General features: G+C 44.2%; 5 protein-coding genes across 5 annotated transcripts in view; 2 read left to right on the top strand and 3 right to left on the bottom strand.

The window, feature by feature from the left end:
- Nucleotides 1–7942: 7942 nt before the first annotated feature.
- Nucleotides 7943–30855, top strand: SIAH2 (siah E3 ubiquitin protein ligase 2). Its single transcript, XM_033150440.1, is given in 3 exon segments — nucleotides 7943–8684; nucleotides 30273–30306; nucleotides 30309–30855. Coding segments are annotated over 3 exon segments (990 nt in total). The 5' UTR covers nucleotides 7943–8249; the 3' UTR covers nucleotides 30830–30855.
- A 12963-nt stretch (nucleotides 30856–43818) lies between these two features.
- On the top strand, nucleotides 43819–71220 carry ERICH6 (glutamate rich 6). The gene is made up of 16 exons (XM_033150439.1): nucleotides 43819–43903; nucleotides 45793–45847; nucleotides 46980–47101; nucleotides 48692–48761; nucleotides 49452–49558; nucleotides 50289–50321; nucleotides 52976–53034; nucleotides 53243–53379; nucleotides 59875–59953; nucleotides 60041–60198; nucleotides 61426–61523; nucleotides 63239–63402; nucleotides 64152–64237; nucleotides 66923–67078; nucleotides 68842–69073; nucleotides 70953–71220. Exons 1-16 carry the CDS (start codon nucleotides 43861–43863, stop codon nucleotides 71211–71213), a joined length of 1860 nt encoding a protein of 619 aa, XP_033006330.1. The 5' UTR covers nucleotides 43819–43860; the 3' UTR covers nucleotides 71214–71220.
- A 1466-nt stretch (nucleotides 71221–72686) lies between these two features.
- On the bottom strand, nucleotides 72687–74288 carry LOC117047373 (glucose-dependent insulinotropic receptor-like). The gene has a single exon (XM_033150437.1). The coding sequence runs from the start codon at nucleotides 73879–73881 to the stop codon at nucleotides 72835–72837; it is 1047 nt and encodes a 348-aa protein (XP_033006328.1). The 5' UTR covers nucleotides 73882–74288; the 3' UTR covers nucleotides 72687–72834.
- Nucleotides 74289–81143: 6855 nt separating this feature from the next.
- SELENOT (selenoprotein T) lies at nucleotides 81144–91624 on the bottom strand. Its single transcript, XM_033150438.1, has 6 exons — nucleotides 91452–91624; nucleotides 85940–86050; nucleotides 84897–85023; nucleotides 83389–83476; nucleotides 82662–82814; nucleotides 81144–82055 (listed from the first exon to the last, which is right to left on the bottom strand). Exons 1-5 carry the CDS (start codon nucleotides 91586–91588, stop codon nucleotides 82690–82692), a joined length of 588 nt encoding a protein of 195 aa, XP_033006329.1. The 5' UTR covers nucleotides 91589–91624; the 3' UTR covers nucleotides 81144–82055; nucleotides 82662–82689.
- Nucleotides 91625–98864: 7240 nt separating this feature from the next.
- Nucleotides 98865–111166, bottom strand: part of EIF2A (eukaryotic translation initiation factor 2A) — a 19817-nt gene continuing 7515 nt past the window's right edge. Inside the window, exons 7-14 of the mRNA XM_033150435.1 lie at nucleotides 109649–109722; nucleotides 109364–109508; nucleotides 108059–108175; nucleotides 106249–106817; nucleotides 101902–102012; nucleotides 101575–101691; nucleotides 100440–100505; nucleotides 98865–99247 (exon numbers count right to left, since the gene is read on the bottom strand). Coding sequence (XP_033006326.1) covers nucleotides 99182–99247; nucleotides 100440–100505; nucleotides 101575–101691; nucleotides 101902–102012; nucleotides 106249–106817; nucleotides 108059–108175; nucleotides 109364–109508; nucleotides 109649–109722 — 1265 coding nt within the window. The 3' untranslated portion in view covers nucleotides 98865–99181. The remainder of the gene's footprint in view (nucleotides 99248–100439; nucleotides 100506–101574; nucleotides 101692–101901; nucleotides 102013–106248; nucleotides 106818–108058; nucleotides 108176–109363; nucleotides 109509–109648; nucleotides 109723–111166) is intronic.

Genomic DNA, 111166 nt, shown 5'->3' with positions numbered 1-111166 from the left:
CATTCCATAGGCCAATTTTGACAGGTGAGGAGGACCACTCACCTGTCTATCACTTGATGGCATTATGATGTCAGATGATAAACAGGTGAGTGGTCCCACCCACCTGTCCAATGAAGCCTGCAGGGGTGGGGTGATAGTGACCAAGCAGGAATAAACTCCCTGAGCATAGGCTGATACACAGGAGTTGAATCCTGCTTTCTGCGGGGTTCAGGTGTGCTAGCAAGTCTCCCATGAGGAACCAGCTCGTGAATCCAGTCCAAGTAGTTGTCAAGCAGGGAACGCACTCAGGCACCTGAACGAAGCCAGAGTGAACTCCCCACCCACTGACATCTGGGAAGCTCAATCCTGCTTTCCAGTCCAATAATTCAGCTGTGTCTCTACTTCTTAATCTCATGATAGTGGGTTCACTCCCCACACTGGGCAAAGGATCCCTGCATTGCAGGGGGCTGGACTAGATGATCCTCGTGGTCCCTTTCCAACTCTACAATTCTACAGGGTGAGTCCTTTAAAAGAGGCCCTGTGGATACAGAGTACACATGTTCCACGGGGCCTCTTTTAAAAGACTCACCCTGTACAGTATGTTGCTATGATATCGTTTTGTGGAGAGGGCTTCACAGGACAAATGCAGAGGCCTGATTTGGCCCACAAACTGCAGGTTTCCCACCCTGGTTATATAGAATCCATTTTCTTTTCTGTTTGTTACGCAAATGCTCTATGAGAATTACAGGCCATTGTAATCGCCATGAGACTTCTGTGCTCCTGACAGATCACCTTCACTGTGCAACTTGTCACCTCTGTTCAGAATGTACAATTCTTCAATAATCTTTTTTTGGGGGGGGCATTCCTCCCCTCACTCTGAGCTTCCAAAATTCTCCTATCTGCAGAGGGATCAGGTGATGATATCAACACATTCCTAAATCCTGCCACTTATGACATCATCTATACTTACATTGGCACAAAGGGGCAGGAGAAGCTGCAGAAGAAAATGAGTTAGCATCACACTAGACCCTCCAGCTGAGAGGAGGACAGCATCATGTTCTGGGGAGAGAGAGAGCAGGGATTTAGTGCAGTAATAGGCAGTAAATCCCTGCTTTCTCTCTAAAGCCTCTTCTACATACTTCTATACACTACAAAACTATGAATAAATATATGCAATATTAATAGTTTCACTATGTGCCAAGGTAGCCGATACATACCAAATGTACACATTAGGTTAATTTAAATCTGCATGATGTACTTGCATGGACAAAGGGCTGTCTGCGCAACCGGATGGCACAGCTTTGCTAGTAAGTATAATGAATGCTAAAGTTCTGAAAGCGTTCCTATTACGTAACCACACAAGGCTGCAATCCTATATCAGGCCTGCCTTATTGATTTCATTGCAGTACAATGTTTCACAGATTATCTGGTCAGATGACGGCTGCTTTGGACATTTCTGAAGCTAATAAAAAGGCAGCCTTTTCTCATGATCCTGCTATATTCAGAGGCTACTGAATTTACTCACAAACTCTAGCACACATATAAATGGCAAAACTTTTTAAGAGATGGGTCCCCAAATGCATGCCTGGGCTAAAAGTGGGTCTCTGGGTCTGAAAAGGTGAAGACTGCTGCTTTAGATTGGGGGTGGGCACACCTATGCTTTGAATGCCAGAGCCACATGCAAAAATCCTGTGGTTTGGGCACAGAATTAAGGAAAAACTTATTTTCAGCACCAGAACTGAGCTCACAGTCCTTCCACACACAAAAACTACTCATGGTTTCACTCTCCAGCCTTCTTCAGCTGAGCAACCTCTCTTCCATGAATCTGTCCACATTGCTTTTAAAGCCATCCAAGTTGGCATTGAATTCTGCCCTTTATATTCTGTGTGAAAAAGTACTTTATTTTACCTGCCCTCAGTTATTTTTAATGCTGTGTAGTGTTTATGAATAGCTGCCTTGCATATCACATATGGAAATAATTTTTTTAAAAAAAACAAACAGTTTTTTTTAAAAAAAAATAAACAAGTTTTTTTACATCGTTTTTTTTACTGACTAGAAGGCGCCTTGGGCACAACATGTCAGAGACAGCAGCATGAAACCTTTTAAGTAAAGAGGGGGAAAATAATGCTTTTGAATGTAACATGATATTCTAGAGAACCTTCCTCAAAGAGAATCTTTCTGGTTCCAGACTAAGAATCTGCCACAAGGGAGTAGGCTAAAAAATGCCTTTTCCTTTCTATATGTCCCAAGGGACTATGGTAGAGCTCAAGGGAAGGAACAGCCCATTTGTTCCTATGTATGTGCTGCACAACGTAAAATGGCAAAACAATGGGGTGGTGCTCTAGGAAATGCCCCGCGTAGCCCTTGGCAGCTGCACATGAAGGGATGCTTCTTTCGCAAGTGCAATGCTGTAGCCATAAAGGAAGATGCCATAAAATCCGCTTTCATGTCAGAAACAATTATGCTGCTGCCTCCCTCCCCCCCCCCACTTTCTAAACCACACTGGCACTGATTTCCTGGCCCCCGTTACATCCGCAGTGTGGATTATATCTAATTTAAGATGCAAACACCATCTCTAAATTGCTCTTCTTTAATGAGGGTCCCCGGGGAATTGCACACCGATAAATGTAAGCCGACTTTTAAAACTATTGACTCTTAACACCATTTCCTTCTCAAGCCGCTCTCGGTTTTGCAGTGTGCAGATCCTGTCTAATGACGGATACATTAGCCCATTAATCTTTATCAATTAGAAACAGCACACCTGAGCAACAAAACCTATTAAAACACCTTCTGATTTAACGCCTGGGCATGACTGAAAGCTGACATGCTAACTACACAAGCCGCCCTGTGTTTTACGGAATGGTTCCTATTCTCAGCCGGTCTGTTGAGCCGTTAAGGTGCTAAGGCTCCCCTCTACACTCCTGTTTTCAGCTAGAGACCTATGTTCGCTCATCGGAGGAAATTCAAATGCAGGAGCTGACTCCATACTTAAGCCTCGGACTTCATTTTCACAGCACCGGAGCTTATTTCCTATGCATGGCAACTTTCCTTTAGCAGCTCAGATTGAAGGCACATTGCCTGGGTGCAGAAGGAAAGGCAGCATGAGTGACAGGCAGTGCAATTCTAGACACAACTGCTGCCGCTCAGTTCACTGGGGTTTGTTACTTTTACTCCTAGGGTTAGCAGGTATATGGGCTGCAAGCCAGACTGCCTAAGCTCTGGAAGTGTTACATTTGAAAAGGAGGCATGCAAAAACCCTGAATATGATAAGAACTTGAACATCCTCCCCTTATTTTTCTAATATTGAATCGGTTACCAACCCCCAAGATATGCAAGGCAGGCATTGTCAGAGACTGGGTTGAGGAGGAGTGGTGAGGACTGCGCCCCCTGCACCTTCCCAAGAAGAGGAGGACAGTATAGATTTACAACAGTGGTTTGCAGAAGGTCGTAGTTCAGAGGCTGCAGAGGGCAGAAGCTGGAAAATATGGGGAGAGGAGCAGGAGGAAGAAGCAGCACTAGGAGAGAGACAACTGACAGACTCAGTGTCCTTGGAAAGCATTCCTGACCGCCGCCCCCTCTCCCAGGACCAGGCGTGCATTGAGAATAGGAGAACAGAAAGCTCAGAGGCAGAAAGCACAGATCAGCCGAAGCAGGGATGACGTATAATAGGAGAAACGGAAGAGGTGGGACTTTACTCAGAACATGCCATTATCTAAGAGAGACAGCATTTCTACGTCTCTCTCTGTGAATATTGAATAAAAGACTTGGTAAGAACTCTTGTTGGCTATCTACTTCTTGGCTGCCACCGTGGGCAGGAGCAGATTCCCTGAAGCCTGACAGGCATACTTTCCCATATCTTTCCTCCAGATCACATGGAAGCTGCAGGCCCTCAAAGTGCCCCTGTTTTCCAGGGACAGTCCTGGATTTAGAGGAGCCATCTCAGTTGACGGTGCGTTGCCCCAGGCCCCCTCAATCGCAAGGGAAGGCTTAGAAAGTTGTGAACTGCCCTGAGATCAATGGACGCATGGCAGTATACAAATTTAATAAACAAACAAACAAACAATAAAGTTGAGGTCATTTAAATCTGTTTCAGTTTTTTTTAACTTTCATGTGAAGGGCTGTTATATATATATATATATATATATATATATATATATATATATATATATATATATATATTTTACTACTGCCTGTTTGTTTTTACAGTCAAGTTATGTATGAATTTTATGGCATAAAATAATAAATAAATAAATCAGTCCTTATGGGACCCAAGTGAACAAACTAGCTTGACCCCTTAACTTAGGCTACCATGTTTGCATAATTCAACCCTCAGATCCGTATCGTGTCAGGTTGTTCTTGCATGGAAGAGCCGATCCGCTCACTTACCTTACTGCAGCTTTTGCCAACCTGGTGCCCTCCAGATGTTTCCAACTGGCCAGTGCTGAAGGGAGTTGTAGCCCAAAACATCTGGATGGCAACAGGCAGGCAAAGGCTGGCTTATTTGTAATCAGTGCTGAATTTCCAGGTTGAGCAAGGTCATGAGTGTTCTCACCTAAGAGCGCTCCCAGCAAATTCCATGCAGGGGGTGCAAAACACAATCAAATACCTGCTAAATAATAATATTAAAAACTGGCTCTTGGACAGAATCACAGGTGAGTCATACAGTCACATGTGACAAGGAAGCATTGCTAAATTGGCCAGTGTGCTGCAGGTGGAGTAGCAGTACCTGAAGAAGGGTGAAGCAGGTTTCTTGCTATAGCTTCATTTATTTTGACATACATAAATTTAATGACTATCTCTTTTCAATTTACTCCCCCTGGCTGGATGATGAGCTGAGTACAGTTTCCCTGTCTCTAAAACCAATTAATTGTGATGACCTTGGAAGGCAGTTTCTGGTTATAGTACTTCTTGATGAGTAACTGGCATTTCTGCTGTTATGCTGATTGTAGTGATTTCGACATCAGTCAGAGGAAATAGTTCAGTGTTTCCAGCCTCTGAAATTTAATATTGAAATATTAGATTTGCACAAGACAAGGCATTAGTCATCACTGAATGACAACACACTTTCCTCCAAATGTGTGCATGTCTGCTCAGAAATAAGTCCTATTCAGTTCAATGGGACTTACTCCCAGGCAATCCTTACCTGTGCTTTTGCTACATGGTGATTCATGTAGGATAAGGCTTCTTCGGCTCCATTACTTGCATTTGTTGTTGTTGTTGTTTAGTCGTCGTGTCCGACTCTTCATGACCCCATGGACCAGAGCACGCCAGGCGCTCCTGTCTTCCACTGCCTCCAGCAGTTTGGTCAAACTCATGTTGGTAGCTTTGAGAACACTGTCCAACCATCTTGTCCTCTGTCGCCCCCTTCTCCTTGTGCCCTCCATCTTTCCCAACATCAGGGTCTTTTCCAGGGAGTCTTCTCTTCTCATAAGGTGGCCAAAGTACTGGAGCCTCAGCTTCAGGGTCTGTCCTTCCAGTGAGCACTCAGGGCTGATTTCCTTAAGAATGGATAGGTTTGATCTCCTTGCAGTCCATGGGACTCTTTCAGGAGTCTCCTCCAGCACCATAATTCAAAAGCATCAATTCTTCGGCGATTAGCCTTCTTTACTTGCATACTCACAATGTAAGTAAGATATCTTAATTTCATCTTGCCAAAATTGCTTTGCAGCACCTCTTCCTCCCTTTTGCTGAGACACAGGAGTACTGCATAGATTTCTCGACTAAATTTGGCAATAAAAGTTTTGAATGTCTTAATGGAAGCACTGCAGGTCTGAGCTCCTGTAATAACCATGTTAAAACTGCCGAGTGTCCTTTGATCAAGATGTTTTTCTAAGCGTTTCTTATCAGTTTCATATCAGTTAAAAACGCCCAGCTTTAACAGCTGCTCTTTCCGCTCCTGTCCTCCAATTAAAATATATGGTTTTTAAGCCCACATAGAAGTAAAACAAACAAAACAGATATGCTCCTTGCCTGTATGGAGCAATTAATGTTAATTGCTTAGCCAACTGCCTTTGCAATTTAAAAACTATTCAAGTTGTTTTTTTTTAAATGAAAACTAGAACAGACCACGGAGCTCAAGGACAAGAAGGCATACTTCTCGCCATCGTCACCCGGAAGTCCAATGCAAACCCCTTACGACCTGCTGCTAAAACAAAGGCTTTCCCCTCCATTTTAGCTGGGGGCTGATTGTAAACTGAATCCCGCCCCACTGAGCTGCTTTAAAACCTGCCGCCTTGGCTGTGTTCACCAGTTCTGCCAATGCAGAGCTGATTCCTTCCTCTTGCTCCAAACTGGGACACAGGAGTGTTTGTGTGTGATATCCTGTACCCTGCATAGGAAAATCTGGTATATATTTATTAGTTAACATGCATGTTTCATTGGCACAACACTGTGCCAGCAAGAGTGAATCTGGCCCACTGACAGGACCTAGGATTCTGTCTCTGCCAACGACATAGCTGCTTATAGATTTGTTGGACTTCATTCTTGACACATTAGAAGGGCTTAAAAAAACCTCCCCTTTCCCCCCTCCCCACCAATGGAAATTCAGCACAAGATGAAGTGTGGGGGGGGGAGTGTTTGCATTTCCCCCAGGACTGGAAATTCTTATATCTTAAAACAGCTTGAACAGGTAGATTAAAACGTCCCGAATGAACTGGACATTCCGATTTGTGCTTCAGTATTTATGGGTGGTGGTTCCCTGTTTGTGGAATAGTATCTTTAATTAAGCTGTTGGCTAATTAAACAATATATGGTCTTTTAAATGTGCTTGTAGGGTGGGTTATTGGGGTTTGTTTATGTATTTTCTGTTCCCATTTTGCATTTTTATGCCGTAAACCACCCTTTGATTTTCAGATGAAGGGTGGAATATAAATTTTATAAATAAATAGGTAAATATTTACTTTATAGGTAAAGGTAAAGGGACCCCTGACCATTAGGTCCAGTCATGTCCGACTCTGGGGTTGCGGCACTCATCTCACTTTACCGGTCAGCATACAGCTCATGTGGCCAGCATGACTAAGCCGCTTCTGGTGAACCAGAGCAGCGCACGGAAACGCTGTTTACCTTCCCGCTGGAGTGGTACCTATTTATCTACTTGCACTTTGACGTGCTTCCGAACTGCTAGGTGGGCAGAGGAACGGGACAGAGGAACGGGAGCTCACCCCATCGCGGGATTTACTTTATAGACTGGTACTAATGTCTGTGCTGTGGAAGAGACAAGCGAGTCACCAACCGCTAACCGCTTGGTAAGATAAATAAAAATAACAGGTCCAAAAGCCTCCTTCAGAACACAAAAATAACTGCCCTGCAGCCCACCTAATCCAGCATCCTGAGGTCCCCCAGCAACTGGTATTCAGAAGCATTGCTTCCTCCAGCTTCTTGGAGGTACAACACAGCGATGGGTTCTCTCCAAAGAGAAGCAGCGCGGTCTGTTGTGGACCTATTATTGGCTCGGGCGAAGCAGTGAGTTCCATGCCCAGCAGATGGCGGGCCGGAGCGCCTAATCTGGCTCTGGTACGCCATTGAACAATAAGAGTGAAGAAGCTTCCATGTGCGCGCGTGCCCATCTCCACAACCCCCTTTTTTTCTCGCCTTCAGCGGCCGCTGTTTTTTTTTTTTTTGGTGTGTGTGTGTTTTGTTTTTTTTAGAGGGGGGGTTGTCTCCGCGACAATCGCCAGGAGCAGATTGTTGTGAGGCCGGCGGGGGGAAAGCAAAGAGAGGGCACCGATTTTTTTCCTTTCTTCCTCGCTCCCGCCCATTCTCTCTCTTTCTTTCTCCCCCCGCCCTGCCCCCGAAGTCTCCGCCTCGCCATCAGGCAAAGACCAAGGGCATGCTCAGTAGGAGGCCAGCATCGGCTTCGGGAGCAGGCTGAGACTCTATACCACCCCCTGCCTCTCTTTCTTGCGTCAGATTAATGTTCCGGGCGGGGAGGGACGGCGCGCGTGGGGTGGGGTGGGGGTTGAGAAGGAACCACGCGCGCTCTGCCCGGGGGAGGAGCGGAAGGGCCCGCTGGGGGCGGAGGAGCGGCTTAGAACGCTGAGCTGGCCCGGTGGAACGTTGGGGCTTCTCTTTTGGAACGCTCGCACACACTTTGGAACGCTCGCGCTCTCCTGCGGCGCGGAGGCGAGGCCCGGCCGGGCTCTCCGAGGAGAAGAAGCAGCGGCTCCAGGGAAACGGGCGCTGTTGTTTTGAGTCTCGCTGGCGGGGGCCTGCGGGGTTTCGGTGAGCGAATCAGCTCGGTGCCCGCCGTTCGATGGTTTGTCCCGACCGAGATGAGCCGCCCGTCCTCCGCCGGACCCAGCGCTAGCAAACCCTGCGGCAAGCAGCAGCAGCAGCAGCAGCACACACCGTCGCCGGCTGCTGCCCCTGCCGCTGCCGCCAACGCCGCCGTCGCCACCATCTCTGCCGCCGGGGCCGGTTCCTCCGCGGTCACCGCCGCGGCCGCTGTGATCTCGAGCCCTGGAGGAGGCGAAGGCAGCGGCGGGCCGGTCTCGCCTCAGCACCACGAGCTGACCTCGCTTTTCGAGTGCCCGGTTTGCTTCGACTATGTGCTGCCCCCGATCCTGCAGTGCCAGGCCGGGCACCTGGTGTGCAACCAATGCCGGCAGAAGCTGAGCTGCTGCCCCACGTGCCGGGGATCCTTGACCCCCAGCATCAGGAACCTGGCCATGGAAAAAGTGGCCTCGGCCGTCCTCTTCCCTTGCAAGGTAAGGAAGGGCAGGTAGGGGGAACCCCGCAGGTGGCAACCTGCACAGCCGCCGGAAAGGTGGGCGGGGAGAGGGGGCTGGGTCGAGGGAAGCAGCGAGGCTCAGCGCCTGCCCTTGAGGTTGTGGTGATCCAGGTGTTATTTTAAAACCTACCATCTCTCAGATTCTCCATACCCTACTTTGAAGTATTGGGGCGAACCCCGTGAGCACACCCCCGCCCCCCACTAACTCCTCATTGGAAACAAATACAAAGTGCCCTTTTTTCTGGGGAGCTGTTTCTCAGAGACTGTTTTCATTTTAATGTAAGATGCACCTGCGTCTGTACAATAATTCTGCCTCTGCCACCTTTAAGTCCAAACCACTATTCCAGGCAGCCTTTAGACATAACCCCATTACTCTTCAAGCTAAAGGATCTTGCCCACATCCACAACAGTAAACAGTGTCCATGGTCATCTCAAGAATGCAGATCTTTGCTCTGTTGTTCTTGTGCATTGTTGTCAAGAGCCTGGGCTAGAGAGCTACCGCCTTTTACACCTGACCTGTGCCAGGGCTGTACCCAAGCCAGTATTTCTCAGTTTTGCTCCCTAATATCTTGCAATATGGAGTATTATCCTACTTTAGTTGTAAGGATCCCTGGTATAAATGTATGTGAATAACTTGGAGCACTTGAAAGAACACACAGACTTAAAAAAATCTCTCATTATTATTATTATTATTATTATTGGCTCATGTCATGGTTATACCTCATCCCTGCTTACATTTGACAACGTATGCTATGTTACACCAGAGAGTTAATGTATAATTCAAAAATAGTGGCCAATGAGGAGTGGAGATCTAAGGGAGCATAAAAGTTTGGAAATGATTTGGAAACTCTTTAGCAATAGCTGGATTAGTAAAACAGGAGGGGTTTTTTGTTTTTTTTTAACAGGGAGGCCAGAGATGGATAGCTCAGTCAGTCAATACTGTGTAGGGAGCCTTGCCAAGTGTCTCGGTTAATTGAAACACATTGGTGCTAATGCACTCCCTGTTAGTCTGCGCTGTGCGCTAAGGGAATTGGGGCATTGGTCTGAGCATGGCAGAGATGTGTGCAAAGGCCCATGAAATGTGGTACCTTTCCCTCCTCCTCCTTTCGCACTTCTGACTCAACCTTTAAGGCAGAACTTGACAGAGTGAGAGACAAGTGGGGTCCTGGTGTGTTAGTTGGCAGGGATATGTGCAGGGGAGAAGGGGCAGGCCAGGGGGATGTGATTTGGAGGGGTGATTCCCCCCTATCAACAAGTTTTCCATCTGTTTTTTTTTTATCCTGCATGATTCGGTTGCAGGCAGCTGGGGAATGGAAGTGTGTGCAAAGGAGAATTGGTGGGTGCAGAAAGGTGTACACACCTGATTCTCCTTTACAATCGAACTTCACATGTTACCTCTGCAGAGACATTCCCCCCCCCCATGACATACTTTTGCTGATGAAACGTGTTTGCATCCCCTAATATATTGAGCCGGGAGCTCAGGAACTTCCTATATTGGTATGTCCGAAGCTACAGAGCTCCTCTGCATTCAGTCAGAGAGTGAGAGTTCTGCTGATGACGTCTTTTGCTGTTGTGGAAGGGGGCAGGATTGGAGCTTAAGGGCACCTGCAACCTACACTGGGACGGTGCTGATCCTTGTGCTTTGTGATTATTATTAGTAAAAATGGTTGCAGCATATCCCTACCCTCCAAGAGGAATGCTCCTGTTCTGGGCTTATCGTGGGGTGACCCCGTTTCACTCCTAAACCATTGGCCCTTGACCACCCAAGTTCACAGTTGGAATGAGTATAGCTAATTGCTAGTCCATATGGACTAAGAAAAATGAGTGTGGGTTGCACAAAGAAGCAACAGCATCAACATCCCCTCTCTGGTGGTGGTGCCATTTACGACCTTTTTCTTTTAAATGCTGCTACCTCTTTTTCTCAATCAATGCAATGTTTGGGGGGGGCAGGGGAAGAGGTTATTTGGAAGCACCCTAAATTAAGATAAAAACCGAGGTGGCAGCTGGCAGAGAGAAGAGCTGTTTCCACCCAAGCTTTCTATCAGTGCCAATCTTTAGACCCTCGTCTCTCTTAAACTGGATATACCGGTGTCGGTTTCGCTCCCAAGGCGCAGGTTTAGGCTGATCAATATGCACTCTAAACCATTCTAAAATGACATTGACACAGATCTTAAGGTCGTGTTGATGAAAAGCAAGGCTGGAAGCAACCATGTTGCCCGCGTTAACAGTCTCAATCGGAAGGGCTCCAGGGACAAAAGCAAAATTTAAACTTGCGGAAATAGAGATTTGCTGCACTGAACCACTGATACTATCATAGAGAGTTGGAAGGGTCATCCATTCCAACCTCTGCTTAAAAGCCTGTGAGGAAGGAGAGTCCACCACCTCCTGGGGGAGTCAATTCCACTATAATTCAACCAGCGTTTTTTTGAGGGGAAGGGGGCGTTTAGGGAAGACAGCTCCTTTTTTACACCGTTTTGGGAATGGTACTGCAAAAGAGCACCTAGTTCTTAGATTTAAGGGACGCCATCATAGAGGGTGCTTACAGAAGGCAACAGGTCCAGTCCTGGGATTTCAGGTAACAGCAGGGCTGGGATAAAACCCACCCTGGAGACTTGCCGCCAGTCAAGAGAAGTCCGTCCTGGACAAAGAGGGGCCAAATGGTCTGACTTAGTCTTCATTCCAGGCCTGAACATCGCAGGATGCCAACTTGATACCAAGTCAGACCGTTGGTTCATCGGCCTTCCTCAGCCTGGTGTGTTCCAGGTGTTGTACTACGGCTTTCATCGTCCCTGAATGTTTGTCATCCTGACTGGGGCTGATGGGAGTTGTAATCTGAATCATTGTGGGGAGGGGGTGCAGCTTGTGGGAAGCTGGTGACAGTATTGAGCTAGCTGGAACAAGGATGGGAGTTGGGGTAAAGCAATGCGGAGGTTGGAACATATAAAGTTGTGTCCTGTTGAATCAGGCTGGTCTGCACTGGGTGGCTGTAGCATTCCAGTTTCCGAAATGGCAGGGATCTTGAACCTCAGACTTTTCCCACATTAAGCATGTCCTCTGCCACTGAATTTGGGGGCTTCCTCATTAGCGTGTAACCTGCCAAGCCAAACATATCCCATCGGGCATCTGGTGTGACCTGCCAAGTGTCCCGACAACTCTGCTGCTTTGCAATAACAGGCCAATGGGAAAATCCGGAGGCTTATTGCGTTCCTGTCGGACCACTGTTCATGTCTTGTAGGCTACGTTTGGTTTGGTGGGTCACAAGTTGCTCACAGTTCAGAGTTTTGAATTTAGATTCTACACAGAGAAACGAATGGTAATCACGAAACTGTAGTTGAAGACCAGTATTAGATTGAAACATGGTAGGCTTCCCTGTGGAAGTCACTAAAACCTGCATGTTTGAAATGTGCTTTCTTCAGAATCAACATACAGTCATACCTCATGTTGTGAACACTGCGGGTTACGCGTTTTCGGGTTGCGCTCTGCGCCAAACCCGGAAGTACCGGAATGGGTTACTTCCGGGTTTCGGCGCTCGCACATGCGTCGAAGCACTAAATTGCGCATGCGCCAAAGCACATGCGCAAATGCAACACTGCAGGTTGCGGACGCGCCTCCCGCATGGATTGCGTTCGCAACCCGAGCGTCCACTGTATTGCATGGAGAATCTCCACATCATAAGCCACCTATGCTATGTGTCTGCCATGAAGCCATGCTGTATACATAATGATTCCCAAATATTACATAGATAGGATGTAAAATTCCCAGAAAGTTTGAAAGGGGAAAACTTCTTTTTCTGCAGGCAGGGGAATGGAAATGAAAACCTATACAGTATTTATTTTATTTTCTAACCCAAACCTTTTACAGCTTTGGCAGCATTAAATGCGTAGTTTATAATATAGTTAGCATGTAAAATTGGTGTGTTCTTGAAATTTGCAGAGCAATCCTATATGTTTACACAGAAGTGAGACCTGCTCTATTTAGAGAAGTTTACTGCCTGGTAAACACACATATAATTGCTGCCTCAAAACTAGAATTGCCTTAGTTTGGGTAGGAGAGTGTCTGTGTCACAGCTGTTTCAAGGGGCAAGCGGAAAGGTTGACCACAAAAGTGGGGTCAGCTCGTAAGGGCAGCAGGTGTATGAATCCGTTTGTTTTTTTCTTTATTTATTTCCAAAACTTAGATCAAAGGTCACCAGAACAGGATCCGTTGTAGCAGTTGAAATGTATGCAGTACATAGTGGAACCTGCTAGACAGTTGGACATCTGGGAGTTAAGAGACTGGGGCTGTAGTCCTATGCCCACTTGCCTGGGAGTAAACCCCACAGGACACAACAGGACTTACTTCTGAGTCAAAATGTATAGGGCTGCGCTGAAAGTTAGGTGTCATACAGGGTCGATTGGCATAACCTGGGGACACTTCATTCATTGTATAGCTGGTTTGCGTGCCCTACAAATGCAGGATTGTGAGACATCCTAGAGTAGATATTTTGTTTTATCTATATTTTGTTGAAGGGAGCAGTCCAAGCCCAAGGTCCACCAGGGATGAGGAGAGTTGGGAATAGGCAGGTCTCAGGCTGAGCTTGGGCTCAGTTGGAACTGAGTCTTGCATCCTGGCTCGGCTGAAGATATGCCATCAAAAAGAGGGGGAAATAGAATAAAAATCAAAGCACGGTGGTCCTCCATCTTACCTTAACTTGGGGATCAGTCATAGCCACCTGAGCTGAGGCTGGGTTAAGTCCTGAAAAGGGGGCATTCTGGAGGTTTTTTTGGGGGGTGGGCATGACGGGGCAGGGGAGACTTACTCCTGTTCCAAACATGACCTAGCAACCCATCAGAAGTTAACACTGGCCAAAAGGGTGGCGCAAGTCCTAAACTGTTTTGAAGGCTTGTTTTCCCTCTGCCAGGATCTGGCCAGCTCAACTAGCAGCAGAGGCAGCTTTAGGGTAGCATGACCAGTGCCACACTGCAGGAAGCACCACAACAATTGTGCAGAACGGAGCACGAGAGGCTGGCTGGGTGTTTGTGTCAAAATTTAGCATCGCACAGGGTGCTGCTGAAAATTTGGAGCCCAAAGTCTGCCGCTACTGGTGATCAAAGATTGGAATAGGGGCAGGTTCCACCAGCATAATTTACCCTAGCATCAATTATTCCGGCTTCCTTTACTTCAGATTACTCTGCCCTTCCATCAGTGTCTTAGAATAGAATCATAGAATCATAGAGTTGGAAGAGACCACAAGGGCCATCCAGTCCAACCCCCTGCCAAGCAGGAAACACCATCAAAGCATTCCTGACATATGGCTGTCAAGCCTCTGCTTAAAGACCTCCAAAGAAGGAGACTCCACCACACTCCTTGGCAGCAAATTCCACTGTCGAACAGTTCTTACTGTCAGGAAGTTCTTCCTAATGTTTAGGTGGAATCTTCTTTCTTGTAGTTTGAATCCATTGCCCCATGTCCACTTCTCTGGAGCAGCAGAAAACAACCTTTCTCCCTCCTCTATATGACATCCTTTTATATATTTGAACATGGCTATCATATCACCCCTCAACCTTCTCTTCTCCAGGCTAAACATACCCAGCTCCCTAAGCCGTTCCTCATAAGGCATTGTTTCCAGGCCTTTGACCATTTTGGTTGCTCTCCTCTGGACACGTTCCAGCTTGTCAGTATCCTTCTTGAACTGTGGTGCCCAGAACTTCAGGGTGTTTTTTAAACACCAAATAAGTAAAACAGTGGCACATGCATACAAAGCAACCAGCGGACAAGAGCGCGCTTGAAGTCAGAGAGTAAGACAGTAAAAATGTTCTAAAATGCCTGACTTAATGAAGAAGTGTTTGTGTGGTGCCTTTAGCGACAGTGAAGCTGGCAAGGTATTTCATAGGTGCCAAGAAAAGTTTGTCCTTCGCTTCGCAGCAGAACAGCCTTGGTTGCCCCGAGTGATGACCTCTATCCGAGAAGAGATGGGGGAAGTACAACCTTGTTGGTTTTGCTTTCAGTGGCTTTTGAGAACATTGACCATGGTGTTCTTCTGCAGCGACCCAGGGAGGTGGTAGTTGAAGGTATTGTGTTTCAGTGGTTGCACTGCTATCTGCAAGGTTGCTTCCAGAAAGCAGCACTAGGAGATTGTTGCTCAGCAACGTGGGGCTGTGGGGGTCCCAGAAGAGGTCTGTTCTGTCTCCTGTGCTGTTCGGCATCTATCTGAAATTCATGGGAGCTGTCGTCTTGGGATTTGGAGCATGGTGCCATCTGAGTCAGGAGAAACTCGGGAGGTGTTAGACCGGTGTCTGGAGGCAGTGAAGGGCTGGGTGGGAGCTAATAAACTGAGGATGAATTCTGATAAGATGTAAGTACTGTGGGTGGGTGGGTGGGGGGAAGGTGGTTCCCATGTCTGGGAATTATGTGTAGAACCTGTTCTGGGAGGGGTTCCACTCCCTCTGAAGGAACAAGTTCATAGTCTGGGTATACTCCTGGATTCCAGCCTCAAATGGCTTCTGTGGCTGGAAGTGCTTATGTGCAACTTCAACTAATTCACTAGCTATGGCCATTCCTAGATTGAGATAGCCTGGTCTCAGTTGTCCATGCCCTGATTACCTTCTGCCTAGATTACTGTCATGCGCTGTATGTGGGGGCTGTGTGGAAATTGTCAGACTATACAGCAGGTTAAGTGAAAGTGATTTGCCCAAGGCCACCCAGTGGACATCATGGCACCAAAAAGAAAGAAAGAAAATAGAATAAAAATCAAGGCACTAAGGTCATGTCAGCATCATCCAGGCCTAGCAAGTCAACAACCTTCAAACAGAAAAAGAGTATCTTAGCACATGACTAGTCAGTGGCCTGACCTTTCTAGCCGGTTGCTGTTAAAGGTCAACAGAAGTATATTTAATGCAGGCTTTTCCTGTTCTAGGAGAATTACCATGGAAACGATAGGTGCCCAGGAAGTATTGTAATGTGGGTTGCTTTCTCTAGTCTGGAGATGGGCAGTTTCAGGACTTTGGGCAAATGCAGCCCTCTAGGCCTTTCTGGGTTCTCTATCTGGCCCTTGGGCCCCCTCCCGAACCGCACCAGGCCTGCTCTGAATCCTTTGCCTGCCTGGAATGTGCTCTTGAACTCTGAGAATGCCTTTTGCCTGAATGGAGGACTGAGATGTTTGGTATTCCCATGAGGGCAAAGGCACAGCTCTTTGCAAGACCCAGTGGCCTGTGGGCTAGATTCCCCATGACTGGTCTACACTGCAGGATTTTAGACACAGGGCATTCCCAATGCTACATAGAGATGCTGGGGATTGAGCTGTCTGGAAAGGACACGTTCTCTCACTGAGCTGTGCTCCATATGCACCAGAAACATTAGGAAATGGAGCATCTAGCTATACAGTTTCAGATCCATAAAGGGTAAAGGGACCCCTGACTATTAGGTCCAGTCGTGTTCACCTCTGGGGTTGCGGCGTTCATCTCGCGTTACTGGCCGAGGGAGCCGGTGTCCAGCTTCCGGGTCATGTGGCCAGCATGACTAAGCCGCTTCTGGCGAACCAGACCAGCGCACAGAAACCTTCCCGCCAGAGCGGTACCTATTTATCTACTTGCACTTAGACGTGCTTTCAAACTGCTAGGTGAGCAGGAGCTGGGACTGAGCAATGGGAGCTCACCCCGTCGCAGGGATTTGAACCGCCGACTTTCTGATCAGCAAGCCCTAGGCTCAGTGGTTTAACCCACAGCGCCACCCGCGTCCCATAGGAACGCTGCTTATCCCAGGTCTGGCTGTTTGTCCTTGTGGGCTGGCTGGCATTGTCTACTCCTGACTGGCAGTAGCTGTCCAAGGTAGCGGTTGGGGATCCTTCTTGATCCTTTTAACCGACAGTGATAGATACTGAACCTGAGACAGTTATCATGTATAGCATGTGCAATGTCACTCAGCTGTGGTTCCTGCCCACTTTTTCAGAGAGTCAAAGCTGGCATGGGATAGAAGCATCATTCCTTGCATCTTCCACTCTTACCGAGATCACTGCCACCTGCTGGAAGGTTTGCAAAATAAATAAATAAACAAATGTTTTGGTTTTTTTTGCATCTTTTGCAAAACCTGTTTGGCCAGAGATGGCAGTGGGAGAAAACAAACAAGAACATTCATAGTGGTGTCTTCATTGTTGCCACCTCCAGCTGTCTGAGTGTATTGTCTGCCTTTCTGAGCACAAGGACAGGGTATGGGCCCATCTCTGTTTAGCAAAGTAATCAGGATTTAGCATGGGTAACCTGCTTATGGGAGGCACCCATGTTCAAAATAAGCATCCTCTCTTACCCCATCTCCTGCCTGGGCTAGCTCTATAGAAGTGCCGTCCCAAGAATAGACAGCACCACAAAGGGTGCCGGAAGAAACAATTAAAGATACCAATCAATTGATTTTCAGGATGCAACCTTAATTGTGTTTGAGCTCTACTGTAAGGGTTTCCTTTGCAATTTAATTGTCATTGCTCGTGTGATAGGGGAATATTATCATCTGCAATTATGGGAAGGCTTTGCTAATCTAAAACAAGCAACCGCAGGTTTGTTTGGCAGCTGGAAGGGGAAATTGCTTAATGGATTTCTCTTTCCCCCCACCCCTCCTACATGTAAACAAATGGGCACAGTCCATTTCCCACTGAAATCGATGGCAAAGCTGCTATTGATTTTAATGGGCTGTACAGTAGTGTCTTGTTTTTGTTCCAAGAATGGGCGGCTGGGGTGAGAGGGAGGAATAGAGGGCATGAAAAAGAAAAGTTTTCCACTAACAGTTCAATTGTTACTCAGAAGTAAGCCCTGGTGACTTCAGTGGGGCTTACTCCCAGGTAGAAGGGGTTAGGGTGGCAGCCTAAGTAACTTTGTGGAAGTGCAAAACTAACCTGCTTTTGACTAACCCTCTTTTTCACACAAACAGTGCCTCTGCTGGATTTTATTTTATTTTTAATTTTTTTTGGCAGTGTCTAAGGTTTCTGCAGAGTTGCTTGCACAGTGCTGAGAAGAGGGCAGTTCTTAGATTATTCATTCATCGGAGATCTGGGTTAGCGACTGGAGTGGCCAGAATTGTTACCCACCCTGTTCATCTGACCTAGAGGAATGTGCAGAATTGGCATATAGCCAGTGTTATTTGGCTTCTGGCTAAGTTAGGGACGGAACCGGCCACTTGGCTTTCTCTCCCATGCTTTTCCATTTGTCCCACTCCGGACCTTTTCCGCTCCTGCTATTTGGGCAAAAGTGGGCTCCTTTCTCCCTTCCTAGAGTGGCAGCTTTCATGTTGACAGAGAGTATGGAACAGAAGGCTTTGATTATCCTCTCTGCAGTGCCTTCATATTGTGGCAGACCACTGACGCCTGATACTTAGTGGTACCGTCGTCTGTAAAATGGGTATATTATTGTTCCCCATGAGTGTGATGGTGTCTCATACTAAACTTCCTGACAGTTAGTTGGTCATTATTAACATTGCTCTGTAATCTCCAAATTCTGCCTTTGGAGAATAGGAAGGGAAGGGGAAAGATGTTAACTTGTCCTAAGAACTGGTTCAAAGGTGTGCCTGGGGACAACTACTCAATGTATTAGGCAGTTTTAGATATTTAGGGAAGACACTTGCATGGTTTGTGGCAAGTAGGCATACTGATGGTGGCCAATTCTTTAAATAGCAGAAATGCACATGCTGTGTGTGCTTTTAAGCCCAGTCACTTGGAGCCTCTGTTGTCTTTGTCCATGGAGTTTTCTTGGCAGGGATACTGGAGTGGCTTGCCAGTTCCTTCTCCAGGTGGATCACGGTCCTGATCCTGAAGTTGAGGCTCCAGTACTTTGGCCACCTCATGAGAAGAGAAGACTCCCTAGAAAAGACCCTGATGTTGGGAAAGATGGAGGGCACAAGGAGAAGGGGACGACAGAGGATGAGATGGTTGGACAGTGTTCTCAAAGCTACTAACATGAGTTTGGCCAAACTGCGAGAGGCAGTGAAGGATAGGCGTGCCTGGCGTGCTCTGGTCCAGTGTTTTTCAACCACTGTTCCGCGGCACACTAGTGTGCCGCGAGATGTTGCCTGGTGTGCTGTGGGAAAAATTGTGTTTATTTGATTACTATTCAAGAGAATTACTTTATATATAGTCAATATAGGCACAGAGTTAAATTTTTTAACATTTTCTAATGGTGGTGTGCCTCGTGATTTTTTTCATAAAACAAGTGTGCCCTTGCCCAAAAAAGGTTGAAAAACACTGCTCTGGTCCATGGGGTCACGAACAGTCGGACATGACTGAACAACAACAACTAGTAGCCTCGCTTCATTAATTTTCCCCCTTTCATTTCTCCGAGCGTACTATTTTACTTTGTTGGTCTCAGTGATGCAAAGCTAGTTCACCTTTTGTTCCTCTCAAAATAATAACAAAATGAATCAAGAGCTGGCTACTTTCCTGCCTCTGACTAGCCATTGTCTGACTGCATTAATAGATGCTTTCTCCTGCTTTATAGTGATCAAATAATACTTAAAAGGTATGATAAGAGGCAGGATCAAGGTTTGTTTTCTAGAAACGCTGATGACAAATATGATGGGGAGGGACGGGAACCAGTTCTATTCTTAGTTCTTTGATTGATTTTAATGAATGAGTTGGGAACAAGCCTGGGGCTGTTAATTACAAGGCTGGGGTTTGGGTTCTTTAGAATGGAGTTTGCTAGGTAGGATTTGGAGCGAGGCCCCGGATTGCAATGAGGAATTGCACTGCTTTTGCATGAATCAGGTGATTCAGGTGATTAAGAGCAGCAGAGAATACAAATGAAATAGTACTCTGCACTGATTGTCCCACCTAGAGCTGGGCGATACCAGCTTTTCAACATCGCGGTTTGGCGATATACCACGGCGACGTTGAAAAAACAAGCTGCATTGGCCTCTGCCCGCGAAGCACCTGGTGAAACTTCCATAGCTCTCACCTCAGGAACTGAGGCCGTTTCACCCAGGCGCTCGTGGGCTGGGACAACGCAGCTTGTTTGCACTCACCCACGGGCGAGCAGGCAGAGCATCCGGGCTCCTTTAACTGCTCGCTGTGGGAGCACCAACCACGCTCCCCTCAGCTGAGCAGTTTCACGGAGCCGCCACCCCGCTGCCGGCTTGCAGGGGCCAGTGCCGGGCTGGGGGCTCCTTTAACTGCTCAGCTAAGGTAAGGGCAGCTGCACACTCCTCAGTCGAGCAGTTTAAAGATGCAGAAGGAGGAACAAGCTGCATTGGCACCCAGGTTGTTTCTCCCTCTGCATCGTATGAGAAGAAGAGGAGTTTGGATTTGATATCCCGCTTTATCACTACCCGAAGGAGTCTCAAAGCGGCTAACATTCTCCTTTCCCTTCCTCTACCACAACAAACACTCTGTGAGGTGAGTGAAGCTGAGAGACTTCAGAGAAGTGTGACTAGCCCAAGGTCACCCAGCAGCTGCTTGTGGAGGAGCGGAGACACGAACCCGGTTCACCAGATTACGAGTCTGCCGCTCTTAACCACTACACCACACTGGCTGTAAGTGTGATGAGGGCAGAGTGCGATGGCGGTTTCACTCAGGGATATGTCGCTGGTGAGACTGCCACCACTCCCGAGTCCCTCTGCTAGCAGCGCCACTGGAGGAAGGAACTCTAGCGGTCTCTGCTAGCAGAGGGACCCAGGAGAAGAAGGAAAAGAAGAGTTTGGATTTGATATCCATATCACTACCCGAAGGAGTCTCAAAGCGGCTAACATTCTCCTTTCCCTTCCTCAACCACAACAAACACTCTGTGAGGTGAATGAAGCTGAGAGACTTCAGAGAAGTGTGACTAGCCCAAGGTCACCCAGCAGCTGCATGTGGAGGAGCGGAGACGCGAACCCGGTTCCCCAGATTACGAGTCTACCGCTCTTAACCACTACACCACACTGGCCAGCGATATACCGCTGAGTGAAGCTGACACCGCGGTCTGATCCTCATACCAGTCCTGCGCGATATATTGATACAGTGGTACCTCGAGTTACAACCGCCTCAGGTTACAAACGCTTCAGGTTACAAACTCTGCTAACCTGGAAGAGTTACCTCGAGTTGAGAACTTTGCCCCAGGATGAGAACGGAAATGGTGTGCCGGCGGCGCAGCAGCAGCAAGAGACCCCATTAGCGAAAGCACGCCTCTAGTTAAGAACAGTTTCATGTTAAGAATGGACCTCCGGAACGAATAAAGTTGTAACTAGAGGTACCACTGTATATCGCCCAGGCCTAGTCCCAGCATGTGCTGACTGCAACGGCTCTTGGAAAGCCAAAATGACTCATTCTTCATCTTCATTTGGGGTTGGGGGGGGGCTTTGATGTTAATCCTTTTGTGTACTTGGCTTGGAGGGGGGATACCGCCACCTCTCAGTGTCTGGCGTCAGGCTAGGACTGAGAAGACCTGGGTCCAGATCCCACAAAGCCCACTGCATGACCTTGAGTCAGTCACCATATCTCTGCCTAATCTACCTTACAGGGAGAGTTGTTGTGACGACAAAATGTGGGAGAATTTATGCTAGCAAAAAACACCTTGGAGGAAAGATGGGATTGCAATCACACCAACTTTTTCCTTTGTTTCCACAATCCATATAATTTATGTTTGCCTATATATCTAGACTTGCGCTTTAGTTCAGATTTGCTCCCCTGATCTTGGGTGATGATCATCATAATTCAGTGGACAGAGTCTTTATAAAGCTACAGTTGTAGTTGTTGTTGTTGAAATTTGCATACCACCCTATACCCATAGATCTCAGGGCGGTTTACTACATAAAATCACAGTATAAAAAACAGAAAATACATAATAAAAACAACCGAATAATCCCCTTTCACAAAACATTTTTAAAAGGCATTGATGTCAATCAGCCAAAGGCCTGGTTAAAGAGGTATTTTTTATTTACAGTTCTACACTAATAAATATTATTTATTAGTATTTACAGTTGTGTCCCTGCACAACTCTGAAGCACGCTGGCTCTTTTATCTGCCACACAATGTGGGTGCCTCTTAGGAACAAGACTGGAATACAGTGGAATGGAAATACCTGAATTTCCACTGTTGAAGCAAACACAGCTGTCGTTTATCTACACCTGGCCTTTGTGCGAGAGAATTGCATGGAGCACCCATGTCATAGATGACGTTATCTGTATGGTGGAGGGAGGGGCGGAGAGTGCTCTGCAAGACCCAAGACTCTTGTTGATGGTAAATGAGTGTTCAAATTGGACTACAGACACTCCCATTGTCCAGGTGTAACCTGAATACTTACCGGTACTCCCCTTATACATATGGAGGCTTCTGTTAGGTATGGAGGCACCAGCTCATGTCATTTTTACGTGTTCTTTTGGTTTCCATATTAATGGTCATATTTCTTTTTTAAAAAAAAAAAAATCTTGGAAAAAAGTACTTAGGAGGTGGTTTGGGGGCTGCCTATTAATATATACTGTATTTTTCCGTGTATAAGACTAGTTTGTTTGTTTTTTTACCCAAAAATTAGGTTTAAATTTTGGACTTGTCTTATACAAGGGTAGTGCTGAAGGGTGTTTTCTTCATTTGGAGTGCCCAAAAATAGGAGACATCTTATATATGGGGGCATCTTATAGACAGTGTTTTTATATTGTTCTACAGGTAATAACCACTGCAAACAGCTGGAAAGTTTGCTGCTGGCATTCAGAATGAGGCTAGATAAGACTGGGAATATTGGGATGGGATGAAACAACGTTCCTCCTAGGAATATTGTATATAGGAAAACAAGATTGCCGACACCCCACCCCACCCCACATAGCATCCTCACAGGGATATTGTGAACGATGTGTTGCAACCACCTTTTTCTGTATAGTCTTCATGGCACATTTCTGGCCCTGTTTTGAATATGCATAGCACCCACTGCAGCAGCAGGCCAGGCTTTTTAGCCACTTGAAAAAGATACTGACTTAAAAAAAAAAAAAAAAACCAGATAAAAATGTATCAAAATGCAACCCTCAGCCTACTTCACCGTATTTGTTCAGGCGCAAATACCGAAAGATGTTTGAGCTCCAATCAACACATTAGGTGTTGGAGGTGTGGACCGAAGGGGTTTCGTTTTTGGAATTAATTCCCAACAAATTCTCTAAACCCTTCCTAGGTCCAATACCCTCTTTGCCTAGATGACAAAAAAAATATGTCCTAGCCTTCCTGTGCCTATGCTATTCCATTTCGGCATTGGCTGCCCTTGATTTTGGTCCTCTTCTTTATTGTTGGCCTTTGATGTGACATTTGCCCATCTACTTCTTATCACTTCCTCTGAGGCGGGAGTTTAGCATGTGGCTTGAATACTGTATCTAAGGGTAGCCAGTTTAGTGCTCTCCCATAATTCCTGGCCATTGGCCAAGCTGGGTAAGGCTGATGGGAGTTGAGAGTCCAAGAATATATTGTTGTAAGAATTTAAGGTCTTTTATTTATATATATAATATATATTATTAATTCACCAAGCAAACACAGGAAGAACAGGCCTCACACCCATTTTTCACTCCCAAACTGACAAACTGTTTATCTGCAAGGAGGAAGGTGGTGAGCAGCCCTCTGCCTGAGTGATAATCTCTGGCATTCTGATGGGCCATTTCCCATGGATTTGGCCCGGGCTAGAACAAAGGACGGGCATTAGCCCTGCATTAGCCCTGCCTGCCCAGGACAGGACACCATGAACACTTTTGTTTTGCTGAAGTGTGTGTCTGGGAGGGGTTCAAGGAGGGATGGCACAGGTGTGAGAATTCTCAGGTTACCTCCTATGACCATCCCAATTTGTAATGTAATTCTGATGTATGTTTGATGTATGGAGGGGTGGTCTTGAGCTGGAGGGGGGCAATTTCAAAAGTCTATATAGGAGCTTGCACTCCATTGTTCTAGGTCTTTTGCTTGCAAAACACCCTGCTGCAACAGTTTCTAATAAACAAGGCCTTGCTTTGGGAGACTCGGTATTTGTCTTTGTCTTTGTGCTGCGTTGTTGGGAAGGGGCTCTTAAATTATAGCGCTCTTCCCGGGGTTACGGACTCCCTTCTTGAGATGGACCCAGTTACAGAATTTTTTATAACAATGTGGAGGGTACCCATTGCACTTGCGGACCCAGTCTATGACTCCTCCATTGGATCTTTGCTTAGATTATTAATGGTTGTGCAGGACCTTCTCCTTAGTTCTGATTCTGAACATGCCAGTGACTCTTGAGTCCTGATGCTCGTCCCCCTCCTCTTCGAACTTTTCTGTTCTTCATCCACTCGGTCTATGAGCAGCGGCTTGTCCAGATCTGCTGATTATCAGTATTGTTCGCCAGGTGCAGATTGTTCCAATCTGTTGTTAGCTTTAACTGAAAAGTCTCTTCCGTGAGAGGGGGAACTAACTAGAAGATTATGAATGGCTGGTCCTTGTTTCTTTGGTGTGTTTTTTTTTCCTTTCCTTTTTTTAAAGAACTTATTTTTAAACTGCAGTGCAAAATACAAAACCACAGCATTGTAACACAGTGCAAGGTGGCAAAAGCAGAAACTTAGAAAAGCCCAGCAGCAGTCATGCTTAATTTCCCACCAACCAAAATGAAGCATCTTAAAATTTAAAATCAAATTGCATTGCTCAGAGGAACCCTTTTAATAATTTAAAACTAAACATTTATGTGATGTTAGTTGTATCTGCTCCGAAAATAATGTTTCTTTCCCTTTTTAAGGAAACGGTGCCTTGCCTTGATTTGCAAATTCTAATCCTACAAACACAATTTGGAGGATCAGGCATATACTGGGAGCTTAACACACTTCCCCATTCTTTCTCACAAATGCAGATTCCCTCATCTATTTCCGGACGTGTTCTCAGTCAGTTTTCCTGAACCTGCTTCATTCCAGATGTTTTGGACTGCAGCTCTTTTCAGCCCCACCAAAGACAACCCTGTGAAGGGCACCAGGTTGGGGAAGGCTGTTCTAAACATACTTTGCCTTGAGTTCCAAATTCATGCAAACTTTGGATGGTGCTGACCAGGAATTGACTACAAACTATAGTTTGCAGACCCTCTTCAAAGCACCTCCCTGTTAACCTTACTAGACTTTGCCTGATTTGCTCAAAAAGTGTATATACATGTGCTCACTTTGCACAGTTCTGCTTCCAGCAGTTCAGTTTTCCTCTGGCTTCTGATATTTCACCAGCTACCGTATTTTCCCTTCTATAAGATGCCCCCATGTATAAGATGCCTCTTATTTTTGAGGACTCGGGTTTAAGAAAATGGAGGAAGATACATCCATGGATAAGACTCCCCCTAATTTTTGACATTATTCTTTGGGGGGGGGACCTAGTCTTATACACGGAAAAATACGGTAAGCGTCTGGGCCCTTTGTAGCTGTGATGAGAACCTGGAAATTCTCTTGTCGAAATGCTCACAGTAACCAGATTCTGCAACCAAATGGAAAATCTTTGCTTGCAGGGTGCAGTCCTGCCGTGTGCTCAGACCTAAGTGAGTTAACTGCAGAAGACAACTTCTGCATTTTTGAACCGATAGCGAAACTGTAGTGTAAGGGAACAGTATTTCACAAATGCAAAACTAATAATATAAGCAAGCAATTAGCTATGAGCCCAGCTCAGCATGTACTGACCTATACAGCTGCTGAGGCTGCAGTTAACGGTGATTGCCGGGGATGGCGCGGCGCATCTCGGAGGGAAACTTGGAATAATTGAAAAGAGCCAAGTCGGTGAAATAGACCATAGATGTTAACAGGATCTAAAGCTTTCCACCTACAGCTTTGTGGGGCTTCAGAGCTAGCTTATGTAACAAGGTTTTTGTATCTAGCTGCCAGCAGGCCAGGAGTTCATGTGACATGCAGGGTCCTGTCTTGTACTTATTACCCCCCTTGGCATTTTCCAGTGAGATCTGGGCTAGGTCAAGCCATTTGCCCACCTCCAAGCGATTTTACCTTGCAATCGTGAGAGCTGCACCGGCCCAGAATAGTTGGCGGTATCTGGGGGTGGGGTGTGTTCATGCCCCAGCGTCCTCAGTGACACTGACGGTGATTAAGGGGCCTCATTGATGCCCCCAAAACACTGCAACTCTAAATGTGGGCTCCTGCATTGCTTGTGGAAATAGGCCAGCTATGGGTGATATAATCATAGCTGTCAAGTTTTGGATTTGCAAATAAGGGATCAGCAGCCTCACCTATCCCGGGGACAGTCACATGGCAGTGGTGGGCGGAGCCAGAAGCAAAAGTGGGCGGCACTGGTGTGAACGCACGCAGTAGGCTTACTGTATTTTGGAAACGCTGCCCATGGGCTACGACGCCTATAAGTACGGGAAATGGCTCCCGCTTGCTTTGAGGCTGCAAGGAGGCGAGGTCTTCCCAGTCCCTGGCCAGCAGGGGAAGGGAGAGGAGCTGCTTCCTTTGAAAAAACGGGAAATTAAAGGGATATAAAAAATAAGGGATAGCAGCGGGAAACTGCTTGAAATAAGGGAGATTCCCGGGGAAAATGGGATACTTGACAGCACTGGATATAATCACGATCTTCCCACTCTTTTCTCTTCCGCGCCCAGAAAAAAACACTGGTAATGTTTACATGTTCTGTTATAAGGTATCTCAGAGGTGTGTTGTGGACGTACGTGTTCACCCAAAAGGAAATGAGAGACTTCCGCAATAAAACATTGGCTGTTATGCATATTTTAGAGGTAGCCAGGCGTAAATGGGGCAAGTATGAACATGCTCCCTGGGTACCGTAGAACTAATGTGCTGGGTTCTCGGTTTCTGCTGCTTGAGTGCTTCCCACCTCTGTGTAAGAGGCTTGGCACCATTTCAAATGCTGCTTGCTTTGCTATCTGGCTGTGGCAAGAATGCACAGAAATTTTGCCCGCCCCCAGAAATGTAAATGTGCCCTTAGAGGCAGCTCTCGTCTATGTCCCAGAGCATTCAAGCACATGGACCTGTGCTTTCCTGCTTCATATTCTCCTTCCCCAAGTTATACGGAGATGCTCCGATTCTCTCATCATCCGGATGCCAGTGTCTCCCAATAAAACCTCAGCCCACAAACTCTTAATGGGGCCCTTGGTTTGTTTGGTCTCTAACCTCAAAGGTCTTTTCTCCTGGGCTGAGCTGTCTAGACATCTTTATCTAGATCAAGCCTTCTATGCAGATGAGTCATGGTCACAATCACTACCACAATTGCCCGCTGCAATAATGAATTGATAAAGGGCATGACATCAAAGCAGGTCGGTTCAGTTGTGTATTATAGCAATGGTACATTGCTGCAATACAGAAGGTTCCTGTCTGTGATACCATCTGGCTGCTGCAGTTTGCTGTGCTTTCGTTTTTTGCACATATATTGTATGTGATATCCTCCAGGTTCTCTGCAGCATGTGCCTCAATCTCTCTCTCTCTCTCTCTCCTCTCTCTCTCTCTCTCCTCTCTCTCTCTCTCTCTCTCCAGGCTGTTGGGGGGGACTTTACAGTTTGTGCTATAAAGCCAATGCTCACTGACCAGGCTGTAAAAGAATCTCTTAAAACTGTTGATAAGTGGGGTAGGATAAGATTTGTAATCTAGGCTGTGTGTGTGTGTGTGTGTGTGTGTGTCTTGGGCTAAAAGAATTTTATTCCACGGAAATTGAAACGTTATGTCCACAATACACTATTCACAAGTGGATATTCTTAAAACACTTAATTTGCATAGTTTGGATTTTCCCCCTGTCGCTTTACCATTAGAAATAATGAAACAAGAGGGCGGAGGGGAAATCTATAAAAGAGCTGGGTCAGGGAGAGAATGGGTTGAAAGCGTCTAGAGGTGGGAAGCCTGTTTCTCATCTGTCATCTAAATGCTAAATAATTTTTTCCATTCAACCACAAGGTCTAGAAACTTGAAAAGTTGGCAATAATAATTTGGCCTCATAGGAGTTCCCCCGAAAGATTCCCCCAAGTCTCATGGTTCACACAAGTCTTCTGTTTCCGTGCTTTTAACCTTTGTACCTTGTGTAATAGGGGACGCGGGTGGCGCTGTGGGTTAAACCACAGAGCCTAGGGCTTGCCAATCCGAAGGTTGGCGGTTCAAATCCCCGCGATGGGGTGAGCTCCCATTGCTCGGTCCCAGCTCCTGCCAACCTAGCAGTTCGAAAGCACGTCAAAGTGCAAGTAGATAAATAAGTACCCCTCCGGCGGAAAGGTAAACGTTATTTCCGTGCACTGCTCTGGTTCACCAGAAGCGGCTTTGTCATGCTGGCCACATGACCCAGAAGCTGTACGCCAGCTCCCTCGGCCAGTAAAGTGAGATGAGCGCTGCACCCCAGAGTCGTCCGCGACTGGACCTAATGGTCAGGGGTTCCTTTACTTTACCTTGTGTAATATTTTTATACATTAACAAGCTCGCCACAACTTCTTATGGGTCTGTGTGTGCCTTTGAAGCTGTTGAGTTTGGGGGATTTTCTGTGCAGCGAGCAAACACTACACAAGAGCTGAGGGACATGTTCTCACCTACTGGCGCGGTCCTTCCGTGCTTTGCCAAGGAGTTTGCAGAATCAAAAAATCCCATTGCTCACCTTGTTCCAAACTGAGATATAGCATGTTGTGCACGCAGGAGTGGACATCTCAGAAAATTGTCACGAAGCAAATAATAATAATGCCTCTCACCTTTTTGTTGACGTAGGTGTAGGTTTTAGTGTTGAGCTTTGTAATATTATTCCTTAGCAGCATCAGCAAAACTAATGTGATTTTCATATATGGCACAATTACTAATGCTGCTTAGCTGACAAAGCTCAGTGGGAAATGCTGGGTTGCAATTACGGTACATCTGAACGTGAGATGGAATGAGAACTACTAGGTTAGAAAGAACTGGACGTAACATAACATGGTATAAGAATGATAACAACACAATATGAGTTTATCTCAGGTGCTCCACCCACTGCACACAAACACACCAAGAGTCATCTTTACAACAACCCTGTAAGATAGGTCAGCAGCATTATATATCCCATATTGCAGGTGGGTGCCTAGGTAGAAACTGACTTCCTTCAAATTCAGAATTTAAAAACAGTTAACACAGATTACAGTCACAAGAATAGGCTGGGCCCTGAAAACACACATCTCAAGTGTCAGAGACCAGAGTATACCTGTAGAAGTGCATCTTCAGCGCTTACCAAAAGCCAAGCTTACACCTGAGGAGGAGGAATTTGGGGCTACCACAAAGAATGCCCTCCTCTGGGCCACCCTCTGCTGATCTCAACACTCAGGGTGATCTGCACGGAAGGATGCAGTCTTCCACATATTTGTTCAGGATTTTAAACGCTAGCATGAGCAGCTTAAATTGGGCTGGAAGCAGGTTGGTGGCCAATCCTGGGAACTGTAGTTTGTTAAGGGTGCGGAGACTTGTTAGGAGGCCTCTATTCCCTCACAGAGCTACAATTCCCAGAGTTTTATGAGAAGAGGGATTGATTGTTAAACCACTCTCATTATAGCTCTGGGAAGGGAATGGGGGTCTCCTAACAACTCTCAGACCAGCAAGTTCAGTAACGGACACCATCACCGACCTCTTTGCCCCCTCTCCCTCCCACTGTTCCTCTGGTAAGCAGCTTCTGGGAGGTTGGGTGAGTGCTGCTGCCCCAACATGTCCTTCCACTGCTAGTCATCTCACATGTGCGTGCGGTTTTCAGTGTGGCTATTTAAACTTGTACAGCTGCTTAGCGTTTAGAATAAAACACGTGCAAGCGATTACAGTGCTTTCCTTAATATATCTATTATCTGAGAGTGATTGATGTATCATGCCATTCAGTGAGTGAGGCTTTTAAATCTGAATTTAGGCCAAATGTGGTTTTTATTTTTGAAAAGTTGACTATTGGGTGCTGTGCGCTGGACCTTGTGAAACATTTCAGTAGTTGTTAAAAATTAATTACCTCTGCGGCGCTTGTGTGAAATTGATGGCTGCGACGGGAGTCGCTGAGGAGCTAAATTTTTGGCAGTTGCTTTCGCCCGAGAAATCGGTCGAGTCTGTTGCTCTGTTAAACGTTTGCCATAAAAACAAATGGAGTCTTTAAACTGCCACTTACTTTGAATTAAAAACGATTGTAATTTCATGTAATCGCACACCCACCGATATTGCAACCTTAGTTAGCAAGCGGTCTCCGCTCATGAATTAAAATCCTAAGTCGTTCATGGCACGAGGCTCCTGCCCCAAACCGGCAAGCCTTGTGTGCGTTCCCCTCCTCTGTTGCGCTTTTAGACTCGTGGAGGGTGCCACAGATTGAGGTCAGAGCGCATGCATTGGAGACAGAAGAACCTCTGGCACGCCCAGTGAAAAAGGATCAGAGGGCAGGGAGTGGGGAAACTCAAAAAAGGTCAGAGGAAAGCAATGTGGTTGAAATAATAATTCACAACCTCACCTTTGTTACAAGTCTTCAACATGGCATCCAGAAACTTGGCATTTGGTGGACGATAGCCATGGTTTAGACCAGCCATTATATTCAAATAATGTAGATGTTTGGTTTGTGCATTATAATGCAAGCTCTAGTTTCAGGGTATTTCAGTCCATTTGATTTCATCCCCGAAAACCTAAATCAAGCAGCAAGCCGCAATTCTTCTTTAGCTGCTTCCCACCCTTGATTTTATTTTATTTTTTTGTCTCCTTCCAGTACGCCACGACAGGCTGCTCCCTGACACTCCACCATACGAAAAGCCGGAGCATGAAGACATTTGCGAATACCGCCCTTACTCCTGCCCGTGCCCCGGCGCCTCGTGCAAGTGGCAGGGCTCGCTGGAAGCCGTCATGTCGCACCTCATGCACGCCCACAAGAGCATCACCACCCTACAGGGGGAGGACATCGTCTTCCTCGCCACGGACATTAACTTGCCGGGGGCCGTGGACTGGGTGATGATGCAGTCCTGCTTTGGCCACCACTTCATGCTGGTTCTGGAGAAGCAGGAGAAGTACGAGGGCCACCAGCAGTTCTTCGCCATCGTCCTGCTCATCGGCACCCGCAAACAGGCGGAGAACTTTGCGTACAGACTCGAACTGAACGGCAACCGGCGGAGGCTGACGTGGGAGGCGACCCCGCGGTCCATCCACGACGGGGTGGCGGCGGCCATTATGAACTGCGACTGCCTTGTTTTCGACACTGCCATAGCACACCTTTTTGCAGACAATGGGAACCTCGGGATCAATGTGACTATTTCTACGTGTTGTCCGTGATATTTCTATGTAATTATTGAGACCATGTTGTTGTCTTTCGTTTCACTGACTGTTTTTTATTTTATTTTTTTATGGTGTTCCACTGTAGCCCTCTTCAGGTGTTCCCTCGCAACCTATTAACAATCGCATGAGGGGAGAACAGGGCCCCAGCCCCCTGGCACACACGTACCCCGGCCATCGCGGCACCACCATCCACATGTTACGGAGAAGGACGTTCATGCCAGGGAGGCAGCTCCACATGTGTAGGCTCCCTGATGATGTGGGACCTGTGTAATTGTTAAACGTGTGAGCGGGGATGCCCGAAGGGGACTTTAGGGTTCTTTCTTAACCGGCCGTTTTTCCCCCTCATTCTCCTTCACTGCCACCGCCGCTGCCTGCCTGTACCACAGAGTTTTTAAAGCACAGTTAACAGGACAGTTCAGATGATTTTATCCTGTTGATCTGAAAGGAAGGGAGGAGATTTGTTTTTTTAAAAAATAGCATTATTTAAGGTTTTAAAAAGTGAAGGCGATTCCCTTTTCTTGACAAGCAAAACCCTTTTTAAACGTAATGGAATCAGAAGAGAAGCAGCGAAATGGACATAAAGAGGCATTTTGCACATGCAGAATGGCTGGACTCCTTAGGTGTTCGAGTGCATTGTGCTCCTTCAGACGGCACTTAAAAAAACACACACAACAACAACCCTTATTCTAGCACACTAGCTCCCTGTTGTAGTAGTGTTCTCATTTGCCAGGACTTTTTAATGTCTGAGTGTGGGACCTTTTAGAAACGTGGTTTATCACCTGCAACCTAAAATGTTACCCGCTTGTTCTGCTGCATTTGTGTGTGTAGCCACACGAATCTGCTTCTCTTGATGATCTTAGTGATTGGCCTTGTAACAGAACAAAAGAGAGAGAAATTGGAGTACTGTAGTATCGCTTCTTAGCGATGCAGGAAGGTGCTGAAGCCTTAGTGGTTACACAACATGTCTCAGGCGTGCTCTTTTGCACACAGCAGTTTCACACACTTAACAGGCAGTACCACTGTCATCTGGTTGGTCTTGCTGTTGCTGTTTTGTCCTTTTTCTTCCCAACAGAGTTTGTTCCACCCGCCCTCCAAAAAAGAAAAAGAATAAAAAGTTTCCATACACCTGCAAAATGTTTGACCCTCTTCATCCATCCATTTCAGCAAGAGCTGAAGAGGCTCAACATTTTGTGGAAGCTGCTAACTTAACGTGGTGGCAAAAAAAACAAGATGTGTTTTGAGCAGTTTTAAAAATAGGTCCCACCTATAAATATACCCAGGATGTTTGGCGTACTTGACATTAACATTGTAAAAGCTATTTTCAAATAACACAAGGAAAAGCGATGTGCCGATTCGTCTTGTTTATGTTCTTTGCTATCTAAGTTTCCTGTTGTTGCCATATTTACTCTAGTTTTTTAAATAAATATTTTGCAAAAATAATGTCCATGGGCTGTCTGGAAAAGCATTTGTGCATCCGTCATATCTTCTTCTTCTTTGGCGATCCTTCGTAGCCAAGTAAGATTGTCTTCCATAAACACGGTTTTAACAGTGAGTGCATAAGTGACTGTGGAGGCCGATTCTGGATCCACACATCCTTCCACAGTGGGGACATAGGTTTCCGGGCGGGAGTTGATCACAGTGAAGGTTTGCCAAGCGTGCCTTCCTCTTAGCACATTTCTCCTTTTCGTCCTGAGTTTGAGCGTCTTCAAAGCCCATTACACCTTTGGTAAAGGCTGTTCACCAATTAGAACGCTCGCAGGCCATTGTTTCCCAGTTGTCGGTGTTTATACTACATTTTTTTGGATTTGCCTTGAGAGAATCTTTAAACCTCTTTTGTTGACCACTAGCATTATGCTTTCCATTTTTAAGTTTGGAATAGAGTGGTTGCTTTGGTAGACGATAATCAGGCATGCGCACAACATGACCAGTCCAACAAAGTTGATGTTGAAGAATCATTGCTTCAACACTGGTGATCTTTGCTTCTTCCAGTACACTGGCGTTAGTTCGCCTGTCTTCCCAAGTGATTTGAAAAACTTTCCGGAAACAGAGAACACACTGCACATTCATATGAGCCTGGTTTCATCCCTGGTATCTCCAGTTTTCAAAGACGTTTGAGTAGCAGAGTTGGGGGAAATCCTCCTTTTGGCCTTGGAGAGCTGCTATCCGAAAGTACACAATACTGATTTAAATTAGCCACTATTCTGGCTCTAAGGCAGCACTGTATTTTCAGTATGTTTCTGACCTTTCATACTACAGGGAATGCATATTAACTAACTTGCACTAGACCCAGTACTGAACTTGTGCCTCTGTTGTACACTTAAGAGATGAATGGCTGCTCAGAACAGCACATAGGTGTTGGGCAGCGCACTGTTCCACCTCCCATGGGTGCCTGCAAGTTTTTATCCCCTCCCCCAACACTAATTGAGTTTCCTCTAATAACCTAGAATAGGGCCCTGTACAGGTACCTTTTCTGCTTTCCACAATAACTTTGTTGTCACTAGATGCACTGAGTGCAGTAGTATCTGCAAGTGTTTGTAAGCACTGCTTGCTCAGAGATGCAGGTTGACAAGCACAGGAAGCAAGGAATTTCAGGTGTTTTGGCCTGAGCCTCAAGCTCAGCAGTTGCTTGAGATTTCCAGCTTTATAGGAACAAATTCTGTTCTGACTTTCCTTGATGGGCAAGGTGTGGATAACAATTCCTCTGTAGCCCAGATCATCAATGTGTGTCTACTGAAAATACGGTGCTGCCTTAGAATCAGAATACTGGCTAATTTAAATCAGTATCGTGTACTTTTCCGGATAGCAGCTCTCCAAGGACGAATGGAGGATTTCCCCCAACTCTGCTCCTCCCAACTTTGAATACAGTACTGGCAATACCAGGGATGAACCCAGGCTCATATGAATGTGGAGTGTGTGCTCTGCCCCTGAGCTACAGTGTCTCTGAAAAATGTTTCAAATCACTAGTATGCAACCATTTTTGTACATCATTGGTGGAGCAGAAAGCTTTGGGAGAAGGTACTCTGTTATGAAAAGGGCTTTAAGGACATGGTGTAACAATGTTTTTCCTCTGCTTCTTGGGATCTACACGTTTGTCCATCTCTCCTCTGACCATCAGCCTCAATGCAATTTCTAAACCTGTCCTCATCGCATTAGCATTCACCAACCAAGTTCAGACCGTGACTTGAGACTATTGGCTCCATCAACCAAAGCCTAATTTTGCACTAAAATGTAAGTCTGGGTCGTCTGCAGAGCATTTGGTAAGTGGCCATATTGAGCATCTGCTCTGCTGGGCGGTGGAATGTCTATACTTAACAAACGTAGAGAGGTGGTTCGCACTTGTGAACTGTTCAGAATGTTCACGCCATTCAAAGAGCCAAGATTAAATGGCAGCGTTGATGCCCATGCTGGGTGTGAGGGGAGGGAGAGACCTTTTAGAGCCCGCATTTTAATATACCACTCTCTGTGCTGGAGGGGAAGAGATTTCCCAAGAGGAGAGTTACTGGATCGCTGGCATTGCAAGACCTTGATTCCTAGAACTCTGTTGGCACGGGGACCTTTTAAATTATGACACAAGTGTCCCTAGAATAGCTGCTGTACATTCCGAAAGTGATCTCACCAGGATATTGAAAGCAGACTCTTGCTAGCACATGGTTCCAGCTGTCACTTCCTAGGATGGTGTTTTTGTATTTCTCTCTGCTCAGGGGTCCAGAGGGATGAACATGGAGGTGTCTGTGGATTACCGGTATATCGCCTTCTGGACATACCCATGTAGAGTTCCTCACTTGCATATCTGAGCACATCCTACTGTTAGGATTCATTCCCTGTGTTTTCTGTGATTGGTGTACCAAAATATCCCACCTATGGAATGAGAAAAGGAACGCCGATAACTTCCCAGGCAGCGTCCACAGACCAGGACAGTCTGAGCAAGTAGGGAATTTGGCAGATCCTACTGAGAGCAGGAAATGGTATTAAAAACAAAGATGGCTGGCTGACTGAGGAAGGGGGTTGCCCCATCATTAACAAACATATTGCCAAAAAAAAAAAAAATTAACGTACAAACTGAATTTGAACATATGTTATTGCTGACTTCTTAACGCTGGATTCTGGAAATGACTAATGCTGTATCAGGCTAAAGATTTGCATGCAATATCTCAATCCTAGCAACAAAGAAAGAATCGTGTTAAGTGAATGTATTGATGTGATTACATAAATATTGAGAGTGCAGAATATTTCTTTTAAAAGGCAGGAAAAGCTCTCTTCCTTGAGAATCACTATATAAAATATATTTTTTAAGAAGTGTATAAATGCAATTGCAAAAAGTCCCCCAACTTAGCCCCCCTACGCCAGGCAGTCTATTAAGTTTTGCCAACTTTGTGGATATAAGTATTCATATTGATAATTTTTATGCTGACACATAATAAAATTTTGGGAGAGATGTTGCAGCAAATTGTTGGCCAAATGAAGGCTGGGGCTACAGATGATGTTGGACTCCAACTCCCATCAGCCCCAGCCAAAATGGCCAAGTCAGGAGGAACAAGAAGTTCCAGCCCCCCTTACCCCCAAAAAATGATAGGCATTCATTGCGATTCAAATAGTGTGCATGCACTGTGTCTTGTGATCAATTATGTGGTAAATATTTTAAAGTAAATATTTTATTCAAGTTGGTATCACTGTTCTGTTCATGGTCAGCATTTCCTAGGAGAATATAAAAACCTTTGGAATAGGCCTCTCGTTTTCTAGGTCACGCTAGCCTTTTCCACATCATCTCAAAAGAAACTCGAGCATGTGCATCTTAGCCATTCAACCAAACCGCCTCAATGGAAGTTGCTAACCTGAATTTATTTATTATTTTTAATTGCAACCAGTGGCACTGAAGGGAAAAAAATTATTCCGTTGTGTCTCCTCGGTGTGTGCTGAATGCAGTGGTTCTTTGGACGTAGGAGAAGTAGATAGACACCATTCATTTTGTAATAACAATAATAATAACAATAATAATAATAATAATATAATAATATATGATGATGATGATGATGATGATGTTTGGCCTTGAATCACCCTACCTTTATTCACATGCTTAATCTTGTTACTACGAGTACACTCTCTTCTTTGTATAGCAAAAACAAAAAAACTTTGCAGCTTAGTAAAGAATGGCTTGGAAACTTTAGAAATGTTTCCAAGTCGAACAGCCTCTAATTAGCAGGGAAATGTCGGCCCACTGAATAGAACAGAACTGATTTTTTCCATTCAGATGGTGAAGTTTCTGCAGCTTTGGTAGCTAACATGTATGCACATTTTGAAAACAGCTTGTTATAGTGTCTGGCAGGATCTGAAACATGGTCTCCCCCCCTCCTCCCCTGCTTTGATAAATTATATAGTTGTGGCTTTATCTGGGAGTTGGACAGGGACAGTGTGCCCCTGTTGGTTCTGCAGGACCTCTCAGTGGCTCAACACAATGAACCGTGGTATCCTTCTGAATCACCTTGCTGGGATGGGACTTGGAGGTCCTGTTTTACAGTGGCGCTGTTCCTTCCTGGAGGGGGGCAATGACTTGGCCGTTGGCCTGCGGGGACTCAAGTTCGTTCTGTCCCCCAAGGCCCATGCTATTTAACATTCACATGAAACAGGTGGGAGTGGTTGTTGAGAGTTTTTGGGTGTGCCAGTGTCATGCAGATGACACCCAGCTCTATTTCTCCTTTCCACACAAATCCAAGGAAAATGACTCGGTTCTAAACCGGTGTTTGTCATCAGTAATGGACTGGACAAGGGTGAACAAACTGAAGCTTAAATCAGGACAACAAAGTATTTTTTCCCTAAAATTGTGCCAGTTGAGGGAGGGGGGTTTCAAAAGCCTGGGCTTGTGAGGGGGTGATTTCCCTATGTCACTGTATTTGACAATGATGCTGGCAGTGGCACTGAAGGGAAATAAAGGTTTTTAAGAAACGAGTGATGGGCATGCTTTGATTTGCAGAACAAAACGTTAAGTAATCTATTGAGAGCTCCAGCTATTTTCAAGTACTCTGTGGGGAAAGAAAAGTTTGAGAACTAACTGCTAAAGATAGATCCTTCGCAGAATTCTTTCTGCTCTAACTTGGTGTGTGGGAAGAGACAAGGAAAAAATGGAGATATAATGTCCTTGCATGATCCCCTGAGGCTGCGTGGTGCAATGAAAGATGTAGTCTACTGGCAGTGATTACTCTATCCTTATGTTAAAAAAAAAAAGAGGAGCCAACAGAATTGAAGTGGATGGGAAAACACCCACTACCATTCCATGATGTGTCTACCACAATCATCTTCTTCTTCTCTCTTCTTTGGCAATCACCGTAGCCGAGTAAGATTGCCTTCCATAAACAGGGTTTTAACAATGAGTCCGTAAGTGACTGTGGAGGCCAATTCTGGATCTGCACGTCCTTCCACAGTGGGGACATTGGTTTCCGGGCAGGAGTTGATCACAATACAGTGGTACCTCGGGTCGGGTTACAGACTCTTCAGGTTACAGACTCCGCTAACCCAGAAATAGTACATGGGGTTAAGAACTTTGCTTCAGGATGAGAACAGAAATTGCGTGGCGGCCGCAACGGGAGGCCCCATTAGCTAAAGTGGTACCTCAGGTTAAGAACAGTTTCGGGTTAAGAATGGACCTCCAGAACGAATTAAGTTCTTAACCCAAGTACCACTGTACTATGACCCCTGCCCTCAGTGTATGTGGGGAGGTGGGGGGCTGGGGTGTTGTCCTAGGAGTTGGAATACCTGAGTTCAGATCCTCACTCTGCCTGGAAGTTCACAGGGTGACCTTGTCTAATCTAGGTAAGGTAAAGGACCCTTGGACAGTTAAGTCCAATCAAAGGCGACTCTGGGGTTGCGGCGCTCATCTTGCTTTCAGGCCAAGGGAGCCAGTGTTTGCCCACCGACAGTTTTCCGGGTCATGTGGCCAGCATGACTAAACCGCTACTGACGCATGGAGGACCGTGACGAGTGCCAGAGCGCATGGAAACGCCATTTACCTTCCCGCTGCAGCGGTACCTATTTATCTACTTGCACTGGCGTGCTTTTGAACTGCTAGGTTGGCAGGAGTTTGGACAGAGCAACGGGAGCTCACTCCCTTGCGCAGATTTGAACCGCCGACTTTCTGATCAGCAAGCCCAAGAGGCTCAGTGGTTTAGTCTAATCTACCTCTTAGGGTTGTTGTGATGATCAAATGGGGAAGGGGAGAACCATGAGTGCTCCTTGGAGGAAAGTGATATGCAAATAATAATAATAATAAATATAATAATAATAATAATAATAATATAATAATAATAATGCCAAATAGTGGCTTTTTTGTATCTTGTGACTTGGAAATGAAATAGATGGGGGTGTGGAGAACGGCGAACTAAACACAAACACAACTTGAATGAGGCTGCAAAGGGAGGGGGAATATTCTGCACAGACGTGAGAATGAGCCGCTGATCCCGCCCCTTTGATGTCCCGCCGGAGTCTCCCTGGCAACTGGAACGCAAAACAATGCGCGTCATAGAGGGCGAAGAACGCCGCTTCTCCCTGGAGCCTTAAAGGGGCCGCGGCCCCGCGCTGCTGCGGTTGCAAAGGAAGCGATTGGGTTGCACTTTGCATGATGGACGGGGCTTCTGGGAAGTCGGAGAAGGACGGCGAGGAAGCCCGAGAAGATCCAGGTGCTTGCTCGAGAGAGGCAGTGCTCTGGAGCGTAGATCACCGCGGAGGGGGCAAAAAAAAAAAAGATGGGGCAGGGGAGGGGGTGGATGATGAAAGACCGATGCTCCCACACCCCGCAGAGGCTTGTGCTAAAGGGAAGGGTGTGCGGGAGCCGAATGCCGTGTGAGCAGAGGAGACGTCCGTGGAGTCCGAGGTGCAGTAGCAGCAAACGGACCTCTTTTCAAAAGATGCAAATTTGGGCACCCTCTCTTTGGCTGATAGGCAGCGGTACTACTTGCCACTAGTTCTGCCACGTTTTAAAGCGACGATTGTGTCTCCCAGCAAGGCAGCGCCCCAACGTCAGGCTGCCTTCTTGTGCCTCGTCCTAACAGGTGGGAAAGGTTGGCACACAGTGCCCCTTCTTTCATCTGGATCAATGGCAGGAGTGCCAACTTTGGCACTGTATTGGGGGCGGGCAGGTAAGCCCCGTCCTGCATCACATGTTAGGGTGCACAGGCACAATTGGCGAAGCACATCAACTGAGGGGGGGCCTCAAATATTTTAGGGGGGCAAAGACCCCTTGGCCCCTAGGAGTTGGCTGCTATGATCAAAGGAGCTTCTGCAAAGAAGGAGCTGAGATAAATTTCATGAGTGAAGCACAGACACAAACAAACAAACATCACAAGTTTGTACATTGGTTATATTTATAGACCTCCCCCATCATATAGACTCAAGGCAGTATGGATCATTGTCCTTTAAGTCCTTTACTTTCCTTGTGCAGTATCCACAGAGGCATAGGGTTGTAGTCAGTTAACTTTTACTCAGAGCAGGACCATTGAAATTAATGGCCATAGCTGACTTTGGCCATTCATTTGAGTGGGTGTGCTCCGAGTAAAAGTTTTGAATGCAACCCATAATATGGCTTAGGGAACCGGGTGGTATCAAGTGTAAAAGTACATACGGAAGGAGAGAATGTGAAAGGAAACTCACTGAGTCAGTTCCTCACCATGTCAGAACCCTTCCTCAAGATGCCACGTCTTGGCATCCTATGCAAGTCTGCTACATGGAATGAGCTTTTCCAGCAGGAAGAAAAGGTCTCTGCCTTGTAGCTTTTAAAACAATACAGTTGTTTCTCGTACTTACTGTTTTTAAAACTGCTTTTAGCTGTTTTTATGGCGTGTTTGTAAATAAAATAAATAAAAATTATATTAGGATAGGAAGAAGAGTTAAGGTAAAGGTAAAGGGGCCCCTGACCATTAGGTCCAGTCATGTCATGACAAAGCTGCTTCTGGCGAACCAGAGCAGCACACGGAAATGCCGTTTACCTTCCCGCTGGAGCGGTCCCTATTTATCTACTTGCACTTTGATGTGCTTTCGAACTGCTAGGTGGGCAGGAAATGGGACCAAGCAATGGGAGCTCACCCCATACCAGCATATTATCCTTGTATTATTATTTTTTAAAAAAATCCAAATGGTGTTTAAGTCATTTTAAAATAGGGAGCAAGGAGGGCAGTAGGAACACTGGAAACTGCCTTATACTGAGTCTGACCATTGGTCCATTTTGCTCAGGGTTGCCTGCCTTGCTGCCAGTCATTATGTTGATTGACAGCAATCCTGCAGGATTTCAGACAGGTGTTTTTTCCCAGTTGCACCCAGAGATGCCAGGGATTGAACCTGGGACCTTCTGCGGGCAAAGCAGAAGCTGTATCACTATGCTACCGCCATTTCCATATGTGCTGATAGGTTTTTATTATTTTTAAAAAGAAACAACCACTACTACTAAACCTTTTTGAAATATTGGTAGAGTGGTTAAGATAGTGCCTCTACCTCACAACTGTTGTGGAGGCCTGCAGAAATGAGATAGATCTAATATTTAGCTTCTTTGCATTATTAAAATATTGTTCCCACTAATGTCGTTTTCATTTATTATGGAAATGTTCAATAAAAGGAAATACTTCCAGATTAAACCAGACTGTCATGATTAAAGCTGCAGTCCTTAAACCTAAACACCCTTGCATGGGAGTAAGTGGTGTTTATTTCTGAGTAGATACGGTATGTATTTGATTGCACTCTAAGTCCAATTGAAAATGATAACTGATCCTTTGCAGTTACAGGTAGGTAGCCATGTTCTGCCATAGTCAAAACAAAATAAATTTAAAAATTCCTTCCAGTAGCACCTTAGAGACCAACTAAGTTTATTCTTGGTATGAGCTTTCGTGTGCATGCATCTGAAGAAGTGTGCATGCACACGAAAGCTCCTACCAAACAAACTTAGTTGGTCTCTAAGGTGCTACTGGAAGGAATTTTTATTTTATTTTCTTTGATCCTTTGCAGATTTATTTGTAATTACCGGTAATTATTACTGAATTCAATTGGAGTGGTAAACCATGACCTGAAATGGGGTCCATTTTCTGCAGAACATCCACGTACTGGAAACTGTCATTAGGGATTATATTGCATACCAACAATTCACCCATATATGTTTATGTTAAACAGACAGCAAAGACATTGGAAGAGAACAGTTGCCCCCAGAAGCTGATCTATCAGGGAGGTAAGTAAGTTAAAAGATGGATCAACGCATGGGAAATGGGTCTTCAATAGAAAATTGCTGAAGCAGCTGAAAACAAAGCGTGGGAACACCTGGCGGTCTATCACCACTATAATTGGGTGACTGCGGCCTCAGCTCCTAATTTTAGCGCCCCTCTCTGCCAAGTCTATGAGTTTAGACTACCTCTCGTAGCGTGAACTGTCCCTTCCCAACACCCCATAGGGTCGGGGTGGGGAGAAGATGTGTGCTAGCCATTTGACAGATTGTCCCCCAAAGCAACACAGTCCTCAGCTGAAAAAAGGTGGCCGATCCCAGACCAGTGTCAAAAATTCCAGAGAGTAACCTTGTTAGTCTCTTGGAGCGAAAATACTGAAGAGCCTTGTGGAACCTTAAGACTTAGCAAACATATCAAGGTATCGAAGAAGTGTGATATGCACACGAAAGAAGCTCATACCAAGAACAAACTTAGTTGGTCTTTAAGGTGCTACTGAATTATTATTATTATTATTATTATTATTATTATTATTATTTTTGTTTCAAACTTATCATGGCCCCTCCCATACCCATGTGCAGAAGGGAACATAACATTTCGTGCATCTGATGAAGTAGACTGAAAGCTTATGCCATATCCTGCTTATGGTGTCTTCCCAGAGTTGTCTAGCTATATGACATAAAGATCACCAGCAAGGCAGTTATGTATTGGGGAGCTAAACATTTCAGGCGGCGATGCAAGAGTCTCGCTTATTTTGAGCCATTTTCTCTTCTCTCCTGAATTCTGGAACATGGAAAGTGGCACTTTGCTAAATTACAAATTGCATAGTGGTATTGCCTTTTGTCAGGCAAATTGTTTGGTAATAGCTAAGGGCTTGTCCTTTGTGGGAGATGTACGGAGTCAACTAGTCAACGGAGTCAAAGGGAGAGCCTTGCTGGAATGCTTAGAATGTGATGGCCATGCATTTGAAAAGGTGACACACAGACACACACAATTTGGGGTGGAGCTGATAGAAGGGGTGTGTGTGTGTGTGTTGTGTGGTGTGTGTGTGTGTGTTAACAATAAGTTGGCTTGATGTTGGTTAGACAGGGGTCAGCAAACTTTTTCAGCAGGGGGGCCGCTGCCAGTCCACTGTCCCTCAGACCTTGTGGGGGGCCGACCATATTTTTTTGGGGGGGGGCATGAATGAATTCCTATGCCCCTCAAATAACTCAGTGATGTATTTTAAATAAAAGGACACATTCTACTCATGTAAAAACACGCTGATTCCTGGACTGTCCGCGGCCGGATTTAGAAGGCAGTTGGGCCGGATCTGGAACCCAGGCCTTAGTTTGCCTACCCATGGTTTAGCAAGTGTGCTGGTCCTTCTAGGACTAGCTGCAGATTGCTTCAGCCTGCTTTCTGCTGCAGAGAAGCCATTTATTCAAAGGTTATAAGTCTTCAGTAATCTTTCCTCCATTAGGAAGGCAACCCTGTTAAGTGCTGACTGTGGAATTTCACACTGACAAAATGTAATGGCAGGATGGAGTCACATAGCTGTGTGGCATTGTGGGGTTAAATTAGGGGTCAGCAAACTTTTTCAGCAGGGGGCCGGTCCGCTGTCCCTCAGATCTTGTGGGGGGTGGACTATATTTTGAAGGGGGGGTGATTGAATTCCTATGCCCCACAAATAACCCAGAGATGCATTTTAAATAAAAGGACACCTTCTACTCATGTAAAAAACACACTGATTACCGGACCATCTGCAGGCTATTGGGCCGAATCCAGCCCCTGGGCCTTAGTTTGCCTACCCGTGGATTAAATTATCCTCAGACTGCCTGCCTGAAACTTTCATAACTTGTCTGTTGTCACAGAAAGAGGTTGAGGCTTTCCATCACATGCTTCCCTGTATTTCTTGACAGAGTTGTATAAATAAATAATAGTGTAACATTTCAAGTAACGCCCTGGAAGGGAAACCTGCAGACCAGAAGCAACAGGCACCATGCAAAATTGATTTGTTGTATGAATTCACAGGGCATTCAGCCTTAATAATACGCAGTGGGTATTTTTCCCTTGCAAAAATGCTTTTGATGGTATCAAAGGTTGAGCAAACGATATTCGGATCCTGAATGGAGGATAATTATGTATTGCTAATTTAAATATGGCTTTATTGTATTTGATACAAAGTATCGCATCCATAGTTGTGCTGTGTGCTTTTTGAAACATTTATAAACACAAAACTAAATACCTGTACAGTGGTACCTTGGTTCTCGAATGTAATCTGTTCCACAAGTCCATTCGACTTCCAAACACTTTGAAAACCAAGGCGCAGCTTCCTGGCTCAGGCGCCCCAGAAACAATAGCCAACAGCTGCATCGGACATTCGGCTTCTGAAAAACTTTGAAAACCGGAACACTTCTGGGTTTTGGCGTTCAGGAGCCTATTTGTTTATCAGCTAAGCCGTTGAGAACCAAGGTGCCACTCCACTGTAGCACACAAAGAGGTCAACCCTGATCGCCTAAAAGGTTTGCTGCCATTTAACTTTAAGTCCATTATTACTCAGAGGTCTGAACTACAGCTCCCATTATCCTTGGCCATTGGTCATGCTGGCTGGGGCTGAGGAGAGTTGGAGTGCAACATGGAGCCCGGAGGGCCACTGAAGAGCCCGTGAAGGTTGTTACTTTTCTTTTGGTATAAAAAATATATTAAATGGCTCCCAATTTCAAATAAATTACTTTACTGTATGCATCGGTCCTTAGCGTTGCAGAGGCAATCTTTTCTTCACGAGCTAAATGTGTAATTTATTTTTAACATAGGGCACCTGAATTTGTTGTGACAGTTTCAGAGTTTCACAACAGTGAGATGGAGCCAGAGGAGATCATAGAGAGGAGAGATATAGGCACAGGTATTGTATTGTTGCTGCTGTGGAGTGGTTTAAGAAAGCATAACATCTGGAGTAGGCAGAGGGAAAGAAGCCAGTACTTTGAGGCTCACAAACTTGCAACAGGGTTCCCATCAATCGCCAAAACAAACACACCAGCCAGTTAACGTTTGCTTCCTTTCCTTGCTATGCTCATCCAACTAGAGCTGTCTTCGGTGTTTTCCAAAACATGCAGGGGTTAAAAGAGGGCGAGGGGTGCACACGCAAGACCCACCTCTGTTGTTCCCACATGCACGGGCTCCTGTCATTCCCTGCATGTTGAGCAAGAAGGTCTAACCGCATTCACCTGAAAGGGACTACTAGACACCACCTGAAGATTGGGAATCCAAGGCTGGGAATCTTCCCATGTGAACCCACCTGGACCCTTAAATCTTCTGAGGCCCCTCTCCAGATCCCTCCTCTGAGGAAGACTCAGGGTGGTGGCAAGGGCAAGTGCCTTTTCAGTTATGGCTTTCCATCGGTGGAATGCTCTCCTCAGTGAGGCCCACCTAACACAGTTTTTGACATCTTTCCAGTGCCAGATAAAGACTTATCTTCCCTCCCTTCCCAGCTTTTGATGGACCAGGATGATATTGTTTTGTTACTAGTGTGCTGCCAAAGCTTCCTGTGGTTGTTATGGGACTTGTTTTGTTTTTAATTTGTTTTCATGTTGTAGTTATCATGAGTCTCTTTGGGACATAAATGTGACCAGTGGCTTAATCATCGTCAACATCATCCCTAGTTATGCAGTTCCAAATCACATGGTGGCTTCTAACTATATTCAGCTGAATGCAGTTAGACGTCTCCTTAACGCCTATGTGCCAAACAAGTAACGGTTGAGTGGATAAGGGATATATGCCTAGCGTACAATGGCCACTGAGGCCATTGAGTTTTAGGGTATCACTACCAGTGCAGGCACCTGTGGGCAGGAAGCGCCACACCAATGCTGTAGAATGGAGCTCGAGGAACAGGGTGGGGGTGCCAAATTTTACCGTGCACCGGGAACCGCTGAAATTTGATAGCCCAAAGTCTGCCACTGCTCCCATCAGCCCCAACCAGCATGGCTGGTGATCAGGACGATAGAATTTGTAGTCCAACAACACCTATAGTCCAGCGTCATCTGAAGGCCACAGCAGCTGTTGAGCAGGTATGAGACAGATGCAGAAGGAAGCGCTCAGACAGTTCCAGGCTGGCAGCAATTCCGGATCACCCTTCTACAGATCAACCCTTGCATACCATAAGTTTACACCAGGGTTGGTTTTTTTTTGTTGTTGTGTTGTTTTTGCAAACTCTGAGCAGCCTCTCAGATCAGGCAAAACTGGTTTTAGCCTTGGAGGTGGATATGAACCCAGATGCTTAGAACAAGGGATTTCTTGCTGCAGCTGGTTCCCCAGTAGGGACTGTTCTGCGCATATCATCGCCTTGACTGCACAAAGGCCTACAGAGCTTACACCTCCCCTTTCTGTCATAGAACAACACACACACAGGGAATGCTGGAAAAGTCTCGTTCATTTGGTATTGCAGCAAAAGCCCTGCCCTCTATAAATTCTACTTTACGCCCTGTGCTGTGCTGTGCTATTTAGTGCATAGCAACTGGCTGGGCAAAAATTTTAGATCAGTGTGTAATTTTTCACACGCTAGAAAACAGTTGACTTAAATTCTCATTACAGAAGCAATGTGCCCCCCCTCCCCAGTAAATCCCGTGCTATTACGGTACTATTTTCAGCATAAGGCAAACTGATGTATTTTTAGTGTGGATTCATTTAAAATATGCCTATATTAAAAATACGATTTGGTTTCCCAGAAAAGCTCAGGATAGGTTTTGTGTTTCTCTAAGTATGTAAGTGCCATCATAATGCTGTTTATATGAACAGGTCCTGAAGATCATCCAGGAAGAGATAAAAGTAGATCATCCACTTCTCCAGCTAGGTAACAACAATAACAACAAGAAGTCCTTGCATTAGTCAAAATGGTTATTAGCGGGGTGTACCCTAATACAAGTGGGACGCGGGTGGCGCTGTGGGTTAAACCACTGAGCCTAGGGCTTGCCGATCAGAAGGTCGGCGGTTTGAATCCCTGCGACGGGTGAGCTCCCGTTGCTCAGTCCCTGCTCCTGCCAACCTAGCAGTTCGAAAGCACATCAGAGTGCAAGTAGATAAATAGGTACCGCTCTCGGCGGGAAGGTAAATGGCGTTTCCGTGCGCCGCTCTGGTTCGCCAGAAGCGGCTTAGTTATGCCAGCCACTTGACCCGGAAGCTGTACGCCGGCTCCCTCAGCCAATAAAGCGAGATGAGCGCCACAACCCCAGAGTCATCCGCGACTGGACATAATGGTCAGGGTTCCCTTTACCTTTACCTTTACCATATTACAGAGGGTGGTGGAATGAAATTTCTGCTCACTCTTCTGACGTTATTTATGAGCTTTCCCTCTAACTTATTGCATCCAGTTCAACTGGCCCACGGTGTGTCATGGAAGGTGGACTGCAGATTTCCAGACTGTGGAAGATACCACAGCTAAATCTCATGGGAGAGCCTGCTTCACCTTTCAGAAATAAAAATGTAGCATCTTAGAAATTTATTTATGTTTGTTTGTTTGTTGTTTGTTGTTTATTACTGCTCCTTAGGTGTTTGTTTGAAAGGTGTAGATGTTTTGCACTTCCACCACCTTTGGGGCTCCCCCATGTATGCTGATCTCTCCTCCTCCCCCCACCCCCAGCTCCATAGCCCAAGTTTTGCTCCAGTCCTGTCGACACTTGTTGTCACCGCTCGAGTTTGCTCTTAGAAGGTGCGGCATGCATCTCAACTGCATGGAAAACATGTTTATTTCTGGCAGGCTATGCTGTGGTCAGAATCAGAATTCCTCAGGAACTGGCAGTACAGTAGTAATTACCGATGTTCTATTTGTGCCGTGGATAGAAAGCTCCGGGGCTTGCCTGTGTTGTTATGGGGCTCAACGATGTAAGTGTCGTGTTTGCACTGTGACATAAAAAAGGTGGGGCTTCCTCTAATTCAATTGCTTGCCCTTTCCCTCAAGCACTATACATCGTTTTTCATCTGCCTAGGTCAGAGAGCCCAGAGGGAATGGCTGACAGCAGTCAAAAGCCAGGATTACATATTGCCCCCTTTGAAAGATCAGCAGAGCTATCCTCCCCAGAAACCGCTGACTCCTTATCCTCAAGCAGAGGTACTGTGTTCTAACTTCCACATGTACGAAGAGAGAAGGACTGTAACTCGGGGGGGGGGCGTGTTTCCCAGCTCCACCTGGAGATGCTGAAATTGAACCCTGTTTATGGTTGAATGCTCTCCTCAGGGAGGCTCGCCTGGTGCCTTCATTACATACCGGTATTTAATGCCCCAGGTGAAAATTCCTCTTCAACCAGGCCTTTGGCTGATTAAGCAATCTATGGCCTTTTAAATGTGTCTGTAGAGGTGGCATTTTTGTCTTTTTTCTGCTGTTATGCTACGTGTTTTGCGTTCTTATGTTGTAAACCGGCCTGTGATCTTTGGATGAAGGGTGCTATATAATTTAATAAATAATAATAGTAACCTAGGACCTTCAGCATGCACCTAGGACCTTCTCTAATACTCAGCTATGGCCCTTTCCAAATTGCAAACATAGGAAGCTGCCTTATACCAAGTCAGGCCATTGGCCCACCTAGTTCAGAATTGTCTGCACTGACTGACTCTCCAGTATTTCAAGCAGGAGACCTTCCGAACTCCTACCTGGCTTGAACCTGGGAACTTCTGCTTGCAACGCTGCGGCAATGTTTTCGGGACTTTTTATGAGGGGACAGCTTAAGCAAAAGAGAGGCAGTGTGGAGCCAAACGAACTTACAGTTTAAGTGCCTGGACAAGAAGAGGGAAATTTAAAAACAAATTATAACAATAGTAACATTTGCATAGCACTTGATATGCATATCTTCTAGTTGTAATCATTGCAACAGCCCTGCAAGGTAAGACGATTCTTATCTCCTGTTATTGCTGAGGCTGAGAGACAGTGGGTTGCCTAAGGTCCCCTCATGAAGTCATGCACTCTTGCCAATGTGGTTGCACCTGTCAGGATATTAATACACGCCGAGCTGCAAAAGCTGCAGCAGCGAGGCTCACGTGACTATGTGTCTGTTTTTCTCCTGTGAGAAAACCACTAGTCCTAACTGCTTTCTCACATGTGATGTTATTGTACTTTTTACTTTCACTTCTGGCTTGAGAGATGCCGGACACGCTAATGCACAGCTCTGACTTAATGAGCTGGCAAGCAGAGACACTAAAGTAGTTTTAGCTTTAATGGCTTGTGTGTGTTGTTCTTCACGCTGGGGAACGATCGCATATTATCAATGTGCCCCTGGACTCGAGTAGCCAGGAGAGCACAAAGGCTTCGTCCCTACCTGGGGGTCAGTCTCACAACTTGCCCCCGCGGGACGTTTGCTAACAGCACCACCTCGCGTCTTCCAGTAAGCAACAGTGACCTACCTGCCAGGAAGCTACCTTGGTGGCTCTGCCTCACCTGACAAGCGACTTCTGCTTGTCTCTGCATTCCTTGCCAAATCAATGTCACCCTCAAGTGCCTGCCCCACTCCCTGTCCTGCAAAGGAACTAGAGATCTGGCTCTGAGGGAGGTATCTGGGGGTGTAGGTGTTTTGGGGTCGTCAGAGTGGCCCCAAGACTGAGATGTCCCATTCGTGAAGACAGATTACTAATCTAGATGGTCTGTAGCTCGTATGCAATGGAGATTTGGTCAACCGTACGCATAACTAGTTCGGCTTGTGCTCGGCAGGATCCAAGGGCCACCCTGCAATACTGGGAGGAATCAGAAGAGAGAGCTCTGCTGGGTACCACTTAAGGAGGTGAGCAATTGAAGTGTGTTGCTTTTCCAAGTTTCTGTTGAGTTTGATCATGTCGCTGTTGAGTAACGGAACAGCCAAAATCCCGAGCAGTGTGCTTTTCTTCCAGATGATCCTCAAGACGACAAGAAGAAATCACGCTTCCTCCTTTTATTCTTCAGCTTTAAATTAAAGTTTGGTTTAAAGTTTATGTATAAGAGGGTATGGATTGCAGAGGTGCCGGGAAAACAAGGCCTGAAGGGCAAGGCAGTCTTCTGTATTTTAAGGCAAATTGTCTTCACAATATTATGCTCAAGGCTGAAATTCCTTTTGTTGTTGTTTAGCTTTGGATTAGAGCTATTTCACTTTTTTTCGTGACTGTTTCTTTAAGGTTGCTTATATGCATTTGCTCTCTTTTCCCAGACTAGCATAACAACAAATGGATGGATTTTTGTAGTCAGTTCAAAGATTAGGGTAATCATATGTTTGCATGGGCGACATCATGAGTGGGATTCTTATAATGGGCCTAAACCACAGTTCCATATATTGGCTGCTGGTCAATTCCTTCTGCCATTTTGGTTTTCTGCTGCTTAGAAGCGAGTGACAAAGATAACTCTTGAGCCTCAAAGACAACAAAGGAGCTTGGAGTTTGCTTTGAGACATAAATTAATTATTCATCTTGGTTACACGTCTTATGTTGTGTCTACTGAAAAGGGAGTCGTTGGATGCCGTTGCTGCTGATCAATCCGAAAAACTTTGGGGAAGATCAGTCTCAATGCAGACAGATAAGAGCTGGCTTTATGACCGCTACAAGAAAAAGCGTAAGTAACTGGCTTCTTGTGCTATCTATATCTATCTATCTCTCACACACACACAAAATACAGCAAAAAAACCCTCCACTGTAATCACCATACATAGTAAAGGTACAGGTACCCCTGACCGTTAGGTCCAGTCGCGGACGACCCTGGGTTGCGGTGCTCATCTCACTTTACTGGCCAAGGGAGCCGGCGTACAGCTTCCGGGTCATGTGGCCAGCATGACTAAGCCGCTTCTGGCGAACCAGAGAAGCGCACGGAAATGCCATTTACCTTCCGCTGGAGCGGTACCTATTTATCTACTTGCACTTTAACATGCTTTCAACTGCTAGGTAGGCAGGAGCTGGGATCGAACAACGGGAGCTCACCCCGTTGCAGGGATTCGAACCGCCAACCTTCTGATCAGCAAGCCCTAGGCTCAGTGGTTTAGAGCACAGCGCCACCCGCGACCCCAATCACCATGCATAGTAACCATTTAGCTACATAAGAAACTGCCCCAAGCCTGATCTGATTATTTGCCCATGTAAACCTAGGTTATCCGCTCTGACCGTCAGTGCCTCTCCAGGGTCTCAGGACTTCATCTCCTTTACATCAGAGATGTTGGTGATTGAAACCAGAGCCTTTTGCTTGCAAAGCATGTGTATTATGCTGCAATGTGTTATAGGTTGGGTTGCGTTTAGCAAAGGCTGTTCTATAGTTAGGCCAGATGTTATGCTTTTTTTTGTTTTCTTTGCAGATCCAAAGGAAGAAAAGCTTCGTCCTGAGAATGGTAAATTGGTCCTCAGCACATCAGTTTCTCCTTCATTTTGAGCCCTGCCTTTTTCTTTTTTTCCTTTTTTTTTTTGTCTGTGCGACTCCACGGAGGGGCTGGGGTGTGAAACCTAGGAGGTATAACCCTGGCTCAGCCATAAACTCGAGAGAATGTGGGCACCTTGCTATTCCTCAGTCTTAAATCATGGTCTGTAAAATGGGAATGTTAACAACCTGCTTTACATTGCAATGTGATGATCAAAAACGTGTATTGTGACACACTGAAGGTGGAGGCGAACTATCATTACCTTGTGTGCAATCCTACCGTTGCCTCTGGTGAACAGGTTTTGCAGGTTTTTTATTGCTTCCAAAGCTTGCAAAACTGATCTGAAGAGTGGTGGCGGGTCAAAAAAAGGAACGAAAGAAAAATTTACATCACAGGAAATGATGCTACTCTCACTGTCTGTCTCCAGCAGCCTCAGGCTGGATTTATGTCAGCACTTCTTGTCCTGTTTCTTCAGCATCTCGTTGTTCCAAGATATTCTTCGGTTGCTTTTTTTGTGAATTTGTGGTTTTCCCTTGTGAATAGCAGCACAAAAATATGGCAGCAGCAGTACTGGCCCGTTGCGCCGCTTGAGGCGTCTGTTTCCAAGGTTCCCATTTTAAATGGCAAGCTGTAGCCTTGACAGGTAGACAACCCCAACTGATGGTTTAAACAGGCAAGCTCTGCTTCTTTAACTTCTTAGCAATGCTCCGTTGCTGCTCATTTCCTGGGTAGAATCCAGATGCTGCTCCCCAAGGAGCACATTCCCCACCCTGCCCTATATTCACAGTTTACTATTCCACTCTTCCTTCAGCAGTGGAACCACATGGGCAGGCGCTGGCCGTTCCTTTGAGCCTCCCTCCCTCCCCCCTCGCCATGTTGCGGCTTTTATTCTATTCTGACCACTATATTTTTAATGCTGTGAGGGTGAGTGCTCCCCGCTGCACTCCGAAGGCACAGGGGCATTCTGCTAAAAACAAAATCAGGCTTGTCTTTGGGCAGCCCACCATAAGCAGACAACAAGCGATAACTGCATGCCAGCAGGCCACTCTAGATAACACATGCAATCTATGGTCTGGAAGTAACTAAGGCAAGGCCTTTTGGGGGGGGGAGCTCAAAAACCACCTGAATGGCCATGCGAAGAGGCCTACAGCAGACTCGATAGCACAGGTGTCTCCTTGAAAGTAAGAGCCACTGGGATCATGGGAATCTGTTGATAACCATCTTAAGACAGTTCTTTGCCAGCTTGAGGCAAAACAGGACATGCTATTTTGGCCTGGCTCTGTTGCCATTCCCACGACCACCACTACCTGTTCCTGGTCCCACCATGAGCCTTGCCGTATCCACCACTGGGGGAGAAGTGACACCACCATTGGCACCAATTTGGGGCAAAATCATGCCAATTTTAAGTGACACCTTGCATGCTCTGCAGGATCTGGCATGACTTCGGCAAGAATCACCCAAAATGGAGACGCTCTTGCCCAAAATGGTGCTGCTGGCAGAGGCAGTGGTGCAAGTGGAACACCCATGGGCCCGAAGCAGCATCCTCACCTTGCCTAATGACTGGACTAGCTTTGCTTGCCAGTGTGCATTCACCGACATGTGGAACTGGAGCACCAGTCTTCTAAGGGCACTTCCAAGAGAGATGGTTTGGGTGTTGATGGTCTAGTGCAGGCATGTCCAACAGGTAGATCATGATCTACCGGTAGATCACCTGGACGTCTGTGATAGATCACTGGTAGATCATTGGCTCCCCCCAAAGAAGCTGAACAACTGTTGCTCCCCTAAAAAGGCTCAACAATTTACCTCCACCCTGAAAAAACTCAACAACTTTGACCCAAACCCCCGGAAAATGGGTGTTCCTCCTTCCTAAAAAAGCTAGCTCACAACTTTGACCTGAACCCCAAAAAAGGGGTAGATCACTGCCAGTTTTTAACTCTGTGAGTAGATCGCAGTCTCTTGGAAGTTGGCCACCTCTGGTCTAGTGACATCATGCGCAAACACAGTGGAACATGTGCATTGTTCTCTGGAAAGGGGTATTCCCCCCCCAGAACTATTGAGGTGCACAGCTGGTCCTGCCATCAGCCCATGTCCACTGAGCATATGGATGGGCACAAGCTGTGGCACCCTGCTCTTGTGTACTGGGAAGAATTTGCACATGCTAGGGGTAGCCGCATGGTGTCCTCCAGATGCTTTGAACTGCAGCTCCCATCATCCCTCACCATTGGCCACACTGGGTATGATGGGAGCTGTAGTAGTCTGAAACCTGTTCAGGGTATCACAATTGGGTGCTACAACTGGCTGTCGCCTGCCTGTTGCTACTTCAGCATCCCCAGTCCTAAATAAGCGGTGTGGGTGTGTCCTTTGATTCAGACCTTAAAAGCAAGATCGGACCCATTTCCTAACCCAGTGTTTTTCAACCACTGTTCCGCGGCACACTAGTGTGCCGCGAGATGTTGCCGGTGTGCCGTGGGAAAATTACTTTATATATAGTCAATATAGGCACAGAGTTAATTTTTTAACATTTTCTAATGGTGGTGTGCCTCGTGATTTTTTTCATGAAACAGTGTGCCTTTGCCCAAAAAAGGTTGAAAACACTGTCCTAACCCATTCTCCTTGTTGATGTTTAGATATCTACGCCGTCTGGTACGAGGACCTCAGCTGCTTAGACATTTTGTGCGACACGGAGGTATTCGTCACTCGTGGTCTCTGCACATTTTGGTCAAAGCATCCTCCCAACTCAACGTCCCCACCTCCATCCCTTTCCCTTTCAGCCAAATCAAGGCTGATGCCATTCATCTTTGGGAACATTCTGGGCAGCAGGGTTCGAGATTTGAAATGGAATTATCTCTTGTATTGTATTGTACATTGTATTTCTTTATCTTTTCTTTTTCAAGTTTCAAGAAGACTTCCTAAAGCTGTTTCAGGAATCTCTACGCACCCTGTCCAGCGTTGGTCCACCAACTATACTAGCCTATAGGCCAGAATCATCGAGAGAAAACATTCATTTTGAGGTGGCGTCTCTTTCCATTCTGTGGTTTGTGCATGTAGGATAACCAGGGAGATGCATGCATAAATAACACACAGGGATATGGTGACGCATTGCACACTTTTGTGCAGCTACAGTGTAGTGCTTTTGAAGTGTCACCACTAAGAATGCATGTGTTTGTGTGACTGAATGTCCCATTTCCCTTAAAAAACACACACACACACACCACACACACACACCTGATGTACTAATTTTCTGTATGCATATTTCAATACGTCACCCCAAACCCCTGCCACCAGCATCTGAGCCAGTATGGTGCAGTGGTTAAGAGCGGTAGACTCGTTATCTGGGGAACCGGGTTCGCGTCTCCGCTCCTCCACATGCAGCTGCTGGGTGACCTTGGGCTAGTCACACTTCTTTGAAGTCTCTCAGCCCACTCACCTCACAGAGTGTTTGTTGTGGAGGAGGAAGGGAAAGGAGAATGTTAGCCGCTTTGAGACTCCTCGGGTAGTGAAAAGCGGGATATCAATCCAAACTCTTCTTCTTCTGCATCTCAGAAGGGGCTATACCACATACTTTTAAAAACATATGATTTGCTTAGGTAAGTAGCCTAAGACGAACACTGCATAGAGACAAATAAAATGGTAAGGAGCATTCAGAAGCGGAAGAGTTTGAAGCTATTTGGTGTCTAGAGGCAGGTTTACTCCAGAAACATATGCGGGGAAGCCTCGTCCTGTGTCTATATTGCCATTTGTCATGCTTTCCAGGAAACAGATGGCTCTAAGATCCTTAAAGAAATTGGATCAATTACAGTTGCCTGTAATCCCTTGAGAAAGTGAAAGGGAAACAAGACTCTCCAAGCCACTCTTGATGTAATCAAGATTAACAAGTCTGGATTTGGAGAGGAGACCAGGAAAGGAACAACCATGTGATATAGTGCAGTGGTCTTGGTTGTTACTGTTTAACACCACCTGTTCCAGTAAAAAATGAGAGCTGCAGGCCAGTTGGAGATGTGTATGGGTCTTTTTAGAAATGTGCAAGGATTTCAGTAAGCAAGCTCTGCTGAACTGATAGGGGAATTAGATTATTGGATTGGGAAAAGGCACCTGTTTTTAAACCTTACGTTACTTTCCCTCTCTCCATTCAGCATTTGCTAGCCAAATTTCACATTAGTCATTTTTTTTTAAATATATTTTTTAAAGAGCATCCACATGAATTGCTGAACACTGTGTAGTAAATTCTGGTGAAAATCCATTGCAGAAACATCACCGTTTCCAATTTACAGGGTGTAGGATGGGTAGGGAGAATAATAGTCAGTATTATTGCAAAAGCCAAAATCTACCTGGGTTGAATCTCCTTGCATCACCTCTTCTAAGGTAGTTGATTGAGAATTCATTTAAAAAGCATATTCTGAAATCCAAGGGTTTGAGATTTTCCCCAGGAGTGGGGGAAATTATAATCATTTATTGTTTTCATTGCTTACTTTGTTGGAGAGATGAATTAGTCATAATTATCATCTATAAGAAGAAGCAGCTACGTATTCCTGTATGCGAATTGACTGGTCTGGCACTTGCGTAAAGTTTGTTCCATGGGTTTCTTATTAAAAGGGCACAGTGCCTTATTGTCTAATGATGTATACAAGTTGCTGGTATGTACTGAATTTTGAAGTAATACTGATGGAACCTGCCAAAGTTCCAGCTCTGCTTAATTTAGGCACACAAAGTTCTGCCTGACTTCAGTCAGGAGCTGAATCTCATATTGTATACAGGAATCTCAGCTCTCTTTTTGCATTTTGCAGAGTGAGATGTTGCACGTTATGGACATTTAGGAGCAGTCCTGTGAAAGTTAAATACTTATAAATCTCATTGATTTCCGTGAGAGTGAGCTAAGCACAGATTTCAACTCTCCCTTCAAAGTAATGGGACTTTTAGGAGTATTAATGGTCATGCCGAGCTGCTCGCTAAAATAATATCTGACAGCTAAATGCAAAAAATGTAGCCTCTGGGTTGTAGCCAAAATGTGTATTTGCAATATTTTATTTAAATGCCTTAAAAGGAAGCGTCATGGAATAACAGGAAGGGGCATTCTTTTAAAGCCACCAGAGTTGTCAGCTGTTGCCTGAGAATTTGCAGGTTCAGCATTCATCTGTTTCTGCATTTGAACTTGAGGGTGGCTGTGGTCAAAATGACTTGCTCCACATCATGGGTAGGCAAACCAGGCTCGGGGGCCGGATCGGCCCAATCGCCTTCTAAATCCGGCCCGCGGATTGTCTGGGAATCAACGTGTTTTTTCATGAGTAGAATTTAAATTATTTAAAATGCATCTCTGGGTTATTTGTGGGGCATAGGAATTCATTCATTTTTTTCTCCAAAATCTAGTCCGCCCTGCCCCCACAAGGTCTGAGGGACAGTGGACTGGCCCCCTGCTGAAAAAGTTTGCTGACCCCTGCTCTACGTTGCCAGAAAAAATGAATATATTGCAGGGCCAAGGGAAGATATTCCCACCTGCTCTGCAGTCTTTCATAGCACCTGAATCAGACTTGCAGACAGCAGTTGAGAACCTCTGCATTATGGGGATAGAAATTTGAGGGGGAAACTGGGAATAGGGATTATTTGCTTAGCATGATAACTAGGTCATATCCTTCTTCGACAAACTAGCGCCCTCCAGATTTTCTGGACTACAACGCCCATCAACCCTATCATTTTAAATACTTTTTCCTAATGGTTTTTCCGCTTCAGAAACTTTTCACAATTCTGTGGACAAGCAACCAAAACAGGTGAGGACTGCACCCCCGTTTCCACCCTTGCCTAGCCCTGCAGCCTTTCCTTCGAATGAGCAGCCCTGCTCCTTTGTTCAGTAGATGCAGCCCTCATTGCTGGTCGCTGCATGTAATGAGCAAATTTATGCAGTATTTTAATTTTCGACTTGGATGCATGGCCTCTACATTATTTTATTAGGGGTGGCAATACCAACAACATTAACATTGCCCCTGCTGCTCATTCACTGTAGCGCTGCATTGAATTATTTCTTGCTGCTGCTTATTCTTTCCTTTGAGCTTTGGAAAGCCAAGGAGCTGCTTGTTTTCTTACGCTGTTTACAGAAGGAGGCTTAGAATAAGCCTGTTCAGATTGCGTGCTGTGGCCTTTTAGCATGCCTTTGGGAACAATTCATGCCCAGGTAATATAAAAAACCCTGCAGTCCTTAACACAGGACCGTCCCCTCCCCTCCATTTTTCTCATCTACTTAGTTTTGGATGAAAGTGAAAGCTGTCAGGTGACTTGTTGGAGGGCTTCAGTTTCACTTATTTACACTTTGAGAGGCTTAAAAATACTTATTCTGACCGAGAGCAGAGTCCCGTGTTATAGTACCTGCACATTGTTGCTGTTATTCCATTTAGTTGCATATTCAGTACATGATGCAACTTTAAAACACATTGAAGTACATCCTTTCCCCTCAAAAATTTCTAGGCACTGTTGTTGTTGTTCAGTCGTTCAGTCATGTCTGACTCTTCGTGACCCCCATGGACCAGAGCACGCCAGGCACGCCTATCCTTCACTGCCTCCCGCACTTTGGCCAAACTCATGTTAGTAGCTTCGAGAACACTGTCCAACCATCTCATCCTCTGTCGTCCCCTTCTCCTTGTGCCCTCCATCTTTCCCAACATCAGGGTCTTTTCCAGGGAGTCTCTCTTCTCATGAGGTGGCCAAAGTATTGGAGCCTCAACTTCAGGATCTGTCCTTCTAGTGAGCACTCAGGGCTGATTTCCTTGAGAATGGATAGGTTTGATCTTCTTGCAGTCCATGGGACTCTCAAGAGTCTCCTCCAGCACCATAATTCAAAAGCATCAATTCTTCGGCGATCAGCCTTCTTTATGGTCCAGCTCTCACTTCCGTACATTACTACTGGGAAAAACCATAGCTTTAACTATACGGACCTTTGTCGGCAAGGTGATGTCTTTGCTTTTTAAGATGCTGTCTAGGTTTGTCATTGCTTTTCTCCCAAGAAGCAGGCGTCTTCTAATTTCATGACTGCTGTCACCATCTGCAGTGATCATGGAACCCAAGAAAGTGAAATCTCTCACTTTCCCTCAAAAATTTCTAGGCACTGTAGTTACCGGGAATTGGAACTCTGGTAGGGAATAAGCTACACGTATTTATTTTGCTTTAACTTTTGTGTTAAGAAGATACAGGGGCAGGAGTTGTGTTTTACAAGATGCGCTGGGATTTGTGCATCTAGTGTCATGTCCATGATGGGTACATACAGGCACCAATGAGAAGGCTTGACTGACAAAATCATAGGTTTGTAATGAGCAGCACCAGCATATGTCACTCGTCTCAAAGCTGGCAAAATGGCTAAAAACAATTGCAAAAGAATCTGTTGCAAATGTAAACGTAACGTGCCGTGAGCTGGATCCAGATGGGTGCGCCAGCTCCTAGGGGTGGAGGTGAATTCAGCCCCCTCAAAATCTGCTGGCACAGGGTTGGGCTCTGCACTTGGCCTCCTCCCGATGATGCGATGTTGCACGCGCATTGCGTGCATATCACATGTGTGCAACGCATGCTGGGCGCATGGCATCACATGTGAGCGCTGTGCACCAGGAAACCCTCCTCCCCCCCAATATTGGGTGCAAGATGGCGCCTCTGATGCAGAGTTCTGCTTGCTCTGGAGGAATGAGATGGGATTGTTGATTGTTCCTCCCCCTCCTCGCCTCTCATGCTGCTTGTGGGAGGACGTGACCCTCAACCCTTTGGAGCAGCTTGCCAGGTAGCACAGGAGGCTGCACAGGGAAAGAGAAATTGGCCTAAAACAGACTCCCCCATCCCTTCTCCAGTGGGGAAGTTGTTAATGTTTGATGTTTATCGTGTTTTTAATATTCTGTTGGGAGCCGCCCAGAGTGTCTGGGAAACCCAGTCAGATGGGCGGGGTATAAATATTATTATTATTATTATTATTGTTGTTGTTGTTGTTGTTGTTGTTGTTATTATTATTATCCACAGGATCTTTTTTTAAAATAAAAATACTTTATTTTATTGTTTCCAATTATAACACATACACATATTTCCGACAAAACATACACAACCTACAGACATTTTTCTACATCTTAAAAACCAAACACTCCATCATACTTTCCTTATCTTCATCACACTCTACCCACCACCTTCCAACACCCCACACCCCACCCTGTGCTTTCTTTCTTCTAACACACTATTATTCCAATTTCTTGTTTATTTACAGTTCCCCTTTGTTGTCTAACTTATTTAATATCCAATAGTTGTAACGGAACTTGTTCATTATAATAGGAGATTTAACTTTTCAACATAATTTTTCAAGTATCCTCTGAACGCTTTCCAATCTTTGTCTGCCCTTTCTTTTGTGGTCCTTCCAATTTCTTCCATTATTTTAGACATATTGTGATATTCTAGAAGTTTGGCGAGCCATTCTGTTTTTGTTGGGATTGCTCCACTTTTCCATTTTTTTGCTATCAGTAACCTTGCAGCTACTGTTGCATATAAGTATAATGTTTTATCTTCCTTCTTTAAACTGTCTGGTACTATTCCCAGTAGGAAACCTTCTGGTGTTTTTTTAAAAGAGTATTTAAAAATTCTTTTCATCTCGTTATATACAGTTTCCCAAAATCGGACTATATTGGGGCAATTCCACCATATGTGTATCATGGTGCCTTTTCCTGCATTGCATCGCCAGCAGACATCTCCGCAGTTTTTATTTATTTTGGCTATTTTTTCTGGTGTTAAGTACCACCTGTGTTGTATTTTCAGATAATTTTCTTTCAATATATTACATCTAGTAAAATTCATATCTTCTTTCCATAATTTTTCCCATTGCTCTAACATAATATTCTTTCCAATATCTATTGCCCATTTAATCATTGATTCTTTAACTAATTCATCCTTTGTCTCCCATTCTAACAACAAATTATATAATTTGGATATATTTTTTGAAGTTTCTTGTAATAAATATTTGCTAAATTTAGAAATTCCTTTTTCAAATCCTATTTTTTTATCTTTTTGTAATCTGTATTTAATTTGGGTGTACTGAAACCAATCTGTAATATATGCCTCCTGTGGATAATAGATTGGTTACAGATTATTATCCACAGGATCTTAGTGCCTTACATGAATGGAAAGAGCCCTTTTGTCCATGGAATGACCATGGATTGGATGCAATAAAACAGACAACAGGAATGAAATAGCTGCAAAATAAGATTACAAGAATGGGAGCATTTCTCCATTAAGCAAATCTAAAATGGTGACATTTGGGGTGACATCATCCCCCCCCCCAAAAAAAATTCGGAAAGGGCTTGGATACATTTCAGCCTTCTTCACCATGGGCTAGAGCTCTTTTCAGCTTTCTTTATTAACATAGGCTAGATCACTTTTCAGCCTAGCTAAATTTCAGTCCTTAAAAAAAAATATAAAAAAAATTCACGCCTAATATTGAACTTTCCTGCAAGGTGATTGTCACCACTAATGTCATCAAAATGTTCCGTTTCCTCTCTGCAGTTGGAAAAACACTATGGAGAATCTGTGAGTTCTGTGGCAGCCCACTGAGAAATTATCCGTCATTTGAAAGTCTAGAACAAATAGCAGAATATGGAAATGTAAGTAATGGGGAATCATCCTAATGGCATCGCTAGAAAGCCAAGGGTGACGTGGCCGCGAGGTAACTGTAGGATCTTGCCTTCCAGCTTTTCTGTTGCCAGCAATGCAGAGATCTTCACGAGTTCGTTGTCAATGAGAAAAAGCGCTATGCCAAGGAAGGAGTTGAGCTGATTGATATCACCACTAAGCAGGTTGAAGGAACTGCGGAAGAGAGAAAAAAAGCCAGAGAAAGAGCTCGGCAAAGGTATTGCAAGCCAGTTGGTGTATGTGATGGCCTGGGAGTCAGACTCTGATGCTGAACCTGAGGGATCCCAGCCTGCACAGGATTCCCTGCCTCCAGAACCAGCTGAGCCGGGGCCAGGGCTTGAGCCTGAAGGATCCCCACCTGTGCTGGATCCCCAGGTGCAGGCATCAGCAGAGTCTGCTCTGGCTCCTGATGGGAGGGAGGACCCATTGCCTGCAGGTGCTCCACTCCCAGCCTCTTCAGAGGAAGCTGAGGCAGCCCCTGGGTCCAGTAACACACCAGCCACTCCTGAGCTGCAGAGGCTCAGGACAGAGAGGCGAAGAGAGCTAAGTGCCTACAGGAGGAGTGCTCGCCTCCAGGCCCGGAGGAGAGGTGAGTCTCCGGAGGATCAGGGCCACCCTAAGCATAGGGCCAGATAAAAGCCAGCCAGACCCAGCCCAAGTTGCGTGAGCAACTTAGTTGCAAGCGTGTGCTCAACCTGCAACCTTGTGCCTGAACCTGCCTTGGACCTGGACCTGCTCCCTCGCTCCCCGCCGGAGTGACCTCCATTTGACCCCTAGATCCAGGACTGGACTTGGACCTCGCTTCACGGACAAACCCCTGGGGCCAGCACAGTGTACATGCTATTCTCAGGAACCATTTTGGTATCATTTGGGGCAAACCAGCATTTCTGAAGTGTTTTGCAAGAAAGAGAAGGGTAATGATTAGAGTGGTATCTTGGTTCTCGAATGGCTTGGCTCCCAAACAAATCAGCTCCCAAACACCGCAAACACGGAAGTGTTCTGGTTTGTGAACATTTTTCGGAAGCCGAACATCTGACGTGGTTTCCGCGGCTTCTGATTGAGTGCAGGAAGCTCCTGCAGCCAATCGGAAGCTGCGCCTTGGTTTTCAAATGGTTTGGGGAGTCGAACGGACTCCTGGAATGGATTAAGTTTGAGAACCAAGGTACCACTGTATATTGAGTTTTGAGCTTTCCTGCTCATTCAGGAGGCCTGGCCCTGATTCATAGGCTTTAGCCAATTGTTACACACAAACATGTGCGGTCAAACTCTCTGTTATAGAACAAGACATTGCTGAGCAAGACCAGGGTGATCTGCAGCAGAGGAGCATCTCTTCTGTTTCGGTGGCTAAAAGATCAGCTAGTCACCTTGGCAATCCTCCAAGAGCACCTGAAATTCATTGTTTAAGAAATTGGGAATTCATGCCACGTATGTTTTGATTTTGCAGGATGAAGGAGAAACAAATTGCCCAACAGGCTATCCACCTCCCGAAAGAGAAAGAGAAAGAGAGAGAAAAGGATGTAGTTCCAACTCATGTCTTTGACTGTGAGTTCTAATTTTTTCTGCAAGTTACAGTGGTACCTCGCAAGACGAATGCCTTGCACAACGAAAAACTCGCTAGACGAAAGGCATTCGCTAACGAAAGGGTGACTCGCAAGACGAATTTTTCTATGGCCGTGCTTCGCAAGACGAAAATTTCAATGCATTCCTATGGGAATTAAATTCCTATGCATTCCTATGCATTCCTATGGTCGTGCTTCGCAAGACGAATTTTTCGCAATACGAAACGACTCGCAGAACGAATTAATTTCGTCTTGCGAGGCACCACTGTATTATGGACAGTACTCATTAGTGGGTGAAACTGTGAGAATGGCTCTTACAGAACAGATATTGAAAACTGGCACATATTCACTCTTATACTAGAATCTTGCCGTGTCCCCAGCCAATATCTTGATTCCCTGTTAATAGGGTTGCATATATGTGTGCAACAAAGAATTGAAGAACAGGAGCTCCCTGTGCAGAGCGTGGTCTTGTACTGTTTCCTGTACAGAATGTCTTCCTGACTGCTTTTGCTCTTATGTGACAGGGAAAATGTGGTCATGTCTCCAGTTATAGGGGACAATTATGGTATGAAGAGCATAAATCATTTATAACAGGGGTAGGGAACCTGCAGCCCTTCAGAAGTTGTTGGACTCCATCTTCCAACAGCCTCAGCCAGCAGGGTCAGTGTGGAGGATGATGGCTCTTGTAGTTCAACAACACCTGGAGGGAAGTCAACAAAGGGTGCGCCGACGCGGCGGGGAAGGGTGTGGTGTGTGGAGATGCTGAGGCAGTTGCCATGGTGACGTGGCCAGCCAACCGGGCGCCATAGCCCAGCGCAGCATCAGCATCCTCTGCAGTTGGTAGTCCCGAGCTCTCGCCGCTGGCGGAACTGAAAATGACTTCTGAGCCAGAAACAAAACCAATGGGTGGTGCAAAGACGACAGCCTCTTTCCAGTGGCATCCATGTGCAAACCCTGGCAATCCTGTGTTTTCCTGCATGTTGGAGGCAAAGACTCTCACCTCTAGCAATTTCTTAACTAAGCCCCAGCTTTTGCTCTATAAAACAACATCAAGTGAATACGTTGCTATACCGCCTACCACACAAATGGTACCTTGTAAATTCTGTCCAAAGGACAATACTTTCACAAATCATTTGTTCACTTGTGGGATGACACGATTTAATGGTATTAACACTGGCACTGACAAAACAGAGTTTGTGATCTCTCAGATCTTATGCACACTTTATAAAAATATAATAGTGTGTTTTTGTTATCTATTAAATAATAAAGCAAAAAAACAACAACACCTGGAGGGTCAGAGTTACCCATCCTTGGATTAAATGGTCTCTTAGGTCAGATCTAGCATGTGCACTGTGTTGTTTTTTTTTAACTGTTTTATTGTTTCAGGTTAGTAAACAGGTTCATTTAAGACTCTTAATATAAACATACGTTGTAATTTTTACCTTGGCTGCTAATCCAATTTGTGTTGCTGCTGTGTTTTGCTATAATTTCTTTATGCGTTTTTAACTTTGTTATGGTGGTTTTTAATTTCATATTGGGAGCCACGCTAATAATTTGTATCGAAGAGCAAGCTATTAAAAACCCGAATGAAACAAAATAAATCTGAACTAAATTGAAATTGCTTTTTTGTTCTACTTAGTTCAAGTTTATTGAATAACCTTTATTGAACAACATTCTGTGCTGCTTCATGTTCCCTAGATACTCGGCAACTCAGCACCATCTCCTACTGCCTGTCCCAAATTGGACCTTCTATGTCGGGCTGGACAAAGATGCCTCTCCAGGGAATTAAATTCCAAAGTCCCACGAGCCAAGACGTTAGCTACAGCATCTCTAGCTGTGATTTCACTATTGCAGGTGGAAAGGTAAGCACCTGGATTTTCCTGCGCTGGAACCCCATTATTGGACCTCCTTCTGCTTCCAGGATAAAATCATTCATAGGACAGAGCATTCTGCATTTGACTATGGCAACAGCTGCACCACACATTTAAAGTACCATAATACCACTTTAACAGTCATGGCTCCCCCCCTCCCCCGACATCCTGGACACTGTCGTTTGTTAAGGTTAATGAGAGTTCTTAGGAGACCCGTTTCCCTCCCAGAGCAACAATTCCCAGAGTGATTTAACCACCAGTCTCTCTTCCTATGGAACTCTGGGATTTGTAGTTCTATCAGGGATGCTGGAGCAGCAGACTTCCTGCATTGGCAGGGGGCTGGGTTTGAAGCCACCTCTAGGGTTCCAGCTTTTGTATGGACAGTGACTGGTTTTGGAGTGGACTTTAGCTGCAGGCAGAATGCTGCCTGGAATGTTTGCCTATGTAACAGCCAACCTGGTTGCCCAGGAGGACAGGCTTGTGACCGCTTGACTGAGATCTTGCACTCTGGAGGTCCCTCCATTCCCAGAACTGTCAACTATTAACGTCACTTGGCTACAGGATCACAGAGCTGGGAAGCAGCAGGTCCGAGTAGAAACTGGGAAGGGGCAATTCAGTCGGGCAGCACAGCTTTTTGTTACCTAATCCCAGCACCCCTTTTTTTTGCCTTTTGTATACCAATTCTCCTGAAAACAAAATATCGTTTTAAAGTACTTGTCTTGTTTTCCTTTCATGTGCAGTTGCTGAAAAACCAGTTCTTCCAGCAATACTACAAAAACGGTGTGAAGTTTCTTACCATGTTTCCAGATGGCAGTGCACAAATATTGTATCCTTTTTGTGGTTTTTCTTTTTTTCTTTTTGACTCGTGGCGATATCTGAGGCACATCATTACAGTATTAAGGATATAATTCAGGCAAAGCAAAACACATTTTAAGTCCCATCAATTTCCTTGGGAAAAGGTTAAGAACTCAACTCAAATTCATAGAATCATAGAATAGAATCATAGAATCATAGAGTTGGAAGAGACTACAAGGACCATCCAGTCCAACCCCCTGCCAAGCAGGAAACACCATCAAAGCATTCCTGACAGATGGCTGTCAAGCCTCTGCTTAAAGACCTCCAAAGAAGGAGACTCCACCACACTCCTTGGTAGCAAATTCCACTGTCGAACAGCTCTCACTGTCAGGAAGTTCTTCCTAATGTTTAGGTGGAATCTTCTTTCTTGTAGTTTGAATCCATTGCTCCGTGTCCGCTTCTCTGGAGCAGCAGAAAAACAACCTTTGACCCTCCTCTATATGACATCCTTTTATATATTTGAACATGGCTATCATATCACCCCTTAACCTTCTCTTCTCCAGGCTAAACATACCCAGCTCCCTAAGCCGTTCCTCATAAGGCATCGTTTCCAGGCCTTTGACCATTTTGGTTGCCCTCTTCTGGACGCGTTCCAGCTATGCATGTAACTTTACCTCACCTTTTAACCACCCTGTCATGGTCACAGTCAATATTGTGGTAAAGAGGATGGTTTTTTACTATTTCTATCTATGTTTGTATGTGAGGAGCAGATTCCTGTCCTCCTTAGTAATATTGTAAATGTTGGATGATGGGATTAGTGCTTTACAAAGCTATAAGGAAGTGATCTTTGTGCCTGTAAATTTCAGGGCTGCTATACTGCTTTGTTTCCAGTCAGTGCATGTCCCATAACTTCCCCCTGAAATCCTGTAACTTTTTATACCACAAATGTTACGGGGTGTTTTTGTCCTGCTTTACTTGGGCTGTAGTGCAAGAGTAACACCCCTTCTGATGGCAGTAATGCAATAACGTTGGAGAAATGTTACAAAACTAATAAAACAGAATATGTGGATGTTCCAGTATAAATGCACCACTATTACTGCACCAGTGATGCGTTGCAGAATGCCACTGCGGAAAATCACCGGTCTGGAGGGGCCCCAAGTGTCCACTGATGCTGGGACTTGGAAAAGTTCACAAACACACCACAAAGACGTAACCGGCTGTAACAAAATAATATTCATGTAGTATATTTCTCTCTGTATCAAAAGTTCTTCACAGACATAGTCTACATGTAGAGATCAACAAAATTCAGCAAAGTGACGTAATAGCAAAATGAATAAAAGTCCCAATGAACGCTATTGATCACAAAGTCCCAGATATGAACTTATCCACATTTGTCTCTGTGTTTGTATAGTCCAAACAAAAGCTTGCACAATTCACAAGAAGTGCTTGCACAGTTCACGGACAAGGTTTTCCAGAATAGTAACCCTGTTTCACCCTCCTGGGCTTCATCAGAGGTGCATGCTTCTAAATAATACAAATACAGTATGGTAATACAACATCTTAGTACACAAAATCTAAATAATACAAACAATATAGACAATTGTAGCAGTAGTATACATACCATATAAAGGTAAAGGGACTCCTGACCATTAGGTCCAGTCGTGTCCGACTCTGGGGTTGCAGTGCTTATCTCACTTTACTGGCCGAGGGAGCCGGCGTACAGCTTCCAGATCATGTGGCCAGCATGACTAAGCCGCTTCTGGCGAACTAGAGCAGTGCATGGAAATGCCATTTACCTTCCCGACAGAGCAGTACCTATTTATCTACTTGCATTTTGATGTGCTTTCGAACTGCTAGGTTGGCAGGAGCAGGGACCAAGCAATGGGAGCTCTCCCCGTCGCAGGGATTCAAACCGCCGACCTTCTGATCGGCAAGCCCTAGACTCTGTGGTTTAACCCACAGCGCCACCTGGGTCCTATACATACCATATAATGTGTATCAAAATATATACGACTCTCATGACATAGTGGTTTCTTGCATAAAGTAACAATTAACAATTTCAACTTTGGGGTTTTCATCAGCTGTATGCCATAATCATCACAATTTAACAAACAAAGGCTTGACATATCTCGCTTTGGATGTCATGAGTCTATCTCATATATTAAACTCCAGTAGCTAATGAAAACAATTGCTAACACAAATGGACTTTTCCACGATATTCTAACTTTTCGAGTTTCACCTGTAATGGCTCATAACTGAATCTGGGGGGAAATAGGTGAAGATGGAACTAGATAAAAAGTAGCATGTTCCAAACTCCAAGCCTGGCAGCCACATTTTGGACCAGTTGAAGGATTTTCCTAGGAGCTACTATTTAACTTTATCTGTTGACGGTGGTGGGTTTTTGCCGCAATCTTAGCCACTCTGTTTTGCTATCACACAACCCTAGAAGGGGTAGTAATAGTGTTTGTTTGGGTTTGTTTTTATTGAAGATTTTATTGGGTTTCAGGTGTACGCTTGATGTTTCTGGTGTTTGTTGTGATATGGGTGCAAAGGCATAGCAGAAAGTAGGACTGAATCGTTCAGAAGTGGTATCAAAGAACACACACGCATGCACACACACAAAGAACTAATCAGTTGAAGCCATGCACACACCTTGATAACGCGACAACGTTCCTAAGCGTGTTAATGGGCCCATTGGAACCTTATCTACATACAGCTATCCCTCTGGAAATCTGGCGATTATCATTGTACAAAGGAATGACACAGGCTACGTTGCCATAGTACAAGACGACAAGCCTGAGAATGCAGAAATCCAAGCAGTGTTCGATTCCTGTGGCAATGGGACTTGCTATCATTCAAATGGAAATGTCTGGTACGTTCAGTTCAATCAGGTTTGGTCTTGTTGTTTTACATTTAGGTTGTAAAATGTATACCTGTGTTTTGTACTTCAAATTAAGGGTGGTCAGGACCTCGTTTTCTAATTCAAAAACATATGCAGTGTCCTTTGTTAACCAAATGGCAAATAAAGAATACTCGAGGTTACTGAAACAAAATAGAAAATTCTTTTCAGTAGCACCTTAGAGACCAACTGTGTTTGTTCTTGGTATGAGCTTTCGTGTGCATGCACACTTCTTCAGATGCACACGAAAGCTCATACCAAGAACAAACTCAGTTGGTCTCTAAGGTGCTACTGGAAAGAATTTTCTATTTTGTTTCGACTATGGCAGACCAACACGGCTACCCACCTGTAACTCGAAGTTACTGGTGAACGTAAAAGTTCCAACTGAACTTTAAAAATGGATATCCTGCTGAGAAAACCACAAGAATTGGAAATTTGAGAGCCATTTCGAAAGCTTCACGTTTGTTCCCAGAATAGTCACGTGTGTTTCAGCTGGTGTGAGAAAGGGAAGTTATAAGACAGAATGGCATTTTAGCTGGCAGGCCCATGGCTTCCTTTCAGCAGAGGCAGGCTAGCAGAATTAGCAGCAAGAGTCAGCGTGTGATCAAGGGACCATGGCTGAATGCCAGTCAGGGACGGAGAAGTACCAGTAAGCTGGGTGCAAGAGCAGCCTGAGAAGAAGATGTTCAGCACATGAGGTTTGTCCCATCGCAACCACACTGTGCTAGGAGATACGGCATCCTCTGAACTTGCTGAGCTCAGGGGTATTAAAAACCCCAGATGCCAAATTTGTAGTTCTGCCTCCTGGTGAAAGAAATGCTAGGGGAGAAATTGTATGGGTTTTAATCGATCAGCTCATTAAATACGTTTACATTTTCCTGTAAGTAAAATCAACCTTTTTTAAAAAAAGAAGACATGTTCCTTGTTTTCGCATTGATGAATGCCTATGCCACAGCAGCCGTATTAGAAAGGTACCCCCTCCTGTGTCAAAAGAGAAGGAACAACTCTTCTGGGGTGGTGTCTCTGTCAAATTAATTGGGGGCAGCTTGTTAGCCAATGAAAAGGTTTTTAATGGAACAATTAAACGTGGGTGACTCTGTGGGTTAAAAAAACCAAAGAGCCTAGGGCTTGCTGATCAGAAGGTCAGCGGTTCAAATCCCCGCAACGGGGTGAGCTCCCGTTGCTCGGTCCTTGCTCCTGCCAACCTAGCAGTTCGAAAGCACGTCAGAGTGCAAATAGATAAATAGGTACCGCTCCGGCGGGAAGGTAAACGGCGTTTCTGTGTGCTGCTCTGGTTTCGCCTGAAGCGACTTAGTCATGCTAACCACATGACCCGAAAGCTGTACACCGGCTCCCTCGCCCAATAAAGCGAGATGAGCGCCGCAACCCTAGAGTTGTCCACGACTGGACCTAACGGTCAGGAGTTCCTTTACCTTTATCCAATTTATCTAGCAATGGAGACAATGATCCTAAGAGTTGGGTGGGGTAACTGTTAGCAAGCAGGCTGATCTTTGATGAGGCAAGTGACCTTGGTGTGGAGGCAAGCCAGTATTCGGTTATTGTTGATCTAAACTTGGAGCTTGCCCTTGTACCTTCGCTATTTTTCCCCTATTTGATTTGGCAGTATCTGGATGTGAATATGTTTTCATATAAGGGCTTGGGCTGTACAGCCAGGTTTCTCCCCCCACCCCCTTCCCGATAGGAGGTCGTCTCAAGTTGTTATTTTCCACATTTAGGATAAATGTTACGATTCGAGGAGGGCATTATTCGGACGAAGCTGGCAACAAAGTGAAAACGTGGATCTGGCCCAACAATTTGCAGAAGTGCGTCTCGAGAGCACCATTTAAGCCAGTCTTTCTATCCTTGAACCAGAACGTTGGTGTCAGGATAGTTGAGCAAGACAGAGTAGCCATTTCTTTCCTTGCAAGGGGCAAACAGGCAAAAATCAACATAGGAGCAAAAGTAAAGGTACTTTATTTCAGAGTTACTATGGGGGAGGGTGGGTGAGTTTACATGTTCTTAAGTCACAGCTGAACAAGACAGGGTGGGATTGTTTTGGGGGTAAATATAGAAAACGTTTTCGAAAAAAGGAATGGAGCAGTTTGCTTCGAACTTGCAGAGCTACTTGAAAAACGAAGTTAAATCAGCCAAAGACTGGCACATAGTTTATCTGGTTTGTACAAGACAATGCCCATAGTTCAGCATCACTTGACCAAATAAACCAAAACATCAGTCAGATGGAAGTTGGGTGAACAAAAAGAGGGAAACGATTTATAATTTCAAAAAGATTTATGAAAGCATTCACAGAGATGAATTTGTATAACCAAGAATTCAGGCTGAGACTCAAATTATGTGGCTTATAGGATAAATTTAGGAAAAAAGCAGACTGAGGACAGGCCAAGAAACAATATGATTTATATAAAACTTTTAAGTTAAAAATCTAGTAAGTATAACACTCTTCAGCCATGAAGTTTAAAAGTTGCTTATGTAATCTGATCCATACAGATTATAAGCGTCCCCATAACTGTTCTTGAACTTGTCTCAAGCGCACATTGCTTAGCAATATAGTTCCATATATTAGATTTCAGCAAATCTGAAAATGAGAGCGGGACCTGCATGCTTTTTTTTTTTAACAGGGAGTGCAGGAAATAGCAGGTTTAAGAGAAGAAAAGGCCATTGGGATGGATCCATCTAAGTTCTATTCAGAGGAGATCCATTGAAATTAATGGACCTAAGTTAGCCATCCCCATTAATTTCAATGGGTCTACTATGAACAGGAATAATATTGGACATATTAGCAAATGTTAGAGAATCCTGCCCTTCTCTGAAGTCTCTCAGCCCCACTCACCTCACAGAGTGTTTGTTGTGGGGGAGGAAGGGAAAGGAGAATGTTAGCCGCTTTGAGACTCCTTTGGGTAGTGATAAAGCAGGATATCAAATCCAAACTCTTCTTCTTCTTCTTCTTCTTCTTCTTCTTCTTCTTCCTCTTGAGGTTTTAGCAAATATGGTGCCCATGTGCATGCGAAGGGGGAAGTTTCTGAAATACTCATGTGACCTGAGTTGGTTTTATGCCTTTTGCTATTTCTGCAGTTTTAATGAGGTTGAATAAAAATAGGGTTGTTGTTTTGTTTTTTTAAAGCAACTTTTTTAAAAAAGGCTTTGGGAAGGGAAAACTGAAGGTCGCTCATCCACTTAATCCTATGCTCTCAAGAGGGTAGAAATTAGCGCTCTTTGAACTCCTCTGTCCTTTTCCAATTTGTTTTTGGCTTGTTTTTTGTTTTGTTTTTTTACATTTCCCCTCCCACTGGGAAGAGGGAAATTAAAGTGAACCAAGAATGCCAACTTCAGGGATGGCATAGTTAACCCCTGGTCTGGGGGCATGCCAGGGAATGGGGAAGTTCTCCAAACCACCCTCTTTTTAGCCTTGCCAGCATCAACAACAGGCATCCCCAAACTCAGCCCTCCAGATGTTTTGGGACTACAACTCCCATCATCCCTAGCTAACAGGACCAGTGGTCAGGGATGATGGGAGTTGTAGTCCCAAAAGATCTGGAGGGCCGAGTTTGGGGGTGCCTGATCAACAAGGTCTGACCATCAGTAAATTCCAGGTAAGAGGAGGGAATCTGGTCCTTGCCTCTCTTCGCGCTCAGAGAGAAGTAAGACTGCAACGTTGGTCAGTTTTCTCTCACGGTAATACTGATTTAATTTCCCTTTATTTCTCTTGATTTAAAACAATACTCACTGTTAGGTTTCCTTCCCTGTGCGACCTTTCTGACTTTCTGCAAGCGAGAACTGCCATGTGACTTGGGAACTACATTAACTCCTTGCTTTTTTGCTTCCTTAAAAGCCGCTCGCTGAGCATCACCCGTGGCCGAAGTTTGTGTCTGACGATGACCTCTTCCTGTTTGCCTGCCGAATAAAGATTCTCCGCATCTTTGCTAAACTGCAAGGGTGTTTAGATTTTCCTAACAATGACTGGTGGGCTAAGCTCCAGCTGCCTTCGTTTCTTTTCACTAAGGCTTTGAAGCTAATGAACCTTTGTAAGGAATGTGAAGTAAGTTCTGCTCTGGACACCTTAATCATGGAAACATTAAATTCACCAACCTGATCACGATTATGCTATATGAAGTTACTTGTTTCATTGTTCAAAGGAATATTTACCATTACCGTATGTTGAATTCTAGAGGTATCGGAAAACAGATCTCAGGATTCATTTAATAACAGTGCCATTTATGCTGGTCACATAACACGCAGTACCTTCTTGCGTTATACAGCAGAAAGGGGGGGGCATGGAGCCTACTTTAGGCAGGAAGTTAAATTAGACTGGCATTTTAGTACCACCCAACTCTATGATTTAGGTGCTGTTACGGTTCTGGGTCCAGACTCTAATTGAGGAATTGAGCTTAGACAGGCGAACTCATCCATTGTCTCCTGAGACAGATAGATGCAACTGTAATGGTCCTGGCAGCATGGGTTAGATTTTTGTGAGGTTTACAACTTCTGAAGAGCCAAAAGGTCCTTACATCTGATCTGCAGCATGAGTTGATTCCCATCATATATGACTTTGTACTGTGGCCTTTCACAAGCAATCGAAGAGTGTCACAATACTAGAAACAAATTGCTTATGTGCCATGCATGTCAGGTTTCCCTGAACAGCCTGCATGGCCGCTAATTTCTGTTCTCCGTCTTATTAGAAAACAGGCAGCAAGTCAATGGAAGCAACAACTGTATGGGACCTCCTCCCAAGAGCAGGGCAGGGGGGTTAAGTTTAAGGTAAACAGCGTTTCCGTGCACTGCTCTGGTTCGCCAGAAGCGGCTTTGACATGCTGGCCACATGATCTGGAAGCTGTACGCTGGCTCCCTCAGCCAATAAAGCGAGTTGAGCGCCGCAACCCCAGAGTCTGCGACTGGACCTAATGGTCAGGGGTCCCTTTACCTTTTAAATAACAATGTAGTACAGCAATAAGGATGGGAGAAGAATGTATAGGCTGGAGATGGATTTGGGGATTTTATTTAAGTTTATTGATGCTTGCATTAAATTAACTGCATAGAAATTGGTACTTAAACTAGACCCAACACATTTTCCCTTCTAGCTCGTTTATCTAGACCAGGGGTGGCCAACTCCCAAGAGACTGCGATCTACTCAGAGTTAAAAATTGGCAGCGATCTACCCCCTTTTGTTTAGGAAGGAAAGCCCTGTTTTGGGGTTGGGGTTCAGGTCAAAGTTGTTGAGCTTTTTTAGGGAGGAGGGAAACCCCGTTTTTGGGGGGTGCAGGGGAGCCAAAGTTGAGCTTCTTTGGGAGGAGCCAGTGATCTGCCAGTGATCTACCACAGACGTACAGTGATCTACCGGTAGGCCACATGTGGAAACAGATAACCAGGAAAAAAGGTACATATACCAGTATTTTACAAAGAGAAGGTAACACCACATACAAAATTCTGTGTTAAGAGTAAAATTATTTGCACACTTACTTCCAAAAGGCAGTTATTAAAAAGAACAGTAAGAGGCAAAATATATGCAGCACTGTTTTCTTAGCTCACTGTTGATCTCTACGTGACCAAATTATGGTTAACTGTAGTGGAATAGATAGAATAGGAAGCCCAAACCTTAGTTCAGAAAACTTGACTGCACATTTGGACTTTTTTTGCATTACCTTTTTTTACTGATGATCAGCACACAATAAGCTTTCCACCTGCTTTATGGTGGGTTTTCTCTCTTCCGCCTTGGATCAAGAAATGGTGAATACTCCTCTGAAATTGTTGAAGGGAGGAGATTTGGGCGGTTGATCCCCAGATGAATTTTGTCTTGTGGCTCCTCCGCAGGGTAAGTCACTTTGGTTTACGATGTTGAAATGGGTCACTGCCAACCTGTTAGACCTGTGGGGTTTTATTTGTCCCTTTCCCTTACACTTCATCATTTTGACCAACTGGTTTCTTATATCCTTGCTGTATAGCGAATAGATAAAAGGATTTATCAGAGAATTGGCTTCTCCTAAAATGAATAACAAATCCTTCAGCTGTGAGCTCAGGATGCAGGAGGTACAAGTAGCTTTCACAATGGCAGTTACATAATAAGGGGTCCAGAAGAGGACAAAACAGATAATCACAATGAGGACTGTCCTCAGAGCTTTGAAATGGCGGAGAGGAGCAGTAGGGGTATCTGGGTGCAAGCAGACACGCTGGATCTGCTTCTGATGAAGATAAGCAATCCTCCCCACCGAGATATGTAAACAGACCAAGGTCAGCAAGGCAGGGATGTAGATGCCAAAGCAGATTATGTACAGGTAGTCACTCTTGGCTGCTGCCAGGACCCCACAGCTACCTGAGAGTTCACTCTGTTGAAGTTGTGAGAAAATAAGTGGCATGTGTCCCACCAAGGAGGAAACCATCCACAGGACAACAAGAGAGAAGACTATAGGTTTCTTGCTCATAAGTGTAGGGTAATGAAGTGGCAACTTCACTGCCAAGTACCTGTCCAGAGAAACCAAAAGCAAGGTGAGAATGGACCCAATGCAAGGAGTGATGCTCATGCAGATCCGCAAGAGACAAAGAAACAGATTTCGGTCAAATAGCGCATCTGTTGCATCATCCAAAGCTTCCCCAATGCACATCACACCAACCAGCAGATCAGCAGCTGCCAAGTTAAGGATGAAGACATAGTTTCTGCTTGGTTTCTTCTTTCTCAGCTGACAGATGACTATGATCACCAAGAGGTTGGATGATGGGATGAAGACGCTTAAGAAGGTATGTAGCACTGTACACAACGTATCCGGCATCTTCTTTGAGAAGCAGCAGTGGAAACTACCGGGTTTAAAACATATGCCTTGCCTACGCAACTTACAATCAATCCACAAGAGGCGACATCAGGCTGGGAGGAAAAATACTACCGTTGAGAAACTGGTACAAGTGACAGCAGCAAGAAGTGATGATCCAGTGTCTAGAATCCATTGGCTCGGCTCTGCTGATCAGGTGGTTCTTTTCAAACCGCTGGGAAATGCTTGCCATTGAGAGAGATTGCCAGCATCACTGTAGCTTCCGAGTTCTTTTCCCCTTTGTGAATATAGGCTTTTCTTTATCACCTGGCAGAGATGTGTCTGAAGATGCATGAAGGCTTCAGGCACAGTGAACTCGTTGGCTTGAGGAGGAGGGGGAAAACACCTGGGGCAGGCAGTGCAGCCTTGTTCAATCAAACTGTCTTTGACGCAGAAAGATAAGGAAGGCATTTGACAAACAGAGTGGAGAAACACTGTGAGCTCCTCCCCACCATTAGGCAGCTAAAAGGAGCTCGTGCAGTTTAAAAAGCATGCTCTGTATGCATGTAGGAAAATATTCCTGTGTGTTTATGCTATTAATGCCAATGGAGTCAAATTATTTGATTACTACGGCCAGAAAACGGTCATTGTTTCCAGTTTAGTGGATACTGGATGTAAATACAAGGCTAGGGTGTGAATTGGTAAAAGCTCACCAGAATCCAAGCTTTCCAATACTGGTTGGCTTTGTTAAGCCAAAAGTAAAATGGGGGGGGGGGGGGCTTTGTACTTCCTACATTTTATTTAGGAATGCAATCCTGGTGTATTTCCTTACTTGGATTACGGTAAGTCCCATTGAACTCAGTCTCTAATAAGACAAGAATAGGATCACACTGTTAACTGGACAAAACACTTTTAAAAAATCAATTGTTCCACATCCTCTAGCTTTCTTTCAGGGTTTGGGGGTAAATCACCTGCACTGCCTGCAAAAAGTTCCAGGTTCAATCCCTGGCAACTCCAGGTATGGCTAGGAGAGCCCTCTCCTTGAAAACTGTTGCCAGTCGGTGTAGGAAAAAATGCTGAACTAGCTGGATTAATATTATGACTCGGTGTAAGGGAGCTTCCTAACACTTGATGTTTTAGGTTGCCAGGAAATCTTGCATTTTTCTTCTAAGTTCAAGGGTATGTGTTCGAGAGTTGTGATTTAGGACAGGGGTAAAACAATGTGGTGTCTTCAAGGCATTTTGGCCTGTAACTCCTGTCAGCCCCAGACAGCATGGTCAAGGTTGACTGACAGTTCAACAGCATCTGTTCTACACAGAACACTCGCAGGTCTCCATCCTCCAGAAATCGATGTTTTGCAATGACTTTGCAATATAAAAGTGATAATAGAGCACGAAGAGTAAGAGGAGAGGTGGTACAAGAAGGGGAAGAACAAATTAGTAAATCTCCTCCACCATCCCCTAAAGCCAAACCCAGCTTCCTGGCAGTTACAGAAGTCTTCTGCTTATATTTCTGAGAGTAACCAGAGCAGGGCCCCAAATACAGAGGGACAAGAACAGATAAATTATGGAAAATTGGGTGCTGGAAAGAATAAGCAGTCCATAAATAGTTGCAACAAATAGAACTGTGCTCTGTTAAGGTTTGAGGAAAGAGAATTTTATAGTGTACAGACAAAGGTATACCCAACTGTGCTATATTTAGACAACTGCAAGGAACTGGTTCAACTCAGGACTCACTCTAATATGTTGTCAATTTATCCTCTGTCCAAACAGTATTTTCATTAAGTTCACATTTACTGCAGTTTCCAGTTTTATTGTCAACCATTCCAAGATAGGTATCACTAGCGACTACTTGTTAATGGCCACCAGAAGAGTTTCAGTAATAGCTCCGCAAACACTGCTTTGGAGAGATTGTACCTTGTGGCTGTTCCTAAGCAATTCACACAGAACATCTGCCAAGCTTTTAGGGCCTGCAAGCTTCTAATCCTAGGTCTTTAAAACAGAGGCTAGTTACAGCTATGAGAAATAGGGACCCAACAGGGTAAAGCTCATAGGACCATCCTGCAGAACTGATGTTGTACTGCCTATTGATAGTGTCCTCCAAGAAGTTTCAACTGGAAAAATTAAAAATTAAAAGGGGGTAGGGAGAGAGACAGAAACAATCTCTTTTCAAAGGCATTACCCGAAGTATTTTTCTATGGTTTCAAAACTGCAGCACCTTGAAAACAGGAAAGGCAAGGCAACAGACTTTAAGGTCATATGAAGTGGGAAACAATCCCATTTTATAATTTGAGCACCAAAGTATTATTTAATCATTTTGATTGGAAGCCCACAAGAATATTGAGGAAAAACAAGTATATGGCTTTGGGTGCTCAATAAAAGTGTGAGTGAATTCACAATTGTGTGTGAATTCAGTGGGACTTTACTTTTTCCAGTGTTCGTTGGGCCAAACCCTATGATGTTCTCAGTTAAAAGATTTGTGAGAGTCGCGTACTTTTGGCTTACCAAAGACCAGTTATGAAGGATTAAACAAGTGATGTTTCCCATATTGCAAGGGTAGGAAGTCTTCAGCCTTCCAGATTTATTTTAGTTCAGCTTTATCAGCACCAGCTAGCACAGCTAATGGTCAGGGATGTGTAGTCCAGCAATAACTGGAGAGCCACAGGGTGTCACACACCCACACATACACATAGACCAACAGTATACAGAACATTATTTCTTGTTTTAGAGTATTCTTTCTTCTTTAAACTCTCATATTGTTTTTAAAAAATACTGTGAATCGGGGTGGCTAACCTGTGGCCTTTCAAGTATTGAACTACAATTCCAATTAGTCCCAGCCAGCTTGGCCAGTGGTCAGACGATGGACAATAACAGTGGTACCTCGGGTTAAGAACTTAATTCGTTCCAGAGGTCCGTTCTTAACCTGAAACCGTTCTTAACCTGAGGTACCACTTTAGCTAAAGGGGCCTCCTGCTGCCACTGTGCCACCGCAGCACAATTTCTGTTCTCATCCTGAAGCAAAGTTCTTAACCCAAGGTACTATTTCTGGGTTAGCAGAGTCTGTAACCTGAGGTAGCACCGTATTTGGAAGGTCACTGGTTAGCCACCCATGTTGCAGATCAGAAGCAGAGAACCTGATCTGGCCAGCAGGTTATTCTTTTAACTCCCACCCCTTGTGGGCTGAATTTGGTGGGCAAGGTTACCCACCAGAAAACTGCCTGGTGCCACAGTGATGTCACCATGCTTGCAAAGAACTCTGTGTGGTGTTTTGAACCAATGTTGATCAGCAGGCTTGAAGTCATGCCCTCTGAGTTGATGGGCAGTGACTTCAACCATACCTTTTGCAGGGATTGGCCGCACAATTGCATTCTCCAAGGGCAACCAGATCTTTATGGAGTCATGACTCTCTTTGCCCCATGCCTGACAACACATGACATCAGGTGTGGGACGGGGGGGCATTGTTTCAGGTAAACAGTCTCACAGGCCCAACTTGGTCCTCCAGCACAGGTCCCCCACTCACCGCTGTAAATAACTGAAATTAAAAGTACCGTAACTCTTGTTATTAAAATAAACAAATGCCACGAGTAAAAGGGCTTTGGAATGATCTAGTATAAATTACGGGAACAAGCATAAATTATGCTAGAATGTGAAGAATGGAGGCAATCACAAGATTTGTATCCATAACAAACGAAGGTTTCCCTTTTGTTTACTTGATGAATACAAACACTCCTTCCAAGACATCATACCAAACCTGTTAAGAACGGCTTTTGTTGTTGTTGTTGTTCAGTCGTGTCTGACTCTTCATGACCCAATGGACCAGAGCACGCCAGGCACGCCTATCTTTCACTGCCTCCCGCAGTTTGGCCAAACTCATGCTAGTCGCTTCGAGAACCCTGTCCAACCATCTCGTCCTCTGTCGTCCCCTTCTCCTTGTGCCCTCCATCTTTCCCAACATCAGGGAAGGGTAGGAACAAGCAACTATTAACCTTGTAGCAGGTTAATGCCTGGGAGGGGAAGGCTTGACGTGAATGTGGACAGGAAACAGTCTGGGAGGACCTGAGCTGCATGTAGCAAAATAAAATTATGAAGGAAAGGCTAAAGGACCATAACCACCAGTCAGTCTCTGCCTCAAATGCAACTCCTCCCTGGTATTAGGATTCTTCTCTTGAACAACCCCTACTCAGGACTGGATTTACGTATAAGCTAAACAAGCTATAGCTTAGTACATGGGTAGGCAAACTAAGGCCCAGGGGCCGGATCCAGCCCAATCACCTTCTCATTCCGTCCTGCAGACGGTTCGGGAATCAGCGTGTTTTTACATGAGTAGAATGTGTCCTTTTATTTAAAATGCACCTCTGGGTTATTTGTGGGGCAAAGGAATTCATTCATCCACCCCCCACAAAAAAATAGTCTGGCCCCCCACAAGGTATGAGGGACAGTGGACTGGCCCCCTGCTGAAAGTTTGCTGACCCCTGGGCTTAGGACTCTCTTTGGGCCCCAAAAAAAATTTAAAAGGGAAAAAAACCTGGATGTACATTTCCAAAATATAAGGTCAACAATTACTTTGATAAAATACATATTTTGTTATGTGCAAATTGCTTTAGATACCCATTAGGTCCATAAATTACCATATAGCATATATTCAACACAAAAAACAGCAACAATTTGCTGTTGACAAAGGACAGCTGGACATATAAAGGACCCCATTACCATCAGTAGCTTAGGGCCTCATCAAACCTAAATCCGGCCCTGCCCCTACTAGAGTGTTAAATTCAAAGTTGCTTAAAATTCTGGTTCATTCTCGGATTAACTACCGGTACTTCGGTGACTTGTACAGCAGTAAGTCCTCATCTCTGTTCTACCCCAGATTTCCAAGTGGGGCAACAGTGGGCTCACTGCATGGCCAGAAGCTACAAGACACCAACTTCCTAAGTGACAAGAGATGCTGCAACATTGTGCTTTTTACATGGCTACTACACAGTCACAGCCCTGTTGCAATGCCATGAAGCTAGTTTTAAAACCATGCACTCTCAAAGCAGGAAGGTTCAAAAATAGTGTTGATGTTCTGTACGGCTAGTTTATGAAAATTAACAACCTAGCAACACACCTGAGCAACCACAAACACAGGTGCACTCTGCTTGCTTGATATTAAAACTGTTCGTTCACATGGAGGTACATTATTCATGGGAAAAGAAAATCCTTCCTTCACAAGATACGTTCAGGGTGAGGGGAGGAATATACTGAATGCTGAGAGTTGGGGTGCATTTCACTGGTCATTCAAAAGGCTCAGGAGCTGATCAACAGATTTGTCAGTAATATGTGATGGTCTGTAATTTACAACTCCAGCTGTGTTAAAGCCAACATGCACATGTAACTCATACCCATCAAGTATCTGTTGCACTCAGATACAAACTGAAAATTTCAAAGACAAATCACGTCACAATATACTCAAATTATAAACAAAACAGGTGAATGGGCATTAAAAGCTCATATTAATGTTAGCTACATATGGATGAAAACTGCAGGCCTTTTAGTTACTGCCTGACTAAATAGCTTTTCCTTCCCTAACTCACTAGACCAACAGTGATAGATAGATAGACAGATAGATATTTGTACCCTGCCCATGTTGCTGGGTTTCCCCAACCACTCTGGGCAGCTTCCAACAAAGATTAAAAATACATTAAAATCTCAGACATTAAAAACTTCCCTAAACTTAACCCTAAACTTCCCTAAAAATATACAGCTTTCCCAACAACATAGTGGCATAAAACCACTTACCGGTACTTACGGTAAATGAAAATGCAATACACTACAGAATAAATTTATTGCGGTTCCTGTTGAAAAGTACTATGTCTGCTACAGGTGACAAATCACTTATTTGACTACTCCTGCACAGGTTTTCTGCATACTCTGGAGACTTCTTACTCATTCTGACTATTGTTGCCCAAGTTCCATCTTTCAGCTAGTGCGTCACAATGATTGTTTATTTGCATATGCTTACCAAACGCTGAGGAAAAGATGCTGTACATCAAATGTTTCTCGTGAGCACCAACATTTTATGAACTTCAGACTTGCCAATCTACTTTTTGAGTTTGGATTTAATATCCTGCTTTATCACTACCCTAAGGAGTCTCAAAGCAGCTAACAATCTCCTTTCCCTTCCTTCCCCACAACAAACACTGTGAGGTGAGTGAGGCTGAGAGACTTCAGAGAAGTGTGACTAGCCCAAGGTCACCCAGCAGCTGCATGTGGAGTGGGGACGCGAACCAAGTTCACCAGATTACGAGTTTACTGCTCTTAACTACTACACCATACTCGCAGAAAGCATTTTAGGTATTTGTTACTTTTTAAAAATGAAACCTATGACTTTTCTACAACTGGGCTACAACAGACACAAGAAACCAATTTTTAAAAAATACATTAGAAAAACTGAGCTCTCCTCTGCACTTACCTGGGGTTCCTAGTCTGGCTATGGAAGAGGACATGCTACTGTTCATTTGTGTATACATATGTATGCCTGTATGTAATTCAAGGATTCACAATGTTACCTTGTTTCAGTTTAATTCTTCACAGATATGTCATCATTAAACACGTGATATAGAAACACAGTGTGTGTCCCAAATTGCATTCTATTTTTGTTTTGCTCATTCTAATTTTTTTACCCAGAATTCAAGTCTAAACAAAAGGATGAGTTATGTTTCCGCCACCTCCAGCTGCTTCCAAGTAAGTTACTGTGTGAGAACTGAGAGTGCAGTTCTGGTCACAGAACACTCTCACAAATGGAGACAAAAGGTAGGTGGGTCCGTCCCCCCTAATTCTCCTTGCAGTCACAGAAAAGCGCCATGGGTTGCTGTATAAGGAATTTGCAAAATACGCTTGAGCTTGTGGGATCCTCTGGTGGTTTACAATCCCTTCTGCAATAGAACAGCTGCACTGGATCCAACCAAACAGTCTTTTATGCATAAATATAAATATAAATAGTTGTGGTTTCTCATAAACTTCCAATTCATTCTTCCAGCTCAGTAATTAGAATGTTTAATTTCCCTTCTATCCAAGAAGCCAGAGGAGAGGGAACGGCTGTTACTAGGCTAAAAGTATTCTATCACAGGCAATGTATTTGGTACTTTCCAAACATAAGTCTGTAACTGTAACTTGATGTGTTGTGAATTGCAGAAGTTGAAGTTTCAAACAAGAAAACCACCATAAACATTAAACACTGTCTTGTGTTGTTGTTTTTTCAAGCTCAGTCACCAGACAGACAAATTCATAAAATGATTCAGTCTTTCACACAGTAGATGAAATTTCTTTATTTAAATTAGTTTGCTTAGCTCATATTTAGGACAGAATAAAGGCCAAGTTATTTGATCATTTAGAGTGGCCCAGAAACAGACTTCAAAATTGCTGAGGGAAATCGAACAGCACTTGGTCTTCTTTGAAGTCATGACACTTAGGTAATTACTCTGCATATAGTTTTGTTTCTATAATTTATTATACAATGCACCATTCACTCAGCAATATACTCTGAAAATATACAAAACTTACATAACCAAATCCGCAATGTTTGACAGCCATCAATTTTTATCCAGACCAGTTTAAAAGATAACCAGTTCTGCTAAGAGATCAATTTTAACTAGAAATGGAACATAAATTTCACACACAGTAGATCAGACAACTTTTCCAATGAAAAAAATAAGGTTATTAAATCATTTTGTCATCTTCTTAGAAATGAAAATAAAAGTGTTTGGATCTAGGCTATGGGTTGTATCCAACATTGGTCATACTCAGAGCAGACCCAGTAAATAATGAACTGTTCTGTTAATTTCAGTGGGTCTAGTTCAAGCATAACTTAGCTGGACTAGCCCTAAGTTAGATGCACTTAAACTACATTGATTTCAATTGGAATTAAGTGCAATTAACTATGGATCCAACCCAAAACATTGTTATCGGTTAATGTCTGCATTGTCTAGCTCTAGAGTGGTTGAATTAACTTTTTTAAAAAACCACTATGTAGTATTATTGCACTCCTTGAATGTGCAGTACTTTGAAACATACCAGCACTGAAATGGGTCTTGCATTAAGATATTCAGGAGCAACATGAAAACGAGGAGAGCATCCAGTCTGTACCAACAAGTATTCTGTCTTCAGTACAGGCCGTCATTTATTTCGTTCATGTTGTCTTTTGAAAGTGTCACTTAATGTCTGAAAAACATAGCAAAAACATAGCAGGTTGTGCTACAAAAATAGATGAAATAAAATACCCAAAGCCATTCTATATCCAATGTTGCCATGGAAAACCTACTATATTCAGTTAAAACAACACACTAGAAGCTCGGCAAACAGAAATACCGGTAATGAATTGATATTTAATATACATGCCACCAGGCTACCACTATATGAGACAACATGTGTAGAAGATATCTAGCAAAGGAAAAAGCTAACACTGAGAGTCACCAAGTTCCAGAAGTTCCCTCTGGAACTGAACATGTTAAGCATATGTTGAACATGTGTATGAAACATTAATTGCATCAGTTAGTTGCAGTATTTTTTTACTAGCCTGCAAAGAGGCCAATAGTTTCTTTTTCCAAAGGAAGAGAAGCTCCTTCCTTCACAGCCAGCACAGAAAAACAAGTCTGGAAAGTAGGGATGGAATTATCTGTCCCTGATTCACCATCCCACTTACTTGCCTGCATAAAATCCCTTGTCAGCCAAAAGCTATCAGGCGAGTTATTCAATACAAGGATTATTTATTACCATTTTATCTTGCAAATCAAATATCTAGCTGAGTAATCTTCAAAACAAACTTACAAGAAGTTTTCAGTACTGATGGATGGGGCTATGATCTATGGTGTGGCATTTGCTCCATGTGCACGTTGAGTTTCATTTCATTATCAAGGATTTGAACAAGCTGCTGCATGGAAGGAAGGTGCCCAGACTGTAGCTTAGACCACACTGGAACATCTAAATAAGAAGTGTAGGAGGTAAAGAACATGATTAGCATATTAAACTACTTTTTGTACAGTGTACAGTTACTGCTCTTATTTTATGCTTGCCAGGATATCCAGAGAAAAACAACTGATACAAGCTTTTGAATATAGGTTCACCCACTCCCATCTCCACCCCACAAATACCAGTTTCTCGCCAATGTACATGCAATGAAATATTACCAAGCTCCTGAAGAAACTAGATTTTAAAAAAAATACTTCTGCTTACAAGGTTTGCATGAAGAATTTGTGTGCAAAGTTCTTTCTTGACAGATTACTCTGTCAATGTTCAATCAACTTACCCTGGAGAGGTCTTTTAAATGGCACATTACTTAAGAATTGTTAATACTATAGCTTTAGTTATTTGTGAAAGTTTAGGGATCACTCACACTAGTCACAATTTTGACACAGGGTCATGTGAAATAGACCCTTTATTTTGGTCTTCTGAACCAAATGCAGCTGGTAGCTTCACAAATACTTAACAATGGGTACAATTCACACAAAATCCCCCTTAAGATAACGAGAATACACAAAAGCTGTTCAGAACTCACCATTTAAAGTTATTTCAAATGCACCAGTTGACATACAAATGTTCTCAGTCATGCTGCTCAGGAAGAAAACCATCATACAAGCATAGACCTAAAAATTAAACACATTAATCTAAATGCTAGGCTTTAAATGATGCAACATATTTATCAGTTCAGCTCTATATTCAGCTGATACTAATATTTGGTGAAAGTAATCTCCTTACTTTGTGACTCTAAATTAAAATTTGTTCATTTTCCTTCCCTGCCTTAAATTCAGAGGGTTCATTTACAACACTTAAGTAAGATAAATAACCAAGTGATAACCAGTATGACACACTGATTGCTAGAATAAAATCAGGAAGGTTATTATTTCTAAAATAAAACCTCTTTTTTATAAAGCAAGTAAGCAAATACATATATGCTCTACATGAGTTGTCTTACTACTATTCTGTTTCAAACCCTAGAGGCATCGTTCCCTTTACTCCAGAATGTTAAATGTGCTTTTGGCGCTATACCCAAAGGATAAAATGATGCAATCTTCCGCAACAGGGCATAAAAAGACCTCACAGTGAAAGATTATGTTTCAGCTCATAATAAGATTGCAGCTTCTTGTACATGGATTATCCAAGATCATGTGGTTATATATTTAACCCATCACTTCCTAAGTTTAGTTATTTTTCAGAATTTCTAATACTAAAGATACTACTTAGACCAGAATCCTTGCCTCATCTGAAAAGTAGTGCTGTTTTCTGCTCTTCTATGTCTTCTGCACCAGCCACCAAAGAAGAAACCATATCTAATGGTGACATAGTCTTATCTGCAGCTCAAAAAGCTGATTATAACCAGTAGAAAGTTATTTTTTCCAGCCATTTTAAAGACATACAATCGTACCTTGTAAGTCAAATGGAATCCGTTCCAGAAGTCGGTTCAATTTCCAAAATGTTTGAAAACCGAATCAAGGCTTCTGATTGGCTGCAGGAAGCTCCTGCAGCCAATCAGAAGCTGTGGAAACCCCGTCAGACGTTCGGGTTCCAAAAGAATGCTTGCAAACCAGAACAATCACTTCCAGGTTTGTGGCATTCGGGAGCCAAAACATTTGAGTTCCAGGGCGTTCAACAACCAAGGTACGACTGTACAGTCGTACCTGCGGTTACGTACGCTCCGGGTTGCATACTTTTCAGGTTACGAACTCCACTAACCCGGAAGTGTAACCCAACGTGTGTGCAATTTGTGCATGCGCAGAGCGTTTTTCGCAGCTTCTTCGGTCTGCGCATGCGCAGAACAAGTTGTTCAGGGTACGTCCTTTTCAGGTTACGTACTGTAATCCGGAACGGATTAAGTACTTAACCCAGGGTACCACTGTATTGGTTTTATTATTATGCACACGTGAACCGGGGGGGGGGGGTTCTGTAGCAATTTCCCCTTCAAGCTATTATCAAAGTGCATGTTTGTGGGAGCATTTAGTTGTGTGAACACAATGAAACCAATCTCCACTCCATGAAAAAAGTGAGAGGAAAAAGTAGTCTCTTTACCTTATTTTCTTGGCCCCACTGCCAGACGCTTGGAGCTTGCATGCCAAAGAAAGCAAAAGGGTCCTTGCCAACAATAATGAAGCCTATTAACACTAGTTTGAAGACTGACAGGAAAGATGCTATATGTCTGGGAGAAGAAAGAGGTATGTTAGTCACTAAAGGCCTTTCCCAAACTTATCTTATCAAAAATGACAAAGATTATGCCATACCTAGCTGTATATCACTATTCTAGTAACTAGTGATATTTAATCTTATCAATATTATATGTCTGAAAATGTTACATTTAAAATGCAAGACTACATGTAACTCCCCACTTATGTGCATTCAACTTGTGCATGGCGCTGGGAAAGAAATAATTCAATTTAAACTGCAAAAAGGTGTGGTAAGAGCAGTGAAACAGCAGTCCCATGAGCCTTTGCACTGCCCTTTGAGGCCTGTGGACACTTGGAATTTGGAGAGCAGCATCACCAGCAGCAAGAGAATCTGACCTACAGCCAAGCACCTTGGGGTACCATTCTACCCAATTTGTCATTGTTTCCACATCATCCTCCAGCAATGAGGAAAACTGAGAGCCACTGTTGCCACCAATCATGCCGGTCTGGTAAGTGGTGTTGGTTTTTCAAGGGGTTCCAGAGGTTTAAAAGGGTGTTTACAGGCTTTTTAGATGGTGCTCCCCACTATATGTGATTTCAAATACACATGCAGTACCCAGGAACATAAGCTCCATGTAACTGGGGAGTTGCCTGTATTCCAATTAATGAATACAATTCTGGGCTGAGATATTAGTTATTCAGGTTGTCATAATGCAAAAAAAAACTCACCGCTTCTTTATGCTCTCTCTTCTGCATCATCATTAGTGTAAACATTCTAACCACAGCAAAAGCAATCTATCATTACTAGTTTGCAAGTGTGGGTTGATTAGTTTAGCTAGCCTCATGAAACTGAACTCGTGCCATAGGTACCAAATTAGATAAACAAGAAGAATAATAGGTCTAAACTTTTAAAAGATGTTTCTGTCATATTTTAATTCATAATAAACTTACCTATAAATAGGCTGAGGAAGGTAATTTTCCCCTTCAATGCGGATGTCTGGGTACCGCTGGCTAATAACCTGCATGTACTCCTCAAACACCCGTCTGTATCCTCAGGAAACACTGAACAGAAATATTTTATTATGATTAGTTTGTGTGTAGTTAAGCATAAACTTTTTGCTAAGATTATTTATTTGTAGGTAATCAATTGGAATTAGCATGCTTCCGGATTTCCCTAAAAACCATTTAACTCTGCTCCCCCAATTTTACCTGCCCAAATGTTTCTTGGTCTCCATCACAACTCCCATCGACTGTCCCCCCTCCTGCTTGCCTATGCTTCCCCCTCTGAACAGTGGTGACAGCTTTCTCTCTCCCCCCTAAAGTATTTCCTCAAAATCTACATTTTAATGCACTGCAATTACTTTGAACACAATTTTGTAAATGTAAAAGCATCATGTAAGTTAATATTTAATCTAGTCTTTTATGTGGCATTTTGGATTACCCCTCAAATAACCAACTTTGAAATGAAGGCAACTGCATTTCTACACATTAAGCTCGAAACATGGTCTATTTTAAACAGTAAGCTCCCTAAGGAATAGGGCCTGTTTATTTTTACCTATAGTTTGGTAAGGTGCTATGTACACTGATGTATAAACACTTTCACAGATAGCTTTTGCGACATTTTATCCCAAGCATAAAGGCCTGCTTTCAGTCCATCTCAGTCAGTGCTAGAAATGTGCCAGGTGCATTTTGCGACTAGCTTGGGTCCAATTGCAACCACATGGAGATCTCTGGGTGCCAGGTTGTAGACTAGGGAAGGCAAGATGTCACTTAAAAGAGGGATCTGAAATATCCACAAGCTTCCTTGAAGCTTGGATTTGTTTTATTCTGGATTGTTTTATTTGATATTTTAATGTGTTATAAACTGCTTTGAGATTTGTTCTTTAAAATATAAAGTGGTACAGAAATGAAATGAAAAATAATAATAATAAATACAATAAAAGGTGCCTAGTTATTCCATTGTTAGCCATATTGATTTGTAGGCTGTCAGTGGACTCTTATTGTTGTCTTGTTGGGCTATGTATGTGATAAAAGAGAACCATACTGAGGCGAAGGCATCTTCTTCTATTTGTCCCTGTGTTAGTTTCAGTTGATTGGTTAGTTTTTCTAGTAAGGCTGTTTCCCATATTATTTGATAGCATTGGTCCACTGACTGGTCTCTGCAGTATCTGGCTGAGACTTCTGGCTGCTGAGAATAGGTGGGTTATGAGCTCTTTATTATATAAGTGGGCATTATTATCTTGGAAGATGTCCGGCAGGGCCAGTTCTGGGGTGACTTCTAATAGTTGCTTAGTTATTTTGCACATTTCTTGTATGCCTGATGTCCAGAAGAGTTGAATTTTGGGGCATTCCCACCACATGTGAAGGTATGTGCCCGTGGAGGTGCAGCTTCTCCAGCATTTTGGTGAGGCTCCTGGGCGTATCAGCACTAGTTTCCGTGGTGTTAGGTACAATCTGTGAGTTTCAGGCTGAGTTCTTTTCTTTTAACCAACATGGATTGATTTAAAGGGAAGTTTAGACCACATTCTAGTCCATTGTGTGGGGTTAACCTCATAGCCTATGTCATCTTCTCATTGTTTTTTGCCTACATTGAGGGGGTTTGTGGGATTTTAGAGCAGTGTTTTGTATATTGTGGATTCCATCCCCTTGCCGTGTCCATTTGTTGTTAGGAGGAGGTTTTTAAGAAAACTGTTTTGAAGCAAACTAGTCTCTAAAATAATTTGAACACTAGCACAAATAATCCACAATTTCCTTCCAGGAAATTTATACATAATGGTGATCAGGTCATAGGGATACTGTACACCAGAAGAACAAAATTTCCATATAATGTTTATGATTCTAGCCTTGAGTTTCCTTTACTTGCCTCCTAGTTTTGATTCTCTTCTGAGTTTTATTTTGAGAGCCACAGTTCTGCCTCATGGTTGTCCTCTTCAAAGACAAGGGAGATTTATTTTAGGTTTGTTTGTTTGTTTGTTTTTTAAAGAAAACGAAAACTGGGATTTTCACATTTATAACAGCGCTTCTTGATTTAAAAAAAATGCTAAATAGCTACTGAGGAATATACACAATTCACAAACATTACTCAAAACATTCAGTAATAGAACCGGGAACCTAGAAGACTAATGTGAAATGCTTTTTAAATGATTCTGCTTTTCTTTCCCTTTGGTCCCAACTGCGATGCGTTGCTATGCTGATGTAACACTGGTAACACAAGGAGTAACAATGTCTGAAAAAAAATTGCAATAAATAGATGGTGGAACTTGAAAAATGAAGAATGTTTCCAACACTAGAATGAAGAGTGCTGAAGCTGATAAAGAAAGCCTGAGGAAAGAGCATGTTACAGAAAGAAAACTAGATTGCTAGATATGGGCAAATGCTGAAAAACTGCTTGAAATTCAGAACTCTAACCATGACTCCATTAAATAGTTATTTTTAGAGGAAAGTACTAACATTTTAGGCCCACACTTTAATTGACTTTCCTATTTTTACTAATTCCAAATCCATTATTCATACTCAGACTGAAGTCTCATATCCAAATAGCAGCTTGCACATAAATATATTATTAGCAACTTTGTTAATACTGTACTGTAAAACATTGTTTGTGACCTGTCTAAGTTTTCCAACTTTAGCTACAAAATGCCTTACTGAAACCCATCACTAACTACAACTTGCTGTTTAGAACAGGGGTAGGCAACCTAAGGCCCATGGGCTGGATGCGGCCCAATCACCTTCTCTTTTTTTAAAATAAAAATTTTATTAAGAAAATTTAAATCCATACAATTTGTCAACAATACAACCAATTACATTTTTTCCCTTTCCAACCCTCCCACTCCCTCTCCCCCACGGACTTCCACGGCCCAACTGCCTTCTCAATCCAGCCCACGGATGGTCCAGGAATCAGTGTGTTTTTACATGAGTAGAATGTGTGCTTTTATTTAAAATGCATCTCTGGGTTATTTATGGGGCATAGGAATTCCCCCCAAAATATAATCTGGGCCACCACATGCTCTGAGGGACGGTGGACTGGCCCACGGCTGAAAAAGGTTGCTGACCCCTGGTTTAGAAGTTCCTTTATATAAAGCGTTGTGCAATTCTAAGCATGTTTGCTCAGATACGAGCCTCAGCAACTTCATTAGGACAGTCTTTTATACAGTATAAGCTTACTCTGGATTGGAACCCATAGCATCAATCCAATGTACACATATCTAGGACTTCAGTTCAATGAACATGGTGGGACTGACTTTTGGGTAAACATGCACAGCATTGTGTTACATGTATTTGGCTTTCATCAATACAAAGTACAGATTATTCCCCTTAATGGATCACAAACCTTATGACAGACATGAGTATCCAAAGGAAAAGAGCACTATTTAGAGAAGCACCATTTGGCAGCTCCACTTTTGACAGCTCAACACATTATGTATACCTTTATGTTACAAACTGCTTCCCTCAGTATAGAATCCTCACACATACTGGAGTGTGGACGAACCATGTCCTCCCAGTGTTAAGAACTCAAATATATACGGTAAACAAGGCACTAAATGGCTCCTTAAACCAGGGTTATAGTCGCCAAAACAATGTCTAGTTGCCATTGTGGGGCAAGGTGGCTCTAAAGTCTTATTTTTCAATGATGGACTGACTGTGATTGATTCTCAAACATCTGGCTAGTTCAGATGAGAACCTTGAGCTAGCTAGGTTAAGAGCTTTGAGAACTTCAAGAAGAAAACCCACTTGATCCAGGGACAGTCCACACATATACTGTCCTATTCCAACCTCTTTTTCTTAATGGTGACTGCTCCTGCTCAGGCTGCACAGAAAACACATTTTGTTTCCAGAAATTCATTCCTATTGCACAGATAAAATATAACTGATAGAATTCTACAGGATGAGGTATTAATATATGAAAACAGAGCAGATCCAATGATCCCAAGGCATGCACTTCTAGATGGTAGAGATGTCAGGTGCCATCCTGGTGCCCAGGCCTCTTCCCTTGGTTGCAAGTTATAGAAAAACCGGGTACAAAATCTGCCTGGCACCTGGCTAATTTCAAATTCTGCCTCGCCCACAGTGTCTAAGTGCCTATACCGCCCCCTCGACTTCTTGCGGTGGTTCTTCCACCACCGCACCGTTTCTGAAAGCCCTTACATAAAGAAGAAGAAGAAGAAGAAGAGTTTGGATTTGATATCCCGCTTTATCACTACCCAAAAGTGTCTCAAAGCGGTTAACATTCTCCTTTCCCTTCCTCCCCCACAACAAACACTCTGTGAGGTGAGTGGGGCTGAGAAACTTCAAAGAAGTGTGACTAGCCCAAGGTCACCCAGCAGCTGCATGTAGAGGAGTGGGGACGTGAACCCGGTTCACCAGATTACAAGTCTACCACTCTTAACCACTACACCACACTGGCTCTTTTTTTAATCACCAGGCACCCCCAGCTCCCCCCACCAGTCAACATAGTCCCACCAATCCGCCCTGCTACTCACAACACTTCTCATCCTCAAATCCCAACCTCTTTTGCCAACACCAACTTGGTGTCAATCTATTAATCGCTCAGGGCCTCCTTGTCTTTCCCCATCCTACTGAACACCTATCCACATCAAACCCTATATTACACACACACACACACACACACACACTTTCAAGGTGCTCTAAACAGCACCGAAAGGACAGCATTGCCCAAACCTCCCTCCCTCTCATTTCAGCTACACGCCTCCTGCCTATCAGAAAGCCAACATTACCGTAGCAACCCTAATGTCTTCCATCAAGGGCCACAGCATCCTAAGCCAGTCGTCTTGAACTGGTGGGCCATGGCTTGATCCGAGGAGGGCCACAACAGCTGCACTACCACCATATAGATATTTGGGGTGGATGTGTCTCTGTGTGTGTAATAATAAGAAATGGGATCCCCAGACGCATGTTTGAGGTTAAAGGTGGGTCTAAAGGCTAAAGCTATTGAAATCGGAAGTGGGGGGGGGGGAGGGAGAGAGATAAGAACCGCCCTGAGACCTCCAGGTATAGGGCGGTATATAATTTCAATAAATAGTAGTAAGAGGCAGAGACGTTTCCTGCCCTGGGAAAACAACACTTATCTGAATTCCTACGTAGCCTGTCCTCTACTTTCCCGAGGGCAGAAGGGGCTTCTCCGCACCTTCACGTGCGGACCTGCCTCCCTTCGCCCCCCCAACACCTCCCCAGGGGCTCCCCTAATTCTCTCTCTTCCCCCACCCCGGGCGCCTCCCGTAGTTAAGTCTTTCCCTTCGCCCCCTCCTCGCTCGCCCTTCGCCTCCCTTCCCTTTCCGGCCTCCGCAGGGCGAGGCTTCGGCGGGGGAAGGGAGGCCAGAGCGACGGAGCGCGCCGTCGGCTGTGGCCTTCGCCCTCCCAACCCGGACGGAGGAAGGCCTGAGGAGGAGAAGGAAGGGGGCGCCTGGCAGCGAAAGCAGCAGGAGGCCTACTCGCCGGGGCTCACCAGATCTGGAACTTGAGCAGCGGCCCCGTAGCGTAGGCCATGCGCAGCTTCTTCCCGGGAGGCAACCCGTCCGGCTGAGAGCGAGAGCCGCCCAGCCCCGCCGCCAGCAGGAACAGCAACGCCAGCGCCGGCCTCATCTCGTCGTCTACTTCTTCTTCTCCTCCGCCGCCTCAGGGCGACCACGGCCGGCTTTATAAACGCTCCTCGCACCGTTTCCCTCTACCCCCCTCCCACCTCCACACGCGAACAGCCTCGCGCTCTGCCGCTAGCGGGCGAGCGTCACGTGAGCGAGGGCATCGCAGCGCGCCTGCGCCAGGTTCCACCTATCCCCGGCCGCGTAAAGAACGGCGCCCCCCCCCCCAGTCGACCAGTTTGCCTCACGGGTGTAGTACCTACGGGCTACTCGCGCCCAGCTGAACGGAGCGGGGGACTTCTCAGGCACCATTTTCATTGCTTTTCCTTTTGGGCCATCCACACTAGTGGGCGGTGGGGGTGGGGAGCTTCACAGGAAGTATTCAGGTAGTGTTTTTTCATATCTCAACCCATCCACTAAATATTTCACCACCAACCTCCCCTCAAAAAATGATAACCTTTCTGAAAGCAGTTTTTCCTCAACCGTGAGGACATAACATTTTCAGCTGTCGGTTGGGTGACTTCCATTGGCTTTAATTGAGTTTTGTGTTACTAAAGTGAATAATAGCTCGTTGTTGCTCTGAGGTACATACCATATATACTTGAGTATAAGCCTAGTTTTTCAGCACATTTTTTGTGCTGAAAAAGCTGCCCTCGGCTTATACTCAAGTGAGGCAGGTGGTCCCAGCCTCCTCTGTATAACACAAGGGAACATTGTGCTGTGGGTTAAACCACAGAGTCCTAGGGCTTGCTGATCAGAAGAATGGCGGTTCGAAACCCTGCGACGGGGTGAGCTCCACAGCAGCAAAGGAGGAAGAGGAAGGAGCAGCCTAAAGGGCTGCTTTCGGGCTGCTCGTTCCTCCTCCTGTACCACAGCGGCAAAGGTGAACCGGCTTATACTTGAGTCAATAAGCTTTCCCAGGTTTTTGTAGGGAAATTAGGTGCCTCGGCTTATATTTGGGTCGACTTATACTCGGGTATATACGGTAATCATTACTGCATAGTTTTGCTGATCTATAGCCAAGGGCAAACCTTTCCTACAAGCTGTTCTATCACAGCGCATCAATATTGTTTGTGAGCTGTCCTTTTGGACTTTAGCAGCAATTCTGTTTGTGATTAGGCTGATTAAATGTCATTGACTTCTGTGGGAGGGAGGTTTTCAAACACAGGTTGGATGGCCATCTGTCAGGGATTCTTTAGCTGAGACTCTTGCAATGCAACAGGTTGGACGATGAGACCCTTTGGATCCCTTCCAACTCTACAGTCCTATGATTCTAAGTAGATTAACTTTCCACACATTTGCAGACATTGTCTTTGATCTTCATAGTGCTCAGGACCTTATAAACAACCACCACCACCACCACCACCAGGCATGAATGCCATTTATGGAGAAAACATGCATATGTAGAATGTGGCTGCATCTGCAAATTACTAGAAAATTTAACCTTTCGTTATTACAAAAGAGCATGGTGAAGAAGCTAAACCAGGTAAGAGTTGCCGATGGGTCTCAAACTGCTGTACCACAAAAAAACACTACCTGAATACTTCCTGTGAAGCTCCCCACCCCCACCGCCCACTAGTGTGGATGGCCCAAAAGGAAAAGCAATGAAAATGGTGCCTGAGAAGTTAGGAGTGTGTGGCGTCTGTGGCTGTTTTGTGTGAAATTCTACACACTGTAAAAGAAGGCCATAGACACAGAAGATGTCCCACGTCAGAGCAGGGCAGGCCATATTAGAAGAGGGGAGACCCCCCCCTAAGCTTTTCTATCTAACCAGGATAGAAACTGAATGGAAAAAACTCTTCTGCTGGGAAGGACATTGACCCATCAGAAGGGGCATGATTATTCACCTTTTCATGCTGATGATAGCACAACCAATTCAGGACTGAAGCTATTGAGGATGTTTTGTGGGATGAATGTCACCTTCTGCAATCAGCTGATGTGGACAAGGTGCTGGCAGCAATGCATCTGATGTCCCCCATGTCCCCTGTCTCTCCTGGCTTATTAAATCTATTAGATGGGGGCTGACTGGTTGGGTCCAGATTGTGGTTAATGCTTCACTGTGTGAGGGGGTGGTCCTTGCTGCATTGAAAGAAACAGTGGTGCAACCTCTCTTAAAGAAATCGGCTCTGTATCACTTGGATTTGAACAGCAACTGGTCAGTTACAAGAAAAAACACCAACCCTTTTTAGGGAAGGTGGTGGAAAGGACTTTGATGGGGCCCCTGCAGGCACTCTTGGAGGACACAATTTATTTAGATCCATTCTGATCTGGATTTAGGCCTGGCCATGGGATGGAGTCAGCCTCAGTTGATCCTTGTAGAGAGCAGGAAAGGGGGAGTATGACCTTGTGCCTGCTTCTTGATCTCTCATTGGCATTTGAAACCATTGACCATGGTGTCCTCCTGGACCAGCTCTTACGAATGGAGATTGGGGGCACTTTATTACAGTGGTTCCAATCTGGCCTTCAGTACCGTGTCTAGAGAGTGGCATTAGGAGAGTGCCTTCTGGCCACCTGGCAGCTATGCTGTGGCAGCTACCTTATCTCCAGCACGATTTAATATCTACATGAAACTGCTGGGAGCGGTTATTAGGCGTTTCAGGGCGAGGTGCCATCAGTAGGTTGATGATACTCAACTCTATTTCTCCATAACCTCTGAATCAGGAGAGGCTGCCCAGTCCCCTGGGCCATTGCCTGGGTGCAGTGGTGAAATGGATGAGAAAAAACAAACTGAGCTTGAATCCTGGCAAGAGAGAGGCAGCATGGGTGAGTAGCTCCTTGTTTCTGAGAAACTGCTCAGTTGCCTAACCTGGATGGGGCTGTGCTGCCCCATCAGGTTCAGAGCTTTGGGCTGCTTCTAGATCCAGCTCTGTCCCTGGAGGCTCAGGTGACCTCAGCGGCTAGAAGCGGCTTTTGCCAACTGCAGCTGGTTCGACAGCTACAACCGTTCCTAGACCCAGAAAGCCTTTCCACAGAAGTTAATACGCTGGTTACTTCATGACTGGATTACTGCAATGCGCTCTATGTGGGGCTTCCCTGATCCAGAAAAAGCAGTTAGTGCAGAATGCTGCAGCACAATTGCTGACAGGTAATATCTGTTCTGGATTTGTAAGAGCATGATTGTTTAGTGTGGCAGCACCTACACTTTAGAACTCCTTGCCTGTGTTATAAGAATTTTAAGGTCATATATAAAAAAATTAAATGTTCATAATTGTATATATAAACCACATGTCTGAAACCCCACAGATTAGGTCCTGAACAAATTGACCTCAAATATTTCTCTGCAAGGTCAAAGTGGGAAACCTCCCCATTGTCTTTTCCCTCACAAATCCTGTCTTAAGGGCACATTCAAGATATGAACAGAGTGTGACCCTGTGACCTAGATTCAGGAATTAAGTAGTTATAATAACAAAAGAGTGGCCAAAACCCAGATGATGCAAAACAAAATAAAAAATAAAAAAATCCTTCCAGTAGCACCTTAGAGACCAACTAAGTTTGTTCTTGGTATGAGCTTTCGTGTGCATGCACACTTCTTCAGAAGATAATGCAATCAGGTAACTTGCCAGACAGGAGATAACGCACTCAGATTTCTGTTGTAGACCGCCTTTTCTGTGATGCAGGTATGATGTATCTGGGGGGTGGTCTTGGGCTACACCCCTCCTGTGATGTACGTATGATGTTTCTGGGGATGGTCTTGGACTCCAAGGCGGGCAATTTAAAATGTCTATATAATGGCGGGCACACCTTTGTTCTGGGTCCTCCTCCTGTCTCCTGCGTGTGGGGGAGCACCCTGTTGCAACAGTTAATAAAGATCAGGCTTACTAGCTGCTTTGCTTCTCAATATTCTCTGGTTGGTCTCTGTTATTTTCTCCTACTGATAGAGAACCTACAAAAGGACTCTATATGGGCACTTGGGTACCCCATAAGGGAAAAGGAGCAGGTTTTTTTTTTTTTTTTAAAAAAAACTTATATCACCTGTGAGATCAAGCAAGCCCCTTCGCTGCACGAAGCGCCTGCTAAAAATATTCCTGTTTAGACAAGCCACCTCGGGTGCTTAGAAAGTTGAGGTATTTTTAGTGTTGATATTCCAAGGGAGTAGGAAAGACTTCTTATGTACACGACGACAGCCAAACGGATGCTACTAGCCCAGAGATGGAAAGAAGATAAAGTTCCTACCAGAGAAGAATAGCAAATTAAACTGTTGGACTATGCCATAATGGCAAAACTGACCGGAAAGCTCAGGAACCAAGAATATGTATAATCTGTTATTGGAGTGGCATACGAAAGATGAACAAGTGAAATCGGTTATGATTGATTGGGCTAAGGATGTGGGGCACAACATCATGTTTAAGGATTGGGAGAGATTGTGGGAAAAAGGACATAAGTTCACGGCTTGTACTGCATTGAGAGAAAATATGATGAAAATGATGTATAGATGGTACTTAAAACCTGTTAAACTTGCAAAAATGTATCGTACTTCTGATAATATGTGCTGGAAATGTAAAGAAAAAGAAGGAACCTTTTATCACATGTGGTGGACGTGCCCCAAAGTAAAAGACTTCTGGGGAAAAAAATATAACGAGATGAAAAAAGTGTTGAAAGACACCTTTATAAAAAAAAAAACCCAGAATTAAGATTAGAATTAAGATTGTATGATAATTTTTTCTTTTTTGCTGAAACTGCCAAAGATGATTTATAAATGAAATTCAGATGGGGGGAGTCAACCCAAGATGTTAAGAAAAGGTTATGATTGGATAAGAAAAAATTATATTTCTGTTTGTTTGTTTTTCCATAAAATGAATAAAAAGATTTATAAAAAATTATATGAAATAACTAAATACATAATGGTGGGTGTAGGGGTTTATTTTGGCCACCCTAGAAACTAATATACTGTTATAATTTTTTGTGGAATGCCTCGACTCCTTTTCCAATTCTGGGTTGCTAGACATTGAAATTAGCATGTTAAAGTATTTGTTGTTGTTCAGTCGTGTCCGACTCTTCGTGACCCCATGGACCAGAGCACGCCAGGCACGCCTATCTTTCACTGCCTCCCGCAGTTTGGTCAGACTCATGTTGGTAGCTTCAAGAACACTGTCCAACCATCTCATCCTCTGTCGTCCCCTTCTCCTTGTGCCCTCCATCTTTCCCAAGATCAGGGTCTTTTCTAAGGAGTCTTTTCTTCTCATGAGGTGGCCAAAGTTAAAATATAAGCCATGTTTTAAAAAAACACAACAACCTGAGATGGGCTGGCTTCCTGATGAAGTAATTGCCTTGAGAGATTAAAAGACCACAAAGCAATAGAAAGGCCATTAACAGAGACACTGTGGGCTGACAGCAAATGGGGAAAGTACCTCCCTGAGGTGAGGGTTAGCAAATACAAAAAAATAAGAAAACAGAATTTCAGGAGTGAGCCGCAGAATTGCAGTGGGTAGTGGTACAGAGTAAGAAACATTTTTCCTCACCTTGAAAAAAGGAAACTGCCCACCTGACCAGAGGCAGGGCAGAGCTGGAGGGCGGGATGGCTCTTTTCCCTGGAAAAAGAGACAAAAGACTTGGAAGGTCCTGCTTGCCCAGTCCAGCGCAAGGAGTAATCCTATTCACTGAATGTCTTCCATTCCACTCTGGCAAATGGAAAGTGCAATTCAAGTTTGGACACTTTAAAACACAAACGGCTAACCTGTGGCCCCTCCAGATGTTGATGACTACAACTCATATAATCCTTGCCCATATGAAATGCTGGCTAAGGCTGATGGGGGATCTCAACAATATTTGGAGGGTCACGGGCCAACCATTTCTGCTTTGTATGTTTTTGACACCAAATTCTTTCGAACGATGCAGACATTGTGCGGCTATTCCACTAGAGGGCATCTCAGGCATTCATTTGGACACTCTTGTGTCCTGACCTAGGAAGAAAATACCATGTGACATAAGTACACAAGGGTTTCTAGCTCTAGGTCAACTTGGGTACTTCAATAGTTTCTTTCAGCTGCATTTAAAATGATTGCATCATGGACCACACAGAAAGGGAGTTGAGGCAGAAGGAACCAGCCACTTTTTAACAGTTCGCTATGATTTTATTGGTGTTTCTGGTGTTGCCTGCTATCTTCAGTTTACATTGTGGAAGAATGGGAGAATATGTTGATTTAATAACAACACAGAATCATAGAATTGTACTGTTGGAAGGCACTCCCAAGGGTCATCTAGTCCAACCCCCTGGAATGCATAGTCATATGGGCAAGGAGCTATTCTGATAAGGCTATATTCCATATTCCCACCCACACCCCATTTAATCTACACTATGGCACTTCCTAATTTGTTGTTGTTGTTCAGTCGTTCAGTCGTGTCCGACTCTTCGTGACCCCATGGACCAGAGCACGCCAGGCACGCCTATCCTTCACTGCCTCTCGCAGTTTGGCCAAACTCATGTTAGTAGCTTCGAGAACACTGTCCAACCATCTCATCCTCTGTCGTCCCCTTCTCCTTGTGCCCTCCATCTTTCCCAACATCAGGGTCTTTTCTAGGGAGTCTTCTCTTCTCATGAGGTGGCCAAAGTACTGGAGCCTCAACTTCAGGATCTGTCCTTCTAGTGAGCACTCAGGGCTGATTTCTTTGAGAATGGATAGGTTTGATCTTCTTGCAGTCCATGGGACTCTCAAGAGTCTCCTCCAGTACCATAATTCAAAAGCATCAATTCTTCGGCGATCAGCCTTCTTTATGGTCCAGCTCTCACTTCCGTACATTACTACTGGGAAAACCATAGCTTTAACTATACGGACCTTTGTTGGCAAGGTGATATCTTTGCTTTTTAAGATGCTGTCTAGGTTTGTCATTGCTTTTCTCCCAAGAAGCAGGCGTCTTCTAATTTCGTGACTGCTGTCCTAATTTAGACACCAGGTAAGTGTGTAACGGATGGATCCCCTTGTGAATATTGACCAGTTACCTAATATTCCTCCTTTCACTTATAGCACACCAGGAAAACACAAATAAGTTCAGGCATTTACTTCTAATTGATTTGGAACTGGAGTTTCCAGCAAGGCAAAACTTATTCCCTTTTCATCTGTGAGTTCATGAATCCCACCAGTCTCCATTTCAGAGGAGGGACATGTCCTTTCCCCTTTATACTCAATCCCTTTTCTTAGTTGTGACATACTTGTACTGAGAGAGAGAAATCAAAATCCCAGTATCTAGGAAAATGTGTCTCAATCCACAAAAAGTCACACTGAAACAGAAACACACCAGGTTAGAAACATGCAAGACCTATAAAGAGAACACCAAAATCTTTATTAAATGGAAAATGCTTTTTATTATATTCTACAATCTTCTTATTGCATAAGGATCACTTCTATTGTATCTGGCCAAAGAGTAAATAGAGGACCCACTGTACTTTATTTATTTCAATAATACCATTTTGGAATCACAGCAAGTCATTTGCCTCATTTTGATTCACAATACTTCTGCTCAAAATTTTTACATGTATCCATATATTAGGGACAAGGAAATAAAAATGTAGCTGTGTATAGTGTTTGTAAATGAGCATTTTCAGTCATTTATTATTAAATGATTCTATGGAACGAACCCGAGAGTTTCATCTGTCTTCTTTCTAAACACCCAGCTCCAACTCTTCCAGCTCCTTGAGGAGGGCAGCCTCTTTCTGAATTTTCTCCAACTAGGACACATACACAGAAGACACCATCAGATACTACTTAGCACAGGCAAAGGAAAAACTAAACTTGAGTACACAGAACAGTCATATCCGATAAAAGCTATCTACTTCTGAAAACCATTTCTTAACTTAAACCAGATGGGAGATTCTTGGTGGGTATCAATGGCTCTCAGTCGCAGCAGCTAAATGGAACGTCCATGTTTAGATGCTTTAGGACTCCACAGGAACTGGGTAAAAAAACTTACTTTCATGGCCTGCCAATGGGCTTCCTGGAAGAATCTCTCTGGCCACTAATAAAAACAGGCTATTGGGCTTGAACAGGTGTGGGAACTCTTGGTCCCTCTAGATGTTGCTGAACCACAACTGATATCATCCCTGGCCCCTGACCATGCTTGCTGGGGCTGATGGGAGTTGCTGATGGGACCTATACCTGTAGGTCTCAGGGCGGATCACAACATAAAGTTACAACACGAAAAGCACAAAATACGTAATGAAAATAATTTAAACAATTGACTATACTAATGTATACAAGCTAAGAAAAAAAAATGCACTCCCCAACAAAGGCCCCTAAACAATATCCCAGACCACAAATGCAAAATACAAATTAACATAACACTGAAAAACCATTTTAAACCACCCCACCCAACCAAATAAAACAGCACCCACTCAAGTTGAAAAACCCATCCCTGTTAGAACAGTAATCGTAGCACAAGGGGGCTGGCCCACCCCCAAAGGGATGGCCCCCTTTAGTTTCTCCCCTTCGGTGGCGGCCCCAAGTTGTAGTTCAGCAACATCTGGAGAGCCCAAGGGTTCCCAGACATGGGCTAGATGGACCAATCCAGCACAGTTCATCTCATGTGCTTACAAACAATATTCATTTCAAGACGTCTGCCTGCCATGTGTGGGAAGGAGAGTCCCATGCATTCAAGAGGTTCTAGGTCATGACTTCTGTCTTTAGTCCCACACTACAAGTTGCAACTTTAATAGGAGCACATTCAAATAAGTTCAGAGCCTTTGTTTCGATTGCAAGAAAAAACAGAACTTATTGAATCTCGGTTCTGGCAATTTTTTTATTTCCAGAAGAAAACAGAGTAGTGCTTTTTTACATTTACAATGTACTAATAGTATATTTTAGTACTTTTAACATGCTGTACAAGTCATCCCTAATAATAGAATAATCAATGAATAGGCATACCTGGTTTTTCTCTAGCTGTTTGCCTGTAGCAGCCTGATCCTTCAGCTGTTCAATTGCTTTTAGTTTCTGCAGTGGTGAGGGGGGAAAAACCACATTTTAAGACGACATTTGAATATTTATGTTGTAAGAATTTTCTTTTGGGGGGGAGGAGAGAGAGGAAGTGCCCTTTACTGTTCCCTAAGCATTATCCTCAAGGTCATGGATGCCTCCACGTTCCTTTGAAACATATTTTTCCCTGCAGAAAAGTGTAAACAGCGCAGAGAGAGCCTGAGCTGTGCAGCCCAAGCCACAGATCGGCAAGTGGGCAGCTGAGTGATTAAAATGCACACTGATTTCTTGCTTTCCTAAAGGCGATATGGTAGGTTCAAGCCCTCTATTGAAAGCAACAGCCGTCATATAGATTGCTGCTCTGCACCCTGGAGTGGTGGCTGCTGAATGTAAAGGATTTTGTGCCACATTAGTTTATTGCAGGCATAGGCAAACTCGGCCCTCCAGATGTTTTGGGACTACAACTCCCATCATCCCTAGCTAACAGGACCAGTGGTCAGGGATGATGGGAGCTGTAGTCCCCAAAACATCTGGAGAGCTGAGTTTGCCTATGCCTCGTTTATTGCAAGATCAGAGAGCATATCTGGATAAGAACATCTCCACTTAAAATTGCTCTTCCAGATGCTTCCCATCCTATAACTTCTCTGCTCCAGAAACAAGAGGGGCCATTTTGATTTTTTTGGGGGGGGGACAGCAAGGAAGAGCTGATCACCCCTTTGCACCACTGCTCTCCTCAACTTTACAGGTTCCCATCATTTTAAAATAATAATAATAATAATACTTGCATATGTGTCTGCTGCATTTTCCCTACTTTTGGCACTCACAGGACTTCTCATCTAGCCTGTCTAGCAGCTGCCACGCTACTTCTGATACAAAAGGGAAGAGGCTGGAAGACTTTGGCTGCCTTAGGGAACATTGGCTCTGTACCTAATAGCCCTTATTATGCACCTATGCATTAAACTAACATAGTTAAAAAAAAAAAAGTTAGAAGGTGAGAGAAGTGACAGCTGTCAGGTACTGGGGTTGGGGTTGGAGAGAAGACCTTTTGCCAGAACAGACAAGCTTCTTCATTAGAAAAGATCCCCACCTTCCTCAGGTTCTTTATCTTCTTATCAACCTCAGGATCTCCTGATGTTATAGAGGGAGCTGCATTCTGTACTGGTGCGGCTGGAGTAACTTCCTGGCTCCCTTCAGCTCTGGCCTCCTGTAAAAAAAAAAAACCTAATTAAATCATCATCTGGAACAATGTCTTTCGTATACAATCCTGTGGGACATTTACACGAATGGTATACATGTTAAGCTCCCCAGAATGTTGGAATTCAGCACGTTTTGGCTCTGCTCAGGGTATAGGTAAACAGGTTTAGAAAATGTGAATGCAACAGTTTGCTCAAGAGAACTGAAGCAGCAGCCATACCTGTTTGGCAACTTTCTTTGCCTCGTGCTTCCTTTGATTTTTGAGAGCTGTTTTAGATAAAGGTTTGTCGCCATTTTTTGATCTCATGTTCTGCGGTGGTTCATCCTCATGCTAAGAGAAAGCAAAGGGGGGGGGGGTTGCGACAAAATTACCATAAGAAACCCTACACATAATTATTATCTTCTGCCTGATAAGAGGGGCTTGTGCTGTTTTTGTTTTTATGTTCACTTATGCCACATGTTTTATAGCAATCCCACAACTACACAACCCCTACATTAGGGATGGGAAACGTGTGGCCTTACCAGATGTGGTCAAACTCCAACTCCCATCAGCCATAGCAACGTCACCAATTATGATGGGAGTTGTAGTCCAACAACATCTGGAGGGTCTCACATTCTCCATCTCAGCCCTACACAAGAGGACTCACTTCCATATTAAGAAATTGTGTGAAACCCATGTAGATTGTCACCTATGACAGTGCGCGCATGTGTGCATTAGTCAGTTGTGATTATCTGTTTCAGGGTTCACAAAGTTTGGTACTCTCAGGATCATTCTATCCACTCTAAAGTTGTTAAGGGGCTGGTGGTGAGCTTATATCACAGAAAGCAACTTTTGTGGATGGTCAGGCTCAGTTAGAAAATCAGCACCCCCTTGCTAGAAGGGCTTCTCCGTTACACAGAGCACATGCTCAGCCATGCCCGAGAATGACATGTTATAGGGAGAGACAACAATGAAGTGTGAAGTGTCTGTCATTCTATCTGTTTCCTCTCTCTCTCTCTCTCTCACACACACACATTTTGAAAACAATTATTCCTTACATGTCCAGTTTTTTTAATTCCACCTTGATTAAAAATTTGGTCGACTTTCCAAGGGACAGATCAATCCTTTTATGGACCACCCGTGGCCTATAGACAACCAGCTGGTCATTCTCAATCTATATTATGCACAAGGATTCCACAGAATTTATAGCGAAAGTGTTGCTTCTGTGCATGGGAAGTGAAAACATTTGAAGCATCCATTTCAATAAAGACAGCTGGCGGGGGGAAGGTGGGAACAGTTCTCTTCTTCTTTTTTTGCTTTTGTGTTTCAGGGGATGCTTGTTTCATTTCCACTACTGCAGCTTTATTACTAACCATCTAAACATTTTCACCAGTCATCTTTGGCTTGCAAGAGATGACCATTTTATAAGTAAAAAAAACCAGGCTGGTATAAAAATCTGCAGCCAGCAAGTGCAGTAATCTCAGGAAGGAGGAAGAGGGTGCTAAATCTCTTCTTCACCAGCCGCCTGCTTCCATGCTGCCCTTCGAGGAAAGGGCTTCATTACCTCCACAACCAGTACAGAAACCAAGCAGCTGGCAAAAGCGAAAGAGGGGGCTCGGATTCTCCTTCACACGCCTGCTTGCTCACCTAGAGGGAGTCCAGAATTGCCTGTAGCAACCAAGTGAGGGATTAAAGACTGCACTACTGGTATTTCAGTCTTTTAATGTATCATGTAGGTTAAATCCCCTAATGTTACTTGATTCCTAGCCTGCAGTCCCCTTACTAACAACCACTTAACTATGGGAAGGACCCCAATGAACTTAATGGAACTTAATTCTGAGTGGACTGTGCAACTTAATTTTAACACACTACACACCTTAAAAAATTCAAAGAAGCTTAATATGTTTCTCACTGACTAGTTTTGCTTCTCTATCACATGCGGTTTGGATTGCATCAGCCTTCTTTCTTAACAAACCTCTTATTAACTGTGCTTATAAAGTTAGTAAGAAATAAGTCACTTGCAATGACCAGCAGTGTGGGAGAAACCAACACTCCTTTCAGTGCAGGTAGTCTCAGATTACACTCTTTCAAAAAGAAAATAAGAAAGAGGAAATGAAGAGCTATGTTCTCAAACCTGTTTTTGAATACTGAAAAAGGAAAATAGGAGATTAATGACTCTCTACATAAAAGGCAAATGCAGATGTAATATAGGTTTCCCATTCCTTATAGCTAGGAGATGAAGAACTATGGGACTACCTCCCTGGAACAAATTCTCCTCTCCTATCTCAACTGCGGTTAAGGAATGCATTGGCATCTCACATGAAAAACAAGGAAAGGAAAAATACCCAAGGGTCATTTTGTGCAAATAAATGTAGGAGGGAAAAACCTGTAATGCCTGGGTGGGAAAAGCGACGAGACCTTACATGATGAAGGCATAGTAGTGACTCTATATGTGAACTGACACAGGAAGACTTAAATTTGTAAATCACAGAATCATAGAATTGTAGAGCTGGAAGAGGCCACAAGGGTAATCTAGTCCAACCCTCTGAAATGCAGGAATCTTTTGCCCGACATTGGGCTTGAACCCATGACCCTGAGATTAAAAGAGCTTCATCCCTATAACTGAGGATGCAGCTGGGCTAGAGAGATAAGAGCTATCGGCAGTACCTGAACAGATGAAAAAAGAAAAGCACACCATATTATTATTTAGACGGCTACTGCGATTCAGTTACTGCAACTCAGAATCTGCTTGAAATGTATCGTGCCTTCGAGTCTGTGTTATTGCATGACATCCGCAAGCATAGTTTCCCATTTATACTAGGAAATACCAGCTCCGTGGTATCTTTGACGTCATAACCTAGGGTTCTCATATTTTGGTAGGGTATCAGTGCCTTAAACATCTTCCAGATAGGCAAGAATCCAACAGGTGAATGAAGGACTCTGGAGTCAAAGCCAGAACTCTGCATGGTGGCGGCTGTGGAAAAGCACTGCAGCCTCTATACATGGTACCCATTTGCACCTGTGTCCCAAACAAGTTTTGAGAGGTTATTATGTTAGGAAGAAAATGATATTTCACCATAGTGAATAGTACTGCTCTTGTATACCATTTTTAGTGACTGCTAACAAGCAGGCTCGCGGCTGTTCAGAAGTAAGCCCTGAGGAATTAATTCTTCGTACTACTATAAAAGGATAAAACCTAGTTTGCCATCAAGCTTAGTTAACGCCACTTTTCTTTAACTTTCCTTTCGCTCTGTCATCTCAAGTCTTTAAAATGTTGTTGGAGGTGCTTTCCCCTTCTCCACTATTGAGATGTGAGCAATCCATGGGATGCTTGCTTAATAAACCCCCTTTAGTGTCAGAACCCATCAGAGAAATGGTCATAACTGTTTAATCCTCATGGGAAAGAGAGGCCAATTACCAGAATCTCCTTGTGCAAATGGCATCTCCTGTGAGCCCCTCTTTCCCTGCGACACAACAGGGATACTGCTTGATCATGGAACAGGCTCCCATGATGCAGCAATAGGGAGGACAAATGATGGAGCAAGCTTGTTTTCTTCTGCTCTGGAGGGTAGGACACAAACCAATGGATTCAAGTTACAAGAAAAGAAATTGTGACTAAACATCAGGAAGAACTTTCTGATGGTAAGAGCTGATCGACAATGGAAGGGACTCCCTTGGGAGATTGTGGACTGCTTCATTGCAGGTTTTTAAGCAGAGCTTGGATGGACACCTGTCAGGGATGCTTTAGCTGAGATTCCTATATTGCAGGGGATTCAACTAGATGACCCTTGAGGTCCCTTCCAACTCTTACAATTCTATGATTACAGGCATGAGGAACTAGTAAAGAAGAATTCAGAGGAAGTGCTGCAGATAATGTACCAACAAATTCAAAGCATCTGGTAATGAATTTGTGGGATTAAATCCCAACCATAAAAAGGCTACATGGTTTGATACATATCTGCCATTGTTGAGCTGTGCCAGCAAGGCCTCCTACAATAGTAGTTGGTTTACTTTATTAAGGTTTACAGCCTGATTTGCCTGAAAGAGCAAAAATCTATTTAAAAACAGGAGCATTTTCACAGAAATACATTTATTTGTTTTGGAAATATGAACTATATGTTCAAATTATAACGGCTTAATGTGCCACTTTTTTAGGTGACTGGAGGCCTTTATATTAAAAATAAAGTTGGGGGAAGAAGTTACTGTACTTCTATTGCACAGCCTGTTTGAAAAGAAATGAATATTTAAGATTAGTCTGCCTTTACTCCCATAGACTTAAAAACAAACAAACCCATGTACTGATCTGACAGCAGAAAAACACTTGTGTAAACCAGTGCTTACATATACCTTTCCTATATTATGTGTACCTCAGCTTTTATAAACAATACATGTTTTTAGTTGGGTGGGGCAAGCGGGTAGGGGAATCCAATCTTGGCATTTGCAAAGTCCTAGTTAAATGGTCTTCAATAGTGCTAATTATCTGGAAGAACAAAGGACTGGAGTTAATATTGTGCCCCCTACCCTTTCCCAGAGCTGGGGAGACATTTTTCAGCAAGACATTTTACAACAGAGGCAACAATTACTTACAAGTTTAGAGCTAGTCACAGGTTTGTTTCTCAGAGCTGGGGGCCTGTAAGCTTGGGCAGCCTTGGGCTCGTCGTTCAACACTTTGCTCGGAGCAGCGTACGTTACCGCCTTCGCTGGAAAGACGCCATCCAGAAATGGTTGCCAGGCAACTTGCCAAAGTTCTGCGTTCTGCTGGACTTCATACTTGTATAGGACAGGGCCTGTGTAATGCCAGATCTTGTACCCATTCCCAACCCGTAGCCTTGGAGAACATGTAGCTGTTACAATATGTTCCCCATCAGGGCACCAGGCAAAGTACGTGGAATCCGAGGCCTGTGGTTTGGAAATGAGTTTGTAGTTTTTAACGTCCCACACGTCCAGTTGCCCACTGAGATTCCCAAATCCAGCTAAGACTAAGATGTGTCCTTGAGGGCTGTAGTAGGCAGCATTGTGTGGGCCGGTTCCAAAGTCAAACACGGGGTCGCATTTCAGGTTGAAGATTGTAGCCTTGGCAGGCATAAAACCATAGACGACACAAAACTCTGCGGAATTGGGGCTCCAGGTTGCATCATAAATAGGACCATTTTTTGCTAGAGGAAAAGAAAACAGTCAAAGTTTTTTTTTTTAAACTGTTATCTACATGTGCCTGAGGAAGGAGGAATTGATTTTGCAGAACAGTTACAAGTCAGGTTAGCTTCTCTTAACAAGCATAGGTATAAGGTTAGCCTCCTTAAAACTGCAAGATATTAGAACAGGCCACCACAACTTGTAACCTATGAAGCTGTAAACAGCCTTATTGTTCCTTAGCAGAGTGACTCAATAATCCCTCTTTTGCTGCCTGTTGGACTGCACACACACACACACACACTCTCTCTCTCTGAAGGTGTGTATTTGTGTGTAGATTGTCAAGCATCTAAACAACACACCGTATGCCTGCTGGGCTACATTAAGCTTGGAAGTACTTAAGTTACGCAGGCCTACATTAGGCTGCAATTATTCCACTGCAGCAGGTAAACCGCATCTCTCCTGCCACTACTGAGGAGCAGCAGCCAGCAAGTAGCCTGGCCACATGATGAGAGAAACACCTCCTTATTCAGTGGCCAGAACACTGCCCAAGTTCCTTTCAGCAGGATTAGTCCTGAAAGGCTATTCCACAAGGGCTGCACATTTTTCTTTGTTTAGTTAATTCATTGCAATTAAAAACCTTAATTGGTCGGTCTACATGTTTTACAGATTTAAAGAGTAGTCTCATTAGTAGTAAACACTCTGGATATTGGGGCATTTGAAAGTATTGCAATTGGCCCAGACACTGTTAAGAGGGCTTTACTTTCTTAAAACGAACAGGTACCCTTTTCTTACTTAAGTTGTTACATCCCAACTATCACGTGCTGAAGATGGATGATCTGTTTAAGCTTTGTAATATTTACATTTGTTGAATTATAATAAGTGCGACAGATTAAAAGCAATTCAACAATTGGGGGTTGAGGCTTTAAAACTGATTTGGAGCCCTAGTTTTAACCACTTTCTTTTCCCAATTCAAGAATCAGGGGCTCCTGAATGGAATTAGGTGCTCCATCCTGTCCCCATCTCCTCTGTATAATCTGCACTTTCGATCTCAACTCTTATACTATTTCACTTCTTCTGAATTAATAAAATTCAGATAGCAAAAGTCAAAACAAAAACATTCCGAAGGAATTTAATCTGTACAAGGTTGGCCATCGGAGCAAACACAGGAGATTGAAGTTTATTCCCAAAGAACATTACAGGGTTTTTAGCATACATGGAGGAAGATTTTTCAGTTCATTATACAATTACTAGGAGAGTCACTTACGTAGTTGTACGACAGCACTTTCCCCATTCGTCGCGATGTAATGCAGATTTTGTTCTCCGTAATATGATGCTCCTGTTTTATCAACTTCTGTGCTAGCGATTACAAGCACAGCAGTAGCTATTTAGATATAAAACAACAATAATTAGATGTTTTCAGACAGCAAACTACCCAGTGATATTAATTTTAGGTTCAATAAAATGAAACTGGAATGCATGGCAGGGCAGCAGCTCTTAAAGTACCAGCTGCTGCTGGTGGAACAACAACAACAGAGAGAGCAACAGTTTCTTGCAGGCACTGTGGAAGACAGGATGCTGGGCTAGACGGATCCAGCAGGGCTCTTAGGTTCTTACATGTTGAACCCTCTTCTTTTCATTGACCAATTTGTACAGACTGTGGAAAAACCAGCAGCCTGGTAATATTTTCTGCTTTACTTGCTGCAGCAAAGGACTGTTCCACCATAGCTGAAGAATAATCATTTAGCAAGATAAATCCAACTTACAAATCTGCCTAATTTGTTTTTGAAATAGAGCTCATGTGCCATGGTGCACAGATCAGCCATCAGAGTTGTATTTGCACCGAGTTTATATAAATGTCCCAAAGACCGTTTATGGTCACTGTGCTTGCTAATAGTAATGCCACAGCCCACCTCCACCCAACGTGTTTGTTTCCTGACCAGTATACTATATACCTGTACCACTCACTGGAATACCAGCAACCCTAGCGTGTAAGGACTGGAGTTAACTCACAGAAACAAAGCAAAAGATTCCTTTGCATGTGCAAAAGGCACCAAATTCTGCACATTAATGTGATACTGTTGGAGAACTATAAAACGTGCCATGAAGTTGTATTTTCTTGGCAAAGCTTCGAAGACTGCATCACCGGTCAAAGAATTACAAACATACATTTATTACAGTATCGCTTGTGACATTTTTAAAGATAGGCAATACATTTGGAACCTGTGTAGCAGAAGCTCCATTTAGAATGAATGGAAGATTTGCACAATTCATGTTGTTTGTCAATATAGTCTGTCTCAATGACTTCTGAGTAATGCCTGTTACTCAAAAGCAAGTCTGATTGTACTCCCAAGGAAGGGTGCCTATGACTGCTGCATGCTGGGAGTTACAGGGGATTGGACTGGTCTGGAAGAATAGCTGCAAGTATAGTTTAAATGCCATAGAAGAAAATTGCAATTAGCACTTAGAATTACAAAACACTTGCACTGGTTACCTACACAGAAGAACACAGAGAATCAATACATTCACTTCTTGGCAGATAAAGACAGGAGAAATTTGAAATTTCTTATACCTTTACTATTCCACAGCATCGTCACCTTATCAGCTTTAAAGAAACTCTTGTTGGCCAATGCCGATTGCGGGCCTCCAAAGTTTGGGTACTGATACAGCCTTACAAAAGATGGAGCTCCTTTGCTTCCAGGAACATAGACAGCAACCTGTGTCAATAACATTTAATCAACTTGGTAATACAATTCTTAAGAGCAGCACAAAAGACAGAAGCGGAATAATTCATAAACCTTTTCAGGATTCCTACAAAATTAAAATGGTCGAAGAAATAAAAATCAAAAGGAGGCACCTTGGTTGGCTGGTCCCCTGGCGATATCACAAAATCGGTGACTTTTTGCAAATGAAGTTTATTTGCAATTGTACCTGCAAAATCATAATTTTACTCAGGTTAATAAAAGTTACCTAAATAATTGTTAGATTGTGCTGCTTATGAGCCTATGCTAGTGGTAAGTAAAAAGCAAACACACACATAACGGTAAAGGCCTTCTTGACGTAGTACAATAACCCCTTCAAAATTGGTTTTATATTCTCACAGCACGATGCAACTGTATCAAATCTGTATTATATATATATATTGGAGCAACAAAACACATTTTCTACAATTCTTAAAGCTTTTTCAGCTAAATTGTCTATATTTTAGGGGGTGCATTAAAAAATTAAGTTTGCACATGCATTCAGGCACAGCTCAAAGCAGTTCCTCAGCTTAAGTGTGGTCCACCCTCTTCTCTTAGCTATGTTCTTGAGTAGAGGTGAGGAACCTTAGGCCTAAGAGTTGCATATGGCCCTCCAGGCCTCTGCCAGGCTCTCAGAAATCCCCCAACACCATACCCCTCACCAGACCTACTCTGTACCATCCTCAAATGTTTTTGCATTGATGTAAAATACCATGAAATGTGCTAATACCTCCTGCTTGCCTGTATGGAGGATGCAGTAATGTGTGGGTGCGAATAGAAACTTCTGACTTTTGCGTGGCTGGAATGTAGCCTGTACAAAAGTATCACACACTTTTTGCCTCTGGCCTTGCCCATCTCTGGTATGCATCCCTCCAAAAGATTCCCCCATGAGAGAGCTTGGTTCTTGGGCTTTTCTTGATTAAGTTAGCTACTTTGCTTCAGGCTGTCTTCACACTGTTGAATCAAGTGCTCCTATCTCTTTTATGTATCTGAGAGTCTGCCTCCAAACACCATTACATTTCCCAAAGGGCAAGCAGCTTCCTCCCTTAATGCTTAAACTAGACATTAAAAGCAGCACATAGCCCCATCTTTGGGCACGAGTCCCTACTGCTGATGCCTTGGCAAATTCCAAGCGTAAGGCACTGCTTGTGATTGGTTAGAGCATCTGCAACAGGTTCAGCAAAGCTACTTGTGCAAGACTGTCTACCCGGAGCCCAGGTTTGGCTGCGGCTTACCAGGACTCATTTGCCTGCATTGTGAATGGGTGTGTCTGCACTGCCAGTGTGATGTTGTTGCATCACATATGGCAGATGGTTACTTATCTGCCTCCATCACCACATTAAAGTTGCAACCATTTACACTTGCCTTGGAGAAAGTTCCATTGACCACAGTGGGACTTACTTCCGAGTAAACTTACACAAGGTTGCTCTCGAATTTGTCTCTCATTATCTTCCATGCATCTCTGGCTGAACCACAGGAGCAATTACTGGTAATTCACAGACCTACCTGGCATTGCTGCCCCCTCTGTAAGGACCACTCTCTAAAAAACGTTTTTCAGAACTATTTCTGATTTTCATCCATTCAAGTATTCCTTAGGTATTAAGCCAATGTGGAAGGGAGTTTCAAAACTGTAT

This window comes from Lacerta agilis, chromosome 5 (assembly GCF_009819535.1).
Source record: "Lacerta agilis isolate rLacAgi1 chromosome 5, rLacAgi1.pri, whole genome shotgun sequence".
NCBI classification, from domain to species: Eukaryota; Metazoa; Chordata; class Lepidosauria; order Squamata; family Lacertidae; genus Lacerta; species Lacerta agilis.
This window is presented reverse-complemented; position numbering and strand designations above follow the sequence as displayed.

Excerpts from the sequence above, each read along its gene's own strand:
- LOC117047373 (XM_033150437.1), bottom strand. The coding sequence starts at position 73,881 with ATGCCGGATACGTTGTGTACAGTGCTACATACCTTCTTAAGCGTCTTC.
- ERICH6 (XM_033150439.1), top strand. The coding sequence starts at position 43,861 with ATGGAGCCAGAGGAGATCATAGAGAGGAGAGATATAGGCACAG. Across the intron at positions 43,904-45,792 it reads GAGGAGAGATATAGGCACAG|GTCCTGAAGATCATCCAGGA; the intron begins GTATTGTATTGT and ends TTATATGAACAG. Across the intron at positions 69,074-70,952 it reads ACATAGGAGCAAAAGTAAAG|CCGCTCGCTGAGCATCACCC; the intron begins GTACTTTATTTC and ends CTTCCTTAAAAG.